This window comes from Ostrinia nubilalis, chromosome 17, assembly GCF_963855985.1.
Source record: "Ostrinia nubilalis chromosome 17, ilOstNubi1.1, whole genome shotgun sequence".
NCBI classification, from domain to species: Eukaryota; Metazoa; Arthropoda; class Insecta; order Lepidoptera; family Crambidae; genus Ostrinia; species Ostrinia nubilalis.
Genome location: NC_087104.1, coordinates 12848556 through 12949619, shown reverse-complemented (window position 1 = coordinate 12949619; position 101064 = coordinate 12848556). Strand labels below are relative to the sequence as shown.

Sequence of the window (101064 nt, the reverse complement as noted above, 5' to 3'; positions counted from 1 at the left end):
GGCTAAAACGAGCGAACAAACGAACATAAAGACCTCTCAAGATTCATTTCATTTCTGCAATTATTTAAGAGCTAAATGCAGCTGATAACACTTACAGCTGCCTGGTTTGGTAGTTACGTTCGTTCATTAGTTCGTTTCAGCCGAAAGACGTCCACTGCTGGACAAAGGTAGTTACGTACCAGATTAATATTCTAGTAACTGAGGTCATATCCCTTTTGGAGTCAGACTTTAGAAACGTCGCAGTAAATGTACTTTCTAATTTCGGGCTCTTACTCTACTTATTCAGACTTATTACTTGCCAAATTGGCAAAGTCAGTACATGGCATCGAATCTAGAACGTATGAAGGTTGAGAGTTCAGGCATTTTATGAATAGAACAAGCAGGAACAAATCTATGATGATAAACTTACAGGTTTCTCCACTCCAAGAAAAGTAGTACCAGAGAAACTAGAGTCTGGAAATAGTTTCTCTCTAAATACATAAATGAGGGCAAATGGCAACACTGGGACCACCACCTCCATCAGCGTGGAGAAGAATTCTTTCTTCCTCGCTATCCAGAGCCTCCACATCAGAACTGTGAGAACTCTTAAATACATCCCTTTTAAGGCTTTTATGAACCACTGGAGTTTTAGGGATATCTTTATGGCGATTGACACATTATCTAATTTATTATTTATCAATTTAAAATGTAGTTCTTTCTCAATAATAATTTCTGCAGCTCAACTTCTATCAACATAGGCCATCATATCAAATTTGACAATGCAAGTAAGACAACTCAGTGACAGAATAATTCACCATAGATTTGCTACCATAGTCATGATCGTAGTGATTAAATTCTTTAAGATGCTATTTATTAAAAATCAGTCCTCCCCACACATACAGTCACTCTCTCTCACACTCTCTCCCTCTTTATCTCTATTCACAGCTAATAAGCAAAATAGGAAAGTACCAATGTCCTGGATTGACGAAATTAAACAAATCAACTATTATTAATATATTTTATATTTTCTGTTAAAAACATTGCTTTAACTAATAATTTTCAGTCTTCATAATTTATAACCATCTTTGACTACATAAATACAACCATGATAACTAAACACTAACTAATGCAGTTCATTTGGTGTCTTTCAGAGGCTCACATCAAGCTGAATTATGTGGCATATTTGTTGTAATAGGTGGCCTTAAACATATAATTAGTTAATAAGGTTTTGATGCCAGCATCTTGTCATGATGAATAAAATTGACTTGAAGATCAAGCACATTTTTTAAAGGAATGTATGTATTTAAAATTATTTGTGACTACAGCAAGTGACTGAAAATTTTGAATTTAACTAGTCTCTAAACTTCCAAAGTACGCCTTGTACCTATTATTCAAGTCGGCCGATTTAAATAATAATTGTCTAATCTAAAACCACACACCGTATAGCGCTTTCCACACACAGAGTCAAGTCTCCATGATCAATATTCGCACTAGGAACCAATTAAACTTCATAAACCAATTAACAAATGCATGGATGCAGTATGCATCTAATGACCGAATAATACCCATATTTACCTTCAAACATCACAGAAACAAATCACCAAACATTTAGTTTTAAAAAGCTATCCGTGTATAATTTAACAATGCCACACTTATTTTTATACAATTTTAAAGCATATAGAATACCAAACACCGCTTGGCCGCGATTATACTCGTACAGGTTGTCGCAAAATCCCAAATAGGTACTAGGCTTGTTCGACTAGCTCCATTGTCAGGCTGAGTTGCTTAATTATGGGACAACCTGTATAATGGCACTACAGTCTTCGTGAGTCTTCTCTCGCAAATGATGTGTAGGTAGACAGACATAAATATACGCAGACAGGAGCTTAAAGGCCCACACTGTCGATAAAATGTATCAACAATTTTGTTCTATATTATGAAGAAGATTAAGAGCTAGATCTTTGACCTATACGGCAGGAGCCTCCATTGCGACTGGACTATTTCTTTATTGTTATCCAGCGCTCGCAGCTTGGAGATATCTGTGAACGAAAAAAGTTGAACGTTTAAATTTAAACCTAGTTACCTAATGTGTGAACCATTGGGAAGATTGGTGAACAAATATCCTATCGAGTAAAAGGATGACTGACAGGATTTTTTTCCGAACAAGCAACAAGCGAATGCGAAATAACAGAGACAGAAAAGTGCATCAAGTTTATTTAACTTCTACTGCAGACCACGATCCTCTCTAATTTACTTACAAAGCTTACAGAGCCAAATTATTTTGGTCTACACTCTCTACACTGGCCAGACAGGCTTGGGAGGCCTGATGTTTATTTAACCCTTTACCACATCCACGGGAAGAGTAGAGTTGAGGTGCTCTCATTCTAATCTGCTGGAACGACGTGCCAACGTTCAATATTGTCTAAAACGTGGACCACTACACCCAAGAGAAACCAAGGGTCTACCTACCAATAGATGTCCTTACTACGTACGCGTGGATCCCGTTTTACCCCCTTAAGGGTGTAGTTTTGTAAAATCGTTTCTTAGCGGATGCCTTACGTCATAACATCTACCTGCATGACTCAGTCCGATCCGTCCAGTGGTTTGGGCTGTGCGTTAATAGATCACTATGTCAGTCAGTCAGTCAGTCAGTCACCTTTGAGTTATATGTATAATTATTTAGAATAGCTTTCCGCCCGCGTGGAATTTTGTCTGTCACAGAAAATTTTTATCGCACGCGTCCCTGTTTCAAAAACCGGGATAAAAACTATCCTATGTCCTTTCTTGGGACTCAAACTATCATTACACGGTAAATTAAATATCTTTAATCCTGTTCCCTCGTAGAATGTCCTTACCTTTATCTAAGGAGAAGTTATGAAGTAAACTCTTGAAAGCTTTGGCTGGTACAGCCATGTTGATGTATGGGTAGCAGGCTCCTGTCTGTGTCCTAGTGTTGCTGACGATGATGCCGAGGACCTCTATCAGGGACCTGCTCTTGGTCAGCCGGTATATGGGCCCCCCACTGTGGGTGATTATATAAACAAACTCTTCAATTAAAACTTTTACAAAAATTTATTTAGGGCTTCAAATTCTACTCATGTTGGAATCGGGAAGAGTTTTGGAAAGAAACATTCAATTAAGAGTCCAGAACATAATAATATAAATCCATCCATGTTTGACAAAAAATGTGACTAAAACTGATTACTGAAGAGTTGAGCTAAATGTTTGATTTTGTTTTATGCTAGACAAGGCAGGTATTTGACTGCAATCGCACCTGGTGTTAAGTGAGATCAGTCTAGGATGGTACTTATCTGCCCTGTAAGTGCCTATTCACTCTCGCCTTGAAAACGCCCGGATTATAAATATTCAATAAATATTCTCAACCGACTTTTAAAAGGGTTTCTGCTATTTCTAGTTCAGACATGTTCGTCAGAAGTACCTGAAGCCAGACTGTATGCAGCACGAGGTCTGTAGCATGGAAGGAGACACGTTGTTGACGTGGCCTGACGTCACCGTGGGCTTCAGGTCGTCGAGGTTGCCCTCGTTGTAGTAAGGGTAGCCTGCTGCGAGCACCGACTCTCCTAAAAGATATAAAGGTATTCTCTGCAAACGGGGTTTAAAAAGCCCTTCCTCACACATCTCGAAATCAACGTAAATGGTCATCTTCATTATGTGAATCATGAGTGTAGGTCAATGAAACAAAACAGAGAAACCTCACGTTTCTAACTCATGAAATTCGCGTTAGATCTCAAGTGCCACGAGATTCACATGGAAAATACAACATGATACATGATTAACATGACCCTTTACACGGGAGTACGGAACGTGTAAAATTCAGGAGTATTCTGAGGTCCGTAAGTGCCCTGAAATGGGTCAAAAACAATTTGAATTTGTCTTTCAAGTAGTTGTACTGATGCTATGACAAATCACCTTTTTCTACAGCATCATCAGCAAACACAGCTGGTGTGAGGTGGCCCCAATGCTGTGGGTTGGTGTAGAGCAGCGCCAGGTCATAAGCCTTGTCGTCCGTCGTCTTGTACCGGACTATTGCTGTCTCCTTTACGCCGCGGCAGTAGAGGGACACTTTGTTACTTGCGTACTGCGGAATAGAGCAATATTGATTTATAATGGTGGGAGGCCTTTGTCCAGCAGTGGACGTCTTTCGGCTGAAACAAACGAACGAACGATGTAATATAATGACAAACTCAAGAGCGGACTGCATCTATGCCTGCATCCAGCGCCTTCCTTCTACCTTTATGAGGTCGTCGGTTCACATTGTGGGTGGACGTTCTACGCTGCGCTTTCCGATACGTGGCCTCCACTCCAGAACCTTCTACTTAGCCACTACCAACCGCCATTGTGGAAATCATTGGGGGAGGCCTATGTTCAGCAATGGATGTCATATGAAATGATGATGATACTCAAAAGAAATATTGATTTTTGTCAATTTGGATCTTTATGGCATCCACTTCGATCAGCCTTTTAAAACTGCCTTGTACATTCTGATAGTAAAGAAAGAAAGTTACGCTACTTTAAAGCATTGTATCGTGTGTGTCATGTTTGTTAGATATCTACTCTAGTAACAGCAGTTTACTTAAAAGCAGGAACTAATATCACATTGACTTGGATTTAACTTAACCGCCTCTGTGATCTAGTGGTAAGACCACCTGCTTCAGACGCAGAGGTCCCGGGTTCGATTCCCAGTTGGGGCAGATTTTTCTGTTCGGTTTGGTTGGTGGTGGGGCCTGTTCTAAGTCCGCCTGGCTAGCTACCACCATCTTACCTAAGTCTGTCGCCATAACAACAATGTTAACAGCATTAGTGTGTTCCGGCAGTTAGAGGTAATAAAGATAGCCAGTTCCTCCGTGGTTGAGGATTCCGGGTGAAGCTTGCTTCCACCTTCGGCCTGATCGTCACTTACCATCAGGTGAGATACAGGCCAAGAGCTTTCTCGTTGTGGATAAAAAAAACTTACTTTCTTAACGACGTGTGCGCACGTGAGGACGAACCCGGAGCCCACGTACACCCCCGCGCCCCACTCCCCGCCGCACCTCACCAGGACGGTCGTGCTGTCGATACGCTCTGAGGAACAGTTAACACCTTTGCTGCGGCAGTAACTTTCTAATACTTTCCATTCCTTCGGTACAAGGTCAGTAAACCTGGTATTAAAACTTACATTGTGGCGGCACAAGGCTTAAAGACCTTGTAATATTTAAGATATATTAATTTTATTTTTGGCTTCATGTTAATAGATATTGTTTTTTTTCTTTGAATATTAATAATAATGCATTTATAGTCCAGTCATTATAGTAAGTTCACCTCGGAATTCGAGATACCCAGCTGTAAGTCTGTAAATACGTGTATATTGACACCCTAAAAGTTGTCTCAAAACCTACATATGGTAGGGTGTAAGCAACTATTAAATTTCAAGGTCAACGGTCACAAAAATCGGTTTTTTGCGCTTTTTTTAGAAATATCTCATTTCCTGTGGGTTTTTTGCTATTTGAATTTATTATCAATATTGTAGAATACTAAATTCTCTACAAATTTTGTTTAAAAACTTTTTTTATACGGTGAACCGTTTTCGAGATAGAGGGCGGAGAGCGCGCGGTCACTGCATCACTTCAGGTCTACTTAAGCGGTTTAGATTTTTCATACAAAAGGATTTTCCCGCTAATTCCTGTGGGAATTTCGGGAATTCCTTGTTGTAACTAAGCTTTGAGTTTACTAAGGTACCTACATGCCAAATTTCAAGCGTCTAACTTCCGTTAAGCGTTTAGATTTTTCATACAAAAGGATTTTCCCGCTAATTCCTGTTCCCGTGGGAATTCCTAAGTATACTATAACCTGCCCAGGTGTATGAAGAATAATTGTACCAAGTTTCGTTAAAATCCGTCGAGTAGTTTTTGTTTCTATAAGGAACATACAGACGGACAGAATTCTATACATGAAATATATTTTCAAAATAACTATCAGGGGGTGATTAGTGATCGATACTGATGCCAAAAATGCAATCAGTAAAATTTTTGTCTGTCTGTCTGTCCGTCTGTATGTTCCTTATAGAAACAAAAACTACTTGACGGATTTTAACGAAACTTAGTACAATTATTCTTCATACACCTGGGCAGGTTATAGTTTACTTAGGAATTCCCACGGGAACAGGAATTAGCGGGAAAATCCTTTTGTATGAAAGATCTAAACGCTTAACGGAAGTTAGACGCTTGAAATTTGGCATGTAGGTACCTTAGTAAACTTAAAGCTTATTTACAACAAGTAATTACCGAAATTCCCACGGGAATTAGCGGGAAAATCCTTTTGTATGAAAAACCTAAACCGCTTAAGTTGACCTGAAGTGATGCAGTGACCGCGCGCTCTCCGCCCTCTATCTCGAAAACGGTTCACCGTATAAAAAAAATTTTTAAACAAAATTTGTAGAGAATTTAGTATTCTACAATATTGATAATAAATACAAATAGCAAAAAACCCATAGGAAATGAGATATTTCCAAAAAAAGCGCAAAAAACCGATTTTTGTGACCTTTGACCTTAAAATTTAATAGTTGCTTACACCCTACCATATGTAGGTTTTGAGACAATTTTTAGGGTGTCAATATACAAGTATTTACAGACTTACAGCTGGGTATCTCTAATTCCGAGATTCTTACCTAATTTAAGCTTAAATGACTGGACTATTATTGACATACACCTGAAGGCGTTCGTGAATAACTTGTTTAGTATAAAAATTATAGCTATATTCAAAATACAAGGCTTATGCACCCTGTGCCGCACTGAAGTAGGAAAGTCTGGTGGGTATTCTAGGGATGTGAAATACAAATATCGATAGTTTTAATTAAGTTTTAATAAAAATTTAAAAAAGTAACAAACAAAGATGTTTTAATAATTTAGTCTAAATATTTTACAAATAAGACATACGTGCATAAATACTTAAATAAGCTATATTTAAAGAAAACATATTATTTAGTAACATTTAGTTACAACTTCAAATGTTTGTCACGAAAAACTATTTAAATTAGCAATAAATCGTGTAGCAAATTAAATTATAATCAATTTGCAATTTTGATTTTGTTTGTTTCTCTTGACGCCATGTCGACATGTGCGTTTCTTACGAATGCGAGGCAACACTGGCTGCACGAAGCTAGCGTGGGGTGCGGTACCAGGTGCGCAGGGTACAAGGTGCTTCGACCTGGTTTCGCATTGTGAAGACATTTTATTACTTCCGTGCGGTACCAGGTCTAAAAACCTGGTATTAAGGTAGGTACATCATTGGATTCTATTTTAAGAATACATCATAGATATATATTCATCACTTTCCTACACCGGACCCAATTGAAGTTATGCCTTTCGCACGACAAGGAAGACTATAATTTTCTTAGCCGCACGGTAAGCGAGACGTACACAAGGTCTATAGACCTGGTTCGCACTCAACGTGTTAAATGGTGAGGAAACGATACATGATCGTATTGACCATGGTTCACAAATTCGCTTTAAAGAGACCATACCACCAGGGGTATCGTCAGGGGTATCGTTGGTCTGAAGTGCACAATTCACATTGCCGGTAGACTAAAGCGTCTCCATTGTGTTTAAAAAAAATCTTTCCGACGTCCATTTCTGTGTTTAGGACATGCAGTTTTATCAGCAGATATCAGCTTTTTTAGGTATTCAGTGCTAATAATTAGTCTCAAGATAATACCACGACAGTCAACATTTTTTTGTTCCATTGGTGGTAAACCTGAACCTTTACGAATGTTGCTAGATTTCAATGTGATTAAGGAAATTCTTTGTGTGCCTAATAAATAAATAGGCGAATAAGAAGTTCCATGGAGAAGGCAAACATATGATAAGGGGAGTGTAGGCCAAATCCTTTTCTGCTGTACATAAGAGAGCGTGTGCTGTAGTGCTCCAGCAGTGGAAAGGAAATGACCCGATGATGATGATGATGATGTTAGTGGGAATACGGGATGTATTCCTGCACACCTATCTTTTCTGTTAAGCTTCGACCACACCAACGAGTGCAGATCGCCATCGCCGGCGCGATCATAGGCCAATGACAGGTCGCGTGGCCTGTCATTGATCGCGCGACCTGTCATTGGTCTGATCGCGCTTGCAAGCTATGTATATTAGGGACGTGTTTAAGTGCCCTACAAAGGGCCTATGTACTGAATAAACTATTGGAATTTGAATTTGATGGCGATCTGCACGCGTTGGTGTAGTTGAACCTTTAATCATATTTGCTCAACATGGCAAAAAATTGGAGCGGTGAGATAGTGGCGTCCTCTTGTCAATGTTTTGATTATTATTGTTTTCTTCTGTAATTTAAAATGTTGGTTAGAGAGGCACCCGCTGAAAACCAGCGTCGGGCCACGCGTGCATGCACGCGTGGCTCGATTAATGCTGAGCGGGCGCCTTTTTGGCACAAAAATATGCGTGTATAGTTTTAAGTCCCTTTGTTCTGTTTTTTATTTTCTTTTTGTGTCAATAGAGTTTTTCTTATTCTTAATCTCACCAAGTATCTCAGCGTGTGGATGCGAGGGCAGTGCCCTCATGACCTTCGGCGGCGGGACCCTCAGCTTGGCAGACAGCACGGACACCAGCGGCGCGGCCAGTGTCAGCCCTACCCACTCCCCTCGCCACCATGATACGCTGCACACTATGCAGCCGATCAGCTCTTTGCTAAGGAGAAAAATGATGGGTAATTAAACTTGGAGAACCTGTTTCAGTCATGTGGGTTAGAACTACCCTGGAAACTACAAGCCATCATAAATGGCTCGATATAACTGTAGTAGGCTGTGTGATAGATACAGCGTTACGAAGCCCTTAGATTAAAAGATGCTTATTGGTCATTCGACTTACCTTCTTGCAGAGATCTATAAAAGAGAAGAGCTCTGCAAAAACATATCTATATGCAAATATTCCGCCAGGAATCTACCTTCTGTCTATCTGTCCCAAATTCCCAATCCCATAGCAGAGTCATGTGTGCGAAAGACTGGCTGCAATGAGTCTATATGAAAACTTTTTTTCGGAGTAACTTTTGACCCTTATACGTACCATTAGTAGTTCAATATTAGCCATCCTAATTATCTTAAGAGTAGTCCTTGGAAAATTGTTATCATATGCTACAATCATCACTTACGTAGGCCCTTCAGTAAAGATAGGCCCGCCTTCAGAGCCCAGCGCTGTTCCCGCGTCGGTGAGCAGAAGCGAAGGCTTCTTACCCACAATACCACAGATGGAGCCTCTCGTTACCGCGTTTAGAAATACCTGCAACGGAAACATAATTTGAAAATGTACTACAGAAACTTGAAGAATTCCACGCAACTTTCTTTCAGTGAAATTTTAGACTGTTGATATTCGCAACAGTAAAGCTTCAACCACACTAACGTGTGCAGATTGCCATCGCCGGCGCGATCAAAGGCCAATGAGGGGTCGCGCGATCCATGACAGTTCACGCGACCTGTCAATTTCCCTATGATCGCACCGTGATCGCACCGGCGATGGCGATCTGCACGCGTTGGTGTGGTTGAAGCATAAGGGTTCATGCAACTACCTCACAACCGAAAGGTGTAGAGTGGACCTCTACCGAAGACCCCCTCTCAGGCGGCGGTCGTACCATGTCCAGCAATTCTGATAGAGGCCTTAGCGTTTTCAGAGCTGTAACAAAAAACTTTCTTATAATCCGTTCAGCTGTTCGGAACCTATGATATGCCACAGACATAACGACCATACTTGTGTTGATCGACTCAACTTTTGCTGCATGATTCATGATTTCTATTGCTTTGTATATAAAACCTACTACAGGTAAACTCATTGTTAACTTCCATGTAAAAAACCAAATCACAACATTATGATTGAAGTGTCAAATTTGGCATGATTGTCAATATTTGTTGTGCAACACGCAACACGAATTATTTAGTAAATAATTGAATTTTAGTTGATTTTAGTATTTTTTTTCATTATGTCTTCGGCATGTGAATGTCCCCCTACCCGCAATTACTACAGGTACTATGACACGCCTGATGGATGTGATGTGATGAAGAAGGTTAGACAAATTCTATAGATCCCATGAAACATACCTAGAGAAGAAATGTTCTTTTCCTAAAGCTACAGAAATTAACATGATTTCTAGCAATATCTTCTTAGCTATTGCCAAAAGATTTACTTTACGTCTTGTGGTCCGTTCTTTGATATAAGCAGTTAAAACTACACACCGATCTTTACAAATAAAAAATTATATGCATGATTCTTCTAGCCAAACTTAAATTCATTCATATTAGTAAGGTAATGCATGCTTTTTTAGAGCACTTGCATTTCCCAAATAAAGCTTGTCCTACGGTGACCGCGTGTATCCGTCCATCAACGATGGTGTTTTGATGACAAATAAACCCATTATTAAACTCTTAAAAAATAATTACCATCTTCAACAGTAGATAGAGTCAATTTGGTTACCAGATTTTTTGTATTAAGATGTTAATTATAGAGACGTGTTGTACTATATAGGAGTAATTTCAAACTTTCTTTAATAGATAGTTCTTATGAACTGTTTTACAGGCGATGGTGACCACCAGATACGGGGTCGTGGCCGGAGTAATTCTGTCCACGTACGACGTGATGATTTACTCGCAGCCTTTAGGCCTTGTCAACGTGCTGAAAAGGTATACTGAACCCTTTAAAATAGATTAAAGAAAAGTTACACAAGTATTTCTCTCTCTGTGACTCACGCAACTTTGATTTACCTACTTATCAATAATAACAAAGGATGAGTGGAGGAGAATGTCGAATAATATTAAGTTCGCCTTTGTACTCTAATTTTTAATGTAATACAATGAAAAAATGTACCTTCAAAAAAGCTGTTTCACCATACAAAGAGATTATTCTTTTCAGTACTTTTTGTCCCACCTTCTAAGATTTCGACTCCAAGATCTTCTGTCGCGGTGTGTTTAAGTATCTAAATTTTAATTTATTCATTTACTCAGGTACATGGTTCATACCGTCCCCCTGGGGCTGATGGGCGCTACGTTCGCTGTTGTTGCCAATGGAGTTCAGAATTTCAGGCAAAAGGACGATATTCTAAACTATTTTATTGGTAAGAAGATTCTATTTTAGATACGAATTTTCTAACTTTCTTTGCGACTTCCCTTTGGAAGTCAGTCCACCGCCAATTCCCAATACGTTATGCCTCATTCAGATTTTAACCATGCAGTCAGACTTCGTCGTTTCGGCCAAATGACATTCACTGCTGGACAAAGAATCTTTACAACGACAGTTCCTGCGCCGCCCGATTAATCGTCCTTCACCAGATCGTCGGTTCACCTAGTGGAGGTCCTGCTCAAACTACGTTTTCCGGCCCGTGGTCGCCACTCGACAACTTTTCTGCCCCAGCGGCCATCAGCTCTGCAAGAGTGCAAGCTATGTGCCCGCCCACTGCCACTTGATTTTAGCAATCCTGCGGCCTGCTATTCAGACTTCATGAGGTGATAATTAAGCGTCTAAAATGGGCCAACTTCTAATAACATCTCACATCATCAGGTGGATACGCCTGCAGCCCGTTCCTGGCCTGGTACGTGGGGTCGAAACACGCGCTCTTCGTAGGCGGAATCCTGATGGGGACAGCTGCGATGGTGAAGAAGCTCGGCGTGGACCGTGGATGGACCTTCATTCCCCAACTACCAGGTCACATGAACACGGTGCGGAGCTGGAGGAACGATTGGAGCCTGGCCGTTGATCCTAGAGACGGTGAGTAGCTTTTGCTAACTTTTATTCTTCCTAGCACCTCAATATCATCATCATCATTTCAGCCATAGGACGTCCACTGCTGAACATAGGCCTCCCCTAATGATTTCCATGTTGATCGATTTGTAGCGGCCTGCGTACAGCGCCTTCCTGCTACCTCAATATGCAATGAGTAAAATGGTATTTTGATGAAAGCCATCGGAATGATACAGAATGCAATAGGTACCTTGAATTCGGAACGTTTCCAGTCCTAAACGACAGTAATTAGAGCTTATAAAACGACTGATTAAGCTTAATAGTCGACCCTAACGTAATTTAATAGTGTTCAAATTGTCGGAGTCTGAGATTACGCATGTAGAGTAATTTAAATGGAAGATCCTATGACGGTCAAGAAACATGGCCATATGGCTCATAAAGTCTAGTTGGAACCAAGATTGTACTAAAGTTTTACAAAGTTATTTATCAAGTTGAACAAATTCCTGATGGAAGTTATATTTAACCTCAAGTCAGTTTCCAAAAGAATTTCATAATCAAAAAACAATGCTTTCCTAAAATAGCACACCAAAGTTATTTGGAAGTTTTCGCGGAATTTCAAAACTTGTTTGTTCTTCTTCTTATTGCGACGTGCTCTTTTGTATTTCCATTTTGCTATTCGACCTTTTGACGATATATCTCCTTTGTAACAATTCTAAATTCTTATCTTTTAAATACCAATCTTCAAAACCTTCAGTACGATTACGATTTTACGCTCTTATTCACAAACATTATGAGGTCTCATAGTGCACGTGGACGCACAGGGTAACGTACGAACCAATCACAGAGCTCTATTCAACGTTGTGCGTTCGATTTTCGACTTAAGCAAGCATCGTTTGTGAATACGGGCGTAGTCTTTTCAATACGAATTTTTTGTACAAGTGAGGTACTCGTACAAGAACTAGTGATGGCAGCTCTAGCCTAATATGTGGCTTCACTATAGCAGTTCATGTAAATTTAATTTAAGTGGAACTAGCACTAGACTGATGGCACATCCCGTCATGTGAGATCGTTCTAATTTACGCAACTGTCCACAGACATGATGCACACCTGCGGCCAAACCAAAAAGTAACCTTCCGGAATCTTCCATCGAATTGAGATGATAGTGTTGTGATTTTTATGGTAATAAATCGGTTTTTTTGATAAACAGATGGTTTTAATAATTTTCGAACTCAACTTGTTGATGCTAATCGACCTTTTTGACGTCTTTCTTAACATGAATGTAGGTATGTATTTCGCACTCACGGACCTCTCATATTTTTATAGGCAAAAATAAATCAAATCCCGTATACAACTGAAGTTGACGTTACCACATGACAGGATGGAAAAATCGCGATGTGCAATTTGATGGCAGGGTCGAGCGGCGTCGTCTGACCTTACAAAAATAATTGACCCACGACGCACATTGTTGCGATTCTTTGTAAGAGCCCTATTGCAATTTCAAACTGTTTTGCTGAAAATAATGCAGGTCACCGTTGAAAGAGCAAACAGTCTTAGCTGGTCAGCCCTCTTCTTCTTCGAGTTCTTTTGAAAATCACAAAAAATAGATAGCATACCAATTCCCCCGAGCGGCTTCTACTATTTGACTCGACGATCCCATTTCTGTGGCTGGAGGTTCTATGATTACAGGATGGTTCTGTTACTGTTACTCCCCGCAGACAAAAATCTTTTAGTCGGCCGATAGTTTGGTCGATTTGGTCGATTGATGTAAAATCGGTGTAATGTGCGTACGTTCGTGCTGATTGTTGTCCGATAGTTGGGCCCGAATTTAATTTGTATGTAGAATCGGCCGATACGAAATCGGTGTAATGTGTACACTTCAATACATGCCCATACTGATTAACAGCCCGACCAAACTATCGGCCGAGAAAAAATCTGTAGCGGAGATTCCTTGGGTTTCCCTTACCTCTGTCATCGCTCTCGAGGTCAACCAGCACGAAGACTGACAGCAGAGCTTTCCCAAGCTGCGTCTGCTTCTCCACGTCCCCGTCCCTGTGGCCGATGGTCCAGGAGTACAGGATTTCGTCCACGCACCTGTCCAGGATAGGGCACTGCCAGACGTGGCATATCCTGCAAGTTAGGAAAAGTAATGGACCATTATGGGACTAACAATATTACATTCTGTATGTAAAATAATTAAAGTGGTGCTCTATTCTTTCAAATACGATAAACTACTTTTTAAAATGCAATAAGGTAAATACCACGATTGAATGTGGCAGGCTAGCCACCGAAAATGTAATAGGAATTGAGGCAATGCAGATGTACTACGAGCTAATTGTCCTAATGAATAGCTAACGCAATATTTTATTTTTCTTCTTATTACTGTTTTTGAGTTTCTCTAATTTGTATGTCAGCAAGTCGAAACTGCTTATGCAGTTATAATCCGGACCTTTTCAAGGCGAGAGTGAATAGGCACTTACAGGGCAGATATGTACCATCCTAGACTGCATCCCACTTAACACCAGGTGCGATTGTGGTCGAATACCTGCCTTGAAATGGATAAAAAAACTTGGAATTTCTCACCTGCCAGTCAGCACTCGCATGTTATAACTGCTGTGTTCGAAGTCGACATCGTTGTCCAAGTTCCTCTCTCTGCTCAGCCTCTCGACTCCTCCGTACAGACCACTGCTATTCGTCCTCTTCTCACACGTGACGTAGATTTCTGGCAGGTTGTTGTAGAACTCCTCATTCAGTATCGGTTTCCCTTTCAAATTGAAAATGATTTGTTCATCAGACTACAATTGGTCCATGGGTAAGCAATAAAAATAATATAAGCCTAGGCAGGCGCAGACCACCAACTTTTAGTTGGCCGATAGTTGGGTCGGGCTGTTGATCAGTATAGAGATGTATGAAAGTGCGCACACTACTGCGATTTGTTATTGCCCGATTCTTCATACAAATTAGAATCGGGCCCAACTAAAAGTTGGTAGACCACCAACTTCTGCGCCTAGGCTAAACTAAAACTTACGACTAAGGGCCATCTAAATTACGTCACACGCTAAGGGAAAGGAAGTGGGACACACTAGGAAGGGGGGGTGTCACAAAATTTGGGCGGAGGGGGTCAAAAATCATGTAATTCGTGTGACGTAATTTAAGGATGGCCCCCTAATGTTAGTATCTTACTTAAGTAATTATTTTAATTCCATTATGTCATGTACCTTTGGTCTTCTGTATGATGCTGGCCTGCTGTAGAGGCGAGAGGATGGACCCGTGGGTGAGGACCCAACGCTTGGAGAACCTGATGCCTGACGCGGAGACGGTGAGAATGTTCGCGTGCTCCTCGTCTTCGGAGTAGTTGTAAGATACCATTACGCCTTCGACCGACATGTTTTATCTGAAGAAAAAGGGATAATAAGTATTTGATCTCTTTCGAACTTAGTTCAGAATAGTTTCTGCCATTCTATACTGTGACTGCATAAATTAACATCAAGAGTCGATCCTGGTAATAATATACCGCTAATATTGGTCATAGCCAAACAACCCAAGAAATTAAGAAGGAAGAGCAGTCGCTCGGCAAGCGTAAGGCCGTGGGTTCAATTCCCGCCTTAGGCAGTTCGATTTTATCAAGTTATTTATAATTTTCAAACCCAAGAAATTATTATGATTCACATTATAAAAATCTCCGAAAACAATAACATCTTGCGATTAAATGGAAGCTACTAACATTGACATCGGAATTTGTAAATTCAAAGCTAAATAAAGTAGCGACTATGGTTTAGTTCTAATTTGTAACTTAATAAATTAGACTAATTACATTGGGGCGAATTTAAAGATCCTCGTGTGATTCAAACCGACCGCGACCGTTTGTAGATCAAGGCTGGCACTAGACCTAATAACAATGAAATAAATACAAATTGATGATTCGATGGTCCAGGGTTACAACTAACATTGCTATCTGATTTATTAGCGCAACTATGTAACTAGAAGTCGCTAAAGTTAGTTTAATTATTGCATAGTAACAGACAAGTAAGATAATGATCAAATCAAAGTAGGTCACAGTCAATAATCGCAGAATAAAATAAATAGTAAAGCCTTGAGTTACTAGAATGCACTGTTAAACTGTAGTTTGAAATCTACACTTGGCTGAGTCGCACCATCTTATTTTGACTTTTACAAACGTCAAAAGTCTGTCAAACTCCATACAAAAAGCACCGGTTATTGTTAAAGTTACGGTCAAAGTAAGTTGAGTGCAACTCAGCCAAGACTTCAATATAGACTTCAATAAAATTATATCTTTAGTATGTTACTGTTATTTAGTCATAACCAATTTGTTTAATTCGGGATTTTATAATTAGTGTGACAGTTAGATCTAATCGATTACTTTTTTATTTTTAATTTACTACAAAAGATGAGATTTTATAAAGCTCTACTAAAGTGTTTAGGCAAATTACTTAAGCTGATTTGCACCATCTTACTTTAACAGTAACTTATCTGTAACCATAACTATAACTGGTGCTATTTGTATAGAGTTTGACAGATTTTTGACGTTTTTTCAGTTAAAGGAAGATGGTACAACCAGGCCTGTTCATCTCCGCGAGTTTACATCGAAAACAAAACACGCACGATGGCCCACCTACAGGATACTATTCGACAAGGCCTCACATACGAGCGAACATTGACTCACGTACGCGTATTCTTGTGTATGATGGAAGAAAATAAAGAAAATGGTGTACTAAATACTGTGCAGTATTTAACTGCCTAAATAATAATAAAAACACAGAATGTACTTTTTTAAGTTGCCTCAAGACACTGAGAGGTAAATAAGTAGTTAATATTATTCATGATAATTCATGCTAAATCATGTATTTCCTCCGCCATTTTCCGCAGTTTGGCACCTCACGTCACATCATTTTACCGAAGTCAGCCCTATAGCTTCGGCGCAGTGCCGATCACTGACGTTTGTCAACAAATTGGTGCTTGACTCTTGAGACAGGCTAAATTACACCATATTGTTAATGACATTGAGCATATTTTTTTTAAATACCTTCGCGAAGTAAAACTTCTGTACGTAGTAGGTACTTATTATTATTCTGTGGTACAACTCAGACTTAGGCTAAAAAATTAAGTGAAAAATTGAAAGAAAGAAAAAATGTTTATTCAGTATCATCGACAATGCACTTACAATACTTGAAATCATATAATGAGTAGGTAACAAATTGATTTCGTGGGTGTTCCTATTCCCAAGTAAAGACAGTTCGGGTCGCTTTATCCTATAGTTATTTAGTAATGTATAACATTTAGTAATAAATCCGCGTTTAATGACTCAAGTGGCTCTTAATACGGTCAATTTGTTGGAATTCAAGAAATCCAGTGCTATCCGGTTATTCAGTGTTATCTCTGCCGCTATCGCGTGTCAATACTGATTCGAGTTATAACCACTTCCTACTTTATTTTTATCACTTGAGTGCACGTGTTTATGACAATCAGTTAAATGCTTTGTTTATAAATATAAGAATTTTATTTAAACTCTTAAAAAGACGATACAAAGCTATTTATTAAATACTTAAACATAAATGAAACTTATGGAAAAACGCCAATCTTAATTATTTCTACGCAAATAATGTCTGAAACAGTTTCTGTAAGTATATTCTGACTTGACAGACATGGTTTTTTCCACCATTATGAGAAAAAAAGCATTTTTACGTTTTTCCGATATTTCTTTTCTTAGGAACTTTCATTTTAAGAAGTAAACTGCCGCTATAGTCGAGCCGTTCTCGAGTTTTGCTTTTAGTTCCTTACTGATAGTTAAATAGATAGAAACATAAAAAACCTAATAATACAAGCTCTGCTTATTTTTAAACTAGATACTTAGAGCGACACTTATCTATGTGATACGTATCTAGTTGGTTCAGATAATAAAAATGCTGAGTACAAACACATAACTGAAATTTCAGCAACCTTCATAAAACTTTTCACACAACTAACTCCGTAATTCACCAGATTGTGATAGCAGACAGAAAGTAATTTTCAATGAATGCATAGAAATGATCAGTCCATTGACGTGGGTCGTCTCCTTGAGGCTGTATACTCGAATATGCCTTTGCTTGTCACAATAAGAAAAAACAAGCACCCTTGCTCTTTTTCTTGGTAACTTTAAAAAAAATGGTCCAACAAAAGCAGTGACACAACACTGCTGTTGCAATACGGTCGCTTTTCCGTCGCAATCGGCGGTATCGTGGTACAGGCGAAAATGATACCATGAAAAAGGGGTGGCATATTACAAATTTGCGCGACATAAACCACTCCCATACAATGATAGGATGAAAGTAATGAACACATTCAGCGGGTGGTAACGACACAATTTGATCTGGTATAAAAGATGCTGACACCCTGAACGTCCAACTGCTTTTTTTGCGCCGTCGAAGAAGGCGCTCGCGTTCTATTTTGGAAATATTTTTTCTCGTACTTTTGTTTTTTTTTTACTGTTTTGTGCCAGTGCATCTTTGAAGGTATGTTTATGATAAGCTTTTATTTTTTTAAATTCCAAGTAGGTATGCAATACTTCCACAAATTCGAGATCCAGGGCTACAGAGACAAAATACACAAAGAAGTTTAAAGGTTTTTTTAATTTTCGGTAAAAATTAAAACGGGATCGCTTGTAAACTATTAAGTAAATGATTTTGAAAGTAGGTAGGTTAACAAACGAGTGCATATAATGAACTTTACACCACTAGATTGTGAAAAAACTACAGGCTGTTTTCATTTCCGTAATACCGCCATGGAAACCTACTTCAATTAATAATTTCAGTTGCTAACTTGTATTGGTTATATCCAAGACATCTTTGAGTGTTTCATCATGTTCAGGCATGGCGTTTCAGGGGAATAGTTCATGCATAAAAAAATAACAAGTTGACTTTTTTGAAAGTATGGATGGTAAAAGTCATCGCAAGTAACTGATACAAAATTTCGTCACTGATACTCAAGTTTCCGTAGTGTAGCGGTTATCACGTGTGCTTCACACGCACAAGGTCCCCGGTTCGATCCCGGGCGGAAACATCAATTATTTTTCCTTTTTTTTTCTCATTATATAAATATTTTTATTTCTTTGTATTTTTCTATGTGTTAATTCACAAAAAATAATAATATTTTTCCTAAATCTAATGTCACAAGTACACAACATTATGAAAATCCGATTTTTTTACGGCCAAAGTATATCAAATAGTTCATGTAAATAATAATGGTGGTTACTAGTTAATTTTAGGTTTAACTGGTTTAACCTAAATCAGAAAAAAATAGATTACGAAAGTTTAATTTAATTTCTTATCTCCCATAAATAAATATCAGTTACACAAAAACATGCGCATTTAATTTATACAATGCAAAAATAAACAAGCAATAAAATATGCACTCTATAATTTTTAAGACTTTTCTTGTAAAAAAAATCTTAATTTTTTTTAGTGTAGTGTAACCACACTTTAACAAAATACTGAATTTTACGTAAAGAAAAAAAAAACATTTTTGCAAACCGAAGTCATTTCAAACTAATATTTTCACAAAAAATGTCAAAATAATTCCTTCGAGCCGGATTTGAACCAGCGACCTATGGATAGCCATGTTTATAACCTCTACAGTCCACCGCTCTACCAACTGAGCTATCGAAGGTGATGACTGTGGTGCCGAAATTGCGAATCACCCAGCACGGCAAAAAATTAGGCCAGTAATCCGAAAATTGGGGTGCCTATTATTTTTAGACGATCAAGGAATTTACTATAACGGAAAAAAATATTGCATAAAAATAAATATAAATTGTCACTCACATTTAAATAATAACACGAGCTCGTCCCACGAAACATAAATAAAGACTAAATGGATGCAAATATGTTATGTATTTAATAGTTTAACGTAAATAAAATGGCACAAGCCACTGATGTCATGAGGTGAGCGAACTGTGACCGGTGTCCAGCTAAATCGAACTATAGAGTGCAGTACGCCTGTGTTTAATTGCGCATTCCAACTACATAACAAAGAAATAAAGAAAAAATATTTATTTGGTACCAAAAATAAAAACAATACAATGCAGTTTCATGTGGCTGGTTATGGTCACAATCTCACTAAATACCTAACTAACGTGGCTTTTTAAGGGCCAGAAAGCTTTTTCTTCCGTAGTTAACTCAACCAGGGTCAATTATAATGTTTAAATATCAGTCACGTGTTTTAACACAGCACCTTAAAATTACAAAGTTATTGTAGGGTTGGTTAATGTTTATCTCATTTACAACCAATCGTTTTTATTTCCTATGGATTTTAGATATCCTTTATACCATAAACTGCCCCGTAAGTTTCGTAACTCCTACACTTTTGTAGATAATTAAGTACCTACTTAGTTTCATCAATTTGACACGGTGTATTTAATTTAATTTGCTTTGGTTCACCGTGACCTCTGAAATACGATGATTAACTGCGTACCCAAGTGTTTATCTGGCAACCGTTCAATAATAGGTTTATCTTTACCTAGTAAACTAGTGGATGTTATACTTATTTTGAATGCATCATCATAACAAACCATAGCAAATATTATGACATTGCATGCTTTATAGTTTTCTTTATCAAAAAGAAAAAGTTGATTCGGTTGGATCGTTTTGTGCTGCTCAAATAAGTATTGTTTTTGTTATTATATTCATCTCATGATAGCGTCATTTCAATAGGCTAGTTGCCTCATGTCACCATTTATCATAATAACTTTTAATTCAAATATTATTCTGTACAAGGGTCCGAAATATATAAACTTCAATAAATATAAATAAGGGATTGCTGTAAAAATTCAACTGAAACCCGTTAATTTTTTACTTTTTTTTCTCTTGACTGAAAACACCGTCCGCCATGTTTCTACGTCACCAATATTGTAAACAACAAAACGTCAAACACTAGTTTCAGGTTATTCGTGGTCTTTCATATAAACGCCTTGTTTTCACATAAAAATATTGTACAGTTCGCATTTATTGAAAATTATCATGGATCCTGAGTTTGTGAAAGCAGAAAGCACAAATCTGCTCAAAATCGACACATTGATGGTTGCAAAATTGTTTGCTTTAAATCCTGATTTCTGCTCAGCTAAGCTAAGGAATGTTAAGTTAACTAAGTAAGTACAGTTCATTTACAACCTTTTTTTTTAATTTAGACCACATCATTAACTGAAAATAAGGAAATAAGTACTAATAAGTGTATTCTAACCTCTGACCAACTACTTATTGCTAAACTATTATATTATTTTTCAGGTCTGCAGGAGAATCATATTATGGTGATGATGCAATTGGTTATGTTCAACTTAAAAGGGAAAGTAAAATCTACAATGTAAAATGTGTCCTGAACATAAGGTGCACTCTAAGCAGTATCAGTTTCAGCAGTCATTGATGAAGAAGAAGAGATTATGTTGTTTGTCAAGATTGTCCAGCTGCAGCAGGGGGCTGCAAACATGCTGTTGCATTTTTAATGTAGTTGCATCGTCGCAGTGAAGAGACATCTTGCACATCAGTAGAATGCTACTGAAAAAAATCCAATCGTTCAAATGTCGGCAGCACAAAACATCAGGTTCCGGAACCAGATACCAGTGTTATGGAGGAATTTGTAATTGAATGCAAAAACCGAAAAATTAAATCATGTCAGTTTATCAAGCATGTTGGAGATTATGAAGAGGTAAAAAGTTAGTCGGTGCAGAACGCATGATGGTTCTTTGGTTGCAAAGATTTTTGGTGCAAGGTCTGTGTTGACGGCTGCAATGAAACGAGGCCAAAAGACGATTTGTCCTAAACTATTTGAAAGTGTAACTCAATAATAAATCATTTAACTCTTGGTATTAGCTTTATTATTTTTACCCATTTGTAAGTCTAGTATTAAGACAAAAATACTCATTAACTTGTTCTGTTCAAAAACACATTTAATTCACATTGCCTAAGCTCTGAATAGTAAGATATTAACATTTTTTTTTCTTTTCTATCAATCTGTTTCCATATCTAATGTTTACCTAATAGTGTAAATTATTATAAAGAAAGATGTTTGTATCTGAATAAACAGAGAGTATGAGATGAATAAACTTAAATCATGGGAAAACCAGTAGTCTAAAAGAAGAAGCTACCTGACTGACTGACATAATATCAATGCTATCAAACATATAACCTCTTGCCTTATGTATAAAAGGGTAAGAAACTTGAAATTTTGCACAGCAGTTCCTCTTACAACGTAGTGGGGAGACTAATTTTTGAATACTTACCCCTTTAATAATTTATGAATATACGAGTATAACCCATAAAACAAAGCTATTTTGTACAATAGACTGATATAAAAATAAAATATATCATTTAATTTATTGAATGAGTATTAGTATATATTCAAATTTAGTCTTGTAAATTTGCTATCCTGAAGAAGGTGTGTATGATAATCACTGTCATATTTTTCGTCACTTGAAAAAACTAATCTTCTTGTTGACAATTTACTTCTAAATGTAGATTTCTTGGGAGATGTTGTAGTTGATTGGTGGGACGTAGACTTTATTGGTGAAGATATGACATCTTTCAGAGTTGCACTAAATTGCACCTTCTTACTTCTATAGTGTTTCATTATGGATACTTGAGTGACCTTGTGATCATAATTTGAAACTACTTGGCATGATGCATGTTCTGGCTCAGCTTGCACTGCCTTATCTCTGAAGTGAGGATTACATTGTTCTGCTTGCATTATTTTGTCACAAATCTTATCCTCAACAGAAGAATGGCACAGCATCCTCCTTAGGCAATTCTGAAACGAACAAATTACACGAATAAATCATTTAAATGATGATCAACATGCAATTAAAATTGACTGACTTAGTATATTTTATAACCTCACCTGAACGTTTAAAGTGAAAATTGAAAAAATAATCTGCTGTTAGTTTAGTGTACGTACATTAAAGTGATCTTCACAGAAATACACTGCAGTTCAACTGGACAGAGTTACGGGATCTCTTTTAGCTAGTTGTAACCAGGAGTTCCGCATATTCTCATCACTGGGTACTTTAATCCACAACTTCTCTAGGTTCTTTATTGATGTATTCTGACATTCCCGCACGATACAATAGTGGTAATTACTATATTTATCATGTAATCCTTTCGAAGCCATGGTTTTAAATTCCGATAAAAAGGTTATGTTATTCACGCGTATTGTTTACAAGAATAGTGACGTCACGGCACAGATAATTAATAGACCATCATGGCGGACGGCGTTTATGGCTGTATAGATAAAATATAATTTAAAATTTAAAATATATTAGGATAGGTACTTCAAAAAAAATTCATATTTTTTTTATGGTGTAATATAATCGTAATGAACCGTTTTATCAAATAATAAAAATAGTGGCAACTAGCCTATTATTTATCAATAAATGTCTTTTTAAGTTACAAATTTGCAACATAATTTACTTTCATTACTCAGAAGCTCTTTATGTTGACCTGTACTTATATATTTCAACTAATCCAGTTGTTTATATGCTCAGTATGTTATACAATTGCAAAACTAGTTTAAACTAATTAATACCTATTTACGTATCATTTAACCTACTCTTTGCCTTCTTATTATGTAGTCTTGGATAGTGACATTAGTCAATAAAATTGCTAATCTTCTTGGATTGAGGTTCAAAGCAATTTTCAATTTCGTAAGCTTCGTTTGTAGCTGTACTTACATTCAATTTTCGTGATATTTTCTTTCTGTTATAAAGTGTGAAGAGAAGGGTCTTTAAACCAATAAAAATAATCATAATGAAGCCTGTTGGGTAATTAAATGGGTTTTTATCGCGTCGAGTCCCTGGTTACGCAACGTCCGCGGTTCTGCAAGCCCAACGGAATGGAATGGGTCGTTCAACAACTTTTAGATGATTTGGTTTCGTATTTTCTGGTAGTTTTGTAGTTTTTCAACTATACAATTTTATACAATTACAATTTTATTACCATCTTAATTAGCTATGTATAAAGAAATGTTTAGCAGGAAACCCCAAGAAATTCATATGAAGGAGTGACCTGGTTCTCACATGTTTCCAATTAACGCTGACTTGTTTTTAGAGTAGGTACCTACCTAATCATTACGAAATGATATTTTGATTGTCTTAATTTAGCTGTCATTAATTAACCGTATCAATTGTCTTAATGATGCCAAGATATACTAATAGCTCGTGAACTAAAAAGGCCTAGCATTGATTGGCCGAGAGAGGTGGTGTGACTGCCGCGCCCCACTTGCCTTCGATTCATTACGCACTTCTAACCTGTCTCAGAGTTAATAAAAATTGTTGGCGAGATCAAAAGTGAGTTCCCGAACTTAGTCACATTCGCTTTACAATTTTTCATTCGTCTTCTTTGGTAATTACTGTTTCTTTGAGCCTTAGTTACGAAATCAGACCATTTTACTCTAAACTAAATTCGTATTCAGTAATTAAGTATTTTTGATCACCAGTAACATTCAATGGTTCCCGCCATTTGCCAAAACGCTATTCTCCTTTAAAAAACTACTAGCTCTTCAGTTTGTGATTTCTATATTTTACCTAATTATTGCAATCCCACACCAAAAGAGTTAACCGTGTTACGAGTTACACATTGTGAATTGATTGTGTTCAAACATATTTTTAGCATCGAATGTGGGATACATGTCTGTCTAGAATATTGTGACAAATGATCAATAAAATTTGTTGACCTTACTGAGTTATTGCAAGCATCCTTGATCGAATCCGAGCAAAGAACCAGGCCGACCTCACCCACCCGAAGCAAACGCATTTGTTAATTTAGACCACTCTACATAATTTGCATTTCCAGATTAAACTAGTTTTTTGTAGTGATGAAACGCTATCGCTGATTTAATGACTGTTCTTCATTGCCTTCCCTAAGTCTAGATTACAAAGATAACCTGTCATTAATAAAGATGTAATAAATAAGATGGGTCAGAACAAGGATGTTCAAACTCTTCCCAGAGATTCCAGTGATAAAGTGATGAAGTGACAGGAACACCCAAGTAGATCTCATAATTCTAGGGTTCTATAGCCCGATAAGTGGGCTGTGAGTATCATAGTGTGGATGAAACAAACATCGGTTCCTATGTGAAACATTTAAACGGAAGCGGCCGGCTTTAGAGCTTCGCCGGTAGGTACTTAACTGAGCAATTGAACTAACGAGCGTGAGTAACCCTGGATCCGGTCCCGTGACTTGATCATTCCCTTCGGCAGGCATCTTAATGTCTTTACTCCTAAATAACGGTTATTCATTATCACTAATGACTAAGTCATGGCGCATTTGTTAACTTTTAAAAAATGCAATAACTTCCTTACTTTAAGTACCTTTACTTACATTCAGCATAGTATGACAAAGGTACGCATAGCTCCGGAAGTCGCTCGTTACTACAATTCTTGAAGACACACCCATGTTTATCACGTAACAGAGGACGTTTCCGAACTCCCAAATTCTTACTCCGACTCACACGTTTATTGTTCCCAGTCGGCAATTTAAGGAGACACTGGCACTACGATAAGCCCACGACAATACGATAATGGACGCTCTTCGCCTAATGGCTGGCATCCTGCACGGTCCAAGCGCAGTCCAGTCAATGCTAACAGTCCGATTCCCTCGCTCATCTACGTCTCATTTGATGCGTTGTCTTGGGCCGACTAAATTTTAAGCTTTCGTGTTTCATGTGATTGTCTGGGATCACGTTGCCGGTGATTGTCGACATCCTCGCGTGGGTTGAGGACCCGAGTCTCGGAGTAGCAGCGCTAGGAGCAATCGGCGGACAACGTCGGTCACGAACGATGGGCGCACGTTTTCGAAAACGATAACCAAAAGCTTACGAACCTAGTGTCTGGGATGCAGTGTTGAGGATGAAATAGTGCCTGTAACATTGTACGTGTGCGGTGCGTGGTGACGGACATGCCTGAGTGTCGAGGTCTGGCTTCTAGTGTGAAAAAAAAGAAGTCACTTCGGCCGACTCGGTTGTTGAGTCACTTGAGCAGTTCCATTTGCTTGATGCGATAACATTTTAGGTGAGTCCGTTTTAAAAGTCATTAGTGCAAAGTGGTGCCGGGTATCCTTTACGTTAATGAGCATTTAGATACTTAGCTCAGTTACCGAAAGCAGGTGTGTTAACTTTTATAAATTGTTTACTTTTTGGAGTTAAAATGTGTTTTAATGCGTTGGCGATTCGTGGGCCACCTGTGAAGGTAAGCTAATGTTTACTAGTTAAGTGCTAGTGGAAAGTCCCTTCCATCTCTACATTACGATTTGTTGTCAACGTAATAATATCTTAATAAGGCCGATAACAGGCACATGTGTCTAATGATTCAACTGTAAAGCAATAAATCGCGCTGTTATCATGTTCTTTAGAATTAGATAAAAAAAAAAAACTTACTAAAAAAGATAAAAATAATGATAAATGAAATTATTTTCATTTAGTCCATATTTCAAATTATGTTGTAACGATTATCATTTTGATATTAGTTATGTCAACTTTTCATAATTATGAAACATTGAGCCTTGTCATAAAAAATCTAAAAAATATTCTAAGAAATATATTACTGTACAAGTACAAAATGATGATGATTAATTTTAATTACCTAATAAGAAAATAAGAAGACACAGTAAATAAGAAATGCAAGTAAATATAATGCACAAAAGTAAAAATACTGGACCAAAACAACTTAAAATCAACTAAAGAAGTGCAGGTTCAGTGCGAAATCTCCCCTCAGACATAACAACAGCTCAATTTGATAATAAAACACTAACCTTACCTTTGGTCTTATTTGTTTATGTCTACGTTTGAGGTTATATCAGTCTCAATTTTTCCTATTGACGTGGATAGCCTATCACTTCACTTAATTTTAGTCAAAAATCACAACACAAATCCTCACAACACCATTTTGTAATATAAATACTTTATTAATAATTAAACTCATTCTAAAGTTATCACTTGTTTAGTTTAGCTACTTCATTGTCTTGTTGTTGAGCTGTGTGTATCCTACGGTTGTAGCCGTATCGTACGTACCTACTTTTAGAAGGCATCAATGAGCTCAATGAAAACCATTGCTAATTCGATGCCGCTTCGTAGAATGTAGTTCTAAAGACGCACGCTAGATGGCGCTAATTCTGTATATTGAAGGAGAAAACTAAAATTTTACTACACAAACATTTATACGATCTACTTGCAGATTTAAATTAATACATTTTTTTAATGTTACGCATTTTGACTGTCCACGAAATTGTCCACCAAAATCAGCAAGCATTGTCTCCCTACTCACTTTGAGAATGATCCTAATAAAAATAATGATTTTTTAGCTATTACTTAGTTGTTGTAATTTTGTAATTTACATACCCAGAGACATAGCACATTGTTTTTAAATATTTTTTTAAAATATAATTTAAAAAGAAGGGCTGTAAAAAGATTTTTGGTTCAGTTTGAAACTCTGAAATGATTCAAATTCAAATTCAAAATACGTTTATTGTGAACCACAGGTACATAGGATGTTTTTCATTGATTTACTAAATTTTTACTAACTATTGTAGCCATGTAAAATTATAATTATTTTCCTCATACTTATTACCAAAAAATATTCACGTCAGAATATCCCATCGTTTCGTTTTTGTTATTTTTACTGTTATACAAAAGTGAGAACACTTTAAAAGAGTATTTTAATTAATGCCTGCTATAACCCTTTCAGGTGGCTTTTCCAATATCCTTCAATTTTCCCATTGCATTGTAAGAATTTTACGTAACATCATAATTTCTGGAAGAAATGCTTTTAATTGGTTTGATAAATGGTACATTTTTCTTTTCTCTTCGATATTGCCGAAGACTGCTAAGTGTGAACATAATGCTGATGGCAAACTTTGAAGTTATTTGGAAAATTTCAGTTACGTGGCTATTTTCGTTGGTCAGGTATTATGTAATAGGTTTTTTAGGCGCAAGTTTGTATAAGGCAGTGTTGACCATGTGTTTCTATGGTAGGTACCATATTTAGATAGGAAGAGATAAGTAGGTAGGTACCTGTTTTTGGAATAAATAAACAAATGAAAATAATACACGAATCTTTTAACTCGCTCTACAAAATGCATCATCTTAGTCGGTCTTTTTGTTTGCAAGATCGTGAATTTTCTACAGCTAACTGTATAACGTGTTATTTTTCAATGAAAGTGTCTTTAGAAGTTTTTAATAGAATAAGTTTACCTAGACGTGACTTGCTAACTATACTGAAGTAATAACATCTTCAAAGTATAATTCATTCATGAAAATATTCACGAAAGACTTCGTAGTTTGATAGAAACATAACGAACCTAATTATTGTAATACAGAGTTTGGGTAAATGTAAAAGGCAATGTTTATTTTAATTAAGGTAAGGTAAGGTATCTTTAATTCAATATCTATTCCATCAGAAACATTTTCATGTAAAATTTTCGCGCATCGTGAAAAAGTTTTCAGATCTCATGTATGTAGATCAAAGCTTTTAACTCTACTCGCCCCAAATTCAAAAGCTCTACCTTACCTTAGTCAAAATATATCTCTTGGCCGTTTTGCTATCGTCACATGGGAGATAGGTGTCAGCTGAAAAATATAATCACCATTCATTCTTACAATAGTTCTTGAAGTAAATAAACGGCCAAGCCCTTGCACTCCGTTTGACTGGTCTTAGCTAGATCAGACTTAATATCAGATCTTATGTCGTAATAGAGCTGCAATGATGCTAGGAAAAAAAATACAACACTTTACCCTTGATTTTCTCGCAAATTGGTATTTTCCTTGCAGTAGTTCCGATTCCCATTACACCGAGTACGTAGCTCATTCACCATGACATGCATTTGTTTAATTTGTTTGAGATCAGGCGACAGTGACTCATGGAGGCTATTCAGTCGAAGCAATTAGACCCTATTTTCTTTGAACAATACCTACGTACATACAAAGTAATTATATTAAATAACATGATGCAACATTTTCTTACTTCCCCCGCACATTGTTTTCAAAGGTTTGATAAACTGAAAAGTTTTAGGTGTAATTTCGTGAATTTGAAAATTTTCTGGATGTAAATATCCATCAACCTTTTGGAAAACAGTAGTGATGAGTCATGAGTAGGTAAACTTTGGATTATAAAAAGCGTTTTAAAATTTTACTGGGTAGTTAGTTGACACCGATATTAAAATTCTCTAAAATCCTCTTTCAGTCCATTCCTGAAAAATCAATGAATTCGCAATCTAATCAATTTGTGATCAAAAGTAAAAAAGTTCTTAAATTATAATATCTAGCGGGATCTATTTAACAGTCCTTAAGATAAAATTAATCAGTTTTTAAATAGGTCGTCCGTCCAGCGGGCATGTCGCTCCTCGCTTCATGTCACTTATGACGGCTCCATTCTCCATCTCAACGACTCGGAGTGATATATGACCACACATCACATGGTCTGATGGAAATGGCCACTGTAATTACCATGTAAGATGTAATTAAGAGGCGTGGTGGAAAACCACGGTTGCAGGAAGACCGACTCTTGATATACGAGCGTTTAGTATGGACTTTTAAATGTTTTGTTTGTGTTTTATGAATGCTGTAGGCATTCGTAATTCATGGAGCCGGTTGTGAAATACTAACGTCCGTATTCACAAACATTACTATGAGGTCTCACAGTGCGCGTGGTCGTACAGAGTGACACATGAACCAATCACAGAGCTCTATTTTTTTTATTCAACGCTGTGCGTTCGATTTGCTGCTTCACTTATGCAAGTATCGTTTGTGAATACGGGCGTTAGTATTGTACATTGTATTCTAACAAATAAATGATTTATTTTTTTATATTTGAATATATTGGATTTCGCCGTTGATATTTATGCCGAATCCGCTCCAGTCCAGAAGCTTGAAAACATCTTCAACATCATCTGATCCTGGAGGCGGACCGACATTGACAGTGACTGACATAGCCCGCAGAATCGCTAAAATCAAGTGGCAGTGGGCGGGGCACATAGCTCGAAGAGCTGATGGCCGCTGGGGCAGGAAAGTTCTTGAGTGGCGACCACGAGCTGGAAGACGTAGCGTGGGCAGGCCTCCCACTAGGTGGACCGACGATCTGGTGAAGGTCGCGGGAAGTACCTGGATGCAAGCGGCGCAGGACCGGTCTTTGTGGAAATCCTTGGGGGAGGCCTTTGTCCAGCAGTGGACGTCTTTCGGCTGAAACGAACGAACGAACGAACGATATTGGATTTCGTGGACAGTGTTGGTTTTTGTGCCGGCTTAATTTACTTTTTCCTTATGCTATTCTGATTTAGCTAAGCTATAACATTGTAGTATTTCATCAAAATCAGTTTAGAAGTTAGACATCCATCTAGCTATCCTCCCCGCAAACATTCGCATTTTATAATATTGGTATAGATTATGTAGTTTCACGTCATACCTACGTCTTATAACACATTAAATCTATAATCTTGTTCTAATCCACGAATAGACAATATTAGAGATTAGTAGCTTGATTAATATGTGTCCATAGATTAATTTCTAAGAACAGTGTTGACCCGGACTTTATTAAAAATGCAACTAATGCTTCTGGAATTTTCCAGCTACACGTCACATCCGTACCAAAAGGCGTTAATTAGATTCCTGGAAGTATTAAGATCTCTTCCAACTTCCGGTTAAAAGAGCCTGAGAATGCGTTTTTTCTAGTTACTAAGTCTATCGAAGCGTCTAAAATCTAATTATAAATCCATTTAAAGTGATGTATAACAGAACTATGCTAGTATTTAGGGGAATAACTAGATATCTTTATTATTTTCTGAGAAAAAATACATAGATATTAATGTGGTATAAATAATTATCTATGCTTAGCCTTAGTGATGAACTGATGACAGTTCATGTCATTGTTAGCGTAGGTCTGATCATCATTCTGTAGAATAGGTAATATTTTTATGAAAATAAGATTCGCTTTATGAAATGACTATTCTTATAAGCATAGGCGCAGACCACCGACTTTTAGTTAGCCAATAGTTGGGCCCGATTGTAATTAGTATGAAGAATCCGCCGATACCAAACCGGCGTACCTAGTGTGCGCAGATGTATGAAAACATATCCATACTGATCAACAGCCCGACTAATATCGGCCGACAAAAAATCGGTGGTCTGCGCCTAGGCTTATTAAATATCTTTTTAAATAATGATGGTCTTATTGTCATTGTCACGTCACTTTTCGCGCCAAATAGCGCCATCTTGGAAATGAGGAACGCGCGCCATTTTGTTCCATTGAATTTGCTTTTGGCGGTTACCACTGTTGCTAAGTAAATGTAGGCTACTTCAGGTGCTCAAAAACGAGTGCACTTTTTACTGGCGTGCCATAAATTCAGATTTAGAATATAACTGACCTTAATGCACGTGCCATGCCACGTGAGGGCATTCTTCAACGACCTCACACGCTTACAAACCACCGCAAATGTAACAATTTAATCTTTTCTTGTGACTATTGGGCTAAGATACAAAAATGTGGTCATCTGCGGATGACTGTATAACCAACTAATATAACGTGTAGGCCATACGTGAAAAAGTCTGCACTAGTAACCGTTACGCTGTCAGTAACACTTTGTGACATCATTATTTTGCACAGAGCAGTTGCTTACGCAGAGAATTATGGCTTACATACAGGTTTTGTGGTGCGTTAGGAAGCGTTAACGTGGTGACTTTGACAGTTTATGAGCATGTGTGCAGTGTTAAACGACGGCTGTCAAAATACTAGTAGGTAGATGAAAAAATCTAATATAAAATTATGCAAAACTGATAAAAACTCCTTATCTTTGACTTGCGTACCTAAGCAATTTTATTTCCAAATTTATTATACAGTATTACAGTAGAATGATCTGATTAAATGACATATCAATACATTATCATGAAAACTTGCAAATAAAAGATAACAAAATTTGCATTTATCACGTACTCGCGAACATTCTAAAGCAAAACACATACGATTTTTTGTATCTATTAAGTTAGTAGTTATTTGTCTGTTTCAGAATTTTTTACTAAAAAAGCTGTGTTCGAGCCTATATAAAAAAGTTGATAACTTACTTCTATAGTAGTCTGCCGCTAACTTAAAAAAATGTAATCTCTACACCCAAAACTAATCTGTCTGTCTGATGTTTTTTCAGCCACAGACTGTCAGCACATGTCAATGTCATGTCATATTTTTTACAACTGGTGACCCACCTACGATGCCTTAAAATGATTCGGCTGTTACGGGACTTTGATGAATTATCGTCAGAATAATTAAGACGAAGCTTGAAATTTTGTGTTAACCTAGAAGACGATGAAACCTAATTAATACAATAATATTATAAATGCGAAAGTAACTCTGACTGTCTGTCTTGCTTTCACGCCTAAACCACTGAATTGATTTTGATGAAATTTGGCATAGAAATAGTTTGAGTCCCGGGAAAGGACATAGGGTAGTTTTTATCCCGGTTTTTGAAACAGGGAAGCGCGCGTTAAATTTTTTCTGTGGCAGACAAATTCCACGCGGGCGAAGCCGCGGGCGGAAAGCTGGTTATCGCATAAAACTAACAAACATCGTCATTACATATCAATAATTCGTAGAGAATAACTCTTTTCGACTAAAAGTAGAGTGGTTTGTTTTTCAAAGTATTAACTAGTAAAGAGTTTCATTTCTTCGCAAACGCAATCAGTTAGGAATAATTTATAATCTTGATTTTATTTAGATAGAGGTACCTAATATTTGCATCAGTAGTTTTAGAATTTATCATTGACTAGCTTCTCCGTGTCTTTCCCTCATGAAATTCAGTTTGTCACAGAAATACCGACTACATAAAAGTTATCGATGTCATTTGGGCAATAATCTCAAAGTACTGTAAAGTTTCATTAAATTCTGTCAGTAGTTTTTGCATGATACAGTAACAAAAATCCACCCATTCTTACAAACTTGCACATTTATAAAATATTAGTTAGTAGGGGTTTTAGTACCTAAATAGAAGAGTTTTCGATCTCCACGTGTGTGCATGACCTTTGTGTTCAACAAATAGTAAAAAACTTATTTTGAAGGTTGCCGGCAAACACGAAAACTATTTTTTGCTGGTGGCGCCAACTTTTTATACCGGAAACTTTATAGGTATTCATTATTTATTGATTGACTTTTAATTGGTCGATCTAAACGATAACAATGTTCTAGAATATACGCGATAGTGATACATATCAGTCTCAGGTAGGGTCTAATGTTGAGTGCAAACACAAAAGTTTAATTTGTTGATTTGTTAAATTTTCGACATTAGACGACTATGGTCTAAAAAGTTCGCTGATTGTAATTATCTTGAAATTAATTACCCCAAATACGTAATTACTGCTCTGCTACCTTAAATAAACAAGTTGAATAAAATCTGCGATGCTCCAACCTAACATTATTATTTCAATTTGTGTGCCCCATCTGAGCATCGAACCCAGGACTAGGACATCGGTAGAGTCTAGCAATAAATTTCAATGATTCTGAATTGCCGAACTCTTTAAGAATTGATAGCTCTACCAAACTACCCTCTGAGTATGTTGATAATTCTCTCTAAGTATAGGATACTTCTCTTCACCAACTATAGTAAACTTTCTTTGCACAGCTAATGAGCAGGTTATGGCCCCTACTATTTGTTTTGAGAGCTCTAACAACCTTTTGTCCGACCCCGCCGCTACTGTTTACATTTTCACACTTTATCGGAATCCTTCAGTGATATTTACTATGCTCGAATACGCCACGTCAAATACCTCGTATCACACATCCATCGACCACTTTCTTTACAACTCTAGAGAGTCGTACTAAACGAGAAAGTAATGTGAGGTAAACAACTGTAAAGTGACGCGGAATTGGTGTTAAATACGGTAGACAGCGCGTCGACGAGTCGACGTGTTTAAAAACAAATGTAGCTGTAACCTTATGTTTTCACGCGTAGAGTCGAGTTTGGTTTTGACTGTCGGTGTCGGTGTTGAAAAGAACATAATTTTGTGTTTGCCGTCACAGAAGTGCTACAATGTTTGTTTTGGAGTGTCCGTGGTAGGCGTGCGAGGAATTCCATTGATACTAGCGACTAGAGACGACGCTGTAAAACATTACGCATATTATACGCCCATGACGAATTTTCTAGACTCAGCGTAGGGTAACAACTTTTTACTAATATTTTCCCACTCATTTTATTTTATCTCGTTTTAGACGACTAATTAAAGAGTAATTAAAATATTCAATTTAGAAAACCCGTTAAATCATACTACTATTGATGCTTTATATTCCTCTGGCAAATAATCTACTTCGTACTTCTATGGTTAAGCTACGTAGTTAATATCATTTTTGCAGCAGTTCTATTTTCATGGGCTAATGGTCAGATTGGTCAGTCTGGTCTTTTTCGTTATTTGAAATTAAAAGTAGAGTCGAAAAGCTTCAGCTATAGTCTACAAATAAAGCATTTACTTCAGATTCTGCATTCATTTCTTCAAAGTTCGGTCTGCGGTTGATGACTAATACTTGCGTGTTAACAACTGACGTGCCAAATTCAGAATTGAATACTTTTATAATTTCTTCCGAATCACCGAGCGCAAGCCGCCTGGGGAAGGCGCGCGCGCAGACGATGACGTCAAGCCTGGCCGTACTGATGCTGCAAAAAAACCTCTAAAAACAAATTTTGACTGATCACCTGCAAAAAACAAACTTTAGATGCCGTCCAAATGGAAATTTTGAACCAAACGTGCGCCCAAACTCTTTAATAATAAAGATTACCATGCTGTTGCCATGTGTTCTTTAAAGTTTGTATTATGCTGCGTGGTTGCACATTTGACTAATTGTGTAGAAGGTAATGTTCGGTTGATAAGGCTTTCACCCGATTCTGAAGAGGCCGATAGTATAACGGCTTTTCGCTTCATCGTTAACGACCGTGATTGGTCAGTCAAAGCAGTATTAGTCTTATCTTAAAAGGAGACCACCGACATTGACGTAAAAACAGTCGGTTAAAAATGGCTATCTAACTAATTCCAAAGTAGAACATCTTTATAACACTTCAATAAGCCCAGAAAACTTTGATAATTCAGTTACGTTAGATGTTTCATTAATCATTGATTTAGTGACGCCATAGCCATAGGTTCTGCTATTCAAAATCTACGTTTGGGAATCACTTTTGACAGTTCATTAAAAGTATGTCAATTAGCTAGGGGTGTCAGCTATCGAATTATGTTGTTTGATATTGTCTCGAATAGTGCTCTACATTCTGACGTTACCAAAGTAATAAAATAGTTAATAGATATAACTCTATGTTTTCTTCTCTTTCTTTAGACATTCGTAAATGAAGGTTGACTTCCTCAACCTCGTAACTATATTTTTAAGTTTATTTTCATTTATGACTCAAGTTATTGTAGGTAATGAAATTGCGTACAAACCCGTATTTTTCCTTAAATTTAATTTGTAAGTTTTTCTATTTTTTCCTGTACACACACAAGTGTTAATTTTTCCATACAAACTACGTCACCAATGAGGAAGATGTAAATCAAAATTTATTCCCCTTTTTCAGCCCTAACAAAAACTTTAAGCTAAAATAAGACTAACGGCCGAATACTGAAACGCCATTTAAATATTTGACGGCTTCTCAAATAGTTAAGCAGCTCCTAAACTTACATTTCGCATACTCAAAACAATATCTGAGCAGTTCTCAATTTTTAAGCACCTCTCAAATTAAGTTGCACTCAAACGCCACTTAAATGAATTTTCGCATACTGAAACGCCATTCAACGCTAAGCATTACTCAAACAACTGTCAAATCGTCTTAAGCAGCTGTTAAATTTGAGAGTGCTTGCGCGGTATCTTAAATCCTATTCTTATACCTAAATTGACCTAAATAGTGGTAAATAATGTGTGTCATCGTTATCATTTCTTTCGAGCCTCGAGGAAATACCTAGATCTAATCGCAGGAACGCAATAAGGCTGAACGCTATTGAAAAATATTATTATAATGACATGCAATTCCGAGCGAGGTTCCGCGTCTCTAAAGAAACGGTGTTGTTTCTGGATTCATAATTTGGAAGCTCTTTGAAACCCCTCACCAAATGCCATACAACCAGTGGACCAAATACTTATTAGGAACCCTACTGTTCTACGCAACGGGAAGTTATGAACGTGTACTAGGTGATATCTTCCACATCTAACAGCCAACTGTGCATCGTATAGTGCACGAAGTAACAACCAAAATAGCTGCTATGAAATCGCTTTACATAAACATGCCTATTTCTGAGGATTAAGGGGACATCGCATAGCAGCATTTCCAAGAGTTGTTGATTTGTCAATTTGATGCTCTGTCAGTCAACAATGATAAATGTCAATTGTGGTTACGTTTCGGTCCACGATCGCCACTTAATAGATTTCAACAATAAAAAGTATCACATTTAAAATTATTTTTTTAATTAAATAAAAATGCAAGCATTAATTTTTTTATATAATAAAACGAGATTTATATATAATAGAAACTAAAAATAAATTGTTCTATGTTAAGTTGATTGAGTATATTTCCATAAAAGACAATACATAACCAAACGATGCTGCGTGTAATGGATAAAAGACGCAAAGTTATCATTTGTGTAAATGAAAACATACTTTTTTTGGTAAATGTTGCCATTATGTAAACATTTGAGAGCTGCTTAGCTGATCACGGCTTCAAATCCGTTGAGTAGCGTTTGAGAATACCATTTAAAATTGAAGGATACTTAAATTTAGGAGCCCGTCAGCTGAGTGACAGATTTGAGTAGTGTTTCAGTATTCGGCCGTAACTGTGAAAAAATTTTGTTGATATCACGAAAATTGAATATTTTATAAGCAAATCAATATGGGAACGCGCGAAAACTGATAGCACCCCTGGAATACGGGCGGTGACGTCACACCGCTCGTTGGGCAACGACGGACGGGCGGCGCGGGTGCTAGCTGCGCTCTGTAAACTTATTTTCGTTCATTTCGATACATTTTTTATTTATATTAACCGTATCTGATGCCAACCACATAATCTTACGAAAGTAGATTTACTTATGGTTGTGGATACTTTCAGAAAACATGCAAAGTACCTTTATTATTGCAGAAATCCAAGGGCTAAAACTTGCAAGGTAAGTGAACCTATTATTATGGATGCAATAAATAATTGAGTATTTAGTATTTACGCTTTTTGTAGTATTTGACGTAGATTATAAAAGTTATATCTAGTTTAAAAGTAAAAGTACTAGTGCTGTCAGTCAGATTGCTGTGGGTTATCGATAAAAAATAATACCCATCAATAATTTAGCAACGTTAAGTCTTAATATTTTATTTTTACAGAGTTGGACGATCACGTCCAGTCGTGTTATAGACTACTAACTATCCAACTATCGAATTATGGACATAATGTACAGTAGCGGCGTAAGGGGGGGGCGGTGGGGGCGGTCCGCCCCGGGTGCCAAGCATCAGGGGGTGACACAAGTGGCGCAGATTAGTACTCACTGGCATATCTGCATGGCAAATCTGCGGTCTATGTCATGATACGGGGGTGTGGGGGGTGTGATTGTCTTTCAATCTTCGAATCGACCAAAATCCTGGGGGGTACCAGGGGGTGCCATAGGACTTGTGACGGGGGGGGGGGGGGGATCGCCCCGGGTACCAACCCATGCTACGCCGCCACTGATAATGTAATACTCGTAGGGTAAGTTCATTTGAAAATACTATATCCGCAGTGTACAATAAAAACAAGAGTTACACCTGAACACAAAGTTAGAGCTACGGCATATCATTGTACATTTGTTTGTGCTGAAGATAACGAATAAATTGGAAAATCTGGAATACGGAGGTTTTGCAGCAAGCAATGAAGAATGCAAACATACAATGGCATTAATTGGTTTTAAGGTTATATGTATAGACGTAGTGAAGATCCCGCTTGTACCGAAGTAGCGTGCTATTGGAGGAAACCAAAACTGTTGTGCAAGTTGGATCTCAGCTAAAATTTGAACTGCCTTGTATAGGCAGTATAAAAATATATGTGTCAGTAGTACTACCACCATAACCATCTGACACAAAGATCAGTCCATCGGGCTTGATGATTTTTTTGTTCACTTTAAAAAGTTATTAGTAGGTATAAACTTTGTAACTTTCTATGGAATCAGTGAACGATCATGAATCGCAAGTAAGGTACAGTCAGTTTTGTCACAGTTAAAACTGGTTTCTAACTCTATCGAGGGTCGTCAACGTTTTTCCTGATTTTTATAGTTTGAGTCTGTTACGTCTTTCTTTTTCTGTTCTACTTGAATCTTCGTATCTCTCGTCTTTATTTCTATTGCAGATAACTCTATTCGGCGTACTACGCTACGTGCCCTAGCTGCCCATTGCCATTTCAGCTTGCTAATCCGTCAGGCTATGTCAGTGACTTTATTTGTCAACAATCTCGAGAATCAAGCTCCGAAACGAAACTGAGTAGGGCGCAGTTCGACATAAGCTTCATTTTGTTCGTATTCATCCGAATGCCTACCTGTTCCGATATATTCGATTAAGGACTTTGAGCATTGTGCCGAGGTCTTCCAGCAACTCTGCCATGAGTGCCATGACCACAATATCGTCAGCAACGGTAGCGATAATTAATATGGCACCGCTGGAGAGACTGCAGCACTGCCCAAGTTTCGATCGAATAGAAGGCCTTCTTCTCATATTCCACGAACGTCAAGCATAGTGGCAAGTTATACTCCTTCCATAGTTTTCTGTATAACCTGCCGCAGCTCTGCCCCAGGCAGAAAGGTTCTGGAGTGGAGACCACGTACCGGAAAACACAGCGTGGGACGTCCACCCACAAGGTGGACCGACGACCTGATAAAGATAGCAGGGAGGCGCTGGATGCAGGCCTCTACCAACTGTGCGATATTATGTGGAAGTTATTGAAGGAGGCTATGTTCAGCAGTGGACGTCCTGTGGCTGAGATGACGATGATGATGACGATAACTCTATTCTAGAGTATTATTATCTCTTTGACTTCCACAGGCGGATTGTCACAAGAATAAGAAGTATGTCATGTGTAAATACATTTTGTTCGTATAGATTTTTATCGATAACTCGATGAAGCGACAACATTATTTTACCACCATAAAACATAGTCAATAACAAGGGATAAAGTAGGTAGAGAGTTTTTAGTATTCAATTTAGTTTAAGTAACCCATCTGCGTGCGTACCTCGTGTTTTGTTTCTCTTATTTTTTGTCCACTGTTTCAAATAAAATGTCACTAAAATACTTTATAAAAAATTTGTAATGAAAAATATACAATGGTAGGTGTTTTGTCTTTAGGTAGGTACTCGCATTAAAATGATCTTTGCAATAATATCGACTGGTTTTTGTAGATAACGCTTTCTCCCTTTTCGTTAACTTACACCATTTATGTATTTCTCAACTTTTCTTAGCTTTAAAAGTATTTTTTTGGGGCACTAACCATTGTATTAGTATAAAAGGGTTATTATACAATATCTGCATGGTATTTTTTTCTCCATCCCAACTAATATTATAAATGCGAAAGTAACTCTGTCTGTCTGTCTGTCTGTCTGTCTGTCTGTCTGTCTGTCTGTCTGTCTGTCTGTCTGTCTGTCTGTTACGCTTTCCCGCTTAAACCTCGCAACCGATTTTGATGAAATTTGGCATAGAGATAGTTTGAGAACATAGGATAGTTTTTATCCCGGTTTTTGAAACAGGGACGCGCGCGATAAAGTTTTTCTGTGACAGACAAAAATCCACGCGGGCGAAGCCGCGGGCGGAAAGCTAGTAATTCTATAAAACTCGAAATGACTGCACGAGTCTATGAGCGCTCGAAGGAGCAATACCATCCCGGCGGAGGTAACGGGCGGTGTGACGTCACGCGCTAAACGGTCAAGTGCGAGTTGATTTTTAAAACATCCAACTTTGAATGCCCATAGAAAATTCAGTTTTTGAGATATCGAAAAAATTATTTTACTAATATTTTTTATATTTTATGTTTGATCTTTTTACATTATAAAATAATTACACTCATCTTCCTCATTAGCGCGGCGCGCCCCCAGATGCGGCCAAACGCAGCTAAAGTTGCATCAGCCAAAGCGTTCGTGACCTTAAATGTATGTTGCGTAAGTGCACTTTCGTTTGAAATAGCTGGGATGAGAGGCCGCCTAGAAAAATTGCATCATAGTCAGTTTTTGTTCGAAGGAATTCGGTAAAAATTGTATTGTCAGCTTTGTTTAGGCAGATGCGACATTATAGAGATTTGAAATAAAACAAGTTTGAAAATTTTATCGGTCTTACCTACACGCCAGATTTTTTTTTATTTCAAAAATGTATCATAATGCGTTTTTTGATGGCAGTTTAGTAATTCTTCTTTAGCGATCAAAAGCTCATTGTTTTAGTCAAAATACCTAGGAAGATATACATAGAGTTAAATGTTTATTTATTATTATTTATTTATTTATTTATTGGCATAACAACAACGCATAATGCTACTAGCTCTTGCCCGCGGCTTCACCCGCGTGAAATTTAGTTTGTCACGTCATATCGTCATAAATTGTAGCCTATTGTTATTCTGGGTTATAAAGAATAATACTGTTCATCAAAATCCGTTCACTAGTTTTTGCGTGAAAGAGTAACAAACATCCAAACTTTCGCATTTATAATATTAGTAGAATTATTTTGAACCTACACGAGGCTGGCACACTTTATAATTACAGTCCAATACGTAGAATAAAAATATTGACTTTGTCCGGTGATTCAGGGTAATTCCCCAGTGACGTCGGTAGTTAAAAAGGGACAAACTACCTAATCTACAGGCGGCAGGTTACCTCAAAACACGAATAAAGTGCAGGCAAATGGCGCTTATCTTACCATATTTGTATGCAACAAGATCAAAAATGTTTTAATTCGTGTAACTTCAAAATGATAATGATGTCCATTTAAAATTATCTCAAATTCTCGGGGTTGCCCACTGCTGAGTGAATATTCTTTGGAAGCTTTAATCACGGAATCTTAAGGTTCTACTACTTCTAAGGAGGGTAGTTGAATTCCACGCCTTCATAGAGTTAATCTGTGCTATTTATTATGAAACGATACTCATTTGCGATTTAACATTAACTCAATCAGTTGAGTCATTAATAATATTATATTATAGTGGGGTACTTGAACAGAGCGGACTGTTTGCAAGTGGCTCCCGTAATTTTTTCGGTTTGAGTTTAAAAGCTGTTTTTTGTGCAAAAACTGTTTCTACCATGACATTAATAGTGTATCTGTGCAAAATCCCTAAATAGTGACATTCTGTGTATCGTATCTGCATAATAATAAAACAAATATCACAATCAATCACGTAAAATCGCCGTTGAACTTAGTCAGTGCAAAGTGTATCATCGCAACGCGTAAGCGCCAGCCGCTGCACGGCGCTTAGGACGTTCTTCTCGCGAACTCACTCGACGGCACGGACTCACTAGTGTGCGAACATTTTTCGTTGGTGAATTATCGGGATTGCTTACCTACATCTACGATTTAAAATAGTGAGCTATTGGACGACGCAGTCAGTAGCACCAATCTGTACTGTCCTTGTTTCTTTGATTACACAATAAGAAAATGTCCTCAAAACAGATGAATTGCGCTGGATGTTTGAATGTCATAAAAGGCAAACAGTTCCTTAAGTGTGCTAAGTGCACCAATACTTATGATCTTATATGCGCTGGTGTAAGTGAAAGGCGTTTCAATAGCTTTTACGGTGCAGGAAGCGAACGCAAGCAAAACTGGACTTGCCCTGAATGCGTTACTAAGAAACCAAAGAGTGATAAAACTAACACGCCCGTACGCACAAATCCCACGCATGATGATTCTTCCCCCGATACGAAGTGTGATGACTCTGCCCAAGACAACGTAACTACCAGAGGAGACCGTAATAAATATGACTGCTCTAGCAGTGACCTCACAAGCATCATAAGACGTGAAATAAAAGCTGCTATTCGAGCTGAAATGGCCCCCATTAATGAAAAATTACACGAACTGCAAAACTCTGTTCAATACATAAGCAACCAGTATGATGAGCTAATTAAGTCCACAAGTGCAATCATGATCGACTATAAAAATATGCAAACAGAATGTGAGCAACTCCGCTCGACCGTTTCTATCATGTCGGAGCGGGTTGATCAACTCGAGCAATACATGCGTAACAACAATCTGGAGATTCAGGGAGTCCCGGAGCACAAAAATGAAAACATCGTATCCATAGTCAGTAAAATCGCCGAAGTTGTTTCTCTAAAGTTACAAGATACAGATGTATTAAACTGCACAAGGGTTGCCCGCAAAAACAAGGAAAGTAAGACCCCCCGAGCCATAGTTGTCCAACTCAGAAGTACTCGATGTCGTGATGAGTTTTACTCGGCGGTCTCGCGATACAACAGATCACATCCCAAGAACAAACTCGGATCATCACTGCTGAACTTTAGTGGGCCTACCGTTCCCATCTACGTTGCGGAGCATCTATCCCCGGCTAACAAATCGCTGCATGCTGCCGCTCGAGCCAAAGCCAAGGAGTTGGCGTATAAATTCGTGTGGGTGCGCGGTGGACGTATATTCATGCGGAAGAATGAAACATCGTCTTTCATTCATGTCAAGTGTCAAAATATGCTAGACTCTTTGAATTAATGTTTACCTTACTTTTCTTTTTTTTTACCTCACTGTTAACGCACCAATACATGTAACTTTGTTTTCTTTTTTATGATGGATAAACTGTCGGTATTTTATCAAAACATCAGAGGTACCAAATCTAAAACCACTGAAATAGCTAATTCAATACTAATAAACAATTATGATATAATATGTCTGTGTGAGACATGGCTCAATGAATCCGTGGATTCTTCCGAATTGTTTGATGAGAGGTATATTGTCTACCGTAAGGACCGCTCAGTTGAATTTATGAAAAAACATAATAAGGCACACGGCGGCGGCGTTCTTATTGCAGTTAAAAAGTGCCTGGTTTGCATGGACAAGGTACTCACAGATACTTGTGTAGAGAATGTCTGGATAAGCCTGCATTTGAGATACATAACCTTGAACATAATAACGGTTTACATACCCTCCTATATACAATATGAACAATTCAAAGAATTATTAGATCGTGTTGAGAGCATTTGTTCCTTTTCATCTGAACATACACTTATAATTGGTGACTTTAATCTCCCAGAAATTGATTGGTCTAGCAACAAACCGACAACTACAACCAATACTAAAATCGCTGCATTGCATGAGTTCATTTGCAGGTCGGACTTAACCCAGTCTAATTTTATAGTAAACTCTCAGAGAAAAATTTTGGATCTTGTATTGAATAACTCCGAGACCTCATGTATTGTTACTGAGGCTCAACCACTAAGTCGTGTAGACGTTTATCATCCACCTTTAGAAATTACTTTAAACTATAGCAAAATAAACCTGTTGAAACAGAAACCTGGCAAAAAATACAGATTTCATAAAACTAACTTTCTCGCATGTTATTCAGATCTTAGTGAAATAGATTGGGATCAGTACGCTGACTTGGGGTGTGACAACTTCGTACAGGTGTTTTACAACCACGTTTGGGAAATAATAGAAAAACATACTCCAATGTCTAATTCGCAAAATTCGTGGCCCACGTGGTTCTCCCGTGGATTGATTAAAATATTAAAAGAGAAAAATAAATACCACAAAAAGTTCAAAAAATATAACAATCCACGCGATTTCGACGCATTCACTGTACTACGATCTAGAGCTAAAAATGAACTCGATAGGTGCTATAAAACTTATTTGGAAAGAACTGAGGAGAGCATTAAGTGCGATATCAAAGCGTTTTGGCGATATACTAAATCAAAAAGGGCTACAAATTCACTACCTCACCATATGCATTATAATTCGGACTTTGCAGATAATGGTGCAGACATCGCCAATCTTTTTGCAAAACACTTTTCGTCTGTCTATAACAAACCTTCCACACACACGTATATACCTAGTTTTCCCGAGTCATCTAGAAGTGTTTCCTCTATTATATTGTCATTGAAGGAAGTAACTTCAGCTCTTGACGCCATAGATGTTACTAAGGGTGCTGGGCCGGACGGAGTACCACCGATATTTATCAAGCAGTGTAAGACTGTTTTGGCGATCCCTCTTTGTATATTATACAATAAAAGCCTAAATACAGGTACTTTTCCCGAGTTGTGGAAAATTGCTAAAATAGTACCCATTTTTAAGTCAGGAGACAAAACTGATATAACTAACTACCGACCTATCAGCATACTCAGTTGTTTCGCAAAAATATTCGAAAGTTTAGTTTACAAATATGCATATTTCCATTTAAAACCAATAATTAGTACAAAACAACATGGCTTCGTAGGCGGTCGTTCCACTTCCACTAATCTTCTAACTTATGTTCATGACCTTAACATGGCCTTTAATAGACATGTGCAAGTAGATTCAGTCTATATTGACTTCGCTAAAGCCTTTGACAAGGTAGACCATCGCATTCTTTGTTTGAAGGCTCATCACGTTGGAATTCATGGTGTTCTCCTCCGGTGGCTAGTATCTTATCTGTCGCGGCGTACACAGTTGGTAGCAGTGCATGGCTATGATTCAATCCCGTATAATTCCACCTCTGGGATTCCACAGGGTTCAAATTTAGGACCCCTTTTATTCATAGTATTTATTAATGACCTAATCGATTCCATGACATCAAATTGTATAGCCTATGCAGATGATATTAAAATATATCGTGAAGTGGTGTGTGTGGATGATGCTATGATTTTGCAGGACGATGTTGATAGGGTACAGAACTGGTGTGTGTATAATGGCATGTCTCTGAACATCTCAAAATGTTGCCTTGTAACTTTTACAAAAAAAAAATCCCCTTTTCAGTATCTCTACAACATTAATCGCATCCCTTTGAGCCGACAAAATGTAGTCAAGGATCTCGGAGTGTGGCTGGACTCCAAATTAAGCTTCACGTACCACTATGACAATATTATAGCAAGGGTTAATAGGACTATTGGTTTTATTTTAAGGACTACAAAGCCGTTTCGAAAGCCCGCTAGCATCTTGACATTGTACTTTACGCTCGCAAGAAGTGTCTTGGAGTATAACTCGATTGTTTGGTCTCCATATTATAATATTCATGTTGATCGGTTGGAGTCTGTCCAAAGACGTTTCCTACGTTATTTATGCTCGAAATTGGGCCTTCGACGTAAACTACCTTCCTACGAAAACAGACTTCTCTACTTCAAAGTGAATACACTGCAGTGTAGACGTTCTATACAGGATCTAGCTATACTGTATAAGATTGTTAACAATCATTATGATGCCATGGATTTATTGAGCCATTTATCACTTAAGACGAGCGGTAGTAAGAGAAGGTTGAAATTATTCTGTATTCCTGTTTGCAGCAACAATGTAGCATATAATAACCCCCTGTTTCGAATGTGCAGATTATATAATGATAATGCCACCAATTTAGATATATATTTCCAAAATTTTTACTCATTTAAAAAATCAATTGAATTATGCATTAAGTAAGTAAACGTAGCCACTGATATTTAACCTGTTCAAGCTCCATATCTTAATTATTCTTATATAAATGTTGTGTGCAACATTCATAGGAATATAATTTAAATGTGAAACCTAGTTAAGTTATCATTGTAATTTTATTGAATTGTATTCTGTGGTTGTGCCTTTAAATAAATAAATAAAAATAAATAAATAAGGCTAATCTAAACCTTGACGCGGTTTGGTTAACTAAAGTAATATCATGACTCTTGATAAAATCCTGAAAATTTAACGTGCATTAAGTGCTACATCTTGAGACCGTTTTTACTACCTAAGGGTTATGTTTCATTTTCGTAAGTAAAAAGATACCTCTACCCAAATAGAAACAAAATATGTCAATAATGTAGAGTCAGTTTGGTTTCTGTTCACTTGCATCGCTTTTTCACATTTTTCAGACCACCTACAAAATCGCCAAAATGTACTGACATTAATTACCATTTACGAGACGTGCCAAAAATTCAAAAAAATTATCACCGTAAGTTTTATTTGCATCCACAGCCCTAGAAGTTCACACAAAAAAGTACCTGTATTTTTTAACTAAAGTAACCACATGAGGAAAAACCGTAAAAACAAATCCGATTTAATTAGTTATGAAGGCAGTTAATAACTTGGTTTCTCCAGGTATAAATAGATAGTGGATCCAAAATAACATTATGTTAATGGACACCGTTATTCTATGACGCATTTTCAAGTCATAGATCAAGTAGGTATATTAGAAGAGGTATCAACTGATCGAGGAGCTATTAATAAAGTAGCAGACTTTTCTCGATCCTTTACTAATATTGTAACGGTCTGTTTTTTACCCGACTGCGTGACGCAAGGGAGGATTATACAGGATGTCCCAAAAAGAAGTGTCAAGCCGAAGCCACCCGCCGCGACTTTTGATAGTTTTGAGTTATGATTTTTTTCTACAACATACAGGCTTTTTAACGTTTTTAGTTTATATTCGTGTTATGGATGTAAATACTTCTAAATCAGCTAGGCCTAGTATTTATCTATACTTATAATAAATCTGTAGAGAGGTCAATTCTGTACATGAAATATATTTTCAAAATAACTATCAGGGGGTGATTAGTGATCGATACTGATGCCAAAAATGCAATCAGTAAAATTTTTGTCTGTCTGTCTGTCTGTCTGTCTGTCTGTCTGTCTGTCTGTCTGTATGTTCCTTATAGAAACAAAAACTACTCGACGGATTTTAACGAAACTTGGTACAATTATTCTTTATACTCCTGGGCAGGTTATAGGATACTTAGGAATTCCCACGGTAACGGGCATTAGCGGGAAAATCCTTTTGTATGAAAAATCTAAACCGCTTAAGTTAGACGCTTGAAATTTGGCAAGCAGGTACCTTAGTAAGCTTAGAGCTTAGTTATAACAGGATATTGCAAAATTCCTAAGGGAACGGAAATTAGCGAGAAAAAACATTTGTATGAAAAAAATCTAAGCCACGTAAGATAGACGCTTGAAGTTTGGCATGCAGGTACCTTAGTAAATTTAAAGCTTAGTTACAACAGGATATTGCAAATTTCTCACGGGAACGGGAGTTACCGGGAAAAAATATTTGTATGAAAAAATCTAAACCGCGTAAGTTAGACGCTTAAAATTTGGCATGCAGGTACCTTAGTAAACTTAAAGCTTAGTTACAACAGGATATTGCAAAATTCCCACGGGAACTGGAATTAGCGGGAAATTCCTTTTGTATGACTGACTCAATGACATACCCACGCACAGCATAAACGGCTAAACGTTAGCACTTGAAATTTATAAGGGACGTAGCTTAGGTACCGTAGAGGTGCACTAAGAAAGGAATTCCCGAAATTCCCACAGGAACAGGAATTACCGGGAAAATCCTTTTGTATGAAAAATCTAAACCGCTTAAGTTAGACGCTTGAAATTTGGCATGCAGGTCCCTTAGTAAACTTAAAGCTTAGTTACAACAGAATATTGCGAAATTCCAACAGGAACGGGAGTTAGCGGGAAAAAACATTTGTATGAAAAAATCTAAACCGCGTAAGATAGATGAAGGGGGTAAAACGGGATCCACGCGTACGAAGTCGCGGGCGGCCGCTAGTCTAATAATAATAAAAAAATCAGGCATGTAACTTGACTATTCGCGCCACAGCTGCACAGTGACCAAAAAAATGGCCTAAGCACAGAAATTTAAAATATACATGGGGCAATTTGGATAGCCCTTGTGATGTTCTACCTCTGGGCTTCGGCTTGACACTACTTTTTGGGACACCCTGTATATGGATCTGCCTACTTACGTACGTTTGTTCCTTTGTGGCGCTCTATTTAGAGACCAATGTCTGTGAGTCGATTCATCATCCGTCCACTGCTGAAAATAAGCCTCCCACAATGATTCCCATATTGACCGGTTGGTAGCGGCCTGCATCCAGCGCCTTCCTTCTACCTTTATGGTGTCGTTGGACGTCCCATGCGAGTCGATGGTACGCGAATCGATTGTGAAATAATCATCATCATCATCATTTCAGCCATAGGACGTCCACTGCTGAACATAGGCCACCCCCAATGCTTTCCATGTTGATCGATTGGTAGCGGCCTGCGTCCAGCGCTTCCCTGCTACCTTTACGATGTCGTCGGTCCACCTTGTAGGTGGACGTCTCACGGTGCGTTTTCCGGTACGCGGCGTCCATTCCAGAACCTTGCTACCCCATCGGCCGTCAGCCTCTGCGTACTATGTGCCCTGTCCATGCCCTGAAATAATACCTAATTACAATAATTAACACAGTTGGTTTTTCGACATTATTTTATCTTTTTCAGCAATAGGCTTGTTTAATTTAAAATTATTGTAATTTTTAACGTTGGAAAAGAAATAATAACCAGGAAGCCCAAATATCCTGTCGTTATCAAATAATTCCGCCATTTCCTAGTATTCTGGGTTTTTTTTTACAAAAAACAGAAATGATGAATTTAAATACCTTTTTTGAGGTTGGAAATTCTTCAGGCATAATTATACCTACCTACTATAGAAATTGCTCATGGCAGCAAAGAATTGAGATCAAAGGTAGAACCAGTTCAATAATTATAAGACTAGGCGCAGATCATCGATTTTTAGTTGGCCGATAGTTTGGCCCGATTTTAATTTGTATGAAGAATCGGCCAAATCAAATCGGCGTTATGTGCGCACTTCCATATATGCCCGTACTGATCAACTGCCCGACTAAACTATCGGCCGACGAAAAATCGATTGTCTGCGCCTAGGCTAAGAGTCGTTCTTCTTATCTAATTCAACCATCTTCCAGATTAGTTTTTGTTTACTAAGGACGACGACTTTGCAAATCGTCAGCACTGCAGCATAAGATTGTCGAAAATTCTATTTTCGCATCAACACCACACAGTTGACACATGTTTCAGTCATATGATCATGATCCTCGTGCTGTACTTAACTCGTCATATTAAAAGTAAATAGTAATTAAACATACTGACTAATGAAAGTTACGAGATGAACAATATTTAAATAGAGTTGTTTTATGACGTTTTTTTACACTTTTAGATAAGAAAGATTAAGTTTCATGTTTCAGAGAATAGGTAGGTAAGTTAAACCGCCGGCTTTTCCAGTTGGGTACTGGTCTAATTCAAATTCAAATTATTTATTTATTTTTTTTTTCTTTTTTTTTGAAAAGATTATTAGTAGTTTGTTATTACACAAATTACTAATACTCCCGTTAGCCCCTCGTACTAAGCTAAATATGCTTGTGTCACGAGTGAGCTCACCACAATAGTCGAGCGGCGGCGGGGACCGAACCCGCGTTCCCGGATTGCGAGTCGACCAGTCCGACCCCTTCACCGCTCGGCTATCGTGGCTTCTATTTCACTGGGGAACAGTCATTTTGCGGCATGGTAGTTTAGAGTCAATTCTGTATGCGACTAGTGTGCTGAATACTAGAAAAATATTAGATTTGTCAAATTGACTCTAGATCTTGAGATAAATACTATTAACTGTTTATATGAAAAAAAAAACAAAATAAAAATACCAATCTGTATAAAAAAAATATTTACACTAAGATCCTATTTAAGAACGATATAAAAATTAAAAATATATTTGCTTTTCATCAAATAATAGAAAAAAAAAACTACAAAAAGCTTTTTCTGTAAGCTTTTATGTTATGGTTTTGGTCAGGAAAATTCCATAATTATGGCAACAGTAATCAGCCATCATCTGGCGGTCCCATTGACCGTGGATGTCATTCTTCCACTATCCTGATGTTCTGGTAGAACCGTTCTGCTTATTCCTCACTGTAATCACCCAGATTATGGGAGAACGTGTCCAAATGGCTATTGTTAAAAAAAAATTAATACTCAAATTAGATCCTTATGTGTTAAATTTTTCAAACAACCAATTCTGAAAAGCCTGGTGCTCTATGACTCCCCAAATATTGTTTGATTACTAAAACAAAGCTTAGCCATGCTTCAGATTCAATTTGTGTTATGTGGTTTACAAATACAGTGTCTTAATAAGAGTACGGATTTGCGGTCAATCGAATTTGTTTTTTCCGTATTCAAACGGACGTTTCAGGACGTAAAGGACTTTAATTTGGCTGACTTTTGATCATTTTAGTGATTAGAAAGCTCAGTTCATATCTTTGGCTTTCCAAATTGAAGTCCTTTACGTCCAGCTTGACTCCAGTATGGCAAAGAGTCTTCACGAGTCTTGCAGACGATATTGGACCCCCAATATTTATTCTTTTATGGAAGTTTTATACCAAAGTATGCATGGTAGGTTTTTATCACTACCTCCGTGATCTTATTTCTTTGCTTTTGTAAGTTTACAAGCCAAATATTAACAAAAACTGTTGGGGTTGTAAACGTAAAGTTTTCATAATGAACTCATATTTTTTGAGACAAAATAAGCTCTTTAAAAATTAATTTAAAAGACACAAACTGATAATTTCAAGGTCTAGTAGCTGATTACTAAATTGTTGTAACCACAACTACACTAATACATGAGTAGAAAATAAAACTTGTGGGGTATAATCAAATTAATATAAGTTTAGGGAGGGTCGTTTAATTTTTTTCATTGATTTCTTGCGTCTCGTTTATCTCAAGAACCAGAGTCAATCCAAAGAAAGTAAATGCACACCATTTATGTCTAATACATGTGTTTACAAAATCCATTAACAAAATAGATGCCGCAGATTTTTTTATTTTTTTTGTTCCGCAGTGTTTTCTATTCTTATTGCATGTCACATGGGTAAGGGTTGACAAGAACATAATATTGTAACGCTTAACTCAGTCAATGCCTGAGGTATGGGAGCAGCAAGGGATGGGTCACACTGACATAATTAATATTATGACGTGACAGAGCATATATAGTTCCAAAATACTGAACTGTCCTATCCCTGACATTGACAGTGGGGCGCCACGGTCAATACCGGATCGCTGGTTCCAATTTTTGCCATGTTGGAAACCAAACAGTTGAACGATGGTAGCGCCCCCCTGTCATTGAGTTTGGTGGGACAGTTCAGCGTGGGTCATCTATAAATCTGAAGTCTCGCTGACGTTTGTCAGTTTCTTTCTCTTTGGTTTTAATTGATGATTTGCTGCGTTAGCAGAGCAAAACTTGATACAATTTTAAGCGTAAATTAAGGCTTTTAATAGGTTTCAAAGGACAGAATTAGTGGAAGATTAAATCGAGTTTAGTTAAGCGTTGTTTGTATAGTCGACAGTACATCAAACTTATAAATATTTTATGCAAAATAGCGCCTGTGTTACAACAAAATAAGATCACTGTGTTTAGCCTGATATGCTGACGTCTGTGCGTCAGATCTTAATGAAGATATTCGAGCGTGCGTTGAGCGCTGTCATTAAAGTCAAGTGACCGACGCGTGTCACTGCGCACGTAGACAGCCCTTTTCGGAAGCGGGTTCACGCTGATACAGTGTCTTTAATGAAACATTTGAGAAGTTTAAAAGACGGCTGTAAATCAGAACTGTATGGGGCTTAAATTACAAAAAAGTTAAACGCACGATGAACACTGGTTTAAATGACATTCCTAAGTAAGATGTACTAAATGTCAAATAAAACTAGTGATCAACGAAAGTTTAACTTTTCATAATTTATGAACGAGTGTCAAGTATAAAACAATAGTTTAGTTAGTTTTGCAGGACAATCGAAGCCTCTTGAAGTTTGTCGTTACTAAAAGTTTAAAGTTTATACCAGATCTAATATTATTTTAATTGAATCTGTAGCAATACAAAATTCACGTGTTTCACCAAGTAGGTAACGAATAGAGGTCAGAAGCTATAGTTTATGTTATTGGCAAAGTTCAATTTACTTGTATAACCCTACCGGTGCATTGACCGGAAGACTTTTCACCTTTTGTACAATATTTTCCCGGTTCATTGCCCTTGTAATTTTTTTTGTAATCACCCAATTTTCGCCTTGAGTTCAAAAGGGCGCAATTAAAAAGTCATCTATATAAATTAACATGACAGGCATTTTTTTCATAAACACACTGATATGTTATCTATTAAATATCTGATATTATTTTAAACTAGCGGCCACCCGCGACTTCGTACGCGTGGATCCCGTTTTACCCCCTTCATCTATCTTACACGGTTAAGATTTTTTCATACAAATGTTTTTTCCCGCTAACTCCCGTTCCCGTGGGAATTTTGCAATATCCTGTTGTAACTAAGCTTTAAGTTTACTAAGGTACCTGCATGCCAAATTTCAAGCGTCTATCTTACGCGGTTTAGATTTTTTCATACAAATGTTTTTTCCCGCTAACTCCCGTTCCCGTGGGAATTTTGCAATATCCTGTTGTAACTAAGCTTTACGTTTACTAAGGTACCTGCATGCCAAATTTTAGGCGTCTAACTTAAGCAGTTTAGATTTTTCATACAAAAAGATTTTCCCGCTAATTTCCGGTCCCGTGGGAATTCCTAAGTATCCTATAACCTGCCCAGGAGTATGAAGAATAATTGTACCAAGTTTCGTTAAAATCCGTCGAGTAGTTTTTTTTTCTATAAGGAACATACAGACAGACAGACAGACAGACAGACAGACAGACAGACAGACAGACAGACAAAAATTTTACTGATTGCATTTTTGGCATCAGTATCGATCACTAATCACCCCCTGATAGTTATTTTGAAAATATATTTCATGTACAGAATTGACCTCTCTACAGATTTATTATAAGTATAGATAAGATACTATGTAGTTTAAATTAGGAAAATGGAAAGGAAAACTGTTGAAGAAAACTTAACTTTTTTCCTAATTTGCGACAACCGAACATGTTTTTCACGATAGTTTTGTCTATGGTCATAACTTAAACTTTTCTTGGTGAAAAACTGTTTCACATTTTATTTAGTTCGTCGTATTATCGTATCATTTGCAATTGAGTATTATTGGTATGTATTTAGATACATAGAGTCGGTGTGTATTACTGACAATAGTGACTGAGTTTCTTGCGCTGCTTCTTCTCAGCACTGGCCCATTTATTGTCCTGAAGCAGTGGTAGGGTTAATACTGGGACGTGTAAAAGTGCTTTTTTTTAAAGCCTGGCATAAATAAATGAGTTTTATGAGTTTTATTCTAGAATTGCGTGAATTAAGTATGTTTGATAATAAGGAAATACTTAAAATTATGAAAGTTTTGCTCATCTTTTATGTAATAATGCTTTAGCCATTTGTATTCAAAGTAAATAATTGAATCCTCGTCTAGCAGCAATGGCGTAGCGATAACACGGCTTAACTTGTGCCATTCCAACTTATTGTGTTTATTGTGATTATCAGGCAGAGTATCTCTGATTTTGTCATGAATAAGTACGTCACATAAATTCATACACTTGACAATATTTTTGGAGTAATTTTTCCTAGTGTTTTTAATTTCAATTACAATACTACTAGCAACAGGGCCCCACTTTGATAAGCTAAATTGAATTGACTTTTAAGCGCAGTTTTAAAATACGAGTTCTTTATTAATTTAAGTTACAGTAAAGTAAGTGCCTTTATTAAAATAAGTTTTACAATAGATTGAAAAAATGATAGAGATTAAATAACTAAGGCTTTGCACCACCCAACTTTGACCGTAACTACAACGATAACCGGTACTTTTTATATGGAGTTTGACAGATTTTTGACGTTTGTCAAAGTTAAAGTAAGATGGTGCAACCCAGTCTAAGTAGGTAGGTAGTCCGATCTTTTTGGGGACTTGACTTTGTTTGCAATATGAGTATATTATATTATTTTAATTATAAGCCAAAATGCAAACACTATATTTAGGGAGGGCTGCACTTCCTTTTGTAATTTCCTACAGAACTCTACGTGTAAGCCCGACTCGCGCTTGGCCGTGCGTGCTGCGCTAGGCGCGAGCGCATCATGCCACACGCGGCGCAGTTGCATCATGCTACCTTTAGCCAACTGGCATTCTAGGCCACTCTATTACACTAATATCAGTCAATTTTTACTACTCTACCCCTTGGGTTAACCCCTTTTTTCTACCACGTTAGAAGGGCTGGTTAACCTTAAAGTGAAAATTTTTCATTGATTTTGTATTTTTTCTTATCTCATTATAGTTCAAAATATGGTGGCATCAATTCTTCCACCACCAGTTAAAGGCATAAAAGATTTTGTCCCCATCAGATCTATGGTTAATTGAGAATTAGAATGTAAGTCTCAAGACCTAAAAATATAAAATACAGACAAATTAACATAAGGATAAAGACTGTTAATACTTAATTTAAATTGTATTTTAGGGCTTTCACACTGAAAAAATTTAACTTCACGATTTATTAATGTGCTTCTGAAAATGAGTGCAGTATTGAATTCGTGAATAAATATTTCACCTTTCTCACAACATATCGACTAAATAGTGTTTTTACGATGAAACATACTTATTATTAAAGTTTCCATTTTCCACCATGATTCATGGAAAACTAATCTAGGGTTTCTGACCTGACCAAGGGAACAAATCGGAACTATTAGGTACCACCCAATTCTAAGATATGCGTCATTTATGAACGAAAAATGTTTTGCCCCAAACATTTCCCCAATAGGATTCCACAAGGCTGACTAATATCGCCACCACATCAATGTGAATAACCTAATTTTGATTGCAAACTGAAGATCACAAAGACAGATAAATTAATCTTTGATTCGTTCGTTCGTTTCAGCCAAATGACGTCCACTGCTGGACAAAGGCCTCCCCTAAGGTTTTCCACAATGCACGGTCGTGCGCTGCCCGCATCCAGACTCTTCCCGCGACCTTTACCATATCGTCGGTCTTTGATTCAGTGGGGTTTTATCGTAATATTGTATACGTATAAGTACAAGATTAATGCTAGAGGGGACTAAACGAATTGCTCTACACATCTTTCATCTACTCACAATCTTAAATAAATTAGATGAGAATGAGATGCAGGCCTAAAGTTCCTTCGACGTAGTCTAAAAACACTATAGCGTATTTCTAGTTGAAAACTCGTAGTTCAATCTTGTCTATAGTTCACCGCATATTCCCAAGCTAATGACGTTACAAAGTTGTTTGAAAGAGTTAAAAGTGGCTTATATTCCATTTCAGTATCTCTAGCGCGGTCACTGACGTTACAAGCGTTGGATGAAGGTATAAATTCAAAATATGCCTTCCCACTTCGGGTTTTCCTCCCACTTTTAACTTGAAAAATAAATGTAATCTGATTAATTCGGCACGTTCTAATGCCTTTGAGATAAATACATCCTCAATTTTCCCACAGTCAGAGAGAAATAAAAAAAGTTTAATTTAAATTAGTTTTCTGTCACATAGCTTTTAGCATCTCATTAAAACCTTTTAAACTCTACTACTGTACCGGATAAAAGAAGCAGCCCGTGCAACTCTTTCATGACTTTCAGGATTCATTTTCAATAATTTTACGTCAGCAATAAAACTAATAAAGATAATTGCATATTGGAAAGGTCCAAATGTTTTTTTTTTCTTTATAACAAGGTTTGGTAGAGCATTTCCTCATTTCTACTGGCAAGGCCGAAAGGTTCAGGCCAGTATCCATAACTTTAGTCATTTAAAAATAAATATTTGTCGACCTGTCTCACGGTGTGACGTCACATTATATCTATCGTTGATAACGTTTAATCTCGTTCATCCCGACGATGTAACATATTCAGGTATTCTGAACATTTTGTGTTATCTAAGGCGTTTATTAAATAAATATGTTTTGGTACAATAATTACTTTGCAAAGCTTTGATTAAATGACAGCAATCTTTGCAATTTTCACTACATAGTGCATGTTCAAAGTTCATAATCTATGTTTTCAAATTTATTTCTTTGTCTAAATTAGGTATAGTGCTCTTCTTTTGTCATTAGGAGCATCAAAGAAATATAATTATGAATATAAATTGTATATTAGTACCTATTATTGTAAGAGAGATTGGGTACGGTTGTAATAACTCGACTGTTGCTCGGTAGGAGAGGGGTACAAGGAAGGGCATGATGGTGACATGTCCATACAGCCTTACCTGTCTTACCTATAGAGCATTGTTTGATAGCATTGGAGTTGTTACAACCATACCCTGTTACAACCGTACCCTGTTACAACTGTACCCTGTTACAACCGTGTCCAGTCTATCCTACCTACGAATAAACACTTTTAAGTAGTTTCTTTTCAGGTATCCTTGACGAAACAACCACAATTCACGTCATTTTATACGATATCATGATCTTCACACGTTAGATTATAGCTACGTACTTCTCAGGTACTTACGTACTTACAATTTTTATCAGTATGCATCTATGTAATCTTTCAAGACAACAAATTTCAATGTATCGGTAAGTGATCGATAAAAATGTCTTTCTCTAATATCTTATCGACATAAGTGCTGAAGGCGCCATTAAAAGATATCTATCTATATGTATTATGTATATTATGTCACTGCCACGCATTCACGTCACGTCAGACTTTAAATCTTAAATCTCTGCATCATCATCTTACAGCCAGTGGCAATCCACAGCTAGAAGTAGGCCTCCCTCCATAAGCACGTTCGTTAGTTTCAGCCAGATATCGTCCACTGCTGGACGAAGGCATCCCCCAAGGATTTTCACAGATACCGGTCCTGCGCTTCCCGCATCCAGGTGTTTGCCACGACGAAATAGCTTTTTAATTCAATCACTGTGAGCTTCTTTTTGAAGTTATTGGTCTATTGAACTCAAGATCGAATCTTCTAAGGGCTGATTCATCAATCGTTGGATAACTTTTAATTGAAGGATTAGTTTCAGTATGAGAAATATGTCAAAATGACTAGTTTATTCTTCAGTTAAAAGATATCTGTCGATTGAAAAATCAACCCAGGTTTTAACAGCACTCGTGTTTAGAATCTAGAGCGTAGCCATCATACAACCTTCTGGAATCCCTTCTAGAAAACCATAATCGAAGATCGGTCTCAAGGCATATATTGGATAAGAGTTCAACAGTCGATAAGATTATGTAAATCAGAGTGTAAAGCATATTGTACACTGTTTTAAAAACTCACTTATACTTACCAGAAAGATAAAAACGTATGTGACTTACTAACAAAAACAATTTCAAAAATGTAATTTCAAATTGGCAACGTGAGTGCTTTAGATCAATCTATAAGGCCGCATGCAAAATTTAAAAAATAATAAACACTAAGCACTTCTAATTATTACGGAACAAAAACTGTACTGTTTGAGGGAGCACAGCTATTCAACAGTTTGCCTGACGACTTGAAGGATTGTGAAAGTTTACATACTTTTAAAAATAAACTTAAAAAAGATACACATAGCAGGCTAGTACCAGTGCCTAATTTGTAAATAATTTATTAAATATTTTTGTATCTCATTATAAGTGAAATGTAAATTTCTTATGATAATAAAGTTCTTTAAACCTAATTATTGCTTGAAATAATGAAACTTAAAAACCTTATAAACTTTCGTAGGATTCTATACAAGAGATAATAGTATTATTTTACGCCCCCACTTTCGCAAATTGATAAACTTACCGAACTCACGCGTAAGTTAGTAAGTTCTTGTTATTTTCCGGTGACATAACCAAACTTAGTGAAACCATAAAAACTTGGTTTCGATAAAATCAATCCTACATTAAGGTCAGAGTAAAATACCGTAGTGTATTCCCACTACATACTTAATAGAGCTAGATATTAATTTGCAGGAAGCTTAGTATCGAGTTTGGAAACCTTACGAAGGAACGTACTCGCGGCGGCCTCGGTTGATGCAATTCATCACTAAAGTTTCAATTCATTGCTCGAATCAATTGTGATTAATTGCAAAAATAAAAGTACACAAACGTAGCATTTTTATCATTCCAATCCCTACTAGTGAACGCGAAGTAAGAGGTGTGTGTACCTAATAGTATACCTTGCATTATTACTAAAATAATGATAGGTATTAGTTGCAATAATAGGAAGCAATTTTGTTTGTATATTTGGTTTAAAAAGTCTCTGCCAATATTGATCTGAAATTAAAAGTACCTATGTAAAAATTAAAAGTAGGCAAAATCCAGTTCAAAGACAACTATGCTGCACTTGATCTAACTAAATATGAAAGACTAATGCCCATTTTCACTATCAATCGCTTTTTTTTAAGTGACCCCTATGAAAACCAAATTCCTGTTATGTGTTACCATAGGGGTCACTTAAAAATTAGGGATTGATGGTGAAAACGGGCATAAATTTTTCATTTCTCTCTGACCATTTCAGCACAAGTGTAGATATTTTTCAGTGTCTTTTCAATATTATCTTAATCATGACCGACAAATACATTATTTTTAAAATTTATCTGTAGAGTCGTTTTGTTTGACAGCTAGAGGCTGTTCTTCATTCTGAGAGAGATGACAGTCAACTTATTTATCAGTCGAAATCCACGATTGGAGTTTGTGAAGTAGCCTCTCGTATGTATTTAAATTACTGAATTCCGCTGTAAGGCCTTCTGCGAGGTTTACACGTTCTATCACTCCTGATACTATCTTAAAAACACGTCACATTATCATCTTTATAAGAATTCCTACTGGTACAGGCGGTCACAAATTGACTTCACCCATTCAAAGTCCTGCCACTTTTATTCTGTGGTGTACAGCTGTAGGTCTCGGATGCGCGCCGTGATAATCGTTTATTGATTTTACGCGATAAGCCCATACATTTGTCGTCTAATCATCGACAAGATTTTACCACGTCTTACATCCTGGCCCGGCTGGACGTCTGACCACGTAGTGTATTAAGTATACTTAGTCTCTTTTTTAAGATTTATCTGTCCCATTGACTAACAATTCGTCTCGCTACCAGCTCTGCTCGCTACCACTTCAGCTTGCAAACAATACAAATCCAAAGGACTGCGACAAATGACAATGACCATAGTTCTACTACGGATCTCTATATTTCCTATTAAACCCGCACAGTATTAATGAAGCTAGGTTGTTGTATTTTAATCACTACAGCGTCTTGTTTTAAGTGCTTCCGACTGTACATCGATGATTTAATATTAAGAATGGGTTAAAGTGACTCAGTGTAACGTCTGAAAAAATGCAAAATCCCCTTATTAAACTAAACTATATTTAGAAGCACTCTAATTATATTTCTTTCCATTAAATTCAAACCAATGGGTGAGACATATGAGACAGTGTTTCAATGGAATGGTTCCATAATACAAATAAATACAGTAGCTTTACACTCATGTATTGTGACACTGAAAGATTCACGTTTTAGTTAAAATATTTTAATATATAATGAATTTTTTTATCTACTCCCATTATGCCTATTATAAATTATCCATTCATTTAAGATGACGATTCTAGTAGATGTAGACCTAATGTTATTCCTGAATCCCTACAATCTTTCTTCAGTTTGTGAATGGACATCTTGTACTTAGGTATCTAAGGCCCGATTCAACCAAACTTTTATCCGAGAATAACTCCTGATATAACTGGCACATTTATTTTGATTGTTCAAGTATTATATTGCTATATGTTGCAGTTTCTTATGTAACTTAAATTAAGCTTCCTATGTGTGTCTTTACTGTGACATCGTCGTCATAAAACTACCTACATAATTATTAGGAAAATTACGACAAAACGCGCTATAAAACATACTGCTTCGTAATTCTGCGTAATCCGCTCGGAAGTTTACATGCGGTTATCTTGATTAAACGATTTGTCGATAAGAATTGAACACTCCTATTTTACGAGTACTTAGTCAACTTCAAATCGACTGCACTTCGAACTCCTATGTTCTTCTGATTAATTTCGTTGTGGGTTCAATGACAGTTCAACTTTCCCCCGGGACCTTGGCCTTCACTGGTTGGGTTTTTATTGGCGGACAAGCTGTAGATCCTGGCTACACAGGAGTTGCAGCGGTGGGAACGAGAGGAGGGTATAGTCACTATAGTCCCGTAAAAGACTGCACTGGTGCATATTTCATTCTTAAAGGTTTACGCCTTTCAGCAGATCTGTCTCCCGCTCTCCGTTGCAAGGATCCAAATCGATATTATAATTCATACTCTTCACAAATTCTTCTGTCATCGTCATATCTTTATTACTACCCCAGAATAGAACCGACAATGTGTTTCAACTAAATATTGAAATTGTCCAAACAAACTTGAGCTTAAATCGAGTTTTCAGCACCTTAAGCCTGAAATCACAGATTTAGCAAACAAAAGACGTGAGACTGGTGAGACTGACCATACGTTTATAAAGCTGTAACTGTCAAATGGTGAGCATGAGCTTACCAAAGTATTCTATCAAAAGTAATGCTCGTCCTTGCTTGTCAAAAGTTTAACCTTTTAGATGTATTTGTGGAAGCATTTTCGTATTTGAATGTAGGTACCTACATACAGTCATAGTTCACAAATACATATTATTTGGTTATGTCATTAGCTCTACAAGAGTTATATAGAATTATATCTTTATCGATAACGATACTTTAACGATGCTAATATATAGAGCACACCTTTATGTCATTTGAGGTGTTAATTGGTCCATTTTGGCACAACAATATACTGTGGCCTTATTTGATATAACTTAAAAGTATCTATAGACATAGCAAGTACACTCGGAATAGTGTAGATACTTGTATTTTCTACAACCGACGGTTATTAGTACATCACAAAGATCTTAGAATACCTAGGATAGGAACCTATCTATGCTAGACTTTCAGTTTCTATATTACAAAAATAAAACATAATATCTCACTAAATAGAATTCACCAAGGTAAAGATTCAGTAAAAGCTACGAAAAAAAGTTTTGCTCCACCTCCGCCAAAAGTTTACCAAAAGCCAGCTGATTTAAAACCGCCAAGTGATTTTGCGTCACGACCACACCGATACGCGAACCGTTCGTGCCCGCGGAACCCTAAAAAGTTACACAGGCTTTCCACCGAGTGACGTAGCCGTGAGTCAAAGCGGGCGCGACGCCGCTGCGGCCAATCAGGAGCCTGCTCGCACCTTAAATACTTCTACCGGCGACCACACCACGCAAACTCCTAACGCCTGCTGCGACGACCGCACGCTACCACGCGACCCCACGTTCGATACGTTCGCGAGTGTTTGTGATTCCAGACTCCCGTGCCTTTTCGGATAATAACAGTGAGTAGAACACACTAGTAACATTCTTAACGCAATCGCCCAACGTCCGCTCGGTACCCACCTGATGCGGATGCAGCACTGTCCGACGACATTTTAAAGTAGCCAAGTAAGCAGAACAGTTTTATTATGAAAATGGTTCCTAGTGGACGCTGTGATGAATACACCCTTAATCTGTTAATTATGTTTATCTTTAATTAGAAAACTTTCATCCGAAACTAGACTAAGTGTGTCATGCAACTTTTCACGGTTTTCCAATGTTACGGTGAATGCTGTTAAATACGCACAAATTAGATACTAAGCGAGCAGTTTACGTCGTAAGCTTTGCAAAGTTTAAAGTGTTAAATGCACCGTTATGGATTACACCAGAATATTCTGTTTGCCTATTCACTCTGAGAACTTGTGCGGTAATTACTCGTACATCTTTCCTCCTATATCGCAACACAATAACCTCATTTGCGAAATTAAAAAGTATAATGAAATAAAACCTCCTTGATTGACGCAAAAAAGATACTGGCCGTTCGATTTTAAATTGACAGCGTAAGTTATCTGTGCTGTAATCGCGCGGTACATCAAAGATGGTGTAAAAAAACCGCCAATCGCGTACATTACATAAACTAAGTTACTCAGGAGATTAAGCGGAGGCTCTTGCTATCGCGTGGGCATCGAGTTTGAATATCTCCCGATTAAGATAGAGATAGCGAATTCTCTGAATTATAACGGTCCAGTTAAATGGGAAATGCGTTATCTATTACGTTTGCAATCTGTAAGCTAAGGCTGAGTTGCACCACAACTTTGACAGTTACTATAACGATAACCGGTGTATTTTGTATGGAGTTTGACAGATTTTTGACGTTTGTCAAAGTTAAAGTAAGATGGTGCAACCCAGCCTAAGTAAGATAATAAATGGAATAAGATAATTGACATGAGTATATGAGACAGTATATTGATGAGAAGTTAAAGTCACGACTGTATTTTTGTTTTTCATTATGGAAAGTAGACTATGTAGCGTATTTAAACTTGCATCTTGCATGTCCTTAAGATATTTTATACTTCTACAGTGAGTTTGAATATAATTTTTGTATTCAGGTGATAATTTTGACGTGATACCTACACTTATGAGGCAAAGACGCAATGGAACAAAAACAATAACGAAAAACACCATTGACTGAGCCTAACAGAGAAAAACTTTTCAGGCAATAACATATTATTTGTCTACAAAAACATGTTATCCAAATAGTATCTGACTGAAACATTTGTAACAGTTCCTATTTTCTTATTTGGATGTTAGATAAAGGCATGTAAACAAATGTAAACTGTAACAAACGACTGATAACTAGATTTTCGTTGGGAAATACGCTTTTCAAGCAGTTTATGTTATATTGACATATCACAATGCACTCAATGTGTCATTCTATAAGTATACTTAGCTGATATACTTACCTTACAACATAAAACATGGTAAAAGTAACATAAAAACATTACCTTTTATGTATTTATAGCACTAATCAAGACGCGAGAGCATGTTCCAATGTTAGTTTTAAAGAGACTGTGTTCTTTAACATTTAAAAAGTTTGATTAAATCTCATCTCTATTCTAATACAAATAGCAGTTTAAAGATCCTTTTGTTGGCTATTTTTGACCGACTGCGCCACAAGGAGGGTTATGTTTTTCGCTTCCTTATAATTATAGAGCCTTGCTTAATTTTAGAAGGTTTTCCAAACTTTTTAACAAAAATATGCCTAAAATTAGGTATTTTATTAGGTAACAATGTCTTGTATAAATGACTAAGCTATAAACACAATCGTCAGTCCTACAGCTCAATTGCCACCGTGAGAACGCGTGTCACTAAGAATAAACAATAATAATTATACCTGTCAAGGAATCATGTCCTTCGTCACTCTACGCAAGTGACGTATACTATAATACATATTTATACGTGCTATTTTTACTCGAAAAGACCATTCCACGGATAAGTGACGTGCTTAATAAGATCACTTTAAAGTGATTTCAGATTAATTTTCTTACGATATAGGAAAATTATCTCGGAATGGAATATTTTAAATGGGACGCTCATGATGGTGTCCTTCATATTATGGGCGCAGAAAGTTGATTTTGAAACACTTGTCCGATTAGTTTTCCATCAAGATTCAAGTGATACTACCTATCAGAATATAATTACAAATAACATAATGATTGGGCTAACACGGAGGAATAAACAAGACAAGTAAGAATCAAACAAAATTTCAATGAGTATTTAGATCAATCATCAATTATTGGATAAACCTACTGTTGACAGCGTTTATTGTGAAGATAATCATTGAAATAAAGTCTATAAATTACAAAAAACTATTGAACTCTTGTAACTGTATTGAAATGATTTCTTTCAGTCATCGCAAATTTAGTTCAGTCAAATATAATTCTTGTAAAAATATTTCAAACATTATTTCAGCCTTGTTCTAAAAAATGATTTTTAACCTTAAAGATAGTGTTTTGTTTTCTTTTATCAAATTGTCAATTATAAATCAAAATACGAGAGAAAATTGAGTCCATTTGTCAGCATTTAGTCACTTAACAATATTCAGTCGATGTCACATCAAACTACACATGTTTGAAGCAATATGACACTTATTACGATGGCACAAGATGTCACAGTGTAAAGCTGGATGTGCCACCGTCTGTGGTGCTAACCGTTTACTGTGAACGTAAATCTTTCCAATAGTAATCGTCAGTTGTAACGATCTGTAAACACGAGGGTTTAAGTGCCACTTTGAAGGTGTCAATTGATACATGATTACTCACAAGGTACTAATGCTCTCACTTCTAATAACAAAACTATGAATTTTATAGTTAAAGGTTATTCACAAAAATATTTATTTTTAACAAGAGCAAACTTAAAAACATAAACGGAACATTAATTATTTACTCGAAGAAAAAACCATTAGCAGTGTGATGGCTTAAAGAGACAGCGATTTAAAAAAAACCTCGAAGTCACCTTCTATTCTTCTAAAAGTGTCAATACAAAACCCTTATGCTAAGATAAATAGTAGCTAAACAAATAGCTAACGCAATACTAAAGAGAACCATTACACCAATCTTTATGGCCTAAAAAATTCGCAAAATGGCTTTGCCACTAATCAATATACAACTTATCAATATATCCGTTCCTGTCACTCTTATCAGAACCGCAATAAGAGTGAAAGAACCAACGATATTGCAGAACCGTTTCGCACAGGGCCTCAGGGTCAAAAATACCGCCCGAGGGCCCCGTACAAAAGACATCAACGCTCCGGCTCGCTGGGGTTCGAACCTGCGACCTTCCTGGAATCGCCTCGTCCGCCCTAGTCTGGCGGTAAGGCTTTAGAGCTCGATTATTCATAGCCTTATTTTCTCGGAAGTTGTGTCGGAGATTTGACTAATATTCGGAATTAATGATAATCGCTTTTGGTAACTTTTTTGTTTGGTGTGATTCACACGAATGCCTCAGGATGATTCTAAAATATACACTATACAGGGTGGAAACGATAAGTGATCTCACTGAATTATTTCTAAACTATACAAGATCACAAAAACTGAAAGGCTGAAAACATTAAATTTTCGGATAGATCCAATTAATTCTGTAACCTATTACTGGTACCGTTGGATAGAGCTCGTGAAGCACTTTCAGGATCAGTAACCAGTTTTTTTTATATCTTGTATAGTTTAGAAATAATCGAATGAGATCACTTATCGTTTCCACCCTGTAGAATACACATTCAATCTAATTGAATTCTTTAGCTAGCCAACGATGGAACTTATACACTATTATTCATAACTAAGCTACTGTTCATAAACATTCCTGTTCCTGTTTATAAGGATCCAAACCAGATGATTAAACAGTAGGGATGTTATGGATATGTAGTTTCGGTTATGGATACGGTTGCGGATATAGGAATAATATTATACCGGTTACGGTTACAGATATTTTTTTATTTCGGATATCCGAAAGTTTCGGTTACGGTTACGGATATCCATAACATCCCTGTTATACAATATCCATGTTAGAAATAACGTTTAAGAGCCGTATCATAAAAGTATTTCCATTGAATAGTGTCATGTATCCTTTTCAACAAATATATGCATTTTCCTTCTTTTATTACATGAGTCGATTAATAGTTAGAATCGATTAATATCGAATTAAGATTGTCCCGTGCCGTCCGTTAGCCTGAATATCACTTTTAATTCATATTTAATTAAGTTTAATTGATCTGAATCCTTAAATTGCTTTGTACATTTCAATTGAGTAAATCCCAATCATTATGATATTTCATCAATTTAATGTGAAAGAGTTTGTCTAATGACAAAATACAAATGATCTTGGTAACGGGACTATTCCCACCTCTCGTTCCCACCACTGCAACTCCTGTGCAGCCAGGATCTACAGCTTGACCGCCATAAAAACCCAACCAATGAAGGTTAAGTTTGACCCAGGGGAAAGTTAAACTGTCATTGGATCCGCAACGAAATTAATCAGAAGAACATAGGAGTTCGAAAATGATCTTGGTAGTCAATATGGTGTAGAGACTCAGGGCCAAGATTTCTAGTGGTTTCAGATTCGGTCTTGAAAACAAATAGCGTAAAAATTAAGTATTCGAATAAAATAAACATATTCTTAGTTTATTTAGATGACTCAATGTTTTTGATATAAAGACGTGTAACTTGTAAATTTTCTATCGTCTGCCCAAGCATTTAATTATAATTAATACACTTTTCAATAAATTAATGCAAATGAGCCGTAACATCCAAAGAAACATAACACTTTATTATCAATTAAGTCGTCGTAGAATTAGTAATCGATATGATCGTCCACAAAAATATCATTATTACTAATTTATAGACATCTCTCAATCGATATTTGAATACGTCGGGCCACCTGGCCGTAAGCCGATATGTGCGGCGCCCTGGGCAGAATATAAGCTATAATTGGCCATAAATTTGGCTGTAACTGGCCTGTCAGTATCAGGTGCCACGGACCGTTTTTTTTTCTGTCGTCTCGTTGTCTGTGACCGCGAAATTTGGTAGAGACAAGTTGTAGAGCGGACTTGGATGTCAACTGTTTTATACAATGTCTATAGTTTTGGACTTGGGTCATTGTAGACTTAAATCTCACTAGCAAAGGCTTTTAAGTAACAAGACGAGCTATCTGGTACGGTGTGCACTGGTTACCTAAAATAACTTCAAAACACCCTGGGGTAAATCACGTATAACAGCGTATTATCAGTCTCTACACGTAATACCTAAATAAGTTTTAGTTTTTCTACTATAAACTGTCTATAATAAACTTTACAAATGAGCTTTTATACATCAGTATAGTACCTAAATTAGAAAGTAGGCTTTTTTACAGTGACGAGGTCGCAAAATCTATTAAGATGAATATTATATGAACTTCAGTCCTTGTTACAAGTCCTCGCTATGAGTACAATCAATGCCACCACTATACTAGCATAGCATGATCCATTTACCTGAAAGAAGTTACTTCATCATTGGCAATCTTAATTAAATCTGGATATATAAATTAAATATCATGCGCTACGGATTGTATCTGCTCGGAGTCATTTCATTATAGTTCTGACGTGTACTTTGTAACGGATTTCGTTCAAAGTTAGATAACCTGGCATATGAAGCCTTGGTTTCTTAGGCTGAGTTGCACCACCTAACTTTGACCGTAACTATAACAATAACCGGCGTATTTTGTACGGAGTTTGACAGATTTTGCAACCCAGCCTTAGAATTATCAATAAGTGTAAGAAACCTTCTAGGTACGTATCAAGAATATTGCTATTGATAATGTCAAAATAGAACTGATAATCAGTATCAACACTCAAACAGCACTTGCCTATGTAGTTTCATTAGGATAACTTAATATTCAAAAGAGGTAGAGATAGGTACCTAATCTAATACTATTTTTTCTTATGAAACACTATAGGATGCTTGGTCAGGGATTTGTAATGGACACACAGTCCAACCACAATTTTCGTGACTGCATCTTAAACTGCCGATTTATTTTTCACTTTTTAGTGTGCGTTCTGAGAAAAAATATGGTCGTTAGATAGCCGTCTACATTAATCCATAAAAAAAAAATACGACAGGAGGTGTAGCGTGCGTTTATTTCTATGCAAAAAAATTTCGCCATTTCTTGACGGGGACGAGGTCATTTGTGTAAACTAATTGGTTTAATTCTCTAAACAACTTAAAGTTAAATTAACCCATGTATCATGTTTGACAGTATTTTGTGTATGTTTGAAGAGTATAGTTAGTATAATGTCTGACATGCAAGGCTGGTCGCGCTACGTGCGAGGTTCTGCGAACCGGCGGCGATCGGCTTACACATGCCTCGCCGTGTGCTATAGCGATACACGTATAGTCGCTCTTGAAGATAAATGGCTCGGATATTTTGTAAAGTGTTGCTTTCCGAAAGAAATCCATTAAAAGGACCCAAATAAGTATACATAGTAGTAGTATTACTACTAATACCATGAAATCCGCACAAGGAAATTGTGATTGCAATCGTTCTAGAAATTTTATTTTATCCGAGGTATTTTAGAAAACTACTGTTAATCGCCTTTCCTCTTTCTAACAAATGTGCTTTTCCCTGTCACATCCTGGTGAAAACACCGCCGAAACTTTTTCTATGATTATCACTTGTCTGGTGTAATAAAGGCGATTTTTATTTTATTTCTAATTATTTGTTTATTTAGGAACAGCACAATATCACGAAATCATTATTTAAAAGAGTATTCGTTCAATACACTAATTAACTACGAATATGTGGAGAAAATATTTCTTTACAGTAATAGGCATATCTAAATAAATATATCTCCAAGCGAGACTTGAAGTCTCGTTGATCGAGACACCGCGGCGACTTCAGCGCAAACGGGTCGCAGGAAAATGGCAGCCGACACCAGCCATTACAAGTGCCAATCTCCTTGCTAGTCTAGTTATAATTCCAGTAGTGTTGCCAGTTCACTCTTTGCTTGGATTTTAATTTCATTCGATTATAAATGCGGCTGCGATAATCAAAGGGACGGTTAAGCGAAGTACCTACATAAGATTCTAGCACGTCGTTATTTATTATTATCAGAGAAAAAGCAGTTTATGTCACTTGAAAATTGTCTTGTTGTAAAGTCATAACAGAAAATTTAGAGTTTATACCTCTCATACATAGATTTTAGATGCTTGGTCAGAGTTATTTTTTTTGTTTAAACTGGTTTTTCCATCAAAAAATGTTTATGTTACAACTTATTTCTTCGCTGAATAATCTTAGAATATTCTGAAAATCAAAAGTTCAATTGCTTGTTTAAGTTTAATCGAAACATAATTTAGAATGAACTAATATTGCCTTGCATTTTGATTGCTTCCATGACTACATCCAAATCGAATATTCTGAAACAGTATTACAATCTGCAACTATGTTGCCCACTTTCAACCACAATATTTCAGCTCAACAGCCGACAGAGGTATTAATAAGTGCAGTGAAAGGTGCCATATCTTAATAACATCGTCCAATATTGATTTCCTAGGTACGTAGGTACGATCAATTTGCACTGGCCCAATCTGATACAAGCGGGCGGGGTCTGCCTAACACAGGGGTTCCCAACCAGTGGTCCACGGATCAAGTGTTCCACGGACCAAGTGATCCAAGTACCAAGTGATCCAAGTACCTAGTGGTTCGCATTAGTTAAAATATGGTCCGCGATCCAACTTCCGCGTGTCATGAAAGGGTTTTTTAAGTAATACGTAATATCAGACCTTATTGATAGATTGCCCGGTGCTTTGTCCTGCTGGAAGCTCTTCTGGAAGGACTGGTTTTTTGTTCTAAACGTCCTGCCAGAAGATCGTCGCAAGTCCTGCCCGCAGTACGCAATTTGTACGTTTTTGTTTGCTGGTCCTTCCAGCAGTACGGTGACCTTCAAATTTGAACTCATCCTCACCAGAAGTAGTAAACACTTGGTTAGTGTTTATTAAATAAAAAGTCATGTCGTAGAATCATTTCGTTTAATCAGTCTTTTACTTTTCTTAATATATTACACTGGTCAACAACAAAAAATAAAATTGTTTGTTTCCTGTGATTTTTTTTCTGTTTCTATCTCAAATTGACGCATATTTTTTAAATATGGCAACAGTTTTTCTCTAACAGCTTTTGTTTTTAAGTTATAGCTATCTACCCTCATTTAATATTTTTACTTAGATTTTTGATTTAATTAGACAAAAAAATATATTTTGTTGGTGTTTTCGATATTGCTTCGTTATGAAGATGTTGTGTGCTTAATCCAGATGGCTTCTGCTATGTTTGTGGTAAATATAATATTTGAAAAACATCGAAAACCTCTATCGGACTGGATGAAAACTGCGTAACATCGATACTTTAATATAAATATTTGAAATTAAGTAATCAAGACCACAAATGGGTCATTTGTGTTCTGAGAATAGGTAACATCTTTTAGGCCAACAAGGGGGCTACACAAAATTCCGGTTCCATGTGTCTCTGGAATAGTCGTAACAAACAATAGCATTGGTTACAAAAAAAAATACCAGTGCGGCTTCCCGCACACACAACTTTTAGCTCTTCGGCTAAAGTTGATACAAACAATTTTATAAACGTGCCTTTAGTTGGCCAAGACCGTATCACCGCACTTCCACCACTTTATATTTAAGCTCGGCATCTTGAAACAGTTTGTGAAGGCGCTTGACAAAAGTGACGAATGTTTTAATTTTCTTTCACGCAATTTTTCAGGAATAAGCACAGAAAACTTAAAAGCTGGTAATTTTTGATGGGACTCACATTAGGCAACTGGTGAATGATCGTTATTTTAAGAAATCAATTAGTGAAGTCCAGTCCTAAGCTTAAAATGATTTTTTTTGGTTATAAGTAATTTCCTAAGCAAAAAGAGATTGTTGAGAGCATGCTATCCAACTTGCAAGAGCTAGGGTGCAACATGGGCATAAAAATACACTTCATGTACTCGCATTAACATCGATTTCCACAAAATGTGGGTGATTTTAGTGAGGAGCAGGATAAAAGTTTTCATTGGAATTTTCTGACAATGGAAGAAGATTATCAGGGGCGTGGTGCTCATATATGAATGGCAGACCATTGCTGGAGTTTGCAACGAGATCTACTCAAACATGCCTATTAAAGGAAATCATATAAAAGATCATTTGCTAGTGTTCAATAGAAATTTTATTAGCACAATGTATAATTTTTCGTATTTTTTTGTCAAAATAATAAAACTCTATATTTTAAAAAGTAAAGCTGTTGGCGATCTCCCAGTATTTTTTTCATAATCAGGGCCATAGAAATACCCAATAACAGAAAAAAAATTAAAGGAAAAAAAACATGTGTTGACCAGTGTTATAAACTTGTTTATCTTCTTTTAACTTAACTAATAGGAACTATAATAAGGAACTTTAAATTAGTTACTTTGGTACGTCACTTTGTATTAGAAATTACACCTATCACTTACAAATAAATACACTACAAATTAAAATCAAAAACAAGAAATAAATTATAAATGTTTGATTAGGCTGGAATACTTCACATTCATTATAATATTATCGCCAAAATGTTGCCGACTCCAGGCCCGGCGCGTCAAAATGTGTCGCGCGAGCGCGAACGCGCTGCCCCCGTGTATACTCGTGCGCCATCGGGCTCCGACTAACGCTTAGTCGCGTTTTTCGATCTTGGGTACTATTGGGTGAAAGAGAGAGAAACACTCTATTTTTTCGTGTAAATTTGAACTTTGTACAATGTATACTTATGAAAATGTGATCTTTTAATTTTGCGTCCTTCCGGAAGTACTTTAAGTCCTGCTTGCAGGACTCCGGGCAATCTATCATTATAGGATTAGCGAACTTGTATGTAACTAGTTCAGAGAAGAAAGTAAGCTTAAAAAAACATTGATATTAGTACTTCGTTGCTTTTCTAAATAAAGATGACTTCCTTTTAAATAATACAGTATTTTAGATACATATTTTTTTTAAGTTTGCGGATTTTTAATGGTCCCTGCGAACATTGATAAATCGAAGTGGTCCATGGTCCAGAAAAGGTTGAGAACCTCTGGCCTAATACCAGTTATAAGTTGTAGTTATCACGTATTAAATCCGCTATCAGTTAACTAGATAAATATCTGCGCTTAAGAAATAAGCTTTGACGTTGGGGGTGTGATTACATTTGGAAATCTGCATTATATTATACATTTTGTGGAGTTACGTTTGTACATACATAGATAAATTGATAGAATAAAATGTATTGTACACCACATAAGACAAGAAAAGAAAGAGAAAGAAATATGCAAAAGATACGGCAGAATTTATGCGGTCTTGTGTTATCGCTATTAAGCGATAGGTTTCTGTCTCTACCTACCAAATTTAAGCTTTAAGTAATTAATAATATTAGACTGAATACGCAACAGTTTCATTTCATAAATCTTTATCTAAACGAGTAATATTTTGTTTTAGGTATATCCGCCTGTTATGTTGTTTTAAATAAAAACAAAACGATAAAATGTATCTATTAATTAGAATTCACAGTGTGTAGTCGAATGAAATCTTCGTCGTAAAAGTTAGCGAATCTTAACAATTTATTTATACAAAGTAAATGTGTGTTTAAATGCTCTCAACGCTGCAATAACGGCAAGTGCGACGTATAACTTGTTGAGTATATTTAGACTCAGAAACACAAGATTTTACGTCGTCGAGATAGAGTTCAAAATGTGGCTGAAACATCTGGAATAATTGGCCAGAGAATTCTGAACTTAATGCTGTATGAATAATGTTGGAAATCCAGTAAAACTGTGGACCTGCGCCTGAGCAGTAGCCGTAGAAGGCGTCACGTTGTCTCACAGGCATACGAGCAACACACTGCATGCACAAGTGATGTGATAACTTTCTGAAAAGATATGCAAAAGAAAAGCTTGGATTAAGTCCAAAACCCATTTCAAATTGGCACTAGATGTTACTTATAAATGTATCACTACCTACTTATCAATTTTATAATCCTTTGCAACTTTTTAAAAGTAAAATCTCGAAATACATAATATTTTCTACAGTTTCCGTTTCATTTCAGTTTCCTATTTTTTACAAATGCATGACTCAGATTATACTGACTCATAACGCAATGGCATATTTATTAAACACTTGTATTTTTTGGATTTTTTCCAAAGATTCTGAAAGTATATCGCAGATGTATTCAAAACCAGATTACTTTAAAATCACAAAAGCCGCGGTACTTTCTTTAAGAAGCCTAAGCTCTTTGCGCGTGCGCCGAGCCAGAGAGTCTGCTGCGTTCACGCACACTAACACACGTGTACTTACACTAGTGCAGGGGAAAATCGATGTAGTACTTGCAATGTTGAAATTACTCTGAGCTCTACATAGATTAATTCGATGTAGTTTGGAATTATTGCAATAACTTCATATCCTGAACTTCTTATATAAATATAAAGCTTTAATAATAAGCTAGAATATGCATTTACGAGATTAATGATATTCGAATGTCATTGTATCTCAAAATCAGCGATTAAATCTGTGCTAGCAAAAGCATTGCATCAATTTGCTTGTACGAAAGACGATTTCGTATTCACACGATTCAATAAGAATAGTCGAAGGTTCTAAATTACCTCACATAAAACGTTTTAGTGATTCCTTTAAAATGCCGTTTACCACAATAAAACTGAACTTCCAAGTTGTAACTCTCGATACGTATGTAATAAATATATTGGAATAATAATGTATTCCAATAAAATCGAGCTGAATATTTGTCGACGGAGAAATATTTTACTCGATAAATGATCAATTCAGCGAATCACCTACATTGGTAGGGCATTATCGCTTGTCACATGCCTGATGGTCTCTACATACAAATGATAGAGTGCACGGAATACTGATCTAGGGATTCTAGAGTCATGAGGAGCCGAGCCAAAAGGAAGATGTCACTTATTCAGAACAGATCCGAGGCTGTTCGGTGTGAATGTGAAGGAGGTACATAAACATAATCGCTAATTTTGTATTTGAATTCTTTCAAAATCAAATTAATAGTACTAGGCCACTTATCAGTCCTAGTATAGCTATTAACGAGCTTAAATTAATAATTTAAATAACCTTTCGAGGTGTGGATCAATTTTAGCCCTTCAGGTCTTTTTTCTTCAGTCAATAACCCTGAAAGAATCGGGGATGGAACAGAAATTAACCCAGATTTTTTCAGCAATATTGTTACTCAAGTAGACCTAATAATTTTACAGTATCTTGTCTAATTTATATTTTTATAACAGTTATTCTGAATGGTAAAAAAACTAATAGTTGCAGTTTCTGTTCGAATCCATTTTATTTTTACAAACAAATAAAAATTCAAAACGACGATGACGCACCTGTTGCTTGTTTTAAAACAAATAAACTCTATATTTTAAAAATATTATTGACAATCTTCTATTCTCATGAATATTAAAATTTTGACTTGAACAAAAATAATACAATTAATTTGAGAATGTTATCAATGCAGTTTTAGGTATTATGAGTTTATCAACATGGTTTATAACAGGCCAGGTTAACCGGATATGTATAGGTAAGTGTCCTGAAAAGGCCTGAAAGACTAAAACACAATTTATGAGCCCACTAGGTGGTTAAATATTCGTAAGTAGTGTTTCTAAATTTATTAATGACAGACCTGTTTTGCCAATGAATCAAAAACTGTTTTTGGCCTTGATATTGTAAATGATCTATTTCATATTTAATTTATCGTTATGATTCACATCTGAAATACAATCGACAGCACTTTTTACTGCAAAATCGCCCCTATTATAAAATGCCACAGTGTTTATCTTAGTATAGTCGTCGGTACTAACAACCGACTATCAATACGTCTGTGGTTACTCCACTGGCGTATAGTATTGTCCTACTTATGAATGATTGCGTATTTGTATCAATAACAATTATGACAGTACATTCTAAATTACTCATCAGAGGCTATTTCAGTCAAGGAATAACCAGCTTCATACTATTTGGCTGATTAATGTTTATTTTTCCTTATATTACGAAATAGCGTTTAGTTTAATAAGGGAAGTCGTAGTATTGAAAGTAATAGTTATGCTCACGTTAAAATAAAGTTTAGCTACATTGTTTAAGTATTGTCCTGAGAAATTATCTAGAAAAAAGCAATACTAAAAGCTTAAGCTTTGAAAGCAGGAGACAAATATGAATTACTGCTTCGTTTTGACTGTGATATTAACAGTTAATGTAGAGCATAAAGTCGATGTTTAACTTTCAAAATCTTCGGTATCGTAAGCCTTATGACAATAAAATAATATTGCCGACGTAATTTAACTGCATCACAGTTATTCCTCCAATTATACATATAAACTTTATGTCGAGAGAAACGAATAAAACTTTTAATTGTTATACATTCAATTTATTGTTTATTGTAATAAATTACACGTCACGTTTTTAATTAACGCTCAATTTCCTCCTTCCTCCAAAAAGGATCCTTGTATGTAACAAAATAACGTGATAAATTAGTTCATCATCAGTTCATTCAGTCTCTACTTCCCTTTGTGATTATCCACAGACAAAAGGGAGGGGAAACTGTATTGATCCTGATCACTGACTTGATCCCAGACTAGTTAGGGAGCCATAAATTGTTTGCATTTCTCCCTTAGTGGCTTTTTACGACATCCACGGGAAGTGTGGGGGTGCTCCTACTCTACTAAGGCCCGATTCGACCAAACTTTTATCCGAGAATAACTCCTGGTATAACTGGCACATTGACAGTTTCAGTATGGGAAATATGTCAAAACTGACGATTTATTCTGAGATTAATATTTACTCTTGTTTGGTAAAATCCACCCTAAGCCGGAAGCACACTGTTACTTAAAGGTTAAGCTAAAACTTACTTTGATCCAGTGATTCATATAAAATCTTACATTACAAGCTCAAGCCGTTAGCTGTTTTAAATAGATGTCGAGGAAGTGACGCGTGCGCATCTCCTTGGGAAATTATCGTTTAATTAACATCAAAAGAGCGGGTGAGCAAATGGTGTCATTTAGAATTGTTTATGAATTAATTAAGATTTTGAAGCTGCAGAGTTTGAATTGAGTATTTTTGCCAAATAAAATAATCACAGTTTTCTCACTTTAATCTCCGAGGACAAATTAGAGATGTTAGAGTCTAAAATCGATAAATTAACAAAGGCTCTATCGATGTTTGTTTACCCAATGAGTTTTGATTGACACAATGTTAACTGATTATTGATAAAGAAAGAAGAAGGAAAAAGGCCAATATCATGTCATAATACAAGATTTTTACTTATACATATGGGTAAGTCTAAAGAAAATAGAGTACAGTTTGTAACTCTTGTCCAAGTTTTTCCAACGATATTTGGTCCTCGATTTCTTACTTTTGGGCCAATATAGTCTACAATATCGCAAATAAATCATACTGCACATGCAAAGGGCAAACCTTATAGCTCCAACATACCGCTCAGAGTGACACCGATCATACGATTCGTGTCGTAACAAATTCGCAGTGTGACCTAATTGCCGGGCTCGAGTTACGCGGTTTGGCGACGTGGTGTCTACTAACAGCATTTCGTTCTACGCACGCACATCAAGATAAACCCTGTGTCTTATATACTTATAATAGGTGTTATTTTCCAACAAACATTTACGATGCGTCGGCGACTGTATTACCATTGACCTCTGCTCAACAACTGTCATGTTTTGCTCTATAAAATACTGCTGAAAACTCGTCCAAAGTCGTAGTAGCAAATATAGAGCGTTGTTTGTAAATACAGCGAACAGGAAAAACTACGGTCAAATCTGAACGTCGTAAAGGTCAACTCTTTATTTAACGCAAGGTTATTCTAGAATAACGTAAAAGGGTGGATATGTATTTTAAGTATGACCAGAACATTAATATCAAAGCCAGTGATATCGGGGACCCCACATCCAAGCAATCCCGTTGGTGATAGTAAATCGTAATCGGATATTCTTAAAATAGATTCCGGCTTATTTTATAGATGTAACTAGACTTACTCACGACTTGGCGTTTATTTATGTCGAGAACTTCAGTTTATGTGAGTGGGAGATATTTCATAATTGGTGTAGTGATACGAAAGTTATTGCTTCGTATAGTCAATTTTTTTTAAAACAATGGCAATAAGTGTGTCACCATGATGTTTTCAGTCGGTGGAAAATGAGTTGTGACATTGCGAATAGAAGTCCTACCTCAATAATAAGATAGTTTAGTAAGTCTAATTGTTCAGGCATCTTTGAAAGCCATAGTAGTAACAGTAAGGCCCAGAACAGACGGTGAAACGCAACTGCAACGAAACTGCAACTTTCTGATGATTCTGATGAATGAAACTGAAACTGAAAGTTTCAAACTGGTCGCGTCATGTGTGGTCTCTCAACGGACGCTATGGCAGAAACTTAGATGCAACTCAAAAGTAACTAGCAGTTGCACTTTCGTTGCAGTTGCGTTTCACCGTCTGTTCTGGGCCTAACAGTACATATTAGTAATAAGTTACTTACGTGTTCATTTATTTTGGTAGCTTAGCCTCAGTAGCGATTGATCCAGACAACACTGAATATGCCGTAATTTAGCAAGATTTACAACGAGACCAAAAAGTTTGGGATAATGCATCTGCGCGTGAGTTGCCAACGGTCTGTTTTGTAACATTATAGCAGTCGGCGTCGCGACAATAACGACGCAAAATAACCTGCTTCCAGACTAAATACAAACATGTCCACGAAAATATTACATTTACTGCCTTTTTATCTTGCCGACCAAGTGTAGCGGGGTTACTCATTGCAGCGTGGAAATTCATTTAATTTCCATATAGTGCCACTTTTTTGGAAGTGTGTTTAAATTGAACCGCCAAATGCTTTCTTTCTAAACCAGTTGATTAGGTACTTTTTTTTATCAATTAACCATTTAACTCGATACCACATAAAAATGATTGGTTAATCACAGCATTGTTAAATGTTTATAAGTTAACGAGCCTAGACGACGAGCGTTGATGAGCCAGTTAGAAATGACGTGGGAAAACGTGAATTTTAACTTCAATTTAGTATTTTAAGGTACCTATATTTAGTTATCACATAATAACCGTTTAATTTCGTCACTTATGAAGTTTTTAAGACTGTATTTTGGCCAGTCACTGTGGTTAAGTAGGAAAAACCAAATCATGTATAAAATATTTCAGTATCTGTGTTTAAACGGTAGGTATGCGAATAGGCAAAACCCTGAAACTTAAAATCACCTACTCTCACGTATTCCTTTTTACACTCAAGTGAAAATTGAACGATATTCTACACTCCTGAAAGTCCTGAATATAGTTTCAGCTGTATTAGAGTGACACAATGCTAAACATATCTTAGGCTGGGTTGCAAAACCAAACAAACGTTAAAAATCTGCCAAAGTCCATACAAAAAACACCGGTTAATGTTATAGTTACGGTCAAAATTAGGTGGTGGAACTCAGCCTTAGTTTTACATTGTGTATAGCAGCAGCATTTTTTTGAATCTGCTTTCTTCATAAGACTATAAAAGTGAAACTTAATAAATATGCAAAAGCTGAGACTTTTCCGGGAAAAACTTCCACGGGTTTTCATTAATGACTTACCCCCTTACTAATAAAACTTACACGCTCATTAAACAGTGTTTTAAAGTGACGTTTTGTACGGAAATGTCACTTTAAAACAGTGTTCAACAACTGTGTAACTTTTTATTAGTAAGGGGGTTGGGTAGGTAGGTAGTATCTTAAGTTTTTTCAAGCTGTTTCTATACAGAGTGTATGTATAGAGTTACATAATGTAACACGGCGCTCTAGCGTGACTCTATCAGTCGGAAACCACGACACTTGCCTGTGGTCTACAATCCTTATTCATGGTCGACTTAAAAACATTCTACTTCCGATACAAGTACTTAACAAGAGCACGTGACAGTGCACACTTCAAACAAGGTAATAAAACAAAATTGGTAGAGTTATTGACGTCATTAAGAGAATTTCACTTTTAAAAAAGAACAGTCTCATTTCTGATATCTTTATAGAAGTTATCGGAGGAAATTAAACCGCGAATAGAAACGATTTTATAATCGGCTGATTTTATTATCGATAATTTATTACATCGGCAGCCGACCGCCATAACATAAATACGGGCAACCTCGGAGGTGACCGACGCCGAACTCTGTCTCCAGACGAGTATTATAAATATTACCAACAACACAAGCACTATATTTAAACCACATCTTCATTCAGACCAGACGAGCTTTTATGTTTTTCATTTTATTCGGCGAACGAGACGTTTATATCAATATGGCGCCGATTAAAAAAAAACATTTGACAGATAGCTTTTTTTTGGCAGCGGCGTTAGCAACTATACGTCGTACGTCTATCACCATAGTTTCTCAAGGCTGTAAACCTTGAAAACACAAGTTACTGTTGGTGGTGGATTAATACTAAATTATCATCGATGTTTTCCCAAAATTAAACCTATTTCTACTATCTTCTCACATCTAAGTCTAGAAATTCAAGGAGTTATATTCACAGTTAGGTAACAAAACCTTTTCCTTCCTAATGAAAATTGCTTGTTCACCTTACGAGGGATTTCCAAATCCGAGACCAATTTACTCGTCGTAACCTACCGATATCTGACGTCGTGGCCACAGTGTGCGTAAGCCACGATTACAGAGCCATTGTTTACGATTTGTTCTGTCTTCGTTTTCATTTCTAGTAAGCTGAATGGGAGTCCCACGCGCCGTGTGAATGAAAACTTAAATGATAACCGCTGTAAAGCTGCGCTCATACCAATTAGGATTTGCAGTCTCTACTTTTTTAATGAGTAGGGTATACTAAAGTTTTGGGACATAGAATATCGTAATTTCTTTGCACGTCTTTACATTGAGCTATCCATGTCAATACTTATTACATTGCTTTCATTTCATGAAATTGGGTTAACATGTTTTTCAGAAAGCGCAGCAATTATTCAGACCTTTTCAAAATATTAACTTTTATTTCAAGAGGAAAATCTATACAGAATTCATAGACAGACAACTTTAGAAACTGTAAATAAGATTAACAATAAAATACATTTAATGTCTAAACTCTGAGGCTTTGAAGAAAAAACACTGATGTGTGATGAACTAAAAATTAACGTCAAAGAGAATTAGTTATGTCAGAATAATTTCCGATATGAAAACACCTTAGTAAAAAGTCGACTGGCCGCTCGCCAGACTAAATGTCGTGTTTCAACGAGTTGTGTAAATTCAGGGTTCCGTGGACAATAAACAACTTTAATGCGCCAGTCCAGACGGCGTTGACAAGTTTACTCACCGGCAACGCGGGAAAATAAAACGCTACCGCGTGAAACGGAACGTGCAATTCTATTTTTAATTAGCGACATAGGCAAAGACAGTAAAGGACAAAGTTCAAAGTTAAATTGGCGACGAAAGTTTTTTAAGTGTTGCAATGTCACTCTTATTTTAGCCAAATCAAGGACTTTAGTCCTGCATGCGTGCTTCAAAGGTGCGTTTTTCACCAGAAAGTTGCCCAAGCGCAGGGTTTTCACGATTTCAGCAACCACTTGTCTTAGTTTTTTACACATTATTTATATCATAATAGTTATTAGCCGTGGGAATGACTTATGTGTAAAATTATATCCATATTACTATCTGGATACTACTGCTGGTTGTTTTAGATCAATGGATTTGACTCTCCTAATCTCATTATTATTTTTAGCACGATCATTAAGAACTAGGTAACATAACATGTTCGTTAAACCCATGATACACAAGTGTGACAGAAAATATCATGTAAAATGTTGTAAATTGGCACTAAAACAGTCCTATTAAGGTGATTAAGTGGATGTTACGCAACTATCGTGCGAAAATCTAAGAATAAACTTCTATTTTAATTTATTGTCATAAACCGATGTGTCATTGAACTGAACTGGTTCTGGCTAGTTTACGTAATGTCAACCGTTCAGGGGGCACTTGGTAACGCACTGCTTTTTGCACCGAAATGTGCGAGAGGTCATTGGGGTCATATTGTCGTGCGTGCTTCAAAGGTGAACGTGTTTTTCACCAGAAAGATGCCCAAGCGCAGGTCACAAAGGTTTCTCACGATTTCAGCAATCACTTGTCTTAGTTTTTGAAGTGACCGTGTTTTGCAATACATCTACAAATTATAAATCATAATTTAATATATTTAATGAAATCATCTTTCTTCTTCATCAATCCTATTGCAAATAGAGATCTAGCTTCTTACAAGCATTACGATTTTCATCAATGAAACAGTGTTTGTCAAGCAAAATTTCTAGATATCTTTAAAAAACTAATGTAGAGACCGAGTCTGACAATTTTTGAAACCGGTCGGCTATTTTTGCCTACCGACACAATATGATGGTGGTGAATCATTTCATTTACTATACGAGTATAATCTACAGTTAAAAAACTCGTCTGGCCAAGTAATGGTGGAAAAAGAAGAACGAACCAAATTCTAAAAATTTAACCAAACATGCAACAATAATAATTCACAATCTATTTACAAGTTAAACATTTAACATGCTGGTAAATATGCTTGAATGAGTTTGAACTGTCGATTTTCTACGTCAGTATGTAACTTATACCTACGTGTTTAAAGTGACTAAAGTAATTTAGTGGTTTTCCAGTAGGTAAATAATGTTCAACAAAGAACAATAAAATTACGTTAATTACATCAACCGAAACAGGAAATTTACAGTATTTGTGCAAGTAGCACTAAAATTACGTAGCTAAATTACTAAAACGTATAAATGTAGAGTTACCTATCTCTTGACCGTATAAAACAATAAGTGACGTAGGTACATTAAAATAAATAATTTCCACTAAAACTTCACACATTAACAGCTTTAAAGAAGCAAGCTAATTGTCCTTATTCATTATGTCCTTAATCTAGCTTTTAAAAAAAGTTTATCTATTATTTTCAATAGTGTATCTATGAAACAAATGTACACTTTAAAATCGGTTATTAATATTCGTCATCACCCAACTAGGTTTATATTATTTGCAACAAAATAATGTACCTAGTTAGTAATTTAGCTACACTATTATTACCTCACTATTAATATCAAACATGAAGTGTGATGGAAAAATAAAATGGCCGGCTGTCAACGCCTTTTCATTTTCTGAGAAGTGTGGACAATATTAATTAACTTGTCTCATGTTGCTTTTGTAATAACATATCCGCTTCCTTCTCTGTTCCGGGTTGTGTGTAAGATTGTATATATGTGTATATTGTTATACTCGTATACAAATAGGGATATATTGAGACGCAATTAGAACTCGTTAATTGCATTTCGATAATAATATTATGCGATTTAACGCAAGAGTGGAGATGGAAAGCAACTTCTTATACAATTTCTGATATTGCATTGTATTGGCAAAACTAAACTAAACCTGTGACTAAACAAAGTATTATTTTTTTACACAATTTGATGAAGTTATAATTCCCAAGTCATAAGCATTTACCTACCCACAATTTAAAAAAAAATCACAAGAATAAAAAACTGTTTTTACCTATTATTTTCAATGTAGAGACAAACTAAGCGGTGCTCCCAAACAACTGAGCGCCTCTAGCCTCTACATCTCAGAGGCTTCTTTATGGTTACAAAGTCGCCATTACAACCTTGATTACTACCATCATGTGTTACACGGTTCTTCCCAAGAAAGCTGCAAGTTCCCTTTCGGTCTAATCATACAACCGGTACTCTCAATTTCAGTCAGAACACTCTATTATTAAAACGCATAAAATTTATCTCTAGTGGTCCAAGGTCCGACTCCATGGTTCATCGCCTCTAGCTGACCAGTCCACCTGGTCGCATGGCAAATATACATTTGCACCTGTGCACGCGTTCGCAAACAACTGTAAACTCTACACCAAATACATAGAGCTCTTTATGTCCAAGTGGACAGATACGAGAGTGCCGACAAAGCTGAATTTATTTACTTATTTTTTTAACTGTATCTCGACTTGATGTTCGCAGTGCAAGTGGTCTTAATTTTTTCTTGCTCCGCCTCCATTCGGGTGGGCTAACTTTTTATGAAGCGCTCGTTAATATCAATTAATTACGCTGAAATAATAAAAGTTATTGCATTTAATGTTTAATGTACAGAATAAACTCATTAACGTTTTTAAGGAACGTTGTACTTGTAGGTAGATTTTATGAGACATTCGAAAAGTCAATCTTGGTGATGTTATTTCGTTACTTCAGAAGTAGGTTGAGAGAAAGATCTTTTATTATTCTGAAGTAATTATAAAATTAAAAACTTAGACAATAAAGTGAAATAACTTGAATTGGTCCAACTTAACACTAGTGTCTTAGCAAAAAAAAGACTGAAGCGTGTAGAGTTCTCTACTAATAACTAGACAACGGATTTTGTGGAGGTGCCTGTTTATCAACCCCTGAGGGGTGACATTTCATATCCTACATCTGCCCCTACAACATTTATTTTTCCAACAATTTATTAACTATAATTCTCCAAAAATCTTAACTACAAATACACAAAAACTATTTCAAAATCCAATCAACAGTTTAGGTGTTAAAACGTAACAGCCTCACTTTCGCAGTCATAACATTATTATCGATGGATGATTATTAGCAAATATTTGTAGTCATTAGTAATTACGCAGTCCATTTAAGGCTTTCGATGCAAATTAACACTATCCTGTACACGATTTAAAACTTCGCCGTCAACTGACGTTTACGTAAGACTCTAGACTGTTCCGCGCTTTCCTGCAGTGCTGGCAACATGACGGTTTCTTCAATTTCTTATGGCCATAGAGTCTGGTCCAGTCCGCCAGGTTGGTACACAAATAAACTGGATCGGAATGCACTGGCTGGTAATTGCGATAATTGTTGAGAACTCCGTGATTGAAAAAAAAATGTAGAGCGCTTTTTGTAGATTAAAAATACGAGTGTTCTAATGATGAAGGTATTATGCATGCGCAAAAAAACAAAAGACGCGAAATTGTTTTAATTTTGCCAATTTACCTTGACTCAAATTAAATAAATAATCTCACATCACAGCAAAATCTTTGTAATTTATAATAAACGTATTGCCATATTCATCTTAATTTATTGATAGTCATCTATTTTGTCCCAGATATTCCGATAGCTCGATGGATCATTATCCTCAACGGAAAATGACTATCAAAGAATCTAAATTATACCCGCACTTGTATATTTAAAGCATTCTTGCGTAGTTACTCACGGGCCAAATGATATGCCGAATCGATTCAAGACAAGTTGGCTGCATTGGTCTATTCCAAGCACGAATCTTGGACAATGCAAATCGTATAACTAAATGCATTGGTGGTCGTATGACATGCGTTCGTTTTCTATCTACAATCCAAGGCTGAACATGGTTGCATGTCTTTGCATAAAAAAATAGTGTCTTATTTTTTATGAAAGACTTGCGAAGACACAAATCCACCGAAGTCGTGTGCAGAACTAAAATCGTGCCCAACAGAAAGATAGTGTCCATAAAAAGTATTAAAATTAAAACGAAGAACCGAACAAATGACAAATGCCAGATGCCACAGATGCTATTCCATTTCGCGTCCAAAAAAGTTTCAGAAACTAAACTTCATTCTCTACTGTTGTAGGTACACACAAAAGAACTCTACTTTTAGCAGCGCCAAGCAGTCTGCAATGTAAATTACTTAAACAATTAGTTATTGATATTTTAATAGGATGAACCTCCTAAAAATAACATCACATTACCCTCGTTTTGATAATTGTTACACCTGCACTAATGTTAGTTTTACAATAACAACATGTACTTACCTACTGTAAGTGTACCCGCTATTGGCAAAGCTTTTAAAACCATCTTCAAATACTGAAAACTATAATATTTTACATGAAAACTTGTCTAAAGTTTAGTATTCTAAGTTAATCTCGATAAATACGTACTGGATTGAGTCAGTGCACAAATTGACAGCTAGTACTGGGCGCAAGGACCGCGCCCTCATTTTTAGCTCTTACGTTTTTGCTTATTACCATGATACCTGCCTCGTAGTTGCACCTGCACAGTTATTAGGGCTACCGAGATAAAATTATTTTACAAGAATGATAATGAAGTAACAATTTAAATTGTAATGTGGGATAATTGTCACCTGCATTTGACTCTACAAAACCTTTTCCGTCGCACCAAGTGCTGTGGCAATTTTAAATCTATACTAATATTATAAATGCGAAAGTAACTCTGTCAGACAGGCGTCTGTCTTGCTCTCACGCCTAAATCACTGAACCGATTTTGATGAAATTTGGCATAGAGATAGTTTGAGTCACGGGAAAAGGACATAGTTTTTATCCCGGTTTTTGAAACAGGGACGCGCGTGATAAAGTTTTCTGTGACAGACAAAATTACACGCGGGCGAAGCCGCAGGCGGAAGGTTAGTAAGAAAATAAACAGTATACCTAAACTCAATTCCCATGTTAGAAGACCTGATTGTGCATTAGCGCGTTCACACACCGATAATTTCAGTGATAAATCAAAATCCACACGGCATCTGCAGGTTATCACATAATGTTATTTAGCATAACATTTCCATTCCCGTATAAATGCAACTTTATTACCACAAAATGCATAATCATCGCCATAACTGAGGTGTCGTCAACCCTAGCCGGTTGACACGCGTGTGCGTGCCGCGTAGGCGCGCGCGCAGGTTGCCTCTGTGTGCGTGAGCAGGCAGACTGCGAGGCGCTGGTTACCAACGCGACTGCAGCCCGGTTATATCCAGCTACCGACATATCAGTTGTTCTGCGAAGTATTTAGTATGCTTGCTTTAATATTAACAACGCTTTAAGGCTAGTGCGTTTAAAAAATATTGGATTTTAGGATGGTGAAGATCACACCCAATGAACTCTAAGAATCTTAAAAGCGAAGATAATCACATCAGAGTGACATTTGTGGAGACTTGATGAAGGTCACGGCGTTTACATGAAGCTCTGCAATAAACTAGAGCGTAAAAAGGCTTCAAACAAAAGAAAGCCATTTCATCTTCAAATCGGACTTCTCTGACTGATTTACTCGTCTCTCTCTACACATGTTAATCAACACGAAAATAAAGTAGCAAAAATAGACGCGTGCGATCAATTGGCATCGGTCGTCGAGTCGGCGATTAGACATCAAAGGCACAAATAAAATACTGGAAGCGACTTTAATCGCGCTAAGTATAGACAGCCAGACGATTTTGGAAGGCCTATGACCTCTATCTACGATGCGACAAGGTGATGGGAATGATGACGTCGATTTTAACAAGTTTCTAGTCCGGAAGCGGTTTGTCTTGATTTAACTACGTTTGAAGTTGACCTTACGTTGGCCACACACAAGCTTTTGATTTTTCTGAATGAAAAGTTACTTTTTGTCCAGCTCCTGTAACTAGCGCCGTGGCCTTCGTCACCGTGGGCCACGGCATAATGCTGAGTGGAGTCACGTTGCAGTGGGCATCTTGTTTGTGAATGAGTGGCATGAGTGCTCAGTTTACTCGTTTTTATTTTTTCTTCCATTATTATGTGCCACTGTCATGTCTATGTAATTGCCTGTATTTGTGTGATGTCCATTGTAATAAATCTTTCTTTCTAACTCATCCAAGTCTTTTTATAGGCACAGCTGAATCGTCTCTACAATTGAAATTGTCATTTTCAGCGACGTAGTTCTAGGTTGACCTAGTTGCGTTCGCGCACGTATAATTGCCCCTCATTGGTGGTGGCGTGGCAGCGACCTAGCCGCTAATTGAAGCAATAGTCGCATATTAGTAAGATCTGTGACGTGGTATGACGATTTGCTCGACATTCCGATGGTGTTGTCTGTACACTTCAATTGTGTAGGTCGTAGATGCCAAATAGCTTGGCAATGGTCGCGAATCAATGGTCACTCTCACTAGTGTCTGGTTACGATTGGCTAGTGGTGATACTGCAATTTGTCAGACAATTTACATCATTAATTCTCCTTCTTAATCGCGTAAAAGAATAAGAAGGGTTGTTAAAGTAACTTAATTGATGAAAATCAAACCACATGTATCTAAGTGCTGTATTTATAAAAGGATACTTGCCAGATTACTGGGCGACAATCATTCTATACATGTGACTATGTAAGTACATAGAAACTTGCACCTTGTAGAATGTAAGTAGACACACTTTTGATAGGTACGTGACTGCTTAAAAACCGAGTTAAACTTTTGTCTGTATGGTTCATTTAAATCTCTTCTAATCTTTTGATCTAACACAAGCTTGATATCTTTTGAAGGTTACATTATAATATAGGTACTTAATATGGAAAACAAAATAGGGAATTTTCTCTAGCGGTTCGATTAAAAGGCACGGATTAACCGTTCATCTATCAACTTTTTCCAACCGTTTGAAAGTAATTTGATCTAGTTCTGACGCAGAAATCCTTGTGCACAACATACATACAAAAATGATGTCGCTACTGACGTCAAGCGTGACCAGCTAGATATGTATCTGCGCTCGCGCAGCGCTCAGCCTGTAGTGAAGAGAGAAGCACCAAGACTTTGGTTTAATATCCGCTAGTCGCTTTCTAACTTAAATCCTGAACCACAGGATGTGAAATGTAAACAGTATTACAATTTAATATGATCTTAAGCCTGTATATAAAGTTATTAAAGTTTTCCCATTAGCATTTATGTGATTTCCCATAGGTAACTTTTATCGGAAATGTACCCAAGTTTTTGCAATAACTTACGAATTTTCGTTATATCCGTTTCCACAGAGACTTCAAGCCACCTATATCGAAGTTAAGCTCGCTTCAAGCTTATGATTGGATACTTAGATTAGTTGTAAATCGACCATGTAGAGTCAGAAAAGTAAACTGGCTTTATCGAACTTATGCTTCCAAGCGGACAATTTGATACTTACGAGTAAAATAGTTGTAAAGCGAGCACATAGAGCCAGAAAAAGTGAACTGGCTGATTACCCACACGCTGTGCTCCATGCTGTGTCATTGGCATATTATTATAATAAGCCAATTGCTCGTGGCGCGTTCACTTTTATTAGCAACCACTTGTCGTTAAAGAGTGTTGACTCGCCGCCATTCCAAAGGTTGCGCCGACGTGTTTGCCCGAGGAAAAGCTCGACCAACAAAACTTTCCACAGGTTTTGCATTTTCTTGAAGGTTAAAAATCATTTGAATAATGGATAAGTAACCTATCCGGATATTGATATACTTTTTGTCGTTTCCGACAAGTTTGATATCCTGCGCAGATAATGCCAAGGACTCTGTTACTCACTGATGGTCGTTGGCAAGAAAACACTCTTAAGTCTATGATTGAATTTCAAAACTTGTTACTTATTTTGTCGAATGTTGGCTCGATGTATTTAAAGACTAAAAAGTTACCCTTATTTTGTCGGATATTGAGGGCTCGAGAACAACTCTACTATTATTAAATATGCCACCACTTTTTGTGCCCCACTTGGAAACCGAATCTATGACCTCCCAGGTCAAGTGTAAAACGACGGAGGCGTTGATCTCATAACATAATGACGATCATCCAAACATCCGAGAGAAACTAGGAAGCGTGAGATTGGAGTGCGCGGAGGTCGACGCGAAGGCTGCGCGCGCGCCGATCGAGCGATAGCCGCCACCGGAACGCGGGCCTATTGTGCGCCTTGTGGCATCCACTTCTAGTATGTATCTACTTTGTACTATAGTTCGCGCAAATACAAACTGTCAATTTTGCAAATATCAGATGCGAAAAATTTTACACTTAATCAGGGAGTGGGCTAGCTTTTATCTACTTTATACTATAGTCGCGAAAATAAAAACTGGCAATTTTGCAAATCTCAGTACTTATGCGAAAAATGTAACCCTTAATAAGGCAGTGGAAATAAAGTGCCACCTTACCTTATCCTAAAATCCAAAAACAATGAAAAAACTTGGACTTCTAATAAGCCTTTGAAGGGATCAAACAGAGGTTCAACTTACTCAGTTTTCTTTAGGCACATACTTCATTTTGTAATTTATCTATAATATATAAAAGAAAGTCGTGTTAGTTACACCACTTATAACTCAAGAACGGCTGAATCGATTTAGCTGAAAATTGTCAGGGAGGTAGTTTAGAGCCAGGAGAAGGACATAGGATCTTTTTATCCCGTTCGAAATTAAAAAAAAAAGTCTGCTTATTTATTGCCATTAAGGCGGAACAAAGTTCGCCGGGTCAGCTAGTTTAAGATAAATTCGGGGACAAATTAGTAGTAAACAGACAGTATGATCTTACTCTCTTTATTATAAAAGTGAGACAGTGAGCTACTTTTAGGTAAGTCACTCACCAAAGTTGCTCTACAAAAGTATCTTGGTAGCTAATTCACCATTAAATTAGTACGTTTGACCCAACCTTCTGTCAGTTTACCGTACCTTTTACTGAAAAGGGCTTGTACAATTCTAACATGTAAATTAACGTCTGTTTCTCACGACGAATACAAATACGTTTACAGTTACCGACCATTTTGCAACAGGAAATCACCATAAATTTAGTGTAGACAGAGATTAAATCAACGCTTTTGCTTTTTAATATGATTTCAGTCGTGTACAGGATATAAAATTGCCACATAAGGTAATAAACCCCGGATAATCATTTTATTCGGATTACATTTAAGAGCAATATTTATTTAACTAAATTTAAATTTTAATAAGTTAAAAATAATACTAATTTTTAATAGAGCAATAAAAAAAAAGCGAAAGATGAAAACTACTGCTTCATCAAAAACGTTGCTGTGAAAGAAAGATACTTACTATTTAAACATTCGGTTAACTAATAGTGTTTTATTTAGAAGTAAGTTAGTATTTTAAGAAGCTAAATAAATAAATAAGAAACCCTAAGCTACCTACAAGATCATAAGGTGATGTAATAAACTGCGCCACGCTTAAAGTAATCCCAGCTATTATGGAATGATAATTGAGATTATTCTTAGAGCCTAGAATAATCCCTACGCATCACTTAACAACTACATCCACCCACAAGAAAGTGTTATTACTGGAACCAGTATCGGCGGCGAGCACAAAGCTTGGAGTCTTCCAGAAACTTGTCCCACTTTTAGCTTGGTCCACGGGCCAAGTCGCTGGTTTGAATTTTTAAATAGTTTTTCTTCCAGTGACTCTGGCCCACCTCTAAGATTCTAGAGTAGATTTCTGTTGATTTGGTGTTTAATTTATTAATAAAACATTGAAGGTGGGCCCAGTCACTGGAAGGAAAACTATTTAAAATAAAAATTCACACTAGCGACTTGGCCCGTGGACCAAGCTAGAAGTGGGCCAAGTCACTGGAAGACTCAAAGCTTGTAGAAACTTGCAATCAGGCTTCATAGCTCATACTGTATCTCTACATCTCGTATCCTTATCCCAATCGAACGATGTCGCAACGATTACGCAGCGCGAGCGCAGCGGCCGCGGGAAGCCGCCAGGTGCTTAACGACAAAACGACGTTGCTTGACCGGATTAAGGGCGGCTCCACACTGGCTGATTGAAAAATGGCGCCCGATACGAGAGGCAAAAGGCGGCTGACCAAGATATTTTTTGCGGTTATCAGGCTTTGACTCTCACTCTCACTGCAATTTAAAACTCACCACAACTTTATTTTCAAACAGGACTTGACAAGCATCTTTTCAAGTCCCAAGTCCTATTAATAAAGAAAATGTCAGAACACTTTACATTTAGTGGGTTGAACCCTGTTTACTTCAACCGAAGGGTGCAGAAACTTTTGATGGTAGAGCTAGCCAACCTAGAAGAAACCTCCCTCCCTTGCAATCAAGCGTGCGAGACGCAGTGTTACTCCGTTTCACCGCCAGTCTGCGCCTGCCCTAATCCCTCCATGAGTGTAAAGTGAGTGGACGACGATTAACTTAAGTGGAGGGCCGTAAAGTGTAAATATAGTGTGCCTATGACTCGACCACCTCCACTTTTAGGTTAGCCCGCAATTAGAAAACAAAATAGGGAATTTTCTCTAGCGGTTCGATTAAAAGGCACGGATTAACCGTTCATCTATCAACTTTTTCCAACCGTTTGAAAGTAATTTGATCTAGTTCTGACGCAGAAATCCTTGTGCACAACATACATACAAAAATGATGTCGCTACTGACGTCAAGCGTGACCAGCTAGATATGTATCTGCGCTCGCGCAGCGCTCAGCCTGTAGTGAAGAGAGAAGCACCAAGACTTTGGTTTAATATCCGCTAGTCGCTTTCTAACTTAAATCCTGAACCACAGGATGTGAAATGTAAACAGTATTACAATTTAATATGATCTTAAGCCTGTATATAAAGTTATTAAAGTTTTCCCATTAGCATTTATGTGATTTCCCATAGGTAACTTTTATCGGAAATGTACCCAAGTTTTTGCAATAACTTACGAATTTTCGTTATATCCGTTTCCACAGAGACTTCAAGCCACCTATATCGAAGTTAAGCTCGCTTCAAGCTTATGATTGGATACTTAGATTAGTTGTAAATCGACCATGTAGAGTCAGAAAAGTAAACTGGCTTTATCGAACTTATGCTTCCAAGCGGACAATTTGATACTTACGAGTAAAATAGTTGTAAAGCGAGCACATAGAGCCAGAAAAAGTGAACTGGCTGATTACCCACACGCTGTGCTCCATGCTGTGTCATTGGCATATTATTATAATAAGCCAATTGCTCGTGGCGCGTTCACTTTTATTAGCAACCACTTGTCGTTAAAGAGTGTTGACTCGCCGCCATTCCAAAGGTTGCGCCGACGTGTTTGCCCGAGGAAAAGCTCGACCAACAAAACTTTCCACAGGTTTTGCATTTTCTTGAAGGTTAAAAATCATTTGAATAATGGATAAGTAACCTATCCGGATATTGATATACTTTTTGTCGTTTCCGACAAGTTTGATATCCTGCGCAGATAATGCCAAGGACTCTGTTACTCACTGATGGTCGTTGGCAAGAAAACACTCTTAAGTCTATGATTGAATTTCAAAACTTGTTACTTATTTTGTCGAATGTTGGCTCGATGTATTTAAAGACTAAAAAGTTACCCTTATTTTGTCGGATATTGAGGGCTCGAGAACAACTCTACTATTATTAAATATGCCACCACTTTTTGTGCCCCACTTGGAAACCGAATCTATGACCTCCCAGGTCAAGTGTAAAACGACGGAGGCGTTGATCTCATAACATAATGACGATCATCCAAACATCCGAGAGAAACTAGGAAGCGTGAGATTGGAGTGCGCGGAGGTCGACGCGAAGGCTGCGCGCGCGCCGATCGAGCGATAGCCGCCACCGGAACGCGGGCCTATTGTGCGCCTTGTGGCATCCACTTCTAGTATGTATCTACTTTGTACTATAGTTCGCGCAAATACAAACTGTCAATTTTGCAAATATCCGATGCGAAAAATTTTACACTTAATCAGGGAGTGGGCTAGCTTTTATCTACTTTATACTATAGTCGCGAAAATAAAAACTGGCAATTTTGCAAATCTCAGTACTTATGCGAAAAATGTAACCCTTAATAAGGCAGTGGAAATAAAGTGCCACCTTACCTTATCCTAAAATCCAAAAACAATGAAAAAACTTGGACTTCTAATAAGCCTTTGAAAGGATCAAACAGAGGTTCAACTTACTCAGTTTTCTTTAGGCACATACTTCATTTTGTAATTTATCTATAATATATAAAAGAAAGTCGTGTTAGTTACACCACTTATAACTCAAGAACGGCTGAATCGATTTAGCTGAAAATTGTCAGGGAGGTAGTTTAGAGCCAGGAGAAGGACATAGGATCTTTTTATCCCGTTCGAAATTAAAAAAAAAAGTCTGCTTATTTATTGCCATTAAGGCGGAACAAAGTTCGCCGGGTCAGCTAGTTTAAGATAAATTCGGGGACAAATTAGTAGTAAACAGACAGTATGATCTTACTCTCTTTATTATAAAAGTGAGACAGTGAGCTACTTTTAGGTAAGTCACTCACCAAAGTTGCTCTACAAAAGTATCTTGGTAGCTAATTCACCATTAAATTAGTACGTTTGACCCAACCTTCTGTCAGTTTACCGTACCTTTTACTGAAAAGGGCTTGTACAATTCTAACATGTAAATTAACGTCTGTTTCTCACGACGAATACAAATACGTTTACAGTTACCGACCATTTTGCAACAGGAAATCACCATAAATTTAGTGTAGACAGAGATTAAATCAACGCTTTTGCTTTTTAATATGATTTCAGTCGTGTACAGGATATAAAATTGCCACATAAGGTAATAAACCCCGGATAATCATTTTATTCGGATTACATTTAAGAGCAATATTTATTTAACTAAATTTAAATTTTAATAAGTTAAAAATAATACTAATTTTTAATAGAGCAATAAAAAAAAAGCGAAAGATGAAAACTACTGCTTCATCAAAAACGTTGCTGTGAAAGAAAGATACTTACTATTTAAACATTCGGTTAACTAATAGTGTTTTATTTAGAAGTAAGTTAGTATTTTAAGAAGCTAAATAAATAAATAAGAAACCCTAAGCTACCTACAAGATCATAAGGTGATGTAATAAACTGCGCCACGCTTAAAGTAATCCCAGCTATTATGGAATGATAATTGAGATTATTCTTAGAGCCTAGAATAATCCCTACGCATCACTTAACAACTACATCCACCCACAAGAAAGTGTTATTACTGGAACCAGTATCGGCGGCGAGCACAAAGCTTGGAGTCTTCCAGAAACTTGTTCCACTTTTAGCTTGGTCCACGGGCCAAGTCGCTGGTTTGAATTTTTAAATAGTTTTTCTTCCAGTGACTCTGGCCCACCTCTAAGATTCTAGAGTAGATTTCTGTTGATTTGGTGTTTAATTTATTAATAAAACATTGAAGGTGGGCCCAGTCACTGGAAGGAAAACTATTTAAAATAAAAATTCACACTAGCGACTTGGCCCGTGGACCAAGCTAGAAGTGGGCCAAGTCACTGGAAGACTCAAAGCTTGTAGAAACTTGCAATCAGGCTTCATAGCTCATACTGTATCTCTACATCTCGTATCCTTATCCCAATCGAACGATGTCGCAACGATTACGCAGCGCGAGCGCAGCGGCCGCGGGAAGCCGCCAGGTGCTTAACGACAAAACGACGTTGCTTGACCGGATTAAGGGCGGCTCCACACTGGCTGATTGAAAAATGGCGCCCGATACGAGAGGCAAAAGGCGGCTGACCAAGATATTTTTTGCGGTTATCAGGCTTTGACTCTCACTCTCACTGCAATTTAAAACTCACCACAACTTTATTTTCAAACAGGACTTGACAAGCATCTTTTCAAGTCCCAAGTCCTATTAATAAAGAAAATGTCAGAACACTTTACATTTAGTGGGTTGAACCCTGTTTACTTCAACCGAAGGGTGCAGAAACTTTTGATGGTAGAGCTAGCCAACCTAGAAGAAACCTCCCTCCCTTGCAATCAAGCGTGCGAGACGCAGTGTTACTCCGTTTCACCGCCAGTCTGCGCCTGCCCTAATCCCTCCATGAGTGTAAAGTGAGTGGACGACGATTAACTTAAGTGGAGGGCCGTAAAGTGTAAATATAGTGTGCCTATGACTCGACCACCTCCACTTTTAGGTTAGCCCGCAATTACGCGTATTAAAATGTAATCTGGTCTTAATAACTTAACTGCTCTTAAACGCAGCGGTAGATAAATGAAAGGGATAAACAATCACAAGCTTCCTGATGAAAAACCACTCTTTGAACGAGTCCCAGACTCATCAGTTGTCTTTTAATGAAGTTATTACGGGGAAAGGGGAGCCCTTTCGCAATGCTGGAAACATTCGACGTTTCCAAGAAAGCGCGTTCCAGTGAGGTTGGCTTCATCAATTAAACATAAGACTTCACGCATACTAAGGTTATAAGTACGCTAGTAGGTACTTTTATGCATGTTGTTTACAAGCGTGTTAAAAAATAGAGCATCACGAATCGCGAAGCTATTACATCGGCAAATTTTAACTGCTGTCAATTTATATTTCTGTAATCTTTGTCCAAAAGCAGTTATCTAAACGAGAACATGGCCGCAGGACAATACTCCATTAATTGCCTCTGATTTAGGATCTTCCTTGCCAGGCCAAGTTGCCAGTACCTAGATAATAAATGACCTGACGATAAGTTACTGTTGTCCAAACAGTCAATCGATGTGACTAAATCTGGCAATAACCACAATAATTTTCTGGATTTTAAGGACAAAATCATGCTCAAAGCGTCAAAGCAGATGTTAACGTTTAACGAGTGAACGCACTACGTGCGTGTCTTGCAGTTTGTGCACTCGCGCGCAAGGCACATACTTAAGTAGTTAGTATGCGCTGGCGCACTAGACTGAGCGGCAGCCACCCAGCTTGAAACAACTCGGTCTCGTTTCCCAGACCTCGATGGATCAGGTTCAATGTTTTTTTTTCTTTCTTTCAATGATGTTAGTTGGAGATTCAGTTCCGATTTGCATGATGTATGATGAAATATAGCTTCCACGTCAATTAAAACATAAATGTAATTTTAGCCGAATAATAGCCATGTTATTTGCACCTGAACATTTTTAGACCCCAGAGAGACAAAGTTCCAGAATTTCCAGGATTCAATCTAAAGTCACATGGAATCAGTTACTTTTAGTCGCTTTTCAGTCCGACTATCGAATCTCTTTGAGGAGATCACAAAAGTTTCTCGCGGGCTACATCGACTAAGTACGTCGTAAACAACACCGTGATCCACTTCCCGATAGCACACTGATAATGAAGCCGACAAGCCACATACAAACAACCCGACATCGAATTATCAGTAACATTTCGACAAACCATTTGCGTCGAGCCGCACATTCATAAACATACCGATTTTATTAAGTCTACAAAAACTGAGAAGGCTTATAGACCCATGACCAGTTTGTTAGACCTCCCTTTCTCCAGTTCTGGATAGTTGGTACCACGATTGGGGGGTCTGGTGTGGATGGTCGAGTGCATCAGACTAAATGGCACCGATCGGCGGTGCATTGATATTGCCCGCACACTGACAGCTGGCCTCGAAACCTGGCATGATTAATAAAATTTTAACTTAATGCTTAGTTCATCCCATTAATCCGACGGCACTAATGAGTGCCACAAGATTTTGATGCAATCAACACAAAACGCTTGTTTTAAACAAACTCGTTATGATGCGTTATTTTTCTACACCCCAAAACAAATTGAACCATGTCTCCAAAGCTTTAATTCGTAAACCTATGTACCTACAAGCAATAAAACCACTTGTAGCCTTGAAAAGTTGAATTTAAGTTAGATTACATTTACTTATGTAGGTAAAAGGTAATAACCCACCGACCTAAATGACACCTAAATACTTGTTAACCAACTCTACCGCTCTACGATAAGTTTTCCTGTATGTTTTTTATGGTTTCAATTGGTTGAAATACTTAATAATTGCCGGTTTACATTTTAATATTTTAACAAGATATTTTTTGAATGACAGCTAAATGTTCCGACCCACTGTGCGGTGGACAATTCTCGAACATAACTTGCTAAGTGAAACGTAAACGGGGATCGTTAAATATAATGATATTTCATTTACTCGTAGTAAAGTTGGAAATTGACAAAGTTAAACGGTTTCAACAAACCAGTCGTCGGGCTTTTATATGCGAACGCCGTAAAATAACTAGATTATTGTATATTGCAATTGCATCAAACTTATGGACCGGTTTTCATTTATTGAGTACTGAATGGTAGGAACGGTTGATACTTGATAGTGGCCTACATTTCAAGTGTTCCTGCAACCTTTATGTACCTATGTGAATTGTCCGAGAAGTCAATTATCTCACGCTTTGCAATGCATGATGATTTCCTCATGCCTCCTGACATTCAGTTGGTACAAGCCATTACGTTTTATTTTACTATGATCTTCTTTTTTTAATGATATTCATCGATCTTTTTTTAAGCCGCTTTTGAGTATCGGAGAGGCCGCAACAAAAATCCTTACAAGGATATCCTGCTGCATAAACATCGCATTTACCAAATGAATATCTAGTGAATGATTTATTCAAGTTTTATATCCTTATTTTTCTTGACTTTCTGACGAGAATAAAACTGTATTCTGGTAAAGCATCACGCCATCAGACCCCAAGACCCATGGACAGTGCTGGTTTAAGACTACTTGTTTGATGCCCTAAGCAATCTACAAGTGCTCACACCACTGTGCAACCACAATCCAGTGTGTGCCCTGCAGCTGTATCGATCTTTAGAAAAAAATAACAGACTTTTTCGGGTCTTCAATTCGCGGATAATATTTTTATGACTGTGCCAGCACTTTTTTGGTGCCCGTAAGACGTGATTGTCCTTAGCAGTTGCATAATTTGCTTATGAGCGAATCCGGCACTGTCCTTGGACTGTTTTTGGTAGCTTATGCAATATTTGAGCCAGAATTCTCCTTGTTTCCAGATGCATCTAAGCTCAGTGCAAGTGGTGTGCGCGGCTCTGGTGACGCTGGCTCTGGGAGCGGCGGCCGCGCCACAGGCGGCTACGCCCCACCACGTAGCCCGCCGCTCCTTCTTCAACCTCCAATGCAAAGGAGTCTACGACGCGGCCATCTTTGCCCGCCTGGACAGGATCTGCGACGACTGCTACAACCTCTTTAGGGAACCGCAGCTTTATACTCTGTGCAGGTGTGTTTTAAAAAGTTGTAACGTCAAACTTTGGCGCGCTTTGTGTCACAGATAATTAATGTTGTTGTTTTTTTTTTGTTTCAAATGAATCAACCAGCCAGTATTAATTATAAATTAATAACAAAAGATTGACAGGCAATAAGTTTTGCCTATTTATTTTATTTATTACAAAACAACAATATTAGGATACTTTACATACCTTTTACCAAAATAATGACACGATTGCTTGTTGGGGCAGGCAAGACTGTTTCACGACAGATTACTTCAAGGGATGCGTCGAGGTGCTCCAAGAGAACGACCAGCTCGAGCTCTTCAAGACCTATATAAAACAGTTACACGGGGCCGATCCAGGGATTTAGGTACCAAAGAGGATTTTTAAGCACCTACTGTATCTAATGCAAGCTATGCATCCTTCTCTATGGGATATCTAAAGCTTCCTTACTAAAACTTGTCTTTGCTCTGTTATTCAAAGACAATCTGGACTTCTTTTTCTTCTTTTGGGGTGAATGACAGCACGCAGCACTTGGCCAGCAATTTTTGACTAACACTTTAGCATTGCACCGTCAACAAACTAGATAAAAAAAAATTGTTTCCATCAAGATTTAGTATTTGGAGCTTTTTCTTTTTATTTATTTTGTAGAAGGTCGATTTTTTCTTCTTTCTACTTTCAGCATGCGACGTAGAAATACAATTTTGGCTTTTATTAACACATGCAGCTCTTAGAACGTGAATTTGCTCAAATACCTAAACGATGTTTTCTTGTATTTTCATTTACTTAAATGCCAGTAGATTCCTTAGAATGAGACATCATGATTTATATTGTCATTGCATTCTTTACCCTATCTATAAGACAATATTTACAGTAAAATCAACATAATGGAATATCATAAGTACGTTCAGTATTACCGTTACAATACAACTGGGGCATATTTCTTCATCTTTCTCCTTTACTTTTTTATCTTTGCAAATCTTCAATTTCTTATCACACAGGTCTGTATTATGAAACGCGACTCAAGTATGAATTAACACTCAACTGTACCTAGACTCAAGCTCATTATTCTAATTTATTTAAATGTCAAATCACAGTCATTTTTTCAAACTTGAGTTTGGATTCAGTTTTGAGAGTCGTTTCAGAGTACGGACCTAAGTATTTCTTTATTTTTAAGATGCACGATAATAATTTACTTTTAGTTACTAACAGCGTTCTTATTGAATTTAAGTAACATAAAAATAATAGCATGATTTATTTTATCATACCTACAGTATTTTGAAATCCAGTATAGAATTAGACACAGAGCACAATTCTAATCTGCTTTCCTATATGAATAAGCCTGATTTATTAATTATACCTAACAGGGAATTTCACCTAACTGTCCCTGCTGTGTCTAATTCAATTGTTATAAAACAGTAAATGATAAACTAGCAACAATAAATATTTGAACACGTGCTGCGTAATATGACTTCTTAAGTAAATTATGAGATTTTACATGATTATTTATCTGTTCACATAGTTACAAAGTAAACAATAACAAGATAATTGTATTATAAAGACAGCACGTTACTTTGCTCTATTTGTTTCGAACTCTACTGCCACAGTAGGACCGTTGCGTATGACGCGTAGTCAACTTTTGACTGATCCATAGACAATAATCTAATTTCAAAATTTAACCTTTACAGGGAAAAATGCTTCACAACGCCCTACTTCAAGGGCTGCATGGAGTCTTTGTACCTCTACGACGAGGAGGAACAGATAGATCAAATGATCGACTACGTCGGGAAACGCTAACGCCACCAGCCGCCCACCACTTCGCGCCAACTTTTGACGGGCCGCCATCTTGGCCCGCCACCACAGACAACGTACAAACTAAGGCCGAACTCCACCGCTTTGCCATCAAAAGCATACAAAAGTCAAGTTCCTCCAATTGACGTTTGCTTGCTATCCTCAACGTATTCTAGTCTATAACGCGACATATTATTATGTTTGCAACTAATTGTAATGTTATCATAATTTAGATAATGTGTATTAAGGACATCTATAGTGTTAATGTTATTAAGTGTTAATGCTTGATAGCTATCTGAGTGTAAAGTACATTGATTGTTTATATTAGATCACCTCCTAGGTTAGTCCCCACTCAGAGGCAGAGGTCGCCGGTCGCCTTTCGTTCAAACTGTCTCGCTATCTCCGACTGAGATTGAAATATTTAATTTAATGGTAACGCATTCCAATCACAGTATTTAAAACGCTTTTTTATTGAAATTATCTGACAACATTTCGTTTGTATTATCGAGTATTATGTATAAATATCTAAATAAGCTTAAAATAATGTTATTCTTATAATCACACAAGTGGCTTATACATTTATTCATTTTCCGACTGTTTAGTTTATATCATACATACGCCTATGTTAGAGTAATATTATAGTTTAATTTGGACTTTTTAATTCATTTTACATTGTTTTATGAAACACGACCGTCTTGCATTAAATTCAACAGATTTTTGTCATAACATCACATTTTCGCAGTATTAAAACTAATAGATAGGTAGTTCTACTTAATTCAAACTACTTATTTTTAAGAAAATAAAATTATGTAAGTTAAATCAAAATATTATTCATCAGTTGTGTATTCAAAATGAGAGATTGAGAATAATAATTTGTTTGTGTACAGTACAAATAGTAAGAAATGGCAGCATACATTTAAAGGTCAAAAGATACTACTTAAATCTCGCAAAGAAACCGAAGTAATTATTCAGAAAGAAGTATTCACGTTTGATAATTTTAGTAATAACTTATAGTTTTATTCAGCTTATTAAAGAAATTCTTATTTCAAGCCAATGCAAGCGGTCGTGAGCTATTTTTCGCTTTAACCAGGATTCAGTTGTATAGTGCGAGTTTTAATTAATTAGTTTTAAGTATTTATAGAGATTTATTTTTATATACTTCCGACCTATTTATTATTTGTTACTACGAACGTTTTATTTATTTTTAGCAGTTTCTATTGAGCATCGATCGAGGGTACCAGTGGATATAGTCTAAGATATTTTATAACTACTCACTGATTTCTGATTTATGTACATATAAGTTGCGGTTTATACTTATAACATTGTTTAGTTCAACTGAATGTCTTCTCTGTTTGAATCTCATCTGTTTAAGTGATATTAGCGTTTCTATTAACACTTTTTTTGATATTATTTTCCTCTTTCGAAACATTTTAACAAACATCCTAATACAACACTTGCAAGTCTGTTAAATAACACGTATTTTATAGAAAAATGGTGCCAATAAAGTCCCGAGACACTAGGTTAAAATTAGGTAATTAATAAAAGATGTTTATCGAAAAATATTTATACTAAGAACATTTCGAAAAATATTGTAAAAAAAATCAATTAGCAAAATTATTAATCAATTTGTATAAATTTTATAAAAACAGCTAAGAAACGCTACGGGTTCCGTAAAATATATTTCATTTTGAAAGTCTATTGTATTTTTATTTTTTCCACAACACGATCATACTATATTCTGGTCCGTGAGCACGTATAATTTTGACCAATGACCCCAAGCTTCCCATCCTTATCGCTCGCGTGTAATTATGTTGCTATCGCGCTCGCACACTCACTGCGGGTGCCAGTCGCACAGTCGCGACAGCAATATAATTACGCGCGAGATAAGGATGGGTAGCTAGGGGTCATTGGACAAAATTATACGTGCTCACGGACCGGGCTTTAGCAACTTTCGTACTTTAATAGTGCAACGATTCTGGAACGCCAAGTGGCAAAAATTGGAACTAATGACCCAGTATTGGTAGTAGCGCCATCTGTCAATGTCATATCCGGGACACTTCAGTGTTGTCCAACTATACCTTAGGGGACTTATGCCCGTTTTCACCATCAATCCCTAATTTTTAAGTGATCCTTATGGTAACAAATAACAGGTATTTTGTTTTCATAGGGGTTACCTAAAAATTAGGGATTGATGGTGAAAACGGGCATTACACCCTTATTCACAAACGATTCTTGCTTATGTGAAGCAGCAACGCTATGCGAAATCGACCGCACAGCGTTGAATAAAGCTCTGTGATTGATTATGTGTCACTCCGCCACTCAAGTATTGTCTATGAATAGGTTTTTGGGACCCTGTGAGTACACGCGCACTGTGAGACCTCATAGTAATGTTTGTGAACACGGGCGTTAGAATACACTAACGCTAGGGATTTACTAATACGAATTTACATTATAATATAAAACAAAGAATATTGATTGCTTAATGTATATTTCAGAGCACAGTATGACAGTGTTGTTGATACATATACAATGGCGAAGAAGTTGTGCGTGCAACAAATTCAACATACTTTTAGAGGTCATTCGCACATAAATTATTACGATTTCGTAAAATAATAAAATAAACACGCATTAAATTTTAATTTCACAGAACAACTACACATTAAAAATGCATCTTATAAAATGTTATACTGACAATTTTTAAGTCTTGCATTAC

The 101064-nt window shown here is 36.9% G+C and overlaps 3 protein-coding genes and 2 non-coding genes across 9 annotated transcripts; 3 read left to right on the top strand and 2 right to left on the bottom strand.

Moving 5' to 3' along the window:
- Positions 1–983: 983 nt before the first annotated feature.
- Positions 984–26726, bottom strand: LOC135080105 (peroxisomal leader peptide-processing protease). The gene is made up of 12 exons (XM_063974785.1): positions 26491–26726; positions 14918–15093; positions 14283–14463; positions 13666–13829; positions 9544–9647; positions 9130–9257; positions 8503–8669; positions 4955–5061; positions 3910–4078; positions 3419–3560; positions 2835–3001; positions 984–2018 (listed from the first exon to the last, which is right to left on the bottom strand). The coding sequence occupies exons 2-12, from the start codon at positions 15084–15086 to the stop codon at positions 1933–1935; spliced, it is 1584 nt and encodes a 527-aa protein (XP_063830855.1). The 5' UTR covers positions 15087–15093; positions 26491–26726; the 3' UTR covers positions 984–1932.
- On the top strand, positions 9858–12899 carry LOC135079757 (NADH dehydrogenase [ubiquinone] 1 alpha subcomplex subunit 11-like). Its single transcript, XM_063974363.1, has 5 exons — positions 9858–10035; positions 10545–10648; positions 10970–11079; positions 11523–11729; positions 12797–12899. Exons 1-5 carry the CDS (start codon positions 9952–9954, stop codon positions 12829–12831), a joined length of 540 nt encoding a protein of 179 aa, XP_063830433.1. The 5' UTR covers positions 9858–9951; the 3' UTR covers positions 12832–12899.
- Positions 18071–100047, top strand: LOC135080106 (CHH-like protein). Of its 5 annotated transcripts, none has more exons than XM_063974787.1 (4): positions 18071–18208; positions 96348–96571; positions 96810–96930; positions 98249–98338. In XM_063974787.1, exons 2-3 carry the CDS (start codon positions 96348–96350, stop codon positions 96928–96930), a joined length of 345 nt encoding a protein of 114 aa, XP_063830857.1. In that variant the 5' UTR covers positions 18071–18208; the 3' UTR covers positions 98249–98338. The 5 variants fall into 5 exon arrangements, with proteins under 5 accessions (XP_063830857.1, XP_063830858.1, XP_063830856.1 ...); XM_063974788.1 differs by lacking the exon at positions 18071–18208 and adding an exon at positions 25253–25746; XM_063974786.1 differs by lacking the exon at positions 18071–18208 and adding an exon at positions 60764–60863.
- Positions 18683–18755, top strand: Trnav-cac (transfer RNA valine (anticodon CAC)). Its single transcript has one exon. It is a non-coding gene; the product is annotated as a tRNA-Val (tRNA).
- Positions 19272–19361, bottom strand: Trnay-gua (transfer RNA tyrosine (anticodon GUA)). The gene is given in 2 exon segments: positions 19272–19307; positions 19325–19361. It is a non-coding gene; the product is annotated as a tRNA-Tyr (tRNA).
- Positions 100048–101064: the final 1017 nt, after the last annotated feature.

What these genes read in the sequence shown, in the direction of transcription:
- LOC135079757 (XM_063974363.1), top strand. Translation starts at nt 9,952, where the DNA reads ATGTCTTCGGCATGTGAATGTCCCCCTACCCGCAATTACTACAGGTAC. An exon ending in CTTGTCAACGTGCTGAAAAG is followed by an intron (nt 10,649 to 10,969) that starts GTATACTGAACC and finishes TCATTTACTCAG; the next exon opens with GTACATGGTTCATACCGTCC. An exon ending in TATTCTAAACTATTTTATTG is followed by an intron (nt 11,080 to 11,522) that starts GTAAGAAGATTC and finishes TCACATCATCAG; the next exon opens with GTGGATACGCCTGCAGCCCG.
- LOC135080105 (XM_063974785.1), bottom strand. Translation starts at nt 15,086, where the DNA reads ATGTCGGTCGAAGGCGTAATGGTATCTTACAACTACTCCGAAGACGAG. An exon ending in GCGCACACGTCGTTAAGAAA is followed by an intron (nt 4,079 to 4,954) that starts GTAAGTTTTTTT and finishes TCTATTCCGCAG; the next exon opens with TACGCAAGTAACAAAGTGTC. An exon ending in TGCATACAGTCTGGCTTCAG is followed by an intron (nt 3,002 to 3,418) that starts GTACTTCTGACG and finishes AATCACCCACAG; the next exon opens with TGGGGGGCCCATATACCGGC.
- LOC135080106 (XM_063974787.1), top strand. Translation starts at nt 96,348, where the DNA reads ATGCATCTAAGCTCAGTGCAAGTGGTGTGCGCGGCTCTGGTGACGCTG. An exon ending in CAGCTTTATACTCTGTGCAG is followed by an intron (nt 96,572 to 96,809) that starts GTGTGTTTTAAA and finishes TTGTTGGGGCAG; the next exon opens with GCAAGACTGTTTCACGACAG.